Below are 144,179 nucleotides of genomic sequence, written 5' to 3'. Positions count from 1 at the left end.
TAGCAGCATATATAAACAGGAAACCGTGTTCCACCGGGTTTGCAAAATTCACTTGGAAATCAACACACCGAGCGAGAACAGCGCGGCCTTCCAGAATCCCGAGCGCAGCTAGATACCCTTCAACTAAGGTAGGACGCTTCGCGCAACCAAAATCAAAGTACTGACTGTAGACCTGACCGCCAAACAAACGGTAGACACCGCTTTGATTTTTTTACAGAATCAGGAACCGAAATATAACCGCCCGCCGAATAGAAATTGAGAAATACCAGGGCTGTCTGCCGCGCTCCATTCAAGTAAGCAAAATGCAATTTCAATTCCCAACACAACCCAAGTAAATGTCCGACCGCTGGACTGACTTTAAATTCTTAACCATGCAGAATGAATTTACCGGGGAACGCGCAATAGACTCCTTCCAAAGAAAATTTTGAGCTAGAGAACAACCAAACCAACAATAATCAAGTAAGTGCCAGCACACCCCTTACTGAGAACCACATGTGTCAATGAATGTGCAAGTCAAACATATTCATTATACTCGCCAATCCTTACCTCTGTTTAGGTGTTGGTGAAAACTCAAGCTCACTCGATGCCCATTTTTTGAAAACAGCGATACCGCGATATAAGGTAAAAAACCTCACAGGCTTCGCCTGTATATGAAGCGAACCAATAAATTTAGGAAAACGAGATACTAAATGTCCCTAATTTTACACCATAGGTATACAGCCCAGCCCTGAGGAAGAACCCTATTGACCATAAGAAGGGTTTGGAAACGCGTCGGCTATTTGGCTGTCGAAAAGAGGCGCATAATAGTATAGGGCAATACAATTACAAAACCAACATACCACAACTAATTTTGGTGTACATGATTTAATGTCTGTTTCATGAAATAATGAAAGTGTAACTGTTTATGAATTTTTCTTTATTTACTTTTATTTGAATACACTGTAACATTTGAAATGTATGAAATGTTGCTTACATTGTATCCCCAGTAGAAGGGATGTTTCACCCTCTGTATATTGCTGAAATGTGTAAATGTTTTGAAATGTTTAAATAATGACGATTGCATACCTTCTTGAAACAAAGAAAGGAAGGTTCACACCAGCTGAATAAATAAGCTTTGGTGTTCAAAAACCGAGCCCTGGCACCTTTTCTTCTTTATAAACGTTAATTGTCCAGCCAGGACCCGTAGGACAAAACCCCTCAATTTATAGCCATATCATTTATGGCACAGCTCCACGGGATAAGGGACCCGACGAACTCCTTCTTAGTCAGGAAGGATCTCCGTGGCTGGCGGCGGCTGGAGGGTCGCAGACAGGATAACAGGCGCCCGATTGGGTTGGATAAATTGACCACCTTACTGGCGAAACTGGATGAGACATGCTCCTCGCCCAGCGAGGTAATATTGTTCCGAACAGCTTTCGCATTGGCATTCTATGGGGCCCTGCGGGTCAGTGAACTAGTGGCAGGGAATAAGAAAGATGTAGAAGGGGGTCTATGCAGGGATCACGTCCAAGTAAGGGGCAATTCTCTGCTGATCTCGATAGCCAGGTCAAAAACAGACCAGGATGCCCTGGGGAATAGTGTGGTGTTGCAGCGCGCTCGGGGGAATCCCGGTTGTCCAGTGGGGCATGTGGAGGCCTACCTGAAACAGAGGTTGACAACATGGGGGGGGGCCCTGCTTAGACATATGGATGGCACCCCATTGACAAGATTTCAATTTCAGAGGGTGCTGGCAATAACGATTGCAGCGGCGGGCTTGAACCCGTGTGATTTTGGGACCCACTCATTTAGAATAGGGGCCGCTACGGAAGCTACGGCTTGGGGTCTGCAGGCGGACGAAGTGAAACAATTAGGCCGTTGGTCCTCGAATTGTTTCAAGAGATATGTGCGACTGCACATGTTGTAAAAGACTGATGAAATGCACTCACGCTTATTGTCTTTTGTTTGGATTACAGTTTCGCAAGCCTGTCACGCGGGGCGGAAATTAGGATCGGCCCAACATCAGCTGACCAGCGGGAAGGGATCACCGAATGGAGATCAAGTGGTCTGGGTCATGGGCCACTCATACGTGAGGCGTGCTGGGGACATATTCAAAGCAGGTGACGCGATCCACGCATCTGAGGAATATGGGTTCAGAGTGACCTTCCATGGGATGGGAGGCCTCTGTGTTGACCAATTGCAAAATTTTGTGGAAGAACTCTTAGGGCGGCACAGGTCACCGCCATCTGTAGTCATAGTGCACGTGGGGGGCAATGACTTGGTGAGACTGGGAAGACGGGTGTTAGTTGAGCACATATTGTCTGCAGTTAGCTGGTTGGCCAAGAGGCTCCCGGGGTGTACGATTGCCTGGTCCCACATGATTCCCAGGAGAATATGGCGGGGGGGTTTGTCTATGTCAGCGTTGAACCACTCGGTAAAGAGGGTCAACAACAAGATTGAGAAACTGTTTCGCTCCGCTCATCTCCAGAGCATTACTCATGGGTACATTGGGGGTGATCACTGTTATTTGAATGATGAGGTGCATCTGTCCAGGGCGGGGAATGAATTACTCATAGGAGACTTCGTAGCTTGGCTAGTGGGTTTGAGGAGGCATGACCTATAGGAGGTGTGGGGGGGCCAGATAGTCGGTCAACTATCTGGCCTGTGGCTGTAAGGTCATGATCGGTGAGCAGTGATTTCAAGGTCTCTAGGGGGGGCGCCACCCATTATGGATAGGAGCGCCTGGGGGGAGGCGGCCATTGGCCCCTCCCACGGGGGGGCGGCACCCACTACGGATGGGTCGCCCAGGGGGAGACGGCCATAGGCCCCTCCCAGGGGGAGACGGCTATATGCCCCTCCCACGAATTTCCCAGGGGCCGGATATCCGCTCCGGCGGAAGAGAGTGTGGGGAAGGGTGGGAGTCTTACGGATACCTCGCACACGGACTCAGACGACCTTAAGATGGCGTCAAGTGAAAGGGGGGCCCCCACGACAAGGGAAGTTACAGTTGGCTGCGAGGGTAAAGTCCTCTGCGCATGCGCCACTCACACCGTGAGGGCGGGAAGTTGGTGATAGGGATCTGACACCGGTTAAGACCTTGCAGCTGGCCCTTAATGCTAGGTTGTACAAATTCAAAAATGTAATGCATTTATCAGGATGCTAGACTCGGCTAGGAAATCTTTTGTATTAGAGATTTGTTAAGGTTAGCCTGAAAAACCTGTCTTCATCAAAATGTAATTAAAGTTGAATTTGTACATGATTCATGAAACGTTTAATTTAAAGTTTTAAATTTTGTTTCATATTTTAATAAATACGGCCGGGGGGGTCGTGAGGCCCCCCCGCCTTCCAAAAGTTCAAATCTGTGTCTGTCTCCTCCCATTGTGGTAAATTTAAATTACCTATACTTAATTTATGCGGTAAAGTTCAATAAGAATAACACAGTCAAAATGAAAAGGCAGAGTCCGTGGCATCTGAGTTTTAAAAGGGGTTTTATTCCTTAAAAAGGAATTGGTTCGAACCAGGTTCATTCATATTCCATCACCACGAAGGTTCAGGAAGGGAATTACAATGCTTTATTAACAGTACATCATATATATAGTCAATGCATTACAGTGGTGATGGGTTCAGAAGGCGTAACAGCTGAGAGAAAAAAAGATAAGGACATATGTACGTAACAGAAGGCGTGCATGAGGGCGTACACGGAGGTGTGTGCTAGAAACGTCACATAGAGGTGTCACATGTGAGTGGATCCCTAGTAGAATCCTGCAGAGTCAGCAAAAACATGTGGCAGAGATGCGCGCGCAGCAGTATGACGTGTGAATGACGTGGAACTGGAGGGTGAAGGGGACTTGACATTCAGTCCTACATGTGGAGACAGAAGTCTGGAGTGTCAGAACAACCTAATCCCAAATCATATCTGGTATCTTGTGTTTAAGGAACTGTATTATCTAGAAAGAAAAGTTTCTCGGGCAGAGGCTATTCTATACTGACTGCTAGTGCGTGCATATGCAACTACGTGTCTACATGAGATGTGAGGGGCCATGGGCCTACCATGGTAACGGAAGCTATGAATTACTTGCATGGAGACAGTGAGGCCGGGCCCTTTGCTCTGCAGCTGAGAAGGATGTTTTCGTAAACTACTAGACAGGAATGTATTTTCGAGGAGTGGAGCAGATAACTTGAAGGTTGAATACAGTTTTGGCAGGCAAGGCAGGCCGAGCTAGGCACCGCTCGCCGCGCAGGGAGTAAGTCAAGGGTCAGGAAGCAGCAGACTGCAGCTTTCAGAGACAGAAGGCAGAAAAAGGCTCGATGGCAGAAATCAGGGCCTAACTCGCCAGAGCTAGAAATCATGAAAGTGCACCACATAAAGACGTTGGCAAGGCACACTTAGGAACGGAATATCTGACCCATTCATGGTGGATCTGAAAGAGGACATGTTAACGTTGGACGCAAATGTATTTGCGTCTTCATAGCTGGAAGTGGAGGGAACTTACATGTACTAGAAGCACGTACATGGAGCCGTTGGGGTCTACGATAGGGGACACAATTGACCATAAAATTCATATTACCTCATTCCCTCCTTGTCCCCTACGGACCCTTCATGATATATCAATCCTCATTAATCTATCAATCTGTTCATGTAACATCATTTGCTCTTCTTTCTTCTTATGGCGTTTTGAATGAGGACTTGAATGAGGAATACATGATGTGGCGCACAAGCCGCAAATCGCTGGCCCACATTGCAAACATAGGCAACAACTGAATACTATGAGAAGGGCAATACCTAGGAAGGATAGGATCTTCCATCCCCAGGCTGATAACACGCTCCAGAACCAACCGGACCAAGTCCAGGTACCTGGATCCTGGTGTATCTGACTCGCAATCTTGTGAAGACGGGTAATGGCTCTATATACTGATGGCGCGTTTTCTGGAATGAAAACACAGCAACTCGACCCGATGACTCTACAGGCTCCGCCCCTATCGGCCAGGATGACGTCAAGGACGAGACGATTTTGAAGAACAACAATCCGCATAGCAGACTGCTCCTCTGTTAAGTTACCTAGGGCGGATGTAGTTTCATTCACTACTGCTTCAAGGGTCCTAGTTAATTTTCGTATCAGTTTACTATTAAAGACAGTACCTAAGTAGGGAAAGAAACCTTTATTGAAGTCTGTGTATTGCTCCCATGCCGTTTCAGTATAGTCGACAATCGGGAGATCTCTCTGTGGTCTATTGTGTACTAGATGGGTGTCCCTATGGTAATCAGGAGGGGCTAGGAAAACAGGTGGCAGAAGGAATGCAATGTAACAGGTGCCATCCCAATCTAGAGGTAAGCGTATATATGCGGTATGGCCACAAACGAAGTAGGAATGATGTGAAGCTTTAAATGTAGACTTGCCCTTATCACTGAATTCGATCACAGTAAGGCATTTACTATGACCCAGGTGTACTGAACCATTCTTTCTGACACATAATTCACCTTTAACTGGTAGTACGGACATTGCAGGCAAGACTGGTTCGGATTCGGATTCAACATTCAGAATCATGAGGTTAAGTGTAAAGTTACCTAATCCATATACTTCATTTTCTAAGTCAGTTCCTGTCCTTTTAGGAAGACCCTCCTTGTCAGGGAAACATACTTTATGCAAACTGTGTTCAGATTTCCCCATACCCAGTTACCCTGGTAAACTACGGAATCAGAATCTAAGGAATTTATTAGACTAAACCATGCACCACATGAACCATTATGTGTGAACGGGTACGGAAAAAGAGGCAGAACTCCCTTGTATTTCTGATAGGGAGGGAGTCGACCACATATCCAACAATTGGTAGCATTGCTGGTCTGATGGGAATGATGTAACATACTAATGAATGTGTTGTTGCGCAGCGCAAGTCGGTAGGATAACTCGTGCGGGGGCAGTTCACTGAAAGAGTGCTCGGCAGTAACATTGAAGGAAGACTGTGCACGCTTGAAAATAGGGTAGTACATATGTAAAAGCACACTTGCAGCAATAATTAGAAGACTTAGAAAAAACATAATCAATAGTGTCACAATGCAGTGGCTGCGAAGAGATTTACAATATTCACGTTTCTTGAGCTGTTTCTGTCTATCTCTCTCTCTGTTGGGGTCTAGGGGATACATGTCGGAAAACACGTCTAACCGATTCACCTAGGGGAGGACTTAAACAATTAAACTGTCTGACTTGCTAGACCTCAATTTCAGTTTGTATATCTCAGAAGAAGTTTTCTCGACCAGGGGGAGTTTCGAGTCAGTCTGTGGAGGAGGGCCGGGCGGCTGAGAGTTCAGATCTGGAAGCAGTCCATGAAATTTCTTAATGTGACTCGAGTGAAGCCAGCCCTTGCGGCCCTCGACTTTCACTGCAGTCCTTGTGGTCAAAAGTACTAATTTAGGCGTCTGCCAACGGGGCTCCAACGGACTTCTTCGGTCGAAGTTCCTGATGAACACGTAATCGCCGGGAACCACTTCATGGGGCTTCACCTCGGTGTTGTCGGGAAAGGCTGCAGCTACCTGTGAACGACAAGATTGTAGTGCAGACATCAAGGAGGCAAGGTAATCGGTCAGCATAATACAGTCAACATCAGGTATTTTTCTAGGCAGAGGCGTCCCCCACATATTCGGTGGCCTACCAAAGACCACCTCATACGGGGATAGCCCTGTTCTGGAGTGTGCGACCATTCTAATGTAAAAGAGTGCGACTGGCAAAGCTACTATCCAGTCGACTCCTTTCTCTCTACAGATCTTTGCAAGGCGAATTTTCAGAGTCTGATTATGACGCTCCACGAGGCCTGCTGCCTCGGGATGCCGGACACAGTGGAACTTCCATTGGTAGCCGAGCAGGAGAGATACTTGCTTCATTAACTCGGACGAGAATGGCTGACCGTTATCGGAGTATACGACGCGGGGCAAACCATATCTGGGGAAAAAATTCACGAACCAACTGCTTTGCAGTGGTCGGAGCAGTGTAATCTGGGACTGGATATGCTTCTGTCCAACGGGAAAGTGCACATACAACTACGAGGACATATTTGAATCCTCGACAACGTTCCATCTGGATATAATCCATCTGGAGGACTTCAAAAGGGTGATCGGGAGGATGAAATCCACCTTGCTCTACGGGAATGCTTTTACCTGGGTTGAACTGACAACAAATCATGCAAGTACGCACTTTCTGTTTAGCTGCTGCTCGTAAATGTTTATTGAACCAGATGTTTTGAATACTGTCTAACATGGCTTTTTCTCCTAAATGTGCAGGACTATGTACTGTGTTAATGATTACTTGGACCATAGAGTCGGGGAGAAACCATGTAGATTTTCCCTTCGTCATCCATCCTTGATCTGTCTGGACCCCTCCTAGTTCAGTCCATTTCTTGATTTCGTCTGGTGTGGCATGTGTCTGTATGTCAATTACATCTAGAGCGGGATCCTTAACTGTCATGCAATGTGTCGGTGTCGCGACTATGGTCTTTGTCAGATCAGTGGTGTGAGTCTGATTCTGAGCTGTATGCTTTGCGGTTCGGTCTGCCAGGTCGTTACCCTGAGAAATTGCATCTGTAACCTTTGTATGTGCCTTGCACTTCATAATGGATATAGCTGTAGGCAGATGTATTGCATCTAACAGAGTTTGAATGAGGGGACCGTGTTGAATTTTGGCACCGTGAGAAGTCAAAAAACCTCTCTCTCGCCAGAGGACACCGAAGTCGTGTACGACTCCGAATGCATAACGTGAATCTGTGTATATGTTAACTCTCTTGTTCTTTGCTTGAATGCAGGCTTGAGTCAGAGCAATGAGCTCTGCTGCTTGAGCTGACAAGGTGTCTATACAATTTGTTTCTATGACTTCAGTTTCTGTCGTGACTGCGTAGGCTGCCACTAAGTCTCCTGTGCTTGTTCTCATGCATGAACCATCCACATAGAGTGTCAGGTCTGGATCTGGTAATGCGGTGTCTGTCAAGTCTTGTCTGGGTTTCGTCATAATGGTAATGACCTCAATACAATCATGTGCCAATGGGTCTGTCTCACTTAATGGCAAAAGTGTAGCAGGGTTCAATGTATTGCAGCGTCTGATTTCTATGTGTGGCTGAAATAATGTCAATTCATAACCTGTCAGTCGTGCTATAGTCAAGTGCTGGGTCTGTGTTCGGTTTAAAAGAACTTCCACAGAGTGTGGAACTTGTACTGTCAATTGATGTCCTAACACTATGGAATCACTCTGTCTAATTGCTAGAGCTGTTGCTGCTACTGATTTCAAGCACGCAGGCAGAGCCTGGGCTACTGGATCCAATGTACTAGAAAAATAAGCACACGGTTTGTATGAACCTGCTTGTTCTTGGGTCAGCACTGACAATGCAGTACCTTCACGTTCTGTGACAAAAAGTGTAAAAGACTTGCTGTAACATGGTGTCGCTAAAACTGGTGCTTGACATAAGGCTTTCTTTAAGTCGTCAAAAGCTTGTGTATGTTCCTGAGTCCAAGGAAGGACAGTCAAAGACGCTGCCTCCTGTGTTGTCAACTGTATGAGTGGCTTTGCTAGAAATGCATACTGAGGGATCCATTGTCTGCAGTAAGAAGTGAGGCCTATAAAAGCTCGTACCTCCTTTTGTGTCTTGGGTTGTGACATGTTTGCAATTAACTGGATGCGGTCGGGTGTTAGCTGTCTCCCCCATTTGGACAGCAAGTGCCCAAGGTAAACAACTTGCTGAACACAGAATTGCAGCTTCGAAGGGGACACCTTGTGCCCCTTGTCAGCCAGGAAATGTAAAACCGTCAGTGACGCTAGTTCACATTCGGGTTCACTTCGGGCGGTGATCAACAGATCATCGACGTACTGTAACAGGGCAGTTTTGTCAGGCATGTGTATACTGTCAAGTTGTCTTTTCAATGCTTGGCTGTAGATGCTGGGGCTTTCTGTGAATCCTTGAGGTGCGCGTGCAAATTTGAAGCTTCGTCCATTTAAACAGAATCCGAAAAGGTATTGGCTTTCCGGGTCAATGGGGACACTAAAGAAGGCGTTCTTCAGGTCAATTACAGTAAAGAACGTTGCCTCGGAATCAATGGCAGTCAATAGAGACGAGATATCTGGAACCACGGGATATTGTGGCACAATGCATTTATTCAATTCGCGCAAATCGATAACTAATCGATAAACAGGAGGTGCATTTGGATCAGTACGTTTAAGAATTGGAATGATAGGGGAATTACATACATTCGAGTCGGTTTCTACAACCACTCCTTGTGCAATGAGCTCGTCAATGATTTTCAGTAAAGCCGCTACAGCATCAGGAGGTAATTTGTATTGTCGAATTCGTGGCAAGACTACTCCTGGTCTGAGTGTGACTCGATATGGTGTAATGTACATACAACCTACATCAGTGGGGCCTTGTGCCCACAAATGTGCAGGAACATTCTGTAATCTGGGATCAATATCTCTCAACACATAGTGACCTTTAAAGTCACGTAGAAACAGTCTTACTCCTTCCGGAGAACAGCAAATGACAGCTCCTAGAGCTTTCAATGTCTTTATACCTAACAAGTTTTCTGGACATGATTTCGTTAGTAATAAGTCTGTAGTACGTGTCAATGGACCAACTGCAAGGGGAAGTGGTTGTGATACTTCATTAATAATAGGCTCTCCTGAAAATCCAAGGGAAACATTCTGTGAGCCTGAGAGGGGTGCCCCTGGAACTTCGTCGTGACTAATAGTTGTCCTGCTTGCCCCTGTATCAATCAGAAACTTTCGGTCTTTCCCTAATACCTGACTGTGTACATAAGGACCTTCTTGATCTACAGGGATCTCAATGAGAGGCAAGCCAACTTCCCTCTCTAGGCTGTTTCATGTGTATCGCTGATAGTCGGGGTAATCCGTCTGTGCATACTGGTACATCTGTTGGGTTGCATGTTGTGTTGCGGCAATCGGTTGTGGCTGTGGTACCGCTACTGTCTGTTGTGAGGCTTGCATAGGCTGGATATTCTGTGGTACTTGTTGTTGGACCTGGTCCTGTCTAGGAGGACGCGGTCTCTCTTTAGTTTTACCAGTAAGTATATTATGTTTCAAAACTGCACAATCGTTTATATAGTGACCTGGCTGTTTACAATAATTGCATGTCCCTTTAACAGGAGCTGCTGGGTTATTGGACTGTGTCATACCCTTTTTCTGACCGTCAGCTGGAACTGACTGAGCAACTAACATTTTCATTTTCGTATCTTTCATACGTCTTTGTTCGTGATCATGTTCTTCTCTAATTCTGTTCTGGTGGTACTGTAACATTTGTAACATTTGTGAAGGGGTATTAGCTTGCCATGTGCTCTCGACTTTCAGAACACGATTCTTAACCTGGGGCAGAGAATTTTCGACCAATTTAGATACAAAAAGATGTGGATATGATTCGCTACTTGGTTTCAGGCCACTATTAATAACAAAACATTTCTCAAATCGGGAATAAAAATCACTAGTGTCTTCATCGGGTTTCTGTTTGCAGGCTGAGATTGCATCCCAGTCTTCTTTTTTCGTTGCTAACAGACGTGGCAATACTTATACTAACAATCCTGGTAATGCTTTAGTTTTGTCCCCGAGCCCTAGGCCTGGGGTTCTAGTATTTTCTTCGTTCTCTAATGCAGCCCAATCAATCTTTGCCTCTCCCACCTCCCATTCTTTTTCCTTGAGTTTCTCGTAAATACCGGCAGGCAATAATACTTTTAATATTTTCATGATATCAGGATAGTTATAATCACCCATGAGTAGCATGTCTTTTATTTCACGGTGGAAACCTGCTGGATCTTTGTCATGGCTGGGCACTAATTTCTTCATTTCTAACAGTTCCATTTTAGTTATAGGTGTGTACACAAACACACGTCTAAAGGTATTATCATCATTCTTGACTGGATGTACTTCTCGCAAGGGATTCTGTCTGTCTATGTAATACATTTTTCTTTCTGGAGGTGGAGCTGGATCAAACTGTGGACACAGGAAGGCACTATATCTGTGCCGTTGTTCAAGAATTATTTTAATTAAATCGGTACCTAGACCTCTCCATCTATTCATGAGTAGTTCTATTAATATATCAGGTAGGGGACCTGGATCAGAATGTTGGCTTTTATACAATATAAGGAGATGCTGAATCATGTATATTCCGGCTAATTTCTGTTCGTCAGGGGAAAGATTTAAAAAGGTCTGTGCTAATGCGTCATCATTATATTTATCAGAACTGTCAGCCCATTGTACTGCTGACCTGGCTAATTCTTGTTCATCCATAGAATTGAGTACATGGTACCCCATTCGTTCTTGAAGTATTTTATCGGTAGCCTGAAATAGGTGTTCAGGCGTCTTCGGGTTTGACATGGCAGCTTGAAAGAGTCTCTTGCTTTCTGGACGTACCGGACGCATTGAATTATTAAAGGGTCTTCCCTTACCTACATATGCAATCGTTTCTCTAGTTGGTAATTGCAATGTTCCTGTTGTCGTTTCTAGTTGGTCCTCCTCCCCCGAGGACTCAGTCTTGTCTGTATCTATTTCTCTTTCAGGCTGTCTTCTTTCATGTATTTGTTCTACTACTTTTCGTATCCTTCGGTACATATTTTCTATACTATTCTGTTTATCGTGTTTTCCGTCTGCTATATTCTGACCCCATTTAGTCAGTGCTTTCATGTCTTCCGGGTCTACACCAGGCCTATCTTGTTCTCTTATCAAGCAGTTTATAAAAAAACGTAATATCATTTTCTGGGTGTCAACTTTCTGGTATGCCATGGCCTCGCCAATACTTTCAGGGCCTTCCCCCGTTTGGACAAAACGATATATTCTGTCTAGATGATCAATCATTCCGGGTAGTAACATTAAATAGTTTGTAACTCGTCGTAGACGTACTGATGATAGCATCATTCTGTCGTCTTTACCGGGTACTGGATCATATCTACAATCTGTAAGAGGCTCTTTAAGTATGTCGTAATTCGCTGATTGAGGTGTACGTTGCTGTGCTAAATCCCTATAGGTCAATCGATGTGCTTGTGGCGGGGTCTGAAAACCTCCTGTGGCACCTCCTGAGGTGCCAGGTCCAAAAGGATTTGTTGGGTGAATGGCAGGGAGAATAGGCGCGGGAAGGAGTGGAGGAACAGGCGGAAGATGTGGAACGGGAGGAGGAGTATGTTTTTGCGGAGGTGGTGGTAGATTATCTCGAGGTGGAGTGCCGTCAGCCGGTGGTGTGCGTGGCGGCGGAGTATTAACATATTCGGGGGCTACATCATCTAAATAGGAGGAGAGAAAAACGTCCTTTGTGGTCTTGTGACGTACTTTAATCGGGACCAATGGAGGGGGCAGATCTTTTGGCATTTCCTGAGTGGCCTTAGGTAAACCCTCGGCCAGAAGAGGATACATACCATTCATAAGAGTGTTTCATTGTCTGTCTACTTGTTCTGCTTTTACTCGTATCCCCTCCTCAACTAATACATTTTCACGGGCTTTGTCGGAATCCTCTCTACTTTTCTCTGCTTTTCTGAGTGCTTTCTCTGTCCGTCTGTGTGATTCTTTCCGCCATAGTTCAATGGCATCTTTCTGTGACTGCCTGGCTTTCTTTTTCCATAATGCTTCTTCTACTCTCATGATGCAATCGGCATCCCATGTCCCTGCAGCGGGCCATCTCTGATTTTCTGCTAAATCTTTGGTGTAATCCACCCATAAATCGAGATATAATACAGCATCTAGGCCATGTTTATGGTACATAAAGTACCCTGGAGTGTCCCTGGGTGGAATGGGAACAGCTTCCTCTAGAATCCCTTTTCTAGTTCCTATCTGTCTTAGTTTGGAGAACAGCGGCATGTTTCAGCTATCCTACTTGGTACTTGATACTTACTTGAACTTGAGCACAATTAACACAATAAACACACTAATGTAAGTCGAACAATCACTCATACCACGATATTAAAACACATTTAAAACATTTTTAAAACGAACAATAATAACTAGGATAAAACTAACTACCTGCATACTCGATATACTGCTAAACAGTACAGATACACCGCTAAACAGTGCAGACCGGGTCTGTGTACCCAAACCCGTCTTGACCGGCATAAATTAATGCGCACGTCTAGATGCGTCCCCAGCAACGGTACTCACCGGGAAGCACGGAAACAGAAGGCCTCGGAAACTCGACACTGGACTGGACCGGACTAGACTCGACTGGACTCGTGACGTAGGTACTTCGGAACTTCGGAACTGGTGGGCCTCGGAATACCTCGGACTTTGCTCTCTCAGCTAGGCTCTGGTCGGGATCCTCCGCACTCCTCACCGCCTCGTCTGGGTGTCGATCGCAGCCTCAGTCACCTCCGTTGGCCTGAGGGAGATGCAGGAAATCCTGCGGGTATGCGTAGTTGTCCGTCAGCGCTGTGGCAGGGGACCGGGCCTGCAACGCACCGCCGGCGCGTGGGGTGGGGGAGGGGTCCCTGTTCGGGCGCCAATTATGTGGCAAATTTAAATTACCTATACTTAATTTATGCGGTAAAGTTCAATAAGAATAACTCAGTCAAAATGAAAAGGCAGAGTCCGTGGCATCTGAGTTTTAAAAGGGGTTTTATTCCTTAAAAAGGAATTGGTTCGAACCAGGTTCATTCATATTCCATCACCACGAAGGATCAGGAAGGGAATTACAATGCTTTATTAACAGTACATCATATATATAGTCAATGCATTACAGTGGTGATGGGTTCAGAAGGCGTAACAGCTGAGAGAAAAAAAGATAAGGACATATGTACGTAACAGAAGGCGTGCATGAGGGCGTACACGGAGGTGTGTGCTAGAAACGTCACATAGAGGTGTCACATGTGGGTGGATCCCTAGTAGAATCCTGCAGAGTCAGCAAAAACATGTGGCAGAGATGCGCGCGCAGCAGTATGACGTGTGAATGACGTGGAACTGGAGGGTGAAGGGGACTTGACATTCAGTCCTACATGTGGAGACAGAAGTCTGGAGTGTCAGAACAACCTAATCCCAAATCATATCTGGTATCTTGTGTTTAAGGAACTGTATTATCTAGAAAGAAAAGTTTCTCGGGCAGAGGCTATTCTATACTGACTGCTAGTGCGTGCATATGCAACTACGTGTCTACATGAGATGTGAGGGGCCATGGGCCTACCATGGTAACGGAAGCTATGAATTACTTGCATGGAGACAGTGAGGCCGGGCCCTTTGCTCTGCAGCTGAGAAGGATGTTTTCGTAAACTACTAGACAGGAATGTATTTTCGAGGAGTGGAGCAGATAACTTGAAGGTTGAATACAGTTTTGGCAGGCAAGGCAGGCCGAGCTAGGCACCGCTCGCCGTGCAGGGAGTAAGTCAAGGGTCAGGAAGCAGCAGACTGCAGCTTTCAGAGACAGAAGGCAGAAAAAGGCTCGATGGCAGAAATCAGGGCCTAACTCGCCAGAGCTAGAAATCATGAAAGTGCACCACATAAAGACGTTGGCAAGGCACACTTAGGAACGGAATATCTGACCCATTCATGGTGGATCTGAAAGAGGACATGTTAACGTTGGACGCAAATGTATTTGCGTCTTCATAGCTGGAAGTGGAGGGAACTTACATGTACTAGAAGCACGTACATGGAGCCGTTGGGGTCTACGATAGGGGACACAATTGACCATAAAATTCATATTACCTCACCATGGGGAATTGGTGTTGGAAGGGGTGGCGGGCATCCCGGCCCATATGGAAAGGGGAGACCACTCGGTCCCCCCGAACGTATGGATGGGTGCCCCGATCCCCCGGGAAACCATTGTGGGCCGGGGGGCGTGACCCGGCTGGTATGCCCGAAGCGGCGTAGCCGGAGCACGCACCTCCTGCCCAAAAGAGGTTGTCCTAAACACCCGCCCGGAAGTCCGTGCACGGATGGGCGTGCTTGAGGCGTGCCCCGCCCTCTCACAGCTGGATAAATAGTCCTGGAATACAACAAAGCTTCCTCTTGTTCCTGTGCTCTGAAGGCTGCACCACTCGTCGCTCGTGAGCCCTCTAGGGAACAAGCTGCACTTTTTTGACCCACCCACCAGCCCCTTGTTGCAGATTTTGTGAAATAAAGAAATATTCTCGGTGATTATTTTTGATGTAATAAAAAGTATGACAGCCATTTCTTGCATCATGAATGTATGACGAGGTATGCATATAATTGAATACCTGTTTGTAGGCCTTTTTTCCTTTGTAGAGACGTAAAGGAAGAGAGTGTGGGGAAGGGGGGAAGTCCACGCTGTCCTTCTTACGGATACCTCGCACACGGACTCAGACGACCTTAAGATGGTGTCGAGTGAAAGGGGGCCCCCACGACAAGGGAAGTTACAGTTGGCTGCGAGGGTAAAGTCCTCTGCGCATGCGCCACTCACACCGTGAGGGCGGGAAGTTGGTGATAGGGATCTGACACCGGTTAAGACCTTGCCGTTGGCCCTTAATGCTAGGTTGTACAAATTCAAAAATGTAATGCATTTATCTGGATGCTAGACTCGGCTAGGAAATCTTTTGTATTAGAGATTTGTTAAGGTTAGCCTGAAAAACCTGTCTTCATCAAAATGTAATTAAAGTTGAATTTGTACATGATTCATGAAACGTTTAATTTAAAGTTTTAAATTTTGTTTCATATTTTAATAAATACGGCCGGGGGGGTCGTGAGGCCCCCCTGCCTTCCAAAAGTTCAAATCTGTGTCTGTCTCCTCCCATGGGGAATTGGTGTTGGAAGGGGTGGCGGGCATCCCGGCCCATATCACTACAGTGTCAAGACTTCCGTTGTAATGTCTTATATTCAGATACTCTTGACAGGAAGGAAAAAACCATTTGAAGAGTTCCAGCAGTCTATAGAAATGTTCTTGATGTTTCTAGCAAGACATTGGGAGACGAGTTACATCCCTATCAAAAGTATGATTGCACTATCGACTTGTTTCCTGGCCCAGTTATTCCACATGGGAGGATGTATCTGTTCACTCTCAAGTAGGATGAAGCATTGCACCAGAACTCTCAAGAAAACCTGGTAAAACGTTTTATTTGACATTTCATCTCGCCATCATGGCTCCAATATATTTCAAACCAAACCTGGGACAGATTTACAAGAAAGTGCTGCAGCATGGCACCGCAAGCACTTTGGCTGCGCTACGCTGCGGCACTTTCAGAGCACAGGAATGCGACATATTTACAATGATATGTCACATTCCTGTGCGCTCCCCTGCGCTGGCGCACAAACAGCTGCCAAGCGCAGGCGCAGGCACCCTTGCACCACGGTACAAGGACACCTGCGTCGTTGGGAGATTTCTTTCGTGCAGGAAGGGGTACCTTCCTGCATGAAAACAATCTCTTCAGGCATTTTCCTTTTTCAATGCATGCTGTAGAATTCAGCACGCATTGAAAGAGGAAAAAATTAGGAGAAATGAACAGATTTCTCCTCATTGCGCCTCACTACGCCACCCCTTGGGTGGCATAGCATACTGACGCATTTCCAGGTTTACGATTCCTCATAAATCTGAAAATGTGTCTGGTTCCATGAGTGTTGCGTGGGAACATCCACAGCAACACCCATGGAACGCCCCTTTCACGCAAAGTGCTGGGTGCAAAGAGGCCGTATTTACAAGGACAGGATATGCCACGCAGGGTGACTTTTCCTGTCTTTGTAAATATGGGGCAGAGATATGCGCTGCCAGTGCGTTACAAAATGTGACGTACTGGCAGCGCAAGGAGCTTGTAAATCTGCCCCGTGGTCAATAGACCATATTTGAGTATCATGACTTGAATAAGATTACGGTCCAAAATAGATGGTCTCTTCCTCTCATTCCTGTTTCATTGGACCAGTTAAAAATGGCAAAACAAAGTTGGACTTGAGAGGTGCCTGCAATCTGGTTTGGATTTGAGCTCTAAACACATATAGTACATACAGTATAGACATTACGAATACCCGGCGATGCCCTTTGGGCTTAGTAATGATGCTGGGCTGCTTCAGCTTTCTGTGAGTGACATTTTACACGATATGCTGGATACTTTCATTGTGGTGTATTTAGAGGACATCTTGATGTTCTCAGATATGCGCCATCAGTATCGAGTCTAGGGAAAGATAGTAGTGAAATTACTCAGGCAGATTCCTTATATAATAAAGACAAAAAATACTCTAGACCTTATTAGACCTTATTACTCGTGGTGGCGGTCTGACCGCCACCAGCCCAGCGCTCCATCCGCTATATTGCAGTGGTGGCAGTGGGACTACCAGCAGTCCGACCGCCGCAACCACTAGGATCTTGGATCCCGACAGGGTAGATTACGACCTACCTTTCCTCCAAATATTTTATGGCAGTAACACCGCCTTGAAATGCTTGGCATAAAGGATTGTAAAGGGGCCTTCAACAGGGCCCCTGGCTGAATCTCCCCATGGCAGTGCATGGGGGGGAGGACAATATGTGCCTCACCAAAATTGCAGGGTTGTGCGTGCACTGTGTGGCATGCATGACATGGTGCATGCCAGGCCATGCCGGGACGACATGGAGGCGCTGTCATGGCGGTGGTATGCTTGTAAGGCTCGCCTATGGGAAAAACATACCACCACTTTGACACCACCACTGCCACACCACCAGACCTGGATTACAGTCGTAATCCGGTGGGCGAGAGACCACAGGCTTGTATGTCTTCCTGGGACCCCACATGAGTGGTCCGACAGGAAGACCGACAAACTCATAATCGGGGCCTCTGTGTTCGAAGTCTTGGAAATGACCATTTTAGGATCCCTTATTCAGGGACCAGTATTAGCATTGATATCAATAAGGCGAAAGCTGTTCCTGATCGGCCTCATCCTTCAAATATCCAAAGAATCCAGAGGTTTGTCCGTTTTTCTAATTGCACAGACATTTTACACAGGATCTTTCAGTGATTATTGCACCCATTAATCACCTTCCCATTGGGGAAAAGAGATGGCTTTAAAAACCTGAAGCCCTTCATTCTGTCACCTTCTGTTCCAGAGACTTATCATGCTCCAGATGAAACCACACCATATATAACCGTGAACTTCAAGCAATAAAGAATAGGGGTGGGTGGAATTTGCGCAGTCGCGCTACGCAAAGCTCTGCGAAACAGTAAAAATGTCTGCGAGCACGCAAAAGTTCCGCAAACACGCGGAATTGCTTGTTCTGCCCGTTCCCAATGCTTTTTTCCTGTTAGCGAATGCTCGTGGAGAAATACCTCGTGAAAACGCATTTCGAAAGCGCGAACAAGCGGATCCAAGTATTTTTGCCAATTCCGCGTTCTCCGCAGAACGTGAAATTACCCAAATTCCGCGAGCGGAACAGAATTTACCGCCCAGGCTTAATAAAGAACCCTTTTGTAGAGTAGAGACATTACCCTGTGGGGGCCACCAATAACATCCCTGTTTGAACAGCCTACAACATTCAGTTTATTCTAAAATCAATAAAAGTGTGAATGTGAGACACGTTCACTGGTCATTGCTCTTTTCACGTTCTGATCATCAACTCACATACACACCCGGCAAACAATACAGAAAGGCGGTAAACATCGTTTTCCATGAAAAGTTTTCCCTGCAGGGAATTACAACGCGGTTGTTACAACGACCGCGTTGTAACCACGCATACCTTTACTGCGCAAGTCTGAACAACAACTTGCGGAGGGGGCAGAAGGTGTTGGATTTAAAATCCAACACCTTCCCTACTGTTGCACATACTGGAGTTGGAATAGTAAATTATATTATTCCAACATCCAGAGCCCCCCCCTCCACAAGTCGTTGTTACGACTTGCAGGGTAATGGAATGCCTGGTTACAATGCTGTCATTGTAATGACCTCATTGTAATTCCCAGTGGGGAAAAGGCACGTGTTAAAAAGAGGAATATTCCAGAAAGGCTGATGCTCAAGCTAGACTGTGGAAGAAATCGAAGTAGTGTCTGATCCTGCTAATTTTCTGGCTCTTTCACATCACCAATATATATGTTTTCTTTGCTTTTATAGAAAATCCAACAAGGTCAATAAAACATCAATCCAGATCCATAAAAAATATGTTCCTCCCTACCTAAAGTAAATGTAATTTTTTCTTACTATGAATTAATGATTATTACAAGTGGTGTATACAATATACAAATAATTAAATGTAATTTAAATATATTTTATTGAAATGCAATCGTACATTAACTTTTAAATTGAAAAACATTGCTCAGATATTTTATAATTAAATATTAAATATTGTTTATTTTTATATGATTTGTTTACATTAAATTATATTTCTTTTAATATATTATGTATTTTAAATAATTTAATTTAACATTTCTTATGTGGTTTTATTTTAGTCCCTACTTACATTATTGTCTATGGGAGGGTGTTGCAGTACCAGTGGTTAGCCATGTGTGGTGCTGGACTTACTGTAGCTTTGAACTGGAGCACTTTACTAATGTTTTGGGTCCACTCTTTGCCTCAGTACTTTTAAAGTAAGTTTAGGGTCAGACTGGGACACCAAATAGGGGAAACGGCATTAAGCCACGTGCGCCTTTTTCACACAAGCAGAACATCACTTGCCTTAACCACGCATATGCGGTTGAATTCCAGTTTCCACAGATGATGCCCCGGTGAACTTACACATCTCAGGAGACCTGTACAAAGATTCCAAGACCCATAACCAGGTGGCAGACAACACACAGTCCTGGATGCACACAACTAACTGAGTTGATGCACAGGCGTAACTTCCATTGGTGCAGTGGAACCAGTGCATAGAGGGGTGATAAGCAACTGAGCCCTGATTATTGCTGTATTTCACAGTTGAAACAGCTGCCAGGGAGGCATTTCTTTCCTCGCACTAGGGCCCATGACTTGCTGGCATGACACTGAGTAGATGCTCGTAGGCTCCAGCTGTGCGCTGCTCATTGGGTTCGAGGTGAGATCCAATTTACATTGAGGACACTCCATATTCCTCTGGCAATTAAAGTAAAATCATTGGGGTTTATTTATCATTACCCTCAGAGAATAGATACAAATTCTGTTAAAGAACCATGTTATTTCATGTATCTGTTCATGAGGATCAGGCTTTTCTCAAGGAACAGGCTAGAGCCACCGTTGCTCAACCATCGCAGAGTTCCGGACAGGGTACTAATACAATCTATTTATGGGGCCAACATTTAGTGGTGGCTCCCAGAAAATGTTCGGTGGCACAGTTCAACCATGTGGCGTTGCACGTTTTGCACTGGATCCATGTGAAGTCTAGATTGATGTTCTGCGCCTTGGTGTCCATGCACACGGCCCTTCGTGTATCTGCAGCAATGGAACGCCCTAGTCGCTCCTGAAGGTCTACCAACGCAGGTTGGCCAATGAGCCATCATTCAAGAGCAAAACTCTGGGAGGGAACAGGTCCAACAACACTTGGTTGTAAATGGCTGAACAATGTCCCTGTGGTATCTGAAACTGTATCTTTTCCTGGAGGGCTAATGGAGTTGAAGAGACAAGTGCTTCCAATGCCATTTGTATTGGTCCTCTGTTAGTTTGCATTTCAAAAGGTAATTTTCAAGTATTTTTCGGAAATTTGGTCCTACCATTAGATTGTGCCTTAAGGCTGCCTTACTGTGCCTTATGCACTTCTGACCAAGTAACCAACCCTAGGAATGCAACACGGGTCCCTGCAGCCCCAGCGATGCATGGGAGCCCCCAATCTACCGGTGCCCCTCAACCCTTCAGGGGGTTGGAGGCCACATGGCCCAAGTTCAATGAATATCTCTAAGATATGGGAAACTATTGGCCCCTCCCCACTTTCTGCAGGTGGACCCCATAATTTTGCATCACACCGCTGGCAACCCTGGCTTCTCCATTGGTCCGACTGGCACTACCCATATCATCCCAGGCCAAATAAAGCAAGAGTAGCAGAGACCTAAAAGACTCCAAGCTCTCTGAAATGGCCACGTGCAAGTGTGACTCACATGACCACATGGGGTGAATATTAGGGCCTATGTTGGGTGGGTTATTTATTCTTTTTTAAGCAATATTCAGGGGTGGCTCCTCCATTTGAGCAGAGGAGCGTCACCCCACAAGCCCCTGAGCTGAGAAAATAAAACAGTAATAAAGTTTTATTTATTACCGTTTTGTTTTTCAGCAACCCTTCCAACTGAACTAAGTGTCAGGACGGGGCCGGCCAACACTGCCAAGTGGCAGCAACAGGGAACTGTGTGCTTTAAAATGCACGTCTATTTGGCCGGCCATCTTCGGATGTCCAGCCAGACATGCACATTTTAAAGTTCTCTAACCTAGCTGTTTTAGACATCTGCTAACTTAGCTGTCTTAGTCAGCTCGGTTAGAGAAAGCGCAGGCCTCCGTTACTCTTAGGAGCGCTGGGAGAGTCTACTCTATCCAATCCTGGTGCTGCTTTCATGCTGTGAAAGCAGCGGCAGGATTGGGTAGTGCAGTTTCCTGCATCAGGAGCTTCCTGGAAGACACCCGAGGGAAGAGGACGTCTCGCTGCATAGGTAAGTGAATTATTTTTGGTGCACCTCCCCCACCTCCATCCCACCACCCTTGGTACAAGCTAGCCGCTACTGGCAACATTTTAGTTTTTTCAGTGATTTGCCACTCCTACAAGGAAGCATCCTAAAGCTACTTCCTTGCCTCAACTTATAGAAGTGTTGACCCTGTAATTTCAAGATGAGGCCCTTCAACAAGATGCCATCTTTCATCCCAGACAGAATTAAAGCTGGTTGCCGGCAGCATGGCACACAGCCATCTGATTCATTATAGCTCTCTCTGGGTTAATCTCTCCTCTAGTCTATTAGTGCAGATGCACAAAACAACTTTGCAGTGATGCTGGCTGTGGAGTAGAGCCAACAGCAGCTCATAAATTCAAGCACAAGGCCTGCAACTGGCTCGCCGGTCAGCCTACATCACCTTTAAGGTGTCTGCCTCTTTCACAAGAGTTGGTTGCCACTTAATGCAGGACCCTATGGCCCCAGGCAGGTGCTAGGCCCCTTCTTTGAGATTTGAGCATCCCCCCAATATACAATTACATACAAATGGTGACCACTGATGCTGCTTTAAAGGATGTGTGCATAGCCTCCAATCAGAGTCCAAAAAGCTGATTCAAATGTGCCTATCCTACCTATGACGGTACTTTTCATTGATAAACTCCAGTGGTCCTTTTGTTATTTACATTTTTGTGTCCCAGAGCATCTTAATTCTGCATGTATGTTTTTACACTGGTTATAGCTTAGAATAGAATGCTCTGGGGTGGAACCAGGTCTCTGAGCATTTCTGTGCAGGAGGGCCCCTCAACCCTCTAAGGGTCCCCTCAATCTATCAGAGGGCCCCAGTCATCCCAAGGCCCATGAACATCTGAGATATGGGCAGCTCAGGGACCCCTCATCACATTCTGCAAGGGGGCCCCATCATTTTAGGTTACACCATTGCAAATGATCTGGCTCCATCAGGGTCCAGGAGATCCCACCACACCAATCTGCCGACTCCACTGCGGTCTTGAGAAAGGTGCTCTGTGTTCTCACATCACGGGGCCTCCAACAGTAGAGGCAGGAGTTACAGTGTTTGGCTATAATATTAAACTCAAAACATAAACGTAAAATGCCTCACATCCACGAGCCTTCATCTCTGGCTGCTTTCAGTGGTGTGGCCAGTGTGACATGGGCCCTAGTGCAAGAAACTAAAAGGGGCCCCTGTTTGAACTATGAAATACAGCAATAATCAGGTTTCAGTGGCCCCCTCCGGCCTCTGGGCTCTGGTGCGACTGCATCTGCTGCACCCTGGTTTCTCTTGTCTTCTTCTGGGTGATGGTGAATAGTGGGAGAGAGTGCAGCTTGAGTGGTGTGTGAGTGTAGGGTGAAAACTGTGCCGATATGAGTGTCGCGTGAGCTGCATAAATGCAATGTAAGAGGAGGACTCACGTGAGTGTCAGCTGAGAGGAGTGCGTGCAGAGTGAGAGGAGGGAGTGCACGGTGGTGTGAGCCGTGTAAATAAAGGGTGCCTGTGTGTGAGTGCAGGGTGAGCGGCAAGAGTGAAGTGTGAACTGTGAACTGTGAGAGTGACTAGTGAATGCATAGTGAGAAGAGTTAGCGTAGGGTGAGTGGTGTGTCCCTATGAGTTATAGCAGACTATTGTGCCTGTGTGCAGGCCTGCTGAACAGTCATTGTACGAGGGCAGGCTTAGAGGTGTGTCTGTGTGCAGGCAGAGTGAGAGGAGTGCGCGCAGAGAGGAGTGAATGCACGGTGGTGTGAGCTGTGTAAATAAAGGGTGCCTGTGTGTGAGTGCAGGGTGAGCTGCAAGAGTGAAGGGTGAACTGTCAGAGTGACTAGTGATGCATAGAGAGTAGAGTTAGCGTAGTGTGAGTGGTGTGTCCCTATGAGTTTTAGCAGACTCTTATGCCTGTGTGCAGGCCTGCTGAACAGAGTGATTGTACGAGGGCAGGCTTAGAGGTGTGTCTGTGTGCAGGCAGAGTGAGAGGTGGGAGTGCAGGGTGAGTAGTGTTACTCCAGAGTGGGTGACATGCTTTTTAGCATGGTGTGAGTGCAGAGTGAGTGGTGTGCCCATGATAGTGAAGGGTTAGCTGTGGAAGGTCTTATGTCAGTACACAGTGAGTGATGCACCAGTGTGAGAGTAGGGTGAGAGGAGTGGCTGCAGGTTAAGTGATGTGACCATATGAGTTTGGGTGTAGATGAAAGTGCAGAGTAGGAGGAATGAATTCATGGTGGGTGATATGCTTGTTAGAGTGGGATTGCAGGGTGAGCAGTAGTTCTTGGCGAGTGGCGGAGTGCAGCGGCAGTGTGGTCGCCATGAGTGCAGGGTGACCAGTGTGCTCCTGTGAGTGCAGGGTTAGAGGAGAATGAATGGTGTGAGTGCAGGGTAACAGCATGAGTGCATGGTGAGCAGTGCGATCGCTGTGAGTGCAGGGGAGCGTGATCGGTGAGAGCAGGCAGTAAGTTGTTTGAATGCGGGATATATGCCCAGACACTTGGAGTAACTCAGCATGTTATTAATGGTTGGGGAATAGTGTTTCAGAAATAAATGAATCTATTGCTATTATGGCATCAATGAAGGTTGGAGGGTGGAGGAAATAAATAATTTGCTGGTTTTACAGCAAACAAAATCTCGTGATTAGGGTTGCCGGCTGACCAGATTTCTACTGTCACCACTGGTATTTTGATATCCCGGCCAGTACAAAAAGCGCCTAAAGCCTGTATTTTTAGCCCTTAGCTGTGTATACTTCAAACAGCACGTATAAATAGAAAGTCCTTTTAAATGTGTTCTAGAGCTGCATTAATGAGCCATGACTAATAATTCAAGGAAACAAAGACTGAAAAGTCATGTTACAAATGAATGTATACAATTTTATTTACAGTCCTATGTAGTATCACAGCCAGGCCTTTGATGACTCTTTCAAGAACAAATGGGCAATACTTTTCTCTTTGAACAGTGGCATCTCTACTCGTGAAATGCCTTTTTCATGGAATGCATTATCTCTCTGGCAGTAAAAATAACATACAAATGTAGGGAATAGGCAGAGTGAGGACCCAAGGGGTACTGGAACCAGTGGAAAAAAACACAAAGCCTCATTAACAGTTCACAAAACATGTAAAAGGGACTTTTAAAGACCTGTGAAAAACTCAGGTGTGGTTGAGATAGGACGACAGATACTGCCCAGCCGCGCCCACAGCTGCTCAAGATCACCACAACCTTCGGACCGATGACACAGAGAAAGAGGGATGTAACTTGGGCATTTTGCAATTGGTTTTATGCGTGAATGGTAGTGGCAAGGGTGATCAGGGCCGGACTGGCCGTAGCGGGCACCGGGCAATCCCCTGGTGCGCCGCATGGGTGGGGGGCCGGGTTAGGGTCGCTGGGGAGCGTTTTTGTTACAGGGCCGTTTTTGCAGTGTAGCCCACCCTCTAGAACCGGGCTAGTTTGCAAAGCACCAGATAGTTGAACCCGGCACGAGCTACGTCATGTTTCCTTTCCTTTGTAAACAACGTTACTTCTTTTTTGTACACCACTGGAAATCTCAGGTCCGCTGGTACTAAAAGCTGAAAATAACAAGTGTTATTATTACACAGTAGAACAGAACCATATTTAAGGCTGTAATGTTTTCACAGAGCTTCTCGGCAGAGATGTAATTTTACAAGTACTTCTCAGCAGAGGAGTGATACTTAACCAGAGCCTGTTCACTGAGCTGCAGAACTTCACCAGTACTTCTTAGCAGAGATGGAGTACTTTAGGCTTATAAGAATATTAGCTAGTAAAATTATTTTTAAGGTGCTGTGTGCTCCCCAAGTTACTACTTAATCAAAAGAGAGTACCTGGCAGCCAACTGGAACTAAAAACACAAAGGAACCCCTGGGTCTGTAACATGTGGAGAAATGCTAAAGAAATGTCCCTTTTAGAGGACGGTTTCCCTCACCCACCGAAGGTGGCATGCTTCATCATAGGGTAACCTCCTTGCATTATTAACCTAGACATAATGCGGGCTACAACCCCCTCTCTGAGAGGGAGGGGTTCAGGGATGTTTTGTTGATAGAGAGAGGTATACTAAACCTTAGGAGACTGGGGTGTGATGAGGGGTGAAAAAAAAATATGATGTGAAGTAAAAACTAGCTCTAGGGTGCGCAGTAGACTTTATTGGAGCACCCCTTGGCCAGCATTAAAAACCAAGCTGTGACAGGAATGATTTCAACCTGTAACAGAGTGAGGAAATAGGTTGACATGTTTCAACAAGGTACCCTCATAAAAGGTTTGCGGCCTTCTAATGGACGTTGTAAATAATACTATGCAATGTGTATGACAAAGACCAATGTGATGATAAATGAACGAAAATTCCAGTATACAAAATCAGTGGCTGGACTGGAAATCCACTCGATCAGGAATCCACGGGCTGGTATTACCTGAGAGAAATTATATATTTCATAGACAGCACAGCATAGCCCTTATTCCAAAAATATTTTAATGGCTCACAGAGGGGATTCTGGAACCAATATCAATTAACAATATTGTAAACACCAACACACAATGTGCTTATAATATAAAGTGAGATGCATTGATTTTCGCTAATACGAAAAAGTCCGGTATAATGCCTCAACTTTAACTTGGCGCAAAACTCAAGTCGGCATCATGTTCTGCGAAAAAAGAAGGTAGATACAACTCAAATTTCAAGGAACAGATGTGGATAAAACAGATAAAATGGAAAATGACTGTAGAGTGACTGCAAAGGGGGGCAGTCAGGTGGGGGCCCAGCAAGTGCGTAACCACCGTTGAGCAGCAGGTGCGGTAGTGGTGAGGCCCATTGGACCCTGACAATGCTGTATTTTACTACCTCAACAGCCATCAAAGGGGCATTTCCCCTACTTGCACCAGCCTCAGGCTTCCTTGGTGCCCAACTGGTACCCGGCAGGGGTGTAGCTACTATTGGTGCAGCAGGTGAAGTGTCACCAAGGCCCATTTAACGCTGACAATGCTGTATTTTACTACCCTAAAAAGCTGTCAAAGGGGGCGTTTCCCCTGCTCGCACCAGCCCCAGGCAACATTGCAGTACTATTGGGACCCAACAGGGGCATAGCTACCACTGGTGCAGCAGGTGAAGTGGCACCTAGCATCCATTGAACCTTGACTATACTGTATTTTACTACCCCCAACAGTCGCCAAAGCGGGTATTTCCCAGCTCCCAGAACACGCTGGACGGGGCACAAAATTGTTATGGAACGCAGAAGGCCTCCATGACGTTTCTTGGGGTCATCTGGGGTCACTAGGGGCATCAGGTTGTCCCTCCCCATGCCACGTTCAGTCTGACAAGCTTGCCAGCGTTACATGTATTGCCGCAAGAAGACCACCTTCATAACTTCCCCTAGAAACACTGGGGTGCAGGACTGATGTGGCTAGTGGATGTTGTCACTGTAAAGAAAACGTGCCCTATCCGGGCCACGAGACAACTGAAAGGAACTCAGGACAAAGACTTGTATGATGGCAAAGCTAGGAGTACCATGGAAGTGAGCCAAGACTACAACTCCCAGAAGGCATTAGAGTGGCAGGTCAAAGCCTGGAGCCAGAGGAGGTACCAACCTTCCTAGGATGCTTGATTCCGGTCCAGGGAAGGCATGGCTTGGCAGTTCGGGCTGGGCTGTTCCCATGAGGCACAGGGTCAAGACTGATTTGCATATGGCCTTGTCTGAACTGGGGTGGCGTGGTGAGCAAAATAACGATGGATTAAACCCAGATCTATGACTGGGGGTGAATGTTTTGCCAATGTGCAACATTCCGTCCATCACCTTGTGTTTTTTGAGGTAACAACCTTAGACATAGGTGTAAAGAGGTGGCGGTTATTCATCAGTTTCAGGATTTGTTTTAGACAAAATAAAAACAATTCTAGAGTTTGAAATACTATTGATGGCCTGAATTTGGAGCACTGGGTTATAGCAGGGGCTAAGAAATCGTGAGGTTACTCTTAGACCCGCAGACTAGGTCCCAGTCAGGCCACTCATTTCCTCTGAGGGCTTTGGTCAGAGGAATGAGAAAAGTAGTGGTCTTTAAACCGGGTGTGGATTTGTAGTTGAGGCGTGGCTTAGGCACATATACTACATTTCGGTGGTGCCCATAGTGTGCCACCCAACCAGTATTTTGGTTACTCCCTAAGCTTTCTGTTGTTGCATCCAGATGTATACCACAGCCGCTGTCAAACACCTAAACCCAGTCATGACTATTGGTGTTGTCAATGGTTGTTTGCTGTTTAAGATAAATGAGTAACAACAATGATTTGTTCGTGAATGCTATTTAAAAACTTTCAGTTGTACAATTGTGAGACTGTGAATTAAACATTACTGAGGGTCTCAAACACTGCTCCGATGATCACTTTATACGCTCTTTTTCTCTCCACATCTTTTTCATCTGGATATGTTAAACCTCATATCTTTCCTGTTTGGCACACTCTTTTTTAACACCTTCCACGCTGGGCTAATTCTCCCACAGTGCGGCGGGGGAGTGGGGGCTGCGCGTGGTGCTCATTACGAGCCCAGCTCGTCATGCTGCACAGTGGAGCTTTGCTCGTGACGAGCTGAGCGTGTCACGACTCCGCCCACTCCCTTGGAACGCCCGTACAGGAGGGGAATTAGCCCCATTTGGGCATTCTGCGGCAGGTATGACGAGCTCAGCTTGTCATGACCATAGCTCCACTGTGCCTCATGACGAGCTGAGCTCGTCATAAGTGTCGAAGGGGTTACCACCGATTGGATGTGCTTGTAGTCCAAGCATCTTTATCACCACCTCATAGGCAAAGTGAGAAACTTGCACTGCCTTCAGCCTCAACTTCAGAGTTCGCCATTGTGGCCCTATAAACACCTGGTGGCGACTCAGTTCAAAGTATGCGCTATAGACGATTAATAGCACTATATATAAGTAATATTCTGCACGAAAAAACACAGTTAGGGCCCGATTCACAGAACTAACTTAAGACAAAATCCTAAACGTACTACTTTTGGTATTCACAGAAGTTAGGATTTTGTCTTAAGTTTGTCTTAAGACAGACTTAAGACAGACTTAAGTTAGGATTTTGTCTTAAACTTGTCTTAAGTCTGTCTTACGTTTGTCTTAAGACAAACTTAAGACAAAATCCTAACTTCTGTGAATACCAAAAGTAGTAAGTTTAGGATTTTGTCTTAAGTTAGTTCTGTGAATCGGGCCCAGTAAGACAACATCCTAGAAATAGCTAACAATCATAGAGAATGCAAGATTACTTATTTATTATTTATTTAGCGATTTGTAAAGCGCCTGGTGACCCGAAGGCATCCCCGCGCTGTGAAGATTTGTTATCCAGATGAGAGGGATAAGAGGGGAGAGGGACATTTATTTGGGGAATAGCAGGGTTTTAAGTTTTTTTCTGAAAATCAGATAGCTGGGTTCCAGTCTGAGGGAACGTGGAAGGGAGTTCCATCCAGTGGACGCTTTTACCAAGAAGCGTCTGCCTCCCATGCGTGTCTTTTTGAATTTGGGGACGTTGGCTAGGTGCTCATTCTCGGACCGTAGAGATCTGGGTGCTTTGTAGGGAGTAACCAGGCCGCTGAGAATCGCGGGGCCGGATCCATTGATTAGTTTGTATGCTGTGCACTAGGCTTTGAATTCCACCCTTTGGCGCAAATTGTGAAATATAAACAGGAACAAATTTGCTGACATGAATTGCCTGAAGTTTATTCAGGTTCATCGTTCAGGAATCGATAAATGTTTTGCCAGTAGAGTTAAGGACATGAACACAGGGCCCAATAGGGTCCCATTTCAATGTGGGTTTTTAATTACTACCGTGCCTGAGACCCGAAGTGATCCATCCCACTTAAAGCCCTCGACCCACATAAAATCAGGTTTGAAATTGATCAAGGACCATTCAATTAATGGTACTTCTAAATCTAATAAGGTGTTTCGAGGCTGGGGATTTGTGTCATATCAAAACCAACATTTCTAAAATAGAGAATAACAACAGCTTTTAATGAAGGAAATTGTGATTAGGGTTCTAGCTTTAGAGGCTCTCGTGAATTAGTACTACAAATATGAGGTTTTAGATGGGTGTGTTGTCTTATCGTGCATGGCCACTTAAGTGCTATGGTCCCTAATTAGATTATGGCACCCGGTTCACTAATCCACCATGGCAGCAGAGGGATGTGCCATGCTGCTGCTGGTCTGGCAGAAAACTGCCCGCCATGCTAAGAGATCTCTGCTGTACTGGTGGAGAGCTTTGTGCTGGTATTTAGACAGAATATTGGAAACAGAAATATTGTGGGTCAAAATATTGTGCCTAAAAATATCGAAGACAAAAATATTGTGAAGGTAAGTTTCTATAGGATGGCAAAGTTTTACTATGTATTACTCCACAAATATGTACCTTAACAATATATATATCTTCAAGGTACGCAGATGCGAAGTTAAGAATATTAAATCTATTCTTACCTTCTCAATATTTTGGTTCTCATAATTTTTGACACAATATTATGTCCATACAATATTTATTTTTCTGATATTCTCTCAGTGATCCCTTTGTGCCATCAGCAGATCCAAGGATGTGGTGCCATGTTTAATGCATGTTTAATGCACCTGCTTAGCAAAGTCTTTTATTCCTCAAATCCAAACTGCCAAAGCAGGAGTTTGTCATTGAAAAACAAAAAATAAAGATTCCTGACATGCTGGGAGTTTGCTCCCATCCCAAGGGGGCTATTTCTTTTGTTTGCGGTTTGGAACCACCAGGCTTTGCCTGACAGTCCTGAACACGTGTTGGAACGATCTCACTCGGAGTTCAAGTTCAAGTTCCAGAATTTGTATAGCGCACTACTCACCCAGAGGGTCTCACGGCGCTTGGGGGAGGGGGTGTTTTTACTTATCGAATATCCAAGTTTTTAGTTGCTTTCTGAAGGAGAGGTGGTTTTGTGTGAGGCGGAGGTAGGTGGGGAGAGAATTCCAGGTTTAGGCCGCTAAGTAGGAGAAGGATCTTCCCCCCGTGGTGGATCTGTGGATGCGCGGAAATGCGGCGAGGGCTTGATTGGACAATCGTAGTTGTCGGGAGGGGGTGTAGAATGATAGACGCGTGTTGAGGCATTCGGGTCCTAGGTCGTAGAGGGCTTTGTGTGCGTGGGTGAGGAGACGGAACGTAATTCTCTTGTTGACAGGGAGCCAATGAAGGTCTTTTAGGTGGCCGGAAATGTGAGCTTGCCGAGGGATGTCCAAGATGAGTCTGGCTGAGGTGTTTTGGGTGCGTTGGAGTTTTTTCTGTAGTTTGTCTGTGGTTCCGGCGTAGAGGGTGTTTCCGTAATCCAGGCTTGTGACCAGTGCGTGGGTGACCGTCTTTCTTGTTTCGGTGGGGATCCAACTGAAGATTTTTTTGAGCATTCGTAGAATGTTGACGCAAGATGATGAGACGGCGTTGACTTGTCTGGTCATCGAGAGGGAGGAATCCAGGATGAAGCCCAGGTTACGTGCATGGTCCGTAGGTATGGGTGCTGTTCCGAGGGCCGGAGGCCATCATGAGTCATCCCAGGCAGAGGGGGATGGCCCAAGGATGAGGACTTCTGTTTTGTCCGAATTGAGTTTTAAACGGCTGTTCTTCATCCACTTGGCTACTTCTTTCATTCCTTCGTGTAAGTTGGTTTTGGCGGTGTTTGGGTCTTTGGTGAGGGAGAGGATTAGCTGGGTGTCGTCTGCGTAGGAGATGATGTTGAGGTTATGTTGGCGTGCGATGGAGGCGAGGGGTTCATGTATACGTTGAAGAGGGTGGGACTGAGTGATGATCCTTGTGGTACACCGCAGAAGACTTCGGTGGCCTCTGATTTGAAAGGGGGGAGGCGGACTCTCTGTGTTCTTCAGGTGAGGAATGAGATGATCCAGTTCAGTGCTTTTTCTTGTATTCCGATGTTGCTGAGGCGTTGTATGAGGGTGCTATGACAGACTGTGTCGAAGGCTGCGGAGAGGTCAAGTAAGATGAGAGCGGCTGTTTCACCGTTGTCCAGTAGTGTTCGGATGTCGTCTGTTGCAGCGATGAGGGCGGTTTTGGTGCTGTGTTTGGCTCGGAAGCCGGATTGTGAAGGGTCGAGGGATTTGTTGGATTCGAGGAAGGCGGCGAGTTGACTGTTGACGGCTTTCTCGATGACTTTGGCAGGGAATGGGAGGAGAGAGATGGGGTGGTAGTTCTTAAGTTCGGTTGGATCTGCTGTGGGTTTCTTCAGAAGGGCGCTGAGTTCGGCATGTTTCCAGTTTTCTGGGAAGGTAGCGGAGTTGAGGGAAGAGTTAATGACATCGCGGAGGTGGGGAGCGATGATGGAGTCTGCTTTGTTGAAAATGTGGTGGGGACTAGGCATGGGCGGAAAATCCGTTCCGCTCGCGGATTTTGCGGATTTTCGGGAAATCCGCAATCCGCGAGATTTGCGAATTTCCTGCAAAATCCGCAAATCCGCGAGCAGCGGATTTTGCTCGCACTGCTCGCACTGTTCGCGTGAGTTCGCGCCCCGCGAATAAGTGCGAAATTGCAGAAATATGATCTAAGCAAAACTGAAAGTAACTACTTACCAGGTTCAAAAGTTCAGGCACATCATTAGTAGCCATTTCCTGTAGTGCTTCCTGAGGGGCCCCTCCAGAGTTCAGTTGCCAGTTGAAACTATTATGTGACCCTGCTCTGAACCTCAGAATAGTTACACATATGCCACAAAGGTCATGAATTACAGCTAAGGGAGACAAGCAGGAGCCAGGCTGGAAGTTAAAATCCATTAATCAGCCCCTAATTCATTATTGTCAGTTGGGGCAGGGCAGGTGTTGTAACTAATTTTGCAACAATGAAAGCACTTAGCAAGTGCAAAAGATCACTAATCAGGGCGCACTAAGGAAGCAGGTGCCAGCTAAAAAAATATTCTGTGACACATTAATCAGCCCCAAATTAATTCAGGTCACTTGAGGCAGGGAAGGTGTGCTTTGCTTTGCCGAAAATAATGTACACTGGACAACCAGAGGGTGTGGTGATGAAACAGAGGGTGGCATGGGTGGGCCAGAGGGTGGCATGAGTAGTCAGAGAGTGGCAGTGGTGACAGAGAGTGGCAGTGATGAAGAAGAGTGTCCCAAACAGGTTGGACACGTAGAAACAACAAGTTCGCAAAACTTGCGACCCGACAGGTAAGTTCGCAAATTGCGAAATTGTAAAAACCCTCGCGAACTGGCAGAAACACGGGCGAACACAAAAAAAAAAAAAAAATCCGCAAATTCGCGGGAATTCGCGGATTTTGCGGATTGCGAGTTCGCAAATCCGCAAATTCGCGGATTGCCAATCCGCAAAATCCGCTCATGCCTAGTGGGGACATGGGTCGGTTGGAGATCCTGAGTGGATGGAGTTTATCAGGCGGATGGTGTCTTCGGTGGTGATTGGGTTCCAGGCGCAAAGGTTGTTAGAGTGCCGTTTTGGTTCGGAGGTGGGTGGAGTGGACTGGTCTTCGGACTGGATATCAAAGCTGTTATGTATTTTGGCGATTTTGTTGTGGAAGAATGAGGCTAGAGAGTCGCAGAGGTCTTGGGAGGGAGTGATGTCGTTAGTGCCGGCGTAGGGGTTAGTGAATTCTTTGACGATGTTGAATAGTTCCTTGCTGTTTTGGGCGTTGTTGTCAAGTCGATCCTTGAATGCTGATTTCTTGGTGGATCGGATCAGTTGGTGGTGTTTGTGGGTGGCGTTCTTGAATGTGGCAAGGTTGTCAGTAGTTGGGTTTTTTCTCCAGGCTTTCTCAAGAGTACGATTTACAAAAGGGGGTGGTGATGAACAGAGTGTCTGAATTGAGCAGACCACTCTTACCCAGTCCAAAGATCAGGGCTTGATCCATCACCGTTATTTATCTCACTGCCCCATCCCAGCTCAGAACCTGGCTATATGCAAATCAGTCTGTCCCTGGCCCAGTGCATCATGGGAACAGGGCAGACTAAACTACCAAGCCAATTCTTTACCAGAAAGGAGACAAGCTACCGGGGACCGGTTTCTGGCATTTCAGCCGTCTTCGGCCCGGCTTGCTTGAATCCTGATGGAGCAGTGAGAAAGGGACTCATGTCTGAGTATACCCTGCCACACCTATAGTGGCCAAAATCGATTTACAAAAGGGGGTGGTGATGAACAGAGTGTCTGAATTGAGCAGACCACTCTTACCCAGTCCAAAGATCAGGGCTTGATCCATCACCGTTATTTATCTCACTGCCCCATCCCAGCTCAGAACCTGGCTATATGCAAATCAGTCTGTCCCTGGCCCAGTGCATCATGGGAACAGGGCAGACTAAACTACCAAGCCAATTCTTTACCAGAAAGGAGACAAGCTACCGGGGACCGGTTTCTGGCATTTCAGCCGTCTTCGGCCCGGCTTGCTTGAATCCTGATGGAGCAGTGAGAAAGGGACTCATGTCTGAGTATACCCTGCCACACCTATAGTGGCCAAAATCGATTTACAAAAGGGGGTGGTGATGAACAGAGTGTCTGAATTGAGCAGACCACTCTTACCCAGTCCAAAGATCAGGGCTTGATCCATCACCGTTATTTATCTCACTGCCCCATCCCAGCTCAGAACCTGGCTATATGCAAATCAGTCTGTCCCTGGCCCAGTGCATCATGGGAACAGGGCAGACTAAACTACCAAGCCAATTCTTTACCAGAAAGGAGACAAGCTACCGGGGACCGGTTTCTGGCATTTCAGCCGTCTTCGGCCCGGCTTGCTTGAATCCTGATGGAGCAGTGAGAAAGGGACTCATGTCTGAGTATACCCTGCCACACCTATAGTGGCCAAAATCGATTTACAAAAGGGGGTGGTGATGAACAGAGTGTCTGAATTGAGCAGACCACTCTTACCCAGTCCAAAGATCAGGGCTTGATCCATCACCGTTATTTATCTCACTGCCCCATCCCAGCTCAGAACCTGGCTATATGCAAATCAGTCTGTCCCTGGCCCAGTGCATCATGGGAACAGGGCAGACTAAACTACCAAGCCAATTCTTTACCAGAAAGGAGACAAGCTACCGGGGACCGGTTTCTGGCATTTCAGCCGTCTTCGGCCCGGCTTGCTTGAATCCTGATGGAGCAGTGAGAAAGGGACTCATGTCTGAGTATACCCTGCCACACCTATAGTGGCCAAAATCGATTTACAAAAGGGGGTGGTGATGAACAGAGTGTCTGAATTGAGCAGACCACTCTTACCCAGTCCAAAGATCAGGGCTTGATCCATCACCGTTATTTATCTCACTGCCCCATCCCAGCTCAGAACCTGGCTATATGCAAATCAGTCTGTCCCTGGCCCAGTGCATCATGGGAACAGGGCAGACTAAACTACCAAGCCAATTCTTTACCAGAAAGGAGACAAGCTACCGGGGACCGGTTTCTGGCATTTCAGCCGTCTTCGGCCCGGCTTGCTTGAATCCTGATGGAGCAGTGAGAAAGGGACTCATGTCTGAGTATACCCTGCCACACCTATAGTGGCCAAAATCGATTTACAAAAGGGGGTGGTGATGAACAGAGTGTCTGAATTGAGCAGACCACTCTTACCCAGTCCAAAGATCAGGGCTTGATCCATCACCGTTATTTATCTCACTGCCCCATCCCAGCTCAGAACCTGGCTATATGCAAATCAGTCTGTCCCTGGCCCAGTGCATCATGGGAACAGGGCAGACTAAACTACCAAGCCAATTCTTTACCAGAAAGGAGACAAGCTACCGGGGACCGGTTTCTGGCATTTCAGCCGTCTTCGGCCCGGCTTGCTTGAATCCTGATGGAGCAGTGAGAAAGGGACTCATGTCTGAGTATACCCTGCCACACCTATAGTGGCCAAAATCGATTTACAAAAGGGGGTGGTGATGAACAGAGTGTCTGAATTGAGCAGACCACTCTTACCCAGTCCAAAGATCAGGGCTTGATCCATCACCGTTATTTATCTCACTGCCCCATCCCAGCTCAGAACCTGGCTATATGCAAATCAGTCTGTCCCTGGCCCAGTGCATCATGGGAACAGGGCAGACTAAACTACCAAGCCAATTCTTTACCAGAAAGGAGACAAGCTACCGGGGACCGGTTTCTGGCATTTCAGCCGTCTTCGGCCCGGCTTGCTTGAATCCTGATGGAGCAGTGAGAAAGGGACTCATGTCTGAGTATACCCTGCCACACCTATAGTGGCCAAAATCGATTTACAAAAGGGGGTGGTGATGAACAGAGTGTCTGAATTGAGCAGACCACTCTTACCCAGTCCAAAGATCAGGGCTTGATCCATCACCGTTATTTATCTCACTGCCCCATCCCAGCTCAGAACCTGGCTATATGCAAATCAGTCTGTCCCTGGCCCAGTGCATCATGGGAACAGGGCAGACTAAACTACCAAGCCAATTCTTTACCAGAAAGGAGACAAGCTACCGGGGACCGGTTTCTGGCATTTCAGCCGTCTTCGGCCCGGCTTGCTTGAATCCTGATGGAGCAGTGAGAAAGGGACTCATGTCTGAGTATACCCTGCCACACCTATAGTGGCCAAAATCGATTTACAAAAGGGGGTGGTGATGAACAGAGTGTCTGAATTGAGCAGACCACTCTTACCCAGTCCAAAGATCAGGGCTTGATCCATCACCGTTATTTATCTCACTGCCCCATCCCAGCTCAGAACCTGGCTATATGCAAATCAGTCTGTCCCTGGCCCAGTGCATCATGGGAACAGGGCAGACTAAACTACCAAGCCAATTCTTTACCAGAAAGGAGACAAGCTACCGGGGACCGGTTTCTGGCATTTCAGCCGTCTTCGGCCCGGCTTGCTTGAATCCTGATGGAGCAGTGAGAAAGGGACTCATGTCTGAGTATACCCTGCCACACCTATAGTGGCCAAAATCGATTTACAAAAGGGGGTGGTGATGAACAGAGTGTCTGAATTGAGCAGACCACTCTTACCCAGTCCAAAGATCAGGGCTTGATCCATCACCGTTATTTATCTCACTGCCCCATCCCAGCTCAGAACCTGGCTATATGCAAATCAGTCTGTCCCTGGCCCAGTGCATCATGGGAACAGGGCAGACTAAACTACCAAGCCAATTCTTTACCAGAAAGGAGACAAGCTACCGGGGACCGGTTTCTGGCATTTCAGCCGTCTTCGGCCCGGCTTGCTTGAATCCTGATGGAGCAGTGAGAAAGGGACTCATGTCTGAGTATACCCTGCCACACCTATAGTGGCCAAAATCGATTTACAAAAGGGGGTGGTGATGAACAGAGTGTCTGAATTGAGCAGACCACTCTTACCCAGTCCAAAGATCAGGGCTTGATCCATCACCGTTATTTATCTCACTGCCCCATCCCAGCTCAGAACCTGGCTATATGCAAATCAGTCTGTCCCTGGCCCAGTGCATCATGGGAACAGGGCAGACTAAACTACCAAGCCAATTCTTTACCAGAAAGGAGACAAGCTACCGGGGACCGGTTTCTGGCATTTCAGCCGTCTTCGGCCCGGCTTGCTTGAATCCTGATGGAGCAGTGAGAAAGGGACTCATGTCTGAGTATACCCTGCCACACCTATAGTGGCCAAAATCGATTTACAAAAGGGGGTGGTGATGAACAGAGTGTCTGAATTGAGCAGACCACTCTTACCCAGTCCAAAGATCAGGGCTTGATCCATCACCGTTATTTATCTCACTGCCCCATCCCAGCTCAGAACCTGGCTATATGCAAATCAGTCTGTCCCTGGCCCAGTGCATCATGGGAACAGGGCAGACTAAACTACCAAGCCAATTCTTTACCAGAAAGGAGACAAGCTACCGGGGACCGGTTTCTGGCATTTCAGCCGTCTTCGGCCCGGCTTGCTTGAATCCTGATGGAGCAGTGAGAAAGGGACTCATGTCTGAGTATACCCTGCCACACCTATAGTGGCCAAAATCGATTTACAAAAGGGGGTGGTGATGAACAGAGTGTCTGAATTGAGCAGACCACTCTTACCCAGTCCAAAGATCAGGGCTTGATCCATCACCGTTATTTATCTCACTGCCCCATCCCAGCTCAGAACCTGGCTATATGCAAATCAGTCTGTCCCTGGCCCAGTGCATCATGGGAACAGGGCAGACTAAACTACCAAGCCAATTCTTTACCAGAAAGGAGACAAGCTACCGGGGACCGGTTTCTGGCATTTCAGCCGTCTTCGGCCCGGCTTGCTTGAATCCTGATGGAGCAGTGAGAAAGGGACTCATGTCTGAGTATACCCTGCCACACCTATAGTGGCCAAAATCGATTTACAAAAGGGGGTGGTGATGAACAGAGTGTCTGAATTGAGCAGACCACTCTTACCCAGTCCAAAGATCAGGGCTTGATCCATCACCGTTATTTATCTCACTGCCCCATCCCAGCTCAGAACCTGGCTATATGCAAATCAGTCTGTCCCTGGCCCAGTGCATCATGGGAACAGGGCAGACTAAACTACCAAGCCAATTCTTTACCAGAAAGGAGACAAGCTACCGGGGACCGGTTTCTGGCATTTCAGCCGTCTTCGGCCCGGCTTGCTTGAATCCTGATGGAGCAGTGAGAAAGGGACTCATGTCTGAGTATACCCTGCCACACCTATAGTGGCCAAAATCGATTTACAAAAGGGGGTGGTGATGAACAGAGTGTCTGAATTGAGCAGACCACTCTTACCCAGTCCAAAGATCAGGGCTTGATCCATCACCGTTATTTATCTCACTGCCCCATCCCAGCTCAGAACCTGGCTATATGCAAATCAGTCTGTCCCTGGCCCAGTGCATCATGGGAACAGGGCAGACTAAACTACCAAGCCAATTCTTTACCAGAAAGGAGACAAGCTACCGGGGACCGGTTTCTGGCATTTCAGCCGTCTTCGGCCCGGCTTGCTTGAATCCTGATGGAGCAGTGAGAAAGGGACTCATGTCTGAGTATACCCTGCCACACCTATAGTGGCCAAAATCGATTTACAAAAGGGGGTGGTGATGAACAGAGTGTCTGAATTGAGCAGACCACTCTTACCCAGTCCAAAGATCAGGGCTTGATCCATCACCGTTATTTATCTCACTGCCCCATCCCAGCTCAGAACCTGGCTATATGCAAATCAGTCTGTCCCTGGCCCAGTGCATCATGGGAACAGGGCAGACTAAACTACCAAGCCAATTCTTTACCAGAAAGGAGACAAGCTACCGGGGACCGGTTTCTGGCATTTCAGCCGTCTTCGGCCCGGCTTGCTTGAATCCTGATGGAGCAGTGAGAAAGGGACTCATGTCTGAGTATACCCTGCCACACCTATAGTGGCCAAAATCGATTTACAAAAGGGGGTGGTGATGAACAGAGTGTCTGAATTGAGCAGACCACTCTTACCCAGTCCAAAGATCAGGGCTTGATCCATCACCGTTATTTATCTCACTGCCCCATCCCAGCTCAGAACCTGGCTATATGCAAATCAGTCTGTCCCTGGCCCAGTGCATCATGGGAACAGGGCAGACTAAACTACCAAGCCAATTCTTTACCAGAAAGGAGACAAGCTACCGGGGACCGGTTTCTGGCATTTCAGCCGTCTTCGGCCCGGCTTGCTTGAATCCTGATGGAGCAGTGAGAAAGGGACTCATGTCTGAGTATACCCTGCCACACCTATAGTGGCCAAAATCGATTTACAAAAGGGGGTGGTGATGAACAGAGTGTCTGAATTGAGCAGACCACTCTTACCCAGTCCAAAGATCAGGGCTTGATCCATCACCGTTATTTATCTCACTGCCCCATCCCAGCTCAGAACCTGGCTATATGCAAATCAGTCTGTCCCTGGCCCAGTGCATCATGGGAACAGGGCAGACTAAACTACCAAGCCAATTCTTTACCAGAAAGGAGACAAGCTACCGGGGACCGGTTTCTGGCATTTCAGCCGTCTTCGGCCCGGCTTGCTTGAATCCTGATGGAGCAGTGAGAAAGGGACTCATGTCTGAGTATACCCTGCCACACCTATAGTGGCCAAAATCGATTTACAAAAGGGGGTGGTGATGAACAGAGTGTCTGAATTGAGCAGACCACTCTTACCCAGTCCAAAGATCAGGGCTTGATCCATCACCGTTATTTATCTCACTGCCCCATCCCAGCTCAGAACCTGGCTATATGCAAATCAGTCTGTCCCTGGCCCAGTGCATCATGGGAACAGGGCAGACTAAACTACCAAGCCAATTCTTTACCAGAAAGGAGACAAGCTACCGGGGACCGGTTTCTGGCATTTCAGCCGTCTTCGGCCCGGCTTGCTTGAATCCTGATGGAGCAGTGAGAAAGGGACTCATGTCTGAGTATACCCTGCCACACCTATAGTGGCCAAAATCGATTTACAAAAGGGGGTGGTGATGAACAGAGTGTCTGAATTGAGCAGACCACTCTTACCCAGTCCAAAGATCAGGGCTTGATCCATCACCGTTATTTATCTCACTGCCCCATCCCAGCTCAGAACCTGGCTATATGCAAATCAGTCTGTCCCTGGCCCAGTGCATCATGGGAACAGGGCAGACTAAACTACCAAGCCAATTCTTTACCAGAAAGGAGACAAGCTACCGGGGACCGGTTTCTGGCATTTCAGCCGTCTTCGGCCCGGCTTGCTTGAATCCTGATGGAGCAGTGAGAAAGGGACTCATGTCTGAGTATACCCTGCCACACCTATTGTTGTAAATATTTTTGTCCACCCTAAGCGTGGAAGGGTATACTCAGATGTGAGTCCCTTGCTCATTGCACCATCAGGATTCAAGCAAGCCGGGCCGAAGAGGCTGAAATGCCAGAAACCGGTCCCCGGTAGCTTGTTTCCTTCCCAGTGTAAGAATTGGCTTTTGTAGTTTGGTTTGCCCTGTTCCCATCATGCACTGGGACAGGAACAGACTAATTTGCATACAGCCAGGTTCTGAAACTGGGATGGTGCAGTGAGCTAAAAAACGGTGTTGGATCTAGCCCTGATCTCTTGACTGGGTGAGAGTATTCTGTTTAATTCAGAGACTCTGTCCCTCACCACCCCTTGTTGTAAATATTTTTGTCCACCCTAAGCGTGGAAGGGTATACTCAGATGTGAGTCCCTTGCTCATTGCACCATCAGGATTCAAGCAAGCCGGGCCGAAGAGGCTGAAATGCCAGAAACCGGTCCCCGGTAGCTTGTTTCCTTCCCAGTGTAAGAATTGGCTTTTGTAGTTTGGTTTGCCCTGTTCCCATCATGCACTGGGACAGGAACAGACTAATTTGCATACAGCCAGGTTCTGAAACTGGGATGGTGCAGTGAGCTAAAAAACGGTGTTGGATCTAGCCCTGATCTCTTGACTGGGTGAGAGTATTCTGTTTAATTCAGAGACTCTGTCCCTCACCACCCCTTGTTGTAAATATTTTTGTCCACCCTAAGCGTGGAAGGGTATACTCAGATGTGAGTCCCTTGCTCATTGCACCATCAGGATTCAAGCAAGCCGGGCCGAAGAGGCTGAAATGCCAGAAACCGGTCCCCGGTAGCTTGTTTCCTTCCCAGTGTAAGAATTGGCTTTTGTAGTTTGGTTTGCCCTGTTCCCATCATGCACTGGGACAGGAACAGACTAATTTGCATACAGCCAGGTTCTGAAACTGGGATGGTGCAGTGAGCTAAAAAACGGTGTTGGATCTAGCCCTGATCTCTTGACTGGGTGAGAGTATTCTGTTTAATTCAGAGACTCTGTCCCTCACCACCCCTTGTTGTAAATATTTTTGTCCACCCTAAGCGTGGAAGGGTATACTCAGATGTGAGTCCCTTGCTCATTGCACCATCAGGATTCAAGCAAGCCGGGCCGAAGAGGCTGAAATGCCAGAAACCGGTCCCCGGTAGCTTGTTTCCTTCCCAGTGTAAGAATTGGCTTTTGTAGTTTGGTTTGCCCTGTTCCCATCATGCACTGGGACAGGAACAGACTAATTTGCATACAGCCAGGTTCTGAAACTGGGATGGTGCAGTGAGCTAAAAAACGGTGTTGGATCTAGCCCTGATCTCTTGACTGGGTGAGAGTATTCTGTTTAATTCAGAGACTCTGTCCCTCACCACCCCTTGTTGTAAATATTTTTGTCCACCCTAAGCGTGGAAGGGTATACTCAGATGTGAGTCCCTTGCTCATTGCACCATCAGGATTCAAGCAAGCCGGGCCGAAGAGGCTGAAATGCCAGAAACCGGTCCCCGGTAGCTTGTTTCCTTCCCAGTGTAAGAATTGGCTTTTGTAGTTTGGTTTGCCCTGTTCCCATCATGCACTGGGACAGGAACAGACTAATTTGCATACAGCCAGGTTCTGAAACTGGGATGGTGCAGTGAGCTAAAAAACGGTGTTGGATCTAGCCCTGATCTCTTGACTGGGTGAGAGTATTCTGTTTAATTCAGAGACTCTGTCCCTCACCACCCCTTGTTGTAAATATTTTTGTCCACCCTAAGCGTGGAAGGGTATACTCAGATGTGAGTCCCTTGCTCATTGCACCATCAGGATTCAAGCAAGCCGGGCCGAAGAGGCTGAAATGCCAGAAACCGGTCCCCGGTAGCTTGTTTCCTTCCCAGTGTAAGAATTGGCTTTTGTAGTTTGGTTTGCCCTGTTCCCATCATGCACTGGGACAGGAACAGACTAATTTGCATACAGCCAGGTTCTGAAACTGGGATGGTGCAGTGAGCTAAAAAACGGTGTTGGATCTAGCCCTGATCTCTTGACTGGGTGAGAGTATTCTGTTTAATTCAGAGACTCTGTCCCTCACCACCCCTTGTTGTAAATATTTCTCAAGAGTACGACAGGACTTCTTGGATTTCTTAAGGTCATCGTTGAACCAGGGGGCTTTTTTGCTACCTTGCTTGATTTGATGGTTTTTCAAGGGTGCTAGTTCGCCGGCGCTGCGGGTGATCCATTGTGTGAGGTTGGTGGCTGCTTGGTTTGGGTCCGATGATTTGGCAGGGAGGTTTTAGAGAAGCGATGTGAAGAGCTGGTCGGTGGTAATTTTGTTCCAATTTCTTCGAGGAATAGGTTGTGGGGGGTGTTGGGTCGTGGTCTTTATGTCGTTGAAGTGAACGCAGCTGTGGTCTGTCCAATGGAGAGCTGTGGTGTGATCGAAGGAGATGTGCTTGCTGGAGGTGAAGATAGGGTCGAGCGTGTGTCCGGCCAAGTGGATGGGGGTATCAACAAGTTGTTTGAGTCCGAGATTGGCAAGGTTATCCAGAAGGGAGGTGGTGTTGCTGTCGTTTTTCTTTTCCAGGTGCAAGTTGAGGTTTCCCAGTAGAATGTAGTTCTCGGAGGGGAGGGCATGTGGGCTGATGAAGTCAGTGATGTCCGCTGAATTGTGTGCGGGGTCCTGGGGGTCTGTAGATGAGGGTGCCTCTGAGTGTGGTTTTGGGGTCGGTGTGGATCTGGAAGTGAAGGTGTTCGGCGGGGGAAACACCAAACACATCGGTGTCAAAACATTGCGTTGCTATCGCACCGCGACTTTGACATCGCATGAGCGTTTACATCGCATGATTTTAGTGCGCATGCGACAACGACCCGAGGCCACCAACATCGCATGTAATTGCAACGCATGCGATGTTAAGGTGCGTTCTCATCGCATGCTGCATGCAAACAGTTGCGTTGTAGCTCGCAAGTTGTGTTGTTTCAGGGATGAGAAAATGCATATTACGGATGCATATTACGGATAAAATGCTTGTGTTGTACCTCGGTAAAATGCATCTTAAGGATATGTGGGATTCACGAAAAATTAACAACAAACAGTTGTATGTAGCTCGGCAAAATGCATAAAAGCATGTGTTCGTTGTGGGATTCACACAGGATATGTGGGATTCAAAATGCAAATTAACAAACAGTTGTGTTAGGTAAAATGCATAAATGCAGTTGTGTTGTAGCTCGGTAAATGCTTAGAGAAAAGCCAACGGATATGTGGGTTTCAACCATTACGGATATGTGGGCTGTATCTTGCATTGTGGCACGACATATAACTCTGCCGACTTTGGTGCTGTCAAGAGGGGTTCGAGTCTCCTATCAAGGAAACTTTTTTATGGATTCACAGGAAAAATACAGGACAGGCTACTTATGTTAAAATGCCAATATTAAGGATGGATGTATGCATGGATGGGTGCTGGCGGATGGATGGATGGGTGGATGGATGTATGGGTGTATGGGTCTATGGATGCAGGGAGGGGTGGATGGGTGTATGGGTTGGATGTATGTATGCATGAATGGGTGCTGGCGGATGGATGGATGGGTGGATGGATGTATGGGTCTATGGATGCAGGGAGGGGTGGATGGGTGCATGGGTTGGATGTATGTATGCATGAATGGGTGCTGGCGGATGGATGGATGGGTGGATGGATGTATGGGTGTATGGATGCAGGGAGGGGTGGATGGGTGTATCGGTTGGATGGATGTATGCATGAATGGGTGCTGGCGGATGGATGGGTGTATGGGTGTATGGATGCCGGGATGGATGGTGTATGGGTGGATGGATTGTGAAAATTACCCTTGACCCATGCAAAAATTAAGATGCATACACAAGAACACTATTTATTTGGGTTGCCCATATACGGAGTGCACTTGGGGACTTTTTAGAAAGATAATTGGGAACGAGGGAAACGAAAACCGAGGGAAACGTAGGGCAGAGGGGCACGAAAAACGAGGGAAACATAGGGCAAAAGTGCACGAAGAACGAGGGTAACATTGGGCAGAAGAGCCCACAAAAACGAGGGAGACATAGGGCAGAGGGGCACGAAAAACAAGTGAAAGATAGGGCACCAGTGCACGGAAAACAAGGGAAACATATTCTGGCCCTTATCGATCCTTGGTGGGCCGAGCATCCAGCTACTTTTGTTTACATCTTTTTTTTATAAACGATTCTGATCTGCATGATGAACGAGAATTCAAATGGACCGTCTATCTGTCATTAAACAACCCCCAAAAGCTCACATGCTTGCAAGATTCAATAGTGTCACCAACAGGTTAAAGTAAATGTCAGAAACGGGGAGAAAGTAAGATGTTTTTCTAACACAGACCTAATCCACAACAAGCTGCTTCCCTTGAGGACTCTGTCTCCCAGAATGCAACAAGTTGGGTTACCGGTACTTAAACACCTGATACCCATAATTTAACTGCGTTATTGAAGTGAGAACAAGGCCCGCCACATTCGTTCACGAGTACCCGATTCAAGTAAGGGTGTTTAGTTATCTAACTAGGCATTGCCATTTAACGGGCCCTTTGTTTCCCTTCATTAAAACGGCATGTAATATTGTGTCATTTTCAGTTCGGAAGTGAACTGTCTTGTTGAATCGAGACAAAGCCCCGCCACAAGCGTCCATGTTCTCCAGATTCAAGTAAGTCTGTTTGTTTTGAAACGAAACCCAGCAAACCATGAGGCACTCTGTTTCCCTTTACATAATCGGGTTTTAACATTGCATCATTTTTAGCATGACCAATTAACGATCCAGGGCTGCCGCGCTTCAGAGAATTACATTTCCTCCGATAACGGCTAACAGGCTCCTACATAACTTACATCGGACAATAAATGTAAGTCCCCCTTTTCCCTTCTTATTATGGAATTACCAATGAGCGCACTTGATGCAGTTTTTTACTGTGTGGCCTCAAACGTTGCGTTGTCATGTCGCGCGATGCTAAATCGGCGATGTGACACTTGATCCAATTAAATTACTGAATTTGCGGCGCAACTACTTGCGATGACATAATGGCCGGTGAGACGGCCGATGCGATGTAATGCCCGCGATTTGAAGTGCCGCGATGACATTGACATCGACGGATCGTCATACAACCGTTCGGCGGTAGCGAGGTTATCGTCGGAGCTGGTCGTGATGCGGATGGTGTTCTTATGGACGATGGCGATGCCTCCTCCTGTTTGGTTTGTGCGATCTTTTCGGATGATCTTGTAGGCTTCCGGGATGGCTATGGCGATGTCGGGCGCTGATGAGGCGTTCATCCATGTTTCTGTGAGAAAGGCGACGTCCGGTGATGTGGTGTCGAGTAGGTTCCAGAGGTCAATGGCATGTCTGTGGACCGAGCGGGTGTTGAGCAGGATGCACTTCAGGCGGTTAGTGTCGGAGTTCAGTTTGGATGTTGTGGATTTGGTGTGGGTCCTGGAGCAGTCGAATTTGCAGGTGTGGCAGGTGAAGGGTCCATGGGTGTATTCTGGGGCGGCTTGATAGCAGTTTGGTGGGCGGCCAGGGTTGAGGGCGGAGAGGGTTGCGGCATCGTAGGTAATGCGGGAGGAAAGGGATTTGCGGGGAGCAGGGGGTCTGGCGCTGGGCGCGGTCCAGGCACGGACTGGCGTAGACGGGCTTACCTTTGGCGCACCTTCGGCGCGCATGGGGCGCGTCCGCTGCGCGTAAAGGCATCTGTCATATGTGGATAGTGTAAAGGGAGGGGCGAGGGAGGATCAGCTGGGAGGCGGGAGCGGGGTGGAGTTCCGGGCAGGGAGGCACAACAACAACAACAAAATGGCAGCAAGCCAAAAGCGCAACAGGATTGGGGCACAAACAGCATGACCGCGATGCAAATGGCAGTGGCACCGGCATAATCAGGCAGCAATCAATGTTACAGGCAGCGCAGCACTATTTCAAATATGATTAAAGCGTACTTGGCAATCAAAGCACTACAATTTAAAAATGATCGTCAGATTCACAAACTATCAGGCAATCTAGCGCTACAGTGTACTTGCGATACTCGAGCAGGCAATGGCAGATGTGGGAGCGAGGCAGATTTGGCTTTAACGGATTGGATTCGTAGCCCTTTTTCCCCGACCGATTCGCACACTGGTCCGAACGAGCAAGTACGATGGGAAATTCGCGTACGCTTCGAGCAAATTCGTCTCCCAACCCGATCCAGTCCGTACGTCTCGTACGCAGACGCATCGTACAGCTCTATGGACTATGTTTCCGAGTGAGCAAGTACGATGCATGATTCGACAGCCTTCACAATTCGGTATGAATAAAAAAAAGCTTCTGGAATCATTCTTTTGGGGCCCATAGCAGACCCACCATCACCTGGAACCCTCCGATTCAGATCTGTGGAGGTCCCCATAGGTCCCCCCTTCCCATGCATGCACAGTGTGGTGGGCACCATGGGGTGTCCACCACAGAGTGTATGCTTTTTCTAACCCACCCCTTTTCGCTATGGGAGTCTGTGCTCGTGTCCTGTATACAGGCTCACATAGAGTTCAATGGGAGTCTGAGCGAACAGAGTCTGTAAGCATAGGAATGCATCGTACTCACTCGTCCCGACTCCAGTTGCACGAATCGTTCGAAAAGCCCTACGGATCCGAGTCGTTGGGAACGCTTTCCGGGCGAGATCAGAATTGGGCCCTAAATCGGATGGACAGTTTGAGGCATCTAGACCTATGGCCCACAATTCAACAGGCCGTCGGTCCAAGGTTTCTACTGTTGGAGCCAGGTTGGGCTCTGACATTGGAAACATGCCCATCAGCTCAGAATAATGTAGGGAAATCACAGGGTTGGCATGAGGGACATCTGCTAGGTGTTTGACAGAATATAATTTCTACCAAGGAGGCCTAAGACACGCACAGTCAATTAAGTGTAGGGTGCATGTATCAGTTTAATAAATATGGAAACATATTAGCTGCAGCGTATCGTTCTTCACTGAAGAAATAATAAATACTAAGAGAAAGAAATGTACATCAATATAGAAAGAAATATTAATAAAAACACAAACCTGCTAATACCTGAAGGCCTATGATGTTACTTGTCTCCTTGTAACACAAATACTTTAAAAACGGAAGACCTGGTTCTATTTACCCTGGCCTTCGCTTGGCCGTGCAGTGGTGGGTCTTCTAACAAGCATTTACAATGCAATGGTTTTGCCTTTGTTAAAGTTTGAGCTATTGGCAATGCTCTTGACAATTTTTTTTTTTTAACATAAATAAATGGCATTGTTATTTGCAATGCCACTAGCTTTATCTTTCGCAAATGACACCCACAAACACCTACAGAGAGCCCCCAACACACACCCACACAGAGCCCCCCCACACACACTGCGAGCTCCCTCCACACACTGCGAGCCTCCCCCACACACTGCGAGCCACCCCCCACACAGAGAGCCCGCACACACCGAGAGCCTCCCCCACACACTGAAAGCCCCTCCCCCACACACTGAAAGCCCCCCCCACACACAGAGCCCCCCGCCCACACACAATGCCCCCCGCCCCGTCTTTCCGCCCTAGGCCTCTACTACACATATAGCAGCTGAGAGCTTCCGACACATTCTCAAGAAAACGCATTGTTTAATTAATATTATAGAGCTCTCCAGTTCCTCAGGTTTACGCGTGAGTAGGCCAGGTATTTGAGTTGAACTTTAGGACCTGTGGTCCAGATTAATACTGGTAAAGTCAAAGCAAAAACCTGGACTGGAAACGCTATTCACGCACGAAGAAGCTGGGGAAATTGAGAAGCGCACGGAGGACACGGCCGAACATAGAAAGGAAACACTAGAGAGAACAGCAAAAAAAACCAATATATTAGAAGAATATAAACAAAAGAGCCTGAAGTTACCTGTAAGAAAAATACAAATTACATTACAATATATCTACGACGAGTCGCACTTACCTGAATAAGTCACGCCAAGATCACAAGAGTATGTCCTGGGCTGCTGCTACAGGTACGGCTGCTGCACTTTATTTTTAAGTGCGCAAGAATACTCTGTGGATGGAGGAATAAGCAGATTGGCATGAGACTTGGTGGAAAGAAGCGCTTGGGGGGTACCCCCAGGAAAGCCCAACAGCATTGTTCCAAATCTTCAATACGCCGGTTCGGTGATAGGTGACAATGAATAGGTGACCAGGGATCTTTGCTGGACCACGATTTTTAAAATTGACAAGCAGTGTCGGCGGTCTCCTCTGGAAGATGCTGTGCCCTCCAGCCATAAACTTCACCCCTCGCTTTGATCGCTGCTGGATCGCGCGCCCCTGCCACTGACCTTCTCGCTGCGCCCCGACCTGGCTGCTGTCAGGCTGCTATCGTTCAGCCGCTCCGAGCCCGCCCTAGCGCCAACCCTAATTCTAACACTCGTTCTGTTCGTTCCTGCTGCCCCAGGTGGTCCTATGCACGGCCCCCAGGGACACTGTGGTGTCATTTATTATGAATAAAAAGAAGTACACGTACGTACGCATAATCTTCGTGCTTCCTGGATAACCCATCCCAGCGTAAGGTATTGTAATCGGTAGAACGGAAAGGCTATTGTGAAGCGCTCTGACACCTTCGGGTAAAGTCTGCGCTATATAAACACATAAAATAAAAATAAATAAATAAATAAAACTGTCGCACAGGCGGGTATGCAAATGTTGGGGTCAATGCCCCCCGCCCGTCTTTCCGCCCTAGGCCTCTACTACACATATAGCAGCTGAGAGCTTCCGACACATTCTCAAGAAAACGCATTGTTTAATCAATATTATAGAGCTCTCCAGTTTCTCAGGTTTCTGTGGTTGCCAGGCAAAACCTAACAAGGGCTGATGTGTGTGTGGGGGACAGAAAACAAGCAGGAAAACTAATACGGGGAAAAGGGGTATAAAAAGAAAGGCCTTTGCATCTCGGAAAAGGAGAGCGAGCTACCCTCAGATACAGTGCAGGTGGCACCAGAAAAGTAAAATATATGGACGTGCAAGGCCAGGCTCGTGACTGCAGGCTGGTGGGAGGGAGTGGGGACGTGTGATGTGCTCGCCATCCATAGCGCTAGGAGTCGACTCGCTCTGCCTACGGCATTATACTTTCTTGTGTAAGCATTACTCGCTACGTAAAACCATATACAACATACCAGGCACCACAGACCCCTACCAAAATGAGCACCTAGGTTAAGGAGCGCTAAGGTGTCAAACTGGTTACAGAAGTCACTATACAAATGCTGATGCCACAACAAAGAACTGCCCTCGCTTTGCACGAGCGCCCACATTCATCACATTTAACATACAGTGCATGGGGGCAAGGCCGGCTTTTGGCATAGGCGAGCTGGGCCCAGACTGCCTCCTTTGTTATTCCCTCTCACCACCAACACCACAGACAAAACCACTGTCATGGACCTGAGAGTGATTCGGGTGAGTTGGGGGAGGCGCGGAGATGTTAGTGTTCCAAAGCCAGTCACTGCTGTGATGTCAGACAGGAGCTGACGTGTGAATACAAAAGGGGCTTCCTACTGCTTCACTTTATTCACCAGCAGAAGGCAGGACCCCAACTTTCTTAGGACCCAGGGATCTATCCCAGCACAGGAGGCAGCGGTTGCCAGACGAGCCCTCTAAGCCAGGATTTGCGGTTGACTATTGTGTCAAGAAGCCCCCGCCAGCAAGGGCGCCAAATATCTTTCTGCCCAGGGCGCTACCCCAGCAAGGGGTCTCAGTCCAGCAGCACAATGGATGGCATTCAACAAAAAAAGCTCCTGGCAGAGAGGATGTGAGAATGACCAGTCAGTCATAGACTGAGTCAAACCCGTTGCCATTGTGCACACCCCGTCTGTATCCAGTTAAAGTCCCTCGCAGCAGATATTCTCCGGGGTCGAAGGCAGTGCGTGCCACGTCAGACGGTTATACAGGCATGGCAGTGGAGGGGACCTAAGTTTTACCACCGCCGAGTTTAACGACGTGGGCTCAAATCACGGCGTCTGTGTTTCACCGAGGAACCCTGCGACCCTGGGCAATTTATTTCACTTTACCTCAGCCTGTAAATATGTTTGAAATGTTCAAGTATCTTATTTGATAGTTTCCCACGCCAACACTTGACACTCATTTTGATGAAACGAAGCTGCGGCCAATCGCAGCGCGGCTCCAGCGATGACGCTGCGGCTCGAGAACCACTCCTAGCGCGGCAGCACTGAGGGGGCTCGACCGCCTCAGCCAATGGGAGGGCAGCTCCTTCGTTCTTGCTCTCCACGGCCCCGGCGAGGTATAACCCCAGGGCACCCAACAACCGCAACCTAAATTAGGTGAACGCTAGCAGGCTGCACCCCCAGACCAACTCAACACTTCGCACCCCCTAGGAAGTTTTACGATCTGCACTCAGGGGCGAACTTCGCAATCTGTACCCCTGGGCCACAATCCCCTCTACAGTGCCTGCACCCAGCGCTAGATTACCACCTGCCCCTACAGTCTCTTAGGTCCGCCCTACAATCCACAGCCTGTCCCCCTGGCGCCGTCATAGAGAGGCAGGTGCCTTCCCTGCAGCCAGAGCTTCTCCCGGCTCTCTCCTCGGGTCCGGTGCTCCTCTCCACGATGCCCAGTACTAGATTCCTCGCCGACTCTCGCTGTTCCTTCCCCGGCGCTGGTGTGCTCTGCAGACGACAAAGGCTCCCCACGCTCTGTTCTCCTTCCCGGGGGTGGAGGTGCTCCTGTGCCGGACTCTGCTTCTCCCGCCGGGGCTCTGGCCGCGCTTTCTTTGCCGAGTTCTCCGGGCTGCTCTCCAGGGCTCTCTGTTCTCTTTCCCTCCGCAGCTTCCAGCACAACCTGCTCCGGAGCCGCGTATGTTGTTAAAGTGGCGATAACAGTCGACAGAGAGGTGGGGCCCACAAAGCAAGGCGGGCGAGGTGAGACTCACACAACAGAGAAAGAGACAGTTCTTAGCGCTTAATAAACAGCCAAACCGGCTTTGTTTGTATTCCTGGGTCCTCTGCATTTGGAAGGGACAGTGAAACAGTCGAGGGACAGTGAAGCGAGAACGGGCAAAGACGCAGGCTGCTTCCTGCTCTCCACTCCTCCTCCTCCTGATGACACGGCGGAGGCTCGGACGGCTGGGCCAATCCCAGCGCGGCTCTGGCTGTAGACGGACGGCTGCTTCCTTCGGCAGGAAGGCGGGTGTCGGCTCGATGCAGACCCAGATTCGGGGGCGTTCCCGAGAACAGGCTTTCGGCTGACGTCGCCAAAAGCCAAAAATTCTCGGGAACGCCCCCGAATCTGGTCCTGCATTGACGGACAAACGTGTCTTCCAATGGCTATCCTCCATTTATGGAGCTAGCCAATGGAAGACGGGGGCGGATTCCAACCCCTATACTATACTCATTAGGTTTTTCCTAGCGCATGCGTACTTCGTACACATAGGCTAGGCAAAACCTAAGAAGCGTGAGTATTTGCTAACACTACAGCGTTAATGCACATGGATTAAAACAGCTGTGCAAGATGTACGTATAATCATTTCTGCGTGAGAAGGATTTCAGCATTGTCATTGATGAATACTTCTTATGCTGTCCATAGTTGTAGTTTTTGTTTGTGTGATAATGTGTCATCAGAAAGCCTAAAGCACTTCAATGTCCTAGGGTTGCACTTAAAACTACGGCTGCAGCATTTGAAACCGCTGCCACCAGATCGCTATTTTAGGAACTGCAAACCGTGTTGTAATGTCCACTGGTGTTATTATTATTATTATTATTATTATTTATTTTTATAAAGCGCGTAGTCACCCGGAGGTATCCCAGCGCTAAAAAACCTATCTCCTAAGTGCTGTGGGACAAAGGGAGGAAAAAGGAAGAAGAGGACGGGGGGGGGGCGGAACGGAAGAGCAGGGTAAGGGCCAAGAGTGAATCACTGTGGAAAGAGGTGGGTTTTGAGCAGTTTCCTAAAGCGGAGGTATTGAGGTTCGAGGTGCAGGACTCGGGGAAGAGTGTTCCAGAGTCGTGCGGTCTGTACTGAGAAGCGCCTTCCTCCGGATCGGGCTCTCTTGAATTTGGGGGCGACAATGAGGTTTTCTGTGTCAGAACGGAGGGGTCTTGAGGATTTGTAAGGAGTGATAAATTTCTTGAGGGCAGAGGGGCATTGATTTTGTCGTAGTTTGTGGGTCAGGCACAGGGCCTTGAAGTTGACCCGCTCTCTTATAGGGAGCCAGTGGAGGAGTTTTAGGGCCGGTTTGGCCGATTCTCTGGCAGGGGTATTTGTGAGAATCCGGGCCGCGGTATTCTGAATTCTCTGAAGTTTATTCAAAGTCCCCTCTGGGGCGCCCAGGTATATCACGTTGCTATAGTCAAGCCTCGAGATTACTAGGCCTTGAATTAGCAACTTTTGGGAGTCAGTGGGCAGGAGTGGCAGGACTTTCCTCAATGATTTCATTAGTCCAAAGCAGGTTCCGGCCACTTTCTTTGCCTGCACAGTGAACGAGAGGTCGGTGTCGAGCCACACTCCCAGACTCTTTACTTCCTCTCTGGGTTCCGGAGGGGGACCCAGACAGGCTGGCCAGATGTTCGGGGGACAGTGTGAGTCCTTTTGGGCCGAGGAGCAGAACCTCCGTTTTTGACCCATTTAGTTTTAGGGCAGAGGAGTTCATCCAATGATGGACCTGCACAAGGCAATTGAATAGGTCTGCTGGTTGTTGTTTGGGGTGGGACAGTGACACGACCAATTGCGTGTCGTCGGCGTAACTGACGACACTCACTCCGAATGGGATGATGACCTCCTCCAATGTGGACATATAGATATTAAATAATGTGGGGCTCAGGGAGGAGCCCTGAGGCACGCCACATTGGAGGGGAATTTCGGAGGAGCGGGCGTTATTCTCCCAAATTTGGTAGGTCCGTTGAGCCAGGAAAGATGTAAGCCAGGCTAAGGCGGAGCCCTCTACACCGGCTCCCTTGAGTCTTTTAATAAGAAGTCGGTGGTCCACGGTATCGAAGGCCGCGCTTAGGTCGAGGAGGATCACTGCCACTGATCCTCCAACCGCTGCTAGGAGGGCGATGTCTGTACCCTGCCCTGGGTGAAAGCCCGTCTGGGAGCTCTTTAGTATGTTATTGGCTTCCAGAAACTGGGAAAGTTTTTTATTAACCAGTTTTTCAGCAATTTTGCTGATTCCTGGGAGTAGGGAGATGGGCCTATAATTCGCCAGGTTTTCGGGGTCAAGGGAGGGTTTTTTTAACAGAGCTTTCACGACCGCTGCCTTCCAGCTTATGGGTACAACTCCCTGTTGGAGTGAGGTGTTAATCAGGTGAGTCACGGGGGGGATGATCGTGGGGGCTACCTTTTTAAGAATTCGGAGTGGGGCTGGATCTTTGGGAGAGCCGCTTTTTAGGGATGTTAACGTATTTTCTACTTCTTCAGTCGTGACTTGGCCCCAAGAAGAGAGGCGGCAGGAAGTAGAAGATTGCGGGGGAACGTGTTCTTTGCCCAGATTCGCGGCGGGAATAGACTCGAGAATTTTTTGGATTTTCCCGTGAAAGAAATCCGCCAATTGTTGGCATTTGGTCTGGTCAGCTGTAGGATCAATGGGGTGTTTAGGTCCGGGTGCTGGGGTTTTCAGGAGGTCTTTTAGGATAGCATAGGATTCCTTGCTGGAACATGCTGCTTTCTCTATTCTCTCCTGGAAGAACGTGATTTTAGTTTTGCGGATGGTGGTTTTGTAATTCAGGAGAGAGGCAGAATAGATCTCTTTATTTATTTCTGATTTGACTTTCCTCCAGGATCGTTCTGTTCTCTTGCACTCTTGGCGCAGGGCTTTAAGCTCTGATGTGTACCAAGGAGCCGAGGCTACTCTTTTGGGGTGTTTAAGGGAGGAGGTTTTGGGTATGAGTGCATCAAGAGAGGAGGTTATCCAATCATTGACCTGCTTGTCAGCGATAGCAAGGTCGCTGGAGAGCTCAGGGGTGGACTCTGCCAGAGCGGCGGCCCATTCCCCGGGTGCAAGTTTATGCCACCGTCTGTCAGTGGTCTGAATTTTAGAGGTTTGGGGTTTGGTAGGGGGTGTTTCCCAGGAGATTGGGACAAGAAAGTGGTCCGTCCAGGGGAGGATCAGGGGATGCTCGGTGGTGATGGCTGTCGTATTAGACAGGACGGGATCCAATAAGTGTCCCTTCTCGTGGGTGGGTTCATTGTTTACCAGTCGGATATTGAGAGACGACAGATCTTGAAGAAGGTCAGCGGCTGACCTGTCTTTAGGGTCTTTAAAATGTAGGTTTAAATCGCCTAAAATGAGGAAATTGCCGGCCGAAGATGCTAGCTGAGCAACTGATTCAATGAGGGCGTTAAGGAATTTTCCCGGGGAGCCCGGGGGGGGCGGTAGATCAGTAACCCTGACAGAGAGTGGGCTGGAGAGGATTGAATGGAGAATTGGCAGCTTTCGCAGTCCTCGATTTGGGCGTCAGAAATTCTACAAGTAAGATGCTCCTTGAAAATTATGGCTAACCCCCTCCCCTCCCTTTGGGTCTGTGTAGAGCTTGACAGAGGTACCCTGAAGGTAAGGCCGTGACAATATCTGAGTCGGTGCTGTCTGATAGCCACGTTTCCGTAAGGAAAAGCAAATCAAAGTCATGGTCTAGAATTAGCAAATTTGTTTCAATTGCATGTTTAGGTAGGGAGCGACAATTAAGAAGTCCAATCTTAAGTCCGGGTTTGATGAATGCAATAGGGGATGGAGCGCAGCGCGTACAGTAGTGGAAAGGTTTACCTTCGGTATGCGTATGGTGACAGGCCAAAATTGTTCTTGGTTGCAGTGCGCGGAGCATGTCTCCAGTATATACCACACGCTCACATGGGATATCCGACAGCATTTCTGGGCCTGGGTCCGTCTGGGCCCGGACGGGCCCAGACGGGCTCGCCTTCGGCGCGCTGACGGCGCGCTGACGGCGCCCCGCTGCGCCCGTCCGCTGCGCGTACGTGGGGCGCACATGATTATGTAGGCAAGTGGGCGTGGCCGCTAGCGAGTGGGCGTGGCCAAAGACCGGCTCACAGGCTGCTGGCGCTGGCGCTTGCCAATTAGGGCGTTGGGTGGGTCTCTAGAGGATCGTGGTCTCCCTGAAGCCGTCAGGAGAGAGCCTGGGTGTTAGAACAAGTTGTGCAAACAAGCAATTTTAAGAACAACACAGAATTCAACAAGTTAAAAATTAGCGCTCCCGGCTGTGCCTCAGGAGAAGGTTCCATTGTACCAATTGTAATGGTTATTTTAGCAAGCTAGTGTGAGATGCACCAGGATTCACCCGTGCATGACGTGTGATGCGTGAGGTAAGCAAGTGTGTGATGTGTGGGTGTGTCTGGCGTGTAGTCAAGTCGCCTAGAACACGGTCAAATTACTCAAAGCGCCAAATTTAACTAAAGTTAATTAATCAATATTAAAAAATGTAAATCAAACAAAGAAATAATTTAGGGCTTTCAGTTACTGGATGCTAGGCTGCGGCTGCACCTGAGCGTGGTGTCTAGAACAAGGGCTGGTGTGCCACTGGGGATATATAATGTTTTTTGTTTTAATTGAGGTGAGAAGTGTGAGTGTGGGTATGATTGTGAGGCTAGTAGGCGTCTCTGAAATAGTTTTGAAGTTGGCAGGGTATGGTTTCCCCTATTGTGACTGGGGCATGCATAAAAAAAATATAAAAAAATACATTTAGTGGAGTTGGTGGGTAGAGTGCACCACTTTAGGTTCCTTAATAAATGTAAATTTTTCTCGGTTCGGAAATCGCCTATTGTAACGGTCCTAAAATCTTAAAAAACATTTGCCCGATTTTTTCACATGTATGAATTCGAATTGCAGTAAAATATTGCCATGCCATATTTTTTCACCTGCATTATTTCCACACAATTAAATAGAAAGTAATTATCGTTAATGTTATTAACGAAATGCTGAAACCGAGCCCTCTAATGAGCTCCGTGATCACGTGCGCCATTAAACCTTTTAAGGTAATGAACCTGCAGAGCGACTTTCAATAGCTTGATTGTAGTCATGCTGGTGAGGTTGCTCAGTGAGCTAAGCGCATGGTGATCAGATTTGTATTTAAGCACGTCTTCGAACCGTCCTCGACTCTTTAGTTTACCATCCTTCTAAAGTTTAAAGAAATTGTATTTTTGAAGTAATTACACTCTGATTTGTAGCCTTTCGATCTGCAAATCATTGGTGCAGATATGGTTTCAAGTATGCTGGGTCTGGTGGCTCATTGGACGAATGCACCCCCTGAAGGGGCCTGTGTTTGACTTCATGGTCACAGGTTCAATCCCTAGGAGGTCAACTCAGCCTTTCATCCATCTGAGGTTGATAAAATGAGTACCATTGAGTTGGGTATCAATAAACATCGGTTATTCAGCGCCAAGATACCCTGTTAGGGGTGAAAGTGCGCTTTACAAGTACAAATGTTATTTTACGCAGCTTTGCAAATGCTTGCAGGTTTTGTGAGTAAAGTGGTTTTTTTGGGGCGAGGTGTTGGCATCAGCACAGTAAATGTTGTGTACATGCCACATTATAGTACGGTTGGGGATACTTTGAACCTGATTTTAGAGTTTGGTGGAGAGGATACTTGCTAAACTGTAGTTCTGCCCACCTCATTTAGGTTCGGGCGGACGTAAGTATGCTGGAGACAGAGGGCCGATTCACAGAACTAACTTAAGACAAAATCCTAAACTTACTACTTTTGGTATTCACAGATGTTAGGATTTTGTCTTAAGTTTGTCTTAAGACAGATTTAAGACAAAATCCTAACTTAAGTCTGTTTTAAGTTTGTGTTAAAACAAACCTAAGACAAAATCCTAACTTCTGTGAATAACAAAAGTAGTAAGTTTAGGATTTTGTCTTAAATTAGTTCTGTGAATCGGGCCCAGAGACTACTCCGTCTCAGCGGATGCTGTGATGACCCGATATAGTAAGAGCCGTCCAAGGTTTGACCATTGTCCACTCGCCCTATTTAGATTTGTCAGAGAAATGATCCATTTTTACTTTCCCACCACGTGGTGGTAAGTGAAAGCAAAAACATTTTACTTCCCCCATGCCTTATAAGAAAACTCCCACGGCGAGGGGATCGGTGCTTTTTTTATTGTGAAAAAGAAAATCCTTCTTTGGCATTTTGTTTTTGAAAATGAAAAAAAGATATTGAAAGTGTGCCGCACGGGAGTTTCATGTTGACAAGACTGTAGGACGGCCGATGCCTTGACCGGACCGCCCTGACAGGGGCTCCTGCCAATGTAAGGGATGCCCCTGGGGTGGTGGGCATCTCTAAACCCGGAGTAATGTTACTCTGACATGCCGACAGAGTATTTGACAGAGTAAATACTGTACTCTGCAATCTAAGTCATCCCCTTCATTCTTTAAGATGCATTGAACACTCTGAAGTGGCCCCAACGGTTTATACCAGGGCCGTAACGGAGGCCCCTGCTTGCCCCTGATGTGTGGGGGCTCCAGAGTTTCTTATTTTGGAGGGGCCCCTCACCCTCTAAGCCATGGCATTGTATGCCTCACAGAATGCGTGCAATGGCATGGAATAAGAAATAGTAAAATGTTCAGGAAAGCCATTCTGCTTTACCGAGAAGGCCCCTGCAGTGTGTGTGTGTGTGGGGGGGGGGGGGTGTTCTGGGGGCCCCCATTGAGCCCATTCTGCAGGTGGGGGCCAGCATTTTGCGTTACGCAACTGGTTCCTAGGCTGGTGCATGGTCACCCACCCATGCAAGTATTATCTGATTTTCTAACCACCTTTTGCCCCCGCCACACCCAAAAATATAACTGTGTTCCCATACTCAGAGAATGACCCCCCCCCCCCACCCGACAAATCCGAACATTCCCAGCATCCACCCCCTCTCATCCAAGCGTGAGTGTACTAGGACAACCTACTGCTCTGTCTATGTACCAGATGAACGACCTCTGAACCCTGGCCTGCCATAAACTACTGCCGGCCAGGTCAGAGGTCATTGTCCTTCTTGCCAGTGAGGTTCCGTGACAATTGTAAGTGGTGTTTTCGACTCGCACGAATATGGTCGAGTCTGGTATCTATGAACCGCAAATGACGAGTTTAGTAAGTGTGCGCAGTTTCGCTGTGCTAACTTAAACCGTTCGTTTGTTATGTGGGTTTTTCATCTGTACCGACGGGTTCCATCTTAGATACGGCATCCATTTTGTCTCTTGCCCTCAAGTAGCCAGCGAACGGACGCTGTCCGCTTCGCGACCCTGGGACTCCCAAGATATTTGCGGAAGACACATGTCCTTTGTAAGTGTCTTTATGACGAGGGGGATGATACTGTAAGGCAGATGGCCCCGCTCGAGGCTCATCTTGCCGTGCCGGTTTATTGTCTCAGCCGTGCATCTCATTAGGCACGTCCCTTTGATGCCTGTATCTCGTGTTTCCCGATACCTCCCCTTTTACACCCTTTCCGATCTCCCCACTGTCTCCGTCTTCCTCTGCACCTGTCTTTGTTCCTATTTCGATCTGTTTTACTGCCGATTGGAATGCACTAATGTTGGGAAGATGGGTTTTTACAGTTGGGAACCGCCAAATGTTTCCGCACTTATGTTCCGGACCTTATGTGTATCAAAGTGACCAAAGCGACCCCTCTGGGGGATAATGGTGGGAACCGGGTTGTAAACCTTTGTGTACCATGTTGTCCTATGGGTAAAAACTGTATAAAAGGAGCGATCCACAGAACCAATTTGAAGCAGTCTCCCCAAGTTGCACGAGTTGTACTTGTCGTGATATCTGTGTTCCCTGCAGCAAATAAACCTTGAATCTTTGACGCCGAAGGAAGTGTCCCGTGTCTCTGTCATTCGTACGCCGGAGCAGGTTACCCACGAAGGTTTCAGGTGTTGTGCCCTGGCACCGCTGGGTCTTAAAGAACCCAGTCCTTCACCAGTCAGTCCCCATGCAATGAGGAAATGGACTGCGAATCATAGAATCAAAATTGCAATCCTGCACATTATAGCTCAGAAATGAGCTGTTTATTTCAGACAGCACTATACATATCTGTTGGTGAAGCTCTGATGTTATGCTGACCTTTTGATATAGTGCCACATACAAATCTATTTTTCAAGGCACACCTAAAATAAAAATAAAACAATCCTTGAATATGTTCCTCTCCATAAGGTAAGAAGATGCTGTTTGAATATGGCATTCCCTCATAAATAAACATACTGGTGCTACCCCCTCAGGCGGAGCAGGCAGAAGCTCTTTTATAGCTCAGTGGGTCGAGTCAGAGCCTCCCTTGCAGAGTTCTGAATGCAACCTGCAGGCCACAGGTTCAAGTCCTAGAAGAACGAACTAATGCATCCGTTTGACACTTAGTAGACTTGAGATGGGGGATAGTAATCCAAATAGCTACACAAACAACCATTTGCAATGCAATAGGTCTCGCAATTGCGAAATTTCGAACTATTGGCATTGTAAATGACAATGTATTTTATTTATGTGTTTAAAAAAAACACATACATAAAAGGTATTGTCATTTACAATACCAATAGCTCAAAGTTTATAAAATGTGAGACCTATTGCATTGCTTGTTGTTTACAAGCGCCCCATGCTGCGCTTTCATGTTGATAGAGGCCACGCCCCTTTCTTTAGACGAGCCATGTCTAAAGAAAGGTCCGCAGCCGTTAATAAAGTGAAAGTTCAGTATGGGTCGCTTTTACCAAAAAAAGCATTTGTTTGTTAAGTTGACAAAAAATGCTTTTTTTGGTAAACGCGCCCCTTGAAAGCACGCATGGCGCATTGAATGTAGCAGGAAAGCATGTAGTGCAGGCAGGAGGAAAAACCGCATTAAAGAAAATAGTGCTCACAGACTAAATTTGACGTACCATGTCACAACAAAGTAAAAAGGCCCTTCATCATGGAAGGTTATAAATGAACACAAGGTGGTAGTAAGGAGGGACTAACCAGCCTATTAACGAATCAGAATCCAGCATTTATGAAGGACAATGACACAAGCCAATGAAAAATGTGGGTGGATTGTGGGCGGGGCTTAAATTCCATACTCCAATAAAGACAGCATGCCTCCCAGAGCAGTGTATACTCTGCGCTCGACCTAAAAATGATCACTCCGAATGCCGAACAACATCCCACCACACATCAGGCCTGCCCCATGGCTCCTGCAGATGAACAGGGCGCTGAGGACACTTCTCTGAAAAAAGCCTCTAATCCACCCCACCCATAAGGGTCACTGGAATTCTGGGACTCTGAGGCTTTCCGCATGGTTATACATTTACTGAATCTGCTACACGCTCCACCATCTGCTGCATGATGAACTGATTTCAAAGAAAAAAACTATTATTTCGAGCTCATAAGCAACAAAAGTTAATAACAAAAATTACCAAATACGTTGTGGAGACAATTTGCAAAGGTTTACATAGTTGTTGATTTCTCTAGCTAGGGGGTAACCTAGCAGTGATGAGGAAACACGTTTTCCCGTGTTGTTTTAATGTGTGATGAAAGTACAAAACTTTAAAATAATACAGCCAACGAATATGGCTCATTATGCCACATGATTTTCCTTTTATTTGCTGTATAATTTAGTTAGTCCTTCTGCATTGTTAGGCCCTGTGTTGGCATATCATTTTCATTGGTTCCAACAAACACCAGCGCTTCTGGGGAACACTGTACGTTACCCACTTTAGCTTTTAATGCAATATTGAAACGTTCTTTAAAGTGCCAGAACTTTTGTGCCTTATACAGTGCCGTGGTGCTTCTGAGCAAGGATTGAGCTTCATAAGTTCCTTTACATTCATTCTGTACGTAATGTATTTTCATTTAAGTAAAATAGAAGTTTACTACAAAAGTACCTTCTCTCTGCCACTGTGGTTGGGCTGTGTCTAGTCACAGGGCTCCTATTTTACCTTCTAATGGGCAAATTGACTGCTAAGTCTCTGAAGTTACAGAATTTGCCCATGATCACACAAAGTAGTGAAAGAATAAGCCGGGACTGGGATGGCAACTCCCTCACTTGAGACACTTGTGGGAGCTGCTCATTGCTGCAGTGTTTTAATCCTTATTAGCTCTAACTGTATTTGTGTTAAAGACTTTAAAAGACTGCAGACTAAGAAGAGTAGAAAAGAAAATCAAGACAGCAGGCCTTTTCCATCTATGCACACAGGGTCTGGAATATCCATCTATATACCCGACTGCCCCAATGCTGACCCAATCATGGAAAGAGTTGAGGAGTCACCGCTTTAACGAACACTACACTGCAATGCTGGAAACATCAACAACCCAGCTATCTTTCTTATCACTGGCTGACTTTATGACCATGTACAGTGCTCTTCTGCCTTTTTGCTAGATTTAGGTGTCTCCAACGAGTAGCTCGTGAGCTACTAGTAGCTCTCCAACTACCTGTAAGTAGCTCTCCTGTGTGCAGCCCAGCCTGCTAATATAGAAGCGTTTGCTTGGTTTAATTATTTGTATGTCAAAATTAAAAAACATACGGCCACATGCATCATTGCATCCGTTTGCGATTCCTAAATTGCGAAAATTAAGGAATCGCAATTTAGAAATCGCAAACGGCAATGCATGAACAAATTGCATTTATTTTTGCGATTCGGTATTTTTCCTTAATTGCGATTCACAATTTGCGAATCGCAATTAAGGAAAACCCTTCCCATTGATTCCTATGGGCCAAAAGGCCCATAGGAATGAATGGGAAGGCATTCACATTTTGCGAATTTCTAATTGCGATTCGCAAAATGTGAATGCAATTTCAAGGTGCAGGGGGGGTCCAAAGTACCCCTCCCTGCACCCCTGAAATGTAACTTTAAATGCAATTTACACATACACACATGCCCCAAGGGCATGTGTGTGTGTAAATTAAAACTTTCAAAAATGCAATTTGTGCATAATTGAAAGTTTTCGGTAAATTAGCATGAAGTTCAAGTTCATGCTAATTTACCACTTCCAAATTGCGAATTCGCAAATAAAAAATTATCATGCATTGCATTTAAGAAATCTGAAATTGCGATTTCTTAAATGCAATTGCAATTTTAGAAATCGCAACATGGTTGCGATTCCTAAAATTGCAAAATGCATGATGCATTCCAAATTAGTCAATTGCATTCGCAAACGGCAGAAAATTGCGATTCGCACCGTTTGCGAATGCAATTGACTTTGATGCATGTGGGCATTATATTCAAGATGAAATTGGTTTATTTTCAGAACTCATAAGCTGTTGCTCGGAGGAAAATGTTTTAAATCCAAAATATATTTGAAGCTATTATTTGAGTTGGAGAGATGTATTACTCTATTATTACCTTGGTACCAGGGGGTGCAGCTATGCTATGGCTATTATGCATTACCCATACAGAGAGCCGTACTGTTGTTATCTCTGCCTAATGCACTGATGGGATCATTCCTGGCAATCTTCAATGGGGTGGCCACAACTTTGTCACCAATACTAGTAGCTAACGATGATTTTCATTGCACATAAGTAGCTCTTGTTACAAAAAAGGTTGGCAACCCTACAGAAATACTACATACTTACATGCAGAAAGAAGGCCACGCCAACTTTAATACATGTGACCTTCTGTATTGTAAGTGTTGATCATGTAAAGTGCTCCAATACCTTTGGGTTGAGATTACACTTCATAAAACCGCAAAAAAATTAGATCTCTGCATTACCAACAATCATTTTAGCAAGTATATTGCATCTACTTCAAGGACTACTTCTGGGCTTCTAAAGTCTAGCTTTTAGTATTTGCACGCCGTCCACAAATCTATATTTCAAACAAATAGGTCTTGATGTTCACTTCAGAACACCAAGGCATATGTACAAGCCCCTATCGCCACCATAACGTCACCTATAGTGACGTTGTGGTGGCAATAGGAGCTGCGGCTTATGTACAAGGCAGCGTTAAGCCACTTAAAGTGGCTTAACGCTGCCTTGTACATAAGGCACCCTTTCACACTATGGTTAGCGTGAAAGGGGCATACAGTGGGTGTTGCGGTGGGCGTTCCACAGTAACACCCATTGTGTTTGACGCTGCCCCCTATGTACAAGGGTGGCGTACATAGGAGAATTGCCAAAATTAAGACTAGGAACATCCTGGCCTTAAGTTGACGAAATGAGGAAATATGCATTATTTCTCCTCATGTTTTATTTTTCCATGTTTGCTGCCTTGTGCAGCACACATGAAAAAAGCAAAATGCCATTGTTTGTTGATGTATAGGAAGGTGTCACTTCCTGTAAATAAAAAAACCTTTTTAAAAAATGCCGTTTTGTAATTTTCATGTGTGCTGCATAAACCAGCACATATGAAAGTTAGAAAATTGCATTTTAGGATTGTTTATGTGCAGGCAGAGACACTTTCCTTCACATAAATAATCCTCCCCTGCACACAGACACTCTGATGCCTGCGTTGGCGCTAAGTTGCTAAACTTAGCGCTATCACACTGGGAACTCAAGGCTGCACCACATTCTTGTAAATATGGTGCAGCCTTGTGCTTCGGAAGTGCAGAGCGTGTCATTAAGCTAAGGAGGCTAACGACATGCTCCGCCACTTCCTTGTACATATGGCCCCCAGTTATTTAAAGAGAATATCTCCATTGGTGCACTGCATCCGAAATACATCATATTGGCTTAAAAGAGATCATGAAGTCACTTGTGATCCCTGCTGTAGTCCAACTAAGGTTTGTGTGGCTCAGAGTTAGGGACAGAAAGATCCAACTACGGAGTTTACCCTGCGGATCTCACATTCAACCCATAGGTAAGATTAGTAAGGGAAAAAACTGCACCCCAATAGACGCATCCATAATGCATAACATTACGCATTGAATATGTGTATTAATATCACATGTAGTGCAATTATGTTTGTGGTGAGCGTGAAGATAGCTCCGATAAAAGTTGTATTGGGATCACGCACATCCAACCCCCAAACTTATATGTGGCTAATATTCGTATGGGTGGTTTTTCCTTTCATATATGTGTGTTGACCTGTACATATATGGCCTCTGGATCAAGAGAACTCATTCAGCACACTCCCATGACACATACGTACAATACTTTTGTTAGTATTTGTTTGTGTGTCAGCGATGGTTGTAATGCTCCCAGTGTGGGTCTGCGTTTTTCGCACTCTCACGGCACATACTCACAATACTCATATAGGTAGTAGTACATTAGTCCCTTAGTAGTGATTGCAATGCCCCCTGCTTAAGTCAGTGGTCTCTCGTTCCAAAGCACACATACACACCCCCCTTTGGGGTTGACGTCTCCACCTACCTCTCACAAAAGTGTGGTAAATTCTAATTACCCATGCTTAACCACTTGGATGCTATGCTTCTTCTGGAACTTCAATGTAATTTCCATTGAAATCAATGGAAACTCCATGACGAGTTACCCTTGTCATTAGCACTGAAGGGGTTAATTTATGCGGTAAAGTTCAATAAGAATAACTCAGAAAAATAAGAGGCAAAATCCGTGATATTTGAGGTTTCTCAAAAAAAGGTTTTATTCCTTAAAAAGGAATTGGGTATTTGGCTCGAGCCAAGGTGGCATACCGTTCCGTCACCACATGGGTTCGGGAAGGGACTGACAGACAATACTTTATTAACAATCATTCATATATATAGTCAATGCATTACATTAAGGCATATGCAGAAGGCGTAACAGCTGAGAGGAGAGATAAGAATGCTCATACGTACAAAAAAAGGCGTTGCAATAGGCGTGTACTAGAAACGTCATTTAACATGATGTCACAAGTAGGTGGATCCATAAGAGAATCCTGCAGTGTCAGCAGAAATACATGGTAGAGATGCGCGCGCAGCAGCCTGACGTGTGATTGACGTGCAACTGGAGGGTGAAGGGGACTTGACATTTAGCCCTACAAGTGGAGACATAAGTCTGGGATGTCAGATCAACCTAATCCCAAATCGTATCTAATATCTTATGTTTAAGGAACTGTATTATCTGGAAGGAAGAGGTCTCTTGGACAGAGGTTATTCTATACTGGCTGTGAGTGCGTGTATAAGCGTCTACGTGTCTGTATAAGATGCGAGGGGGGCATGGCCTACCATGGCAACGGGAGCTATGAATTACTTGCACGGAGACAGTAAGGCCGGGTCCTTTACTCTGCAGCTGGGAGGATGTTTACTTGAACTACGAGACAGGAATGTATTTTCGAGGAGCGGAGCAGATAATTCGAAGGTTGAATGCAGTCTTGGCAGGCAACAGGCTGAGCCAAGCGCCGTGAGCCGCGCAAGGAGTAAGGCAGAGGTCACAGGTACAGAAGCAGCCCAGGCTGAGGCGTTCAGAGTCAGAAGGCAAGAAAAGGCTTGATGGCAGAATTCAGGGCCTACTTCGCCAGAGCTGGAAAAACGTGTAAAGTACACCACAAAAAGACATTGGCATGGCATTCTTAGGAACGGAATATTCAACCCGTTCATGGCGGATCTGAAAGAGGACATATTAACGTTGGACGCAAATGTATTTGCGTCTTCATAGCTGACACAGGAGGGAAGTTACATGTACTTCAAGCTGGTACATGGAGACGGTGGGGTACACGTTAGGGAACATTTCTTGACCATAAAATTTATATTTCCTCATTCCCTCCTTGTTCCCTACGGACCCTTCATGATATATCGATACTCATGAATCGATCAATCTGTTCACGTAACATCATTTGCTCTTCTTTCTTCTTTTCTCGTTTTGAATGGGAACTTGGATGTGGAATGCATGATGTGGCGCACAAGCCGCAAATCGCTGGCCCACATTGTAGACATAGGCAGCAACTGAATACTATGAGAAGGGAAATGCCTAGGAAGGATAGGATCTTCCATCCCCAAGCGGTCAACGTTGTCCAGAACCAACCGGACCAAGTCCAGGTGCCTGGATTCTGGTGTATCAAACTTGCAATTTTATGAAGACGTGTTATAGCTTTATATACTGTTGGCGCGTTTTCTGGAATGAAAACACAGCAACTTGACCCGATGACCTTACAAGCTCCACCCCTATCTGCTAGGATGACGTCAATGACAAGACGATTTTGAAGGACAACAACCCATATGGCAGATTGCTCCTCTGTTAAGTTGCCTAGAGCGGAGGTAGTTTCATTCACTACTGCTTCGAGTGTTCTAGTTAATCTTCGTATCAGTTTACTATTTTGGACGGGACCTGTGAAGAAAAAGAATCCTTTATTGAAATCTGTGTATTGCTCCCATGCCGTTTCAGTATAGTCGACAATCGGGAGATCCCTTCGAAGTCTATTGTTTACTAGATTGGTATTTCTGTGATAATCAGGAGGGGCTAGGAAAACAGGTGGTAAAAGGAATGCAATGTAACAGGTACCATCCCAATCTGGAGGTAAGCGTATGTATGCGGTATGGCCGCAAACAAAGTAGGAATGACGTGTAGCTCTGAAGGTAGACTTGCCTTGATCACTGAATTCGACCACAGTAGTGCATTTACTATGACCTAAATGTACTGAACCATTCTTTCGGACACATAATTCACCTTTGACTGGTAATACTGACATAGCAGGTAGAACTGGTGCAGCTTCGGATTCAACGGTTAGAATCATGAGGTTAATTGTATAATTACCTAATCCATATACTTCATTTTCTAGATCAGTTCCTGTCCTAGTGGGAAGTCCCTTCTTGTCAGGGTAACAGGCTTTAAGCAGAACTAAGTTCAGGTTTCCCCAAACCCAATTTCCTTCATATACAGCAATATCAGAATCTAGGGAATTGATCAATCTAAACCATGCGCCACAGGAGCCATTGTGAGTGAACGGGTACGGAAAGAGGGGCAGAACTCCCTTGTATTTCTGGTAGGGAGGGAGTCGGCCACATATCCAACAATTTGTAGCGTTATTAGTCTGATGGGAGTGATGTAACATACTAATGAATGTGTTGTTGCGCAGCGCAAGTCTGTATGACAGTTCATGTGGAGGTAATTCACTGAAAGAATGTTCGGCAGTGACGTTATAAGCAGGTTGTGCACGCTTGAAAATGGGGTAGTAGATAGGCAATAAGATACTAGCAGCAATAATCAAAAGACTTAAAAACAACATAATCAATAATGTCACTATACAGTGACTACGAAGTGATTTACAATATGCGCGTTTCTTGAGTTGTCTCTGTCTATCTCTCTCTCTATCTCGATCTAGGGGGTACATGTCAGAAACTAATTTAACCGATTCACCTAGGGGAGGACTTAAACAATTAAACTGTCTGACTTGCTAGACCGTAACTTTAGTCTGTATTCCTCGGAGGCGGTTTTCTCCACCAAAGGGAGTTTTGAATCAGTCTGTTTAGGAGGGCAGGGCTTAGAGTCCAAGTCCGAAGGGAGTCCGTGAAACTTCTTTACGTGGCTCGAATGTAGCCACCCCTTCCTGCCCTCAACTTTAATCGCGGTCCTCGTCGTCAGAAGGACCAATTTCGGGGTTTGCCAGCGGGGCTCCAGTGGACTTCTCCGGTCGAAGTTGCGAATGAAGACAAAATCCCCAGGGACCACTTCGTGAGGCTTCACCTCGGTGTTGTCGGGAAAGGCTGCAGCTACCTGTGAACGACAAGATTGTAGTGCAGACATCAAGGAGGCAAGGTAATCTGTCAGCATAATACAGTCAACATCTGTGATTTTGCGAGGTATAGGCGTCCCCCACATATTCGGTGGCCTACCAAAGACCACTTCATACGGGGATAGCCCGGTTCGAGAATGCGCCACCATCCTCATATAGAAAAGGGCAACTGGCAAAGCAACTATCCAGTCAACGCCTTTCTCTCTACAGATCTTTGAAAGTCGGATTTTTAGAGTCTGATTATGGCGCTCCACGAGACCTGCTGCCTCGGGATGCCGGACACAGTGGAATTTCCACTGATAACCTAACAGGGGTGTAATATGTTTCACAAGCTCGGATGAGAATGGCTGACCATTATCTGAGTACACGATACGGGGCAAACCATACCGTGGGAAGAATTCACGAACCAGCTGCTTGGCAGTGGTCGGAGCAGTGTAATCTGGGACTGGATATGCTTCTGTCCATCGGGAAAGTGCACATACGACTACGAGGACATATTTGAAACCTCGACAACGTTCCATCTGGATATAATCCATCTGGAGGACTTCAAAAGGGTGATCGGGAGGCTGAAATCCACCTTGCTCTACGGGAATGCTTTTACCTGGATTAAACTGACAACAAATCATGCAAGTACGCACTTTTTGTTTGGCTGCTGCTCGTAAGTTTTTATTGAACCATATGTGTTGAATACTGTCTAGCATAGCTTTTTCTCCTAGGTGTGCTGGACTATGTATCGTGTTAATGATGACCTGAACCATAGAGTCGGGGAGAAACCATGTAGATTTTCCCTTCGTCATCCATCCCTGGTCTGTCTGGATCCCTCCTAATTCAGTCCACTTCTTTATTTCGTCTGGTGTGGCATGTGTCTGTATATCAATTACATCATGTGCGGGATCCCTGACTGTCATGCAGTGTGTCGGTGTCGGTACTACTGTCTTTGTCCGGTCAGTTACATGAGTTCGATTTTGAGCAGTTTGTTTAGCTGTTCGGTCTGCCAGATCATTACCCTGGGAGATCGTATCAGTGATTTTTGTATGTGCCTTACATTTCATGATAGAGATTGCGGTAGGCAGATGTATTGCATCTAACAGAGCTTGAATGAGGGGACCGTGTTGAATGTTGGCACCGTGAGAAGTTAAGTAACCTCTCTCTCGCCAGAGGACTCCAAAGTCGTGAACGACTCCGAATGCATAACGTGAATCAGTGTATATGTTAACTTTCTTATTCTTGGCTTGAATACACGCTTGTGTCAGAGCGATGAGCTCTGCTGCTTGGGCTGACAGGGTGTCAATACAATTGGTTTCAATAACTTCGGTGTCTGTCGTGACTGCGTAGGCTGCCACTAATTCTCCTGTACTTGTTCTCATACATGAACCGTCCACATAAAATGTCAGGTCTGGATCTGATAATGGAACATCTGTCAAGTCTTGTCTGGGTTTTGTTGTAATAGTAATGACTTCAATACAATCATGTGCCAATGGATCTACTCCATTTAATGGCAAAAGTGTGGCAGGATTTAATGTGCTACAGCGTCTGATTTCTATGTGTGGTTGAAACAATGTCAATTCATAACCTGTCAGTCTTGCTATGGTCAGGTGTTGGGTCTGTGTTCGATTTAAAAGGACTTCCACGGAATGTGGAACTTGTACTGTCAATTGATGTCCTAACACTATGGAATCACTCTGTCTTATTGCTAAAGCTGTCGCTGCAACTGATTTCAAGCACGCAGGAAGGGCCTGGGCTACTGGATCTAATGTGCTAGAAAAGTAAGCACACGGTTTGTGTGAACCTGCTTGTTCCTGAGTGAGTACTGACAAGGCAGTACCTTCACGTTCTGTGACAAAAAGTGTAAAAGGTTTACTGTAACATGGTGTCGCTAAAACAGGTGCTTGACATAAGGCTTTCTTTAAGTCTTCAAAAGCTTGTGTATGTTCCTGAGTCCAAGGGAGGACAGTCGATGTCGCTGCCTCCTGAGTTGTCAACTGAATGAGTGGTTTGGCTAGAAATGCATATTGGGGAATCCATTGTCTGCAGTACGAAGTGAGGCCTATGAAAGCCCGCACCTCTTTTTGCGTCTTGGGTGGTGACATGTTTACAATTAGCTGGATGCGGTCAGGAGTGAGCTGTCTCCCCACTTTGGACAGCAAGTGACCCAGGTACACAACTTGCTGAACACAGAATTGCAGCTTCGAAGGGGATACCTTGTGCCCCTTGTCAGCCAGAAAATTTAAAACTGTAAGTGATGCTTTTTCACATTCGGGCTCACTTCGGACGGTGATCAGCAGATCATCGACATACTGAAGTAGGGCAGTGTTAACTGGCATGTGGATACTGTCGAGTTGTCTTTTCAGTGCTTGGCTATAGATGCTGGGGCTTTCTGTGAATCCTTGAGGTGCGCGTGCAAATTTGAAACTTCGTCCATTTAAACTGAATCCGAACAAGTATTGGCTTTCCGGATCTATAGGGACGCTAAAGAAGGCGTTCTTGAGGTCAATTACAGTAAAGAACGTCGCTTCTGAATCAATGGCTGTCAGTAATGAAGAGATATCTGGGACCACGGGATACTGTGGTACAATGCATTTATTCAATTCACGCAGATCAATAACTAATCGATAAACAGGTGGTGCATTTGGATCAGTACGTTTAAGAACTGGAATGATAGGAGAATTACATACATTGGAGTCGGTTTCCACAACCACTCCTTGTGCAATGAGCTCGTCAATTATTCTCAGTAAAGCCACTACAGCATCTGGGGGTAACTTGTATTGTCGAATTCGTGGTAATACCACTCCTGCTTTGAGTGTGACTCGATATGGAGTAATGTGCATACATCCTACATCAGTGGGGCCTTGTGCCCACAAGTGTGCAGGTACATTCTGTAACCGGTGGTCCATGTCTCTTAATACATAGTGGCCTTTAAAATCTCGCAAGAATAATCGTACTCCTTCCGGAGAACAGCATATAATAGCTCCTAGAGCTTTCAATGTCTTTATACCTAACAAGTTTTCTGGGCATGATTTTGTAAGCAATAGATCGGTAGTCCGTGTCAAAGGACCGACTGCAAGAGGAAGGGGTTGTGATACTTCATTAACAATAGGTTTTCCTGAAAATCCAAGGGAAACATTCTGGGAGCCTGAGAGGGGTGCCCCTGGAACCTCATTGTGGCTTATCGTAGTTCTGCTTGCCCCTGTATCAATGAGAAACTTTCTGTCTTTCCCTAATACTTGACTGTGTACATAAGGACCCTCTTGATCTACAGGAACCTCAATAAGAGGCAAGCCAAACTCCCTCTCTAGGCTGTTTCATGTGTAACGTTGGTAATCGGGGTAATCATTTTGTGCATACTGGTACATCTGTTGTGTCGTGTTTTGTGTTGCGGTAATAGGCTGTTGCTGGGGTACTGCTACGGTCTGTGTTGAAGCTGGCATAGGCGGAATATGTTGTATATTCTGGGGTACTTGTTGTTGGGCCTGATCTTGTCTAGGTGGACGTGGTCTCTCCTTAGTTTTACCCGTGGAGATATTGTGTTTCAGGACTGCACAATCGTTTATATAATGACCTGGCTGTTTACAATAGTTACATACTCCTTCAAAAAGGGGCCGTCGAATTACTGGGCTGGGTCGCACCCTTTTTATGACCGTCAGCAGGAACTGACTGGGCAACTAGCATTTTCATTTTTGTGTCTTTCATACGTCTTTGTTCATGTTCTTGTTCTTCTCTAATTCTATTCTGGTGGCACTGGAGCATTTGTAACATTTGTGAAGGAGTATTAGCTTGCCAGGTACTTTCGACTTTCAGTACCCTGTTCTTGACCTGGGGCAGGGAATTCTCGACTAATTTCGTTACAAAAAGATGTGGATATGACTCGCTACTTGCTTTCAGGCCGCTATTAATACCAAAACATTTCTCAAATCTGGTATAAAAATCACTAGTCATCAGGTTTCTGTTTACAGGCTGAGATTGCACCCCAATCTTCCTTTTTCGTACTTAATAAACGTGGCAATACTTGTACTAACAATCCTGGTAACGCTTTAACTTTGTCTCCAAGTCCTAGACCTGGAACTCGAGTATTTTCTTCGTTTTCTAATGCAGCCCAATCAATCTTTGCATCTCCCACCTCCCATTCTTTTTCTTTGAGTTTCTCGTAAATACCAGGTGGCAACAATACTTTCAATATTTTCATAAGGTCTGGATAGGTGTAATCGCCCATTAGTAACATGTCTTTTATTTCACGGTGAAAACCCGCGGGATCTTTGTCATGGCTAGGTACTACTTTTTTCATTTCCAACAATTCCATTTTAGGTATGGGCGCGTACACAAACACGCGTCTAAGCGTATTGTCAGCATTCTGAACCGGGTGCACTTCTCGCAACGGATTCTGTCTGTCTATGTAATACATTTTCCTTTCCATGGCATGTGCTGAATCGGTCTGTGGACACAAGAAAGCACTATATCTGTGTCGATGTTCTAGAATCACTTTAATTAGATCGGTACCTAGACCTCCCCATTTATTCATAAGCAGTTCTGCTAATATATCAGGCAGGGGACCTGGATCGGAATGTTGGCTTCTATACAATAGGAGTAGGTGTTGTATCATGTATGCACCAGCTAAACGCTGTTCACTCAGTGTCATGTTCAAAAACGTGTGTGCTAACGCATCATCACTATATTTCTCAGAATTGTCAGCCCATTGTACTGCCGACCTCGCCAATTCTTGTTCGTCCATAGAATCGAGTACATGGTACCCCATTCGTTCTCGAAGCCTGTTGTCAGTGGCTTGGAATTAGGCATGGGCGGAAAATCCGTTCCGCTCGCGGATTTTGCGGATTTTCGGGAAATCCGCAATCCGCGAGATTTGCGAATTTCCTGAAAAATCCGCAAATCCGCGAGCAGCGGATTTTGCTCGCACTGCTCGCACTGTTCGCGTGAGTTCGCGCCCCGCGAATAAGTGCGAAATTGCAGAAATACGATTTTAGCAAAACTGAAAGTAACTACTTACCAGGTTCAAAAGTTCAGGCTCATCATTAGTAGCCATTTCCTGTAGTGCTTCCTGAGGGGCCCCTCCAGAGTTCAGTTGCCAGTTGCAACTATTATGTGACCCTGCTCTGAACCTCAGAATAGTTACACATATGCCACAAAGGTCCTGAATTACAGCTAAGGGAGACAAGCAGGAGCCAGGCTGGAAGTTAAAATCCATTAATCAGCCCCTAATTCATTATTGTCAGTTGGGGCAGGGCAGGTGTTGTAACTAATTTTGCAACAATGAAAGCACTTAGCAAGTGCAAAAGATCACTAATCAGGGCGCACTAAGGAAGCAGGTGCCAGCTAAAAAAATATTCTGTGACACATTAATCAGCCCCAAATTAATTCAGGTCACTTGAGGCAGGGAAGGTGTGCTTTGCTTTGCCAAAAATAATGTACACTGGACAACCAGAGGGTGTGGTGATGAAACAGAGGGTGGCATGGGTGGGCCAGAGGGTGGCATGAGTAGTCAGAGAGTGGCAGTGGTGACAGAGAGTGGCAGTGATGAAGAAGAGTGTCCCAAACAGGTTGGACACGTAGAAACAACAAGTTCGCAAAACTTGCAACCCGACAGGTAAGTTCGCAAATTGTGAAATTGTAAAAACCCTCGCGAACTGGCAGAAACACGGGCGAACACAAAAAAAAAAAAAAATCCGCAAATTCGCGGGAATTCGCGGATTTTGCGGATTGCGAGTTTGCAAATCCGCAAATTCGCGGATTGCCAATCCGCAAAATCCGCTCATGCCTACTTGGAATAAGTGTTCAGGAGTTCTCGGGTTGCACATAGCTTCCCGAAAAACTCTTTTACTTTCTGGACGTACTGGACGCATCGAATTGTTAAACGGTCTTCCTTTACCTACATAAGCCATCATTCCTCTAACTGGCAACTGTGTTTGTTCTGCTGTCTCTTCTGGTTCGTTCTCCTCCTCTGAGGATTCAAGTTTGTCTGAATCTATTTCCGGTGGTAGCTGTCTTTTTTCATGCATCTTTGTTATGGCATTTCTGATTCTTCGGTACATATTATCTATACAGGCCTGTTTATCATGATTCCCATCTGCTATATTCTGACCCCACCTATGGAGTGCTTTTACGTCATCCGGGTTCATACCCGGCCTATCTACTTCTCTTATTAGACAGTTTATAAGAAACCTTAGTATCTTGCCTTGAGTATCCACTTTCTGGTAGGCCAATGCCTCCTTAATACTTTCAGGCCCTACCCCTGTTTGGACAAAATGATATATTTTATCTAGATGATCTACCATTTACATTTACATTTACTAAACTAGTACATTTTCTTGGGCCTTTTCAGACTCCTCTCTACTTTTCTCTTCTTTTCTGGGTGCTTTTTCTGTACGCCTATGCGATTCCTTACGCCATAGTTCAATGGCATCCTTCTGTGACTGTCTTGCTTTCTTTTTCCATAATGCTTCTTCTACTCTCATGATGCAATCTGCATCCCATGTCCCAGCAGCGGGCCATCTCTGATTCTCTGCTAGATCTTTGGTGTAGTCCACCCATAAATCGAGATATAAAACGGCATCTAGGCCGTGCTTGTGGTACATAAAGTACCCTGGAGTGTCCCTAGATGGAATGGGAACAGCTTCTTCTAGTATCCCTTTTCTAGTTTTTATTTGTCTTAATTTGGAGAATAACGGCATCTTAAAATCTGGCTACTTGGTTCTTATTCAGATATGAACACAATGAATACAATAATCACAATAATGAAGATCGAACAATCACTTATACCACGACATTTAGATAACACATTAAAACATTTTTTTTTTTTTTTAAACGAACAACAATAATTAGAATAAAACTTGCTAACTGCGTGATACTAGATGTACTGCTAAACAGTACAGATACACTGCTAAACAGTGCAGACCAGGTCTGTGTACCCAAACCCGTCTTGACCGGCACAAACTAATGCGCACGTCTGGATGCGTCCCCAGCAATGGTACTCACCGGGAAGCACGGAAACAGAAGGCCTCGGAAACTCTGGACTGGACTGGACCGGACTGGATTCGGACTCGACTCGTGGATACTTCGGAACTTCGGAACCTGGTGGGCCTCCGTATACCTCGGATCTTGCTCTCTCAGCTAGGCTCTGGTCGGGATCCTCCGCACTCCTCACCGCCTCGTCTGGGTGTTGATCGCAGCCTCAGTCACCTCCGTTGGCCTGAGGGAGATACAGGAAATCCTGCGGGTACGCGTAGTTGTCCGTCCGGCTGTGGCAGGGGGCTAGGCCTGCAACACACCTCCGGCGCGTGAGATGGGGGAGGGGTCACTGTTCGGGCGCCAATTATGTGGTAAATTCTAATTACCCATGCTTAATTTATGCGGTAAAGTTCAATAAGAATAACTCAGAAAAATAAGAGGCACAATCCGTGATATTTGAGGTTTCTCAAAAAAAGGTTTTATTCCTTAAAAAGGAATTGGGTATTTGGCTCGAGCCAAGGTGGCATACCGTTCCGTCACCACATGGGTTTGGGAAGGGACTGACAGACAATACTTTATTAACAATCATTCATATATATAGTCAATGCATTACATTAAGGCATATGCAGAAGGCGTAACAGCTGAGAGGAGAGATAAGAATGCTCATACGTACAAAAAAAGGCGTTGCAATAGGCGTGTACTAGAAACGTCATTTAACATGATGTCACAAGTAGGTGGATCCATAAGAGAATCCTGCAGTGTCAGCAGAAATACATGGTAGAGATGCGCGCGCAGCAGCCTGACGTGTGATTGACGTGCAACTGGAGGGTGAAGGGGACTTGACATTTAGCCCTACAAGTGGAGACATAAGTCTGGGATGTCAGATCAACCTAATCCCAAATCGTATCTAATATCTTATGTTTAAGGAACTGTATTATCTGGAAGGAAGAGGTCTCTTGGACAGAGGTTATTCTATACTGGCTGTGAGTGCGTGTATAAGCGTCTACGTGTCTGTATAAGATGCGAGGGGGGCATGGCCTACCATGGCAACGGGAGCTATGAATTACTTGCACGGAGACAGTAAGGCTGGGTCCTTTACTCTGCAGCTGGGAGGATGTTTACTTGAACTACGAGACAGGAATGTATTTTCGAGGAGCGGAGCAGATAATTCGAAGGTTGAATGCAGTCTTGGCAGGCAACAGGCTGAGCCAAGCGCCGTGAGCCGCGCAAGGAGTAAGGCAGAGGTCACAGGTACAGAAGCAGCCCAGGCTGAGGCGTTCAGAGTCAGAAGGCAAGAAAAGGCTCGATGGCAGAATTCAGGGCCTACTTCGCCAGAGCTGGAAAAACGTGTAAAGTACACCACAAAAAGACATTGGCATGGCATTCTTAGGAACGGAATATTCAACCCGTTCATGGCGGATCTGAAAGAGGACATATTAACGTTGGACGCAAATGTATTTGCATCTTCATAGCTGACACAGGAGGGAAGTTACATGTACTTCAAGCTGGTACATGGAGACGGTGGGGTACACGTTAGGGAACATTTCTTGACCATAAAATTTATATTTCCTCAAAAGTTACATCGTGCCTTTGAACCTACATTGTGGCTCCTTTCCACCACTGGGACACCAAGCAGTCGGCGGGTGGCCCCTCTTAAGGGATGGCCGCCTCCCAATGGAACAATTCTGGGAATTCTGGAAATTGTAGTCCAAGGCGGTGCTTGTTTACGAAAAAAAAGCCAAACTGTGATACCATGCAATTTCAGGAAGATTAGGAGCTGCCTCACAACTTGGTACATCTGGCTGCTACTCCAGCCCTAAGCTGGCAATTATATTGTGACACCAGAAATAACAATAGGAGAAATTTGTAATTTGACCCCACTGCGGCGGCTATTCCGCTGCAGTGCTAAGGGGGCGGGGTGGAAATGCGGCGGGTGCATGCTGGTGACGGAACCGCTCCGTCACCAGCATCGGTTGCGCTGTGCTTATGATGGAGTGGTTCTGACATAGCCCCGCCCGCTCAATAGAATGCTCAGCGCAGGCGCGGAATTCGCGACGCGCAGGAGCATCGGGCGGGCCATGACGGAACCGCTCCGTCATCAGCACAGCGCCACCGCGGCTGATTACGGAGCGGTTACGTCATCAGCAGGGGAGGGGTTAATAAATCATGGTAAGAAGGAATACAGCAGTCTCCAATGTGTAGAACGTAATGGAACAAACAACAATGTCTTGACTGGTAGTCATTAAAACAGGAAAGTAGAAAACTGTGAAATATATCACAATTAGGGCGGGAAACAAAGGAAGGGAGACCCAACGAGAATGGTAGAGTGAAAAAGGTTATTATTTGTAAGTAGTTTAAACAGCACTAAGGTACAATTAAGTATACAATGACCAAAACACAAAAGGTGAGCACTGGGCGTGCTAGGGATGGTGAGCGGCGCAGTGACACATGGGGGAAGAGAACAGCGTGAACGGCGATGAAGAATAAGAGGAATGTGGTCAAAATTACAAAAATATATACAATGTTGATGTTTAGGATTCAGGATAAATAAATTGACCACAACAGCGCCCAAGTTCTCTGCGGGCTAGTCGACGGCGTTTCGACCTGATTGATTTCAGGTCATCATCAGGACAATGGTCCTTATTTGGAAAGTAGTACTTAATTGGAGAAAGAATGAGTGAAAAATCCGAGCAAGAACAATCAAGGTCTAGTAGAACCAGCTGGCAGTCAGGTGTCCACTGGTACTCCATGACAATTAGAAGCCATGGCGTGATACTACGGGGAGGGGTCTCATGATCCACGGGAAGAATTCAGATGTCTTACGATCAAGCAGAGCTTGAATTAGGTAAGATTAGGCAGTCCAGGTCGCACGGTGGCGAGTCAAAAGGTCCAAAGCTGCAGCAGAGGAATCAAACCTCTGTGTGTGCAGCCTGGCGTCGGACGAATGAAGCGTCCGGGCTCCCCGAAGAGGGTTTGGGGGTACTTAGGAGCTGCTTTCCAGGGCCAAAACTGGCCCCCTCCATGGCGGCCCACTGGAGAAATTCCTGGTGCCTGCTATGGCCAGTCCTGCCCTGCATGTGCCCCCTGTCTGCTTACACCCCCAGTTCCAGCACAGCATGGACTTACAGTCCATGCTGTGCTGGAACATTTTTGCCGTTCCCATTTCGGTGCCCTTTTTCGGACACCTCTGTAGGAACAGCAAAAGGACTGCCGCCTGCACGAGTTCAACTTGTTCTCAGGAAGGCGGTGTTTGAATAGATATGGCTGTGCAGTGCTGGCACAAAGCTGTCGCAGCACTGTCAAAGTCATTATCAGGCCCTTAGACTTTGGAGGTTGGGATATCCCGTCACAAACGTGACTTTGAGGATGGGATACTCTGCCACAAACGTGACTTGGCGGATGATGGGATAATCCATCACAAACGTGACCTGGAGGATGGGATACTCCATCACAAACGTGACTTGGAGGATGGAATACTCGATCACAAACATGACTGGTGGATGGGACACTCCATCACAAAAGTAACTTGGAGGATGAGATACTCCTTCACAAACGTGACTTGAAGGATGGAATTCTCAGTCAAAAACATGACTTGGTGGATGATGGGCAACTCCGTCACAAACGTGACTTGGCAGATGATGGGATATTCCGTTACAAACGTGACTTGGAGGATGGGATACTCCATCACAAACGTGACTTGGTGGATGATGGGATACTCCTTCACAAACGTGACTTGGAGGATGGGATATTCCTTCACAAACGTGACTTGGAGGGAGGGATACTCTGTCACAAAAGTGTATTGGCGATGGAATACTGTGTCACAAACATGACTTGGCGGATGATGGGATACTCCTTCACAAACGTGACTTGGAGGATGGGATACTCCATCACAAACGTGACTTGGCGGATGATGGGATACTCCTTCACAAACTTGACTTGGAGGATGGGATACTCCATCACAAACGTGATTTGGTGGATGATGGGATACTCCATCACAAACGTGACATTGGAGATGGAATACTCCTTCACAAACATGACTTGGAGGATGATGGGCTACTCCGTCACAAACGTGACTTGGTGGATGATGTGATACTCCATCACAAACGTGACTTGGAGGATGGGATACTTCGTCACAAACGTGACTTGGCGGATGATGCGATACTCCATCACAAACGTGACTTGGAGGATGGGATACTCCATCACAAATGTGACTTGGAGGATGGGATATTCCATCACAAACATGATTTTGAGGATGGAATACTCCATCACAAACTTGAGTTGGAAGATGGGATACTCCGTCACAAACCTGATTTGGTGGATGATGGGATACTCCATCACAAACATGACTTGGAGGATGGAATACTCCATCATAAACATGACTTGGAGGATGGGACACTCCGTCACAAACATGACTTGGAGGATGGGATACTCGGTCACTAATGTGACTTGGAGGATGGGATACTCCCTCACAAACATGACTTGGAGGATGGAATACTCCGTCACAAACACGACTTGGAGGATGGGATACTCTGTCACAAACGTGATTTGGCAGATGATGGGATACTCCATCACAAACATGACTTGGAGGATGGAATACTCCATCATAAACATGACTTGGAGGATGGGACACTTTGTCACAAACGTGATTTGGTGGAGGATGGAATACTCCATCACAAATGTGACTTGAGGATGGAATACTCCCTCACAAACTTGACTTGGGGGAAGGAATACTTCTTCACAAATGTGACTTGGCAGATGATGGGATACTCCGTCACAAACTTGACTTGACCGGAGGGATACTTTGTCACAAACGTAATTTGGCGGATGGGCTACTCCGTCACAAACGTGACTTAGAGGATGGAATGATCTGTCACAAACTTGACTTGGCGGATGAGATACTCTGTTACAAACGTGACTTGGCGGAAGGGATACTCTGTCACAAACGTGACTTGACGGATGGGATACTATGTCACAAACGTGACTTGACGGATGGGATACTCCGTCACAAAAGTGACTTGTCGGATGGGATACTATGTCACAAACGTGACTTGGCGGATGGGATACTCCGTCACAAATGTGACTTGTCGGATGGGATACTCCATCACAAACGTGACTTGGCGGATGGGATACTCCGTCACAAATGTGACTTGTCGGATGGGATACTCCATCACAAACGTGACTTGGCGGATGGGATACTCCGTCACAAACGTGACTTGGCAGATGGAACACTCCATCTCTTTAGACATTGGAGGATGAGATACTCCATTCCATCTGCCAAAGTCTAAATCAGGACCTAAGTTATTGGCGACCAGTCTTGTCGGAAACTTGTGTGGGGCCTAGGATATAAACTTTTATAGGGCCCTACAGTTTTAACTGAGTGAAAACACTCCTACGGGGGAAAGAGAAAACGCGGAATGTGGAGCCACCTAGTGGTGAAGTTGGATTTGCCCTAACAGAAAAGAGCAGACCAAACCTGCAAGTTCTCTAATTTAATAACAGAAGCGCAGGGCCCCCACAAGATCTTTGGGACGGCCTTTTTCATGACTTCCAATTGATTGATCGGGTGACTCCGTGGCCGGCTCCGCTGCTCCCCACTCGGTTCCCGGCCACAGGGCTGCCCCACCCACAGCCCCGTGAGTTACTAGACGCCTCAGACACGTGGCTCGCGCGCCAGCCAGAACAGCAGCTAATTCATTTTACTTAAATAAAATCTCTGCGGAAGATTCATCTTGATTTATGTTTGAGCAACAGAAATAGTGCCTCATGATTACTACCAAATAGGCTGTAATCGATCAGGAGGCGCGGTTCGAGCCGCGTGCCAAGCTGCTGCAGGAATGGGATCAGACAGACAGGGCGTGTGCTGGAGACATCGGAGAGCCGAGGAGACACATAAGAGACACCCGTGTGTGTCTCGGGATTACAACCTATTAACATCGTGGGGCTGCGCGCGCTTCAAGTCTAAATCCACCGAACTGGAATACGCGACAGACCGCGGCGGGGAATGTACCTTCTGGGCGTGGCCGAAAATGAATGCTGCCTGTCTCTGTCACTGACGCCTGCGCTCTCTCCCTCATCGTTCTTCCTCTGTCACCCCTGCTGTGCAGTCTCTCTCCTCTTCATCACACTCACTCTACCTCTCTGTTCAATAGCTATCTATCTAATCTATCTATCTATCTATCTATCTATCTATCTATCTATCTATCTATCTATCTATCTATCTATCTATCTATCTATCTATCTGTCTGTCTGTCTGTCTGTCTGTCTGTCTGTCTGTCTGTCTGTCTGTCTGTCTGTCTGTCTGTCTGTCTGTCTGCCTGCCTGCCTGCCTGCCTGCCTGTCTGTCTGTTTGTCTACCTATCTACCTAACTATCTGCTGGTTTGTATCTATCTATCTATCTATCTATCTATCTATCTATCTATCTATCTATCTATCTATCTATCTATCTATCTATCTATCTATCTATCTATCTATCTATCTATCTATATAACCCTCTGTCTAGCTATCTGTCTAGCTATCTATCTAACTAACTGCTGGCATGTCCTTGTCTGTCTGTCTGTCTGTCTGTCTGCCTATGTATCCACCTGCTGGCTTGTCTGTATCAGTCTGTTTGTCTGTATCTGTCTGTTTGTCATTCTATCCATCTAACTCTCTGCTGGCCTGTCCATATCTATCTATCTATCTATCTATCTATCCATCCATCCATCCATCTATTCCCCCACCCACCTGTCCGTACCTACCTATCAACTTATCTATCTATCTATCTATCTATCTATCTATCTATCTATCTATCTATCTATCTATCTATCTATCTATCTATCTATCTATCTATCTATCTATCTATCTGTCTGTCTGTCTGTCTGTCTGTCTGTCTGTCTGTCTGTCTGTCTGTCTGTCTGTCTGTCTGTCTGCCTGCCTGCCTGCCTGCCTGTCTGTCTGTTTGTCTACCTATCTACCTAACTATCTGCTGGTTTGTATCTATCTATCTATCTATCTATCTATCTATCTATCTATCTATCTATCTATCTACTATCTATCTATCTATCTATCTATCTATCTATCTATCTATATAACCCTCTGTCTAGCTATCTGTCTAGCTATCTATCTAACTAACTGCTGGCATGTCCTTGTCTGTCTGTCTGTCTGTCTGTCTGCCTATGTATCCACCTGCTGGCTTGTCTGTATCAGTCTGTTTGTCTGTATCTGTCTGTTTGTCATTCTATCCATCTAACTCTCTGCTGGCCTGTCCATATCTATCTATCTATCTATCTATCTATCTATCTATCTATCTATCCATCCATCCATCCATCTATTCCCCCACCCACCTGTCCGTACCTACCTATCAACTTATCTATCTATCTATCTATCTATCTATCTATCTATCTATCTATCTATCTATCTATCTATCTATCTATCTATCTATCTATCTTTACATCTGCTAAGGGAGGAGGTAAGGAAAGACGCCTTGAAGGAGACACAACCCCAAGAAAGCAGGGGGTTGAAGTACAGAGATCGTGTGTGTGTGTGTGGGGGGGGGGGGCGTGGGGGGGAGGGGGCAGGAATGAAAATATATTGGCTACCATGCTCCTGAGACCCCAACAGTCGGCCGTGCCGGGTGGACATTCAATCTGATGCGATCGACCAGCGAGGCAAGGACTTCAGCACACCCAGTAACATGAGGTGCATAAGAGATTCCGGTCCTGGTCACTCCAAGCAGTAAGACAACTTTGACATCAGGTTGACCTCACATTGGCGCCGAGATGCGCCCTGGAGCGATTGTAGCGCGGTATAAATGGGCAATTACATTACATTACATTACATAAAAGGAGGCAATGAACAACATGAAGCAAGAGCGGGCAACCCTGCATGAACTAAGAATGCCAGAGAGAGAGGAACAGGGAGAGGGAATAGGCAGTGAACACAAACACAGGTCATGGATGAGAAGCTGGTGGCATATTTAAAAATCTGTGAGGAGTTAGTTGAACTGTGTGATACCATGCAAGCGTACAATGCGTTCACCCAGGTTGAAGTGGACCCAGTGGCTCAACCCTTCTGATTGACGGCTGAATATTCATTCCTTGTTGCCCTGAAAATGCCCACCCATTCCTTCCGGAGCTATTCTGGATCGGAGGGAGGGGCCAATGACATCATAGCAGGGATATGAAAGGCACTTTTTAAGGGCACAAGATGGGGAAGAATATCCTGAAATAAAGGCAGCTTTGTTCTGAGACTGGGTGGAACTTACCATAAACTAAGAAACAAACTTGTAAGAGGAGGGGCGTTGGCCTATTGGCCAGGGCGGCCAACCTCGAATCTGAGAAACTGGATTGGAGTCTCGACAATGACAAGTCTGAGGGAGTCAAGTCTTAATTATCCAATCTATGTCATTCGTATCAATCCATAACTCTAGAATTCCAATCGTATTAATCCATAACTTGAGTATTACGAAGAGGGAACCCTGGTTGCCTTATAAGGGTTAAATCTGTCTGTACATCCGAAAAGGAATCAAACCCTTTTTCACCACAATCGTGTTTACCGGATAAACCGTGCAAGCGATGGTAGTAGTGTGGTGCTGACTCGCTACTCCCTAGGGAAGCTCCATACAATTCCAAAGGAGTTATGGATTGATACGAATGACTTGGATTGGATAATTAAGACTAGACTCACCCACCTAGTGTTTTCTGCTCTTATTCACTTGGAGCCGTTGAGCCCGATCTGGCTCACCTCTAATTCTTGTGAGATCCCTCTTCATTCAGTCACGGTGCCCCACCCCACCTTTCCTGGCCTACACCCATTATAGTCCTGAGGAAGACCCTGTTAGTAAGGATTACAAGGACCTACACTCATTCAGGGGTCGAAACGTCGACACTCCATTGTTGCCAGTATTATCAACAGTACTTGCTTTACTGTGATGTGTTGTTTTCCATACATGGCTATGTGATACACTGCATTAATCATTGTATTTGTGAAATCTTTTGGCTCAATGACATGCAAAGTGAATAGTAACATTGTGACAGGCACTATACTCTAACTTCACACACCCCACTACTCTCACCCTAATCACCAACTTTTTCTTATTCTTTTCCCTTTTCCAGCTGGCCACTCACATTTTTTTAATGTCTTCTCAATTAAAATATGTGTTCAGTGTGATTAAATAACACTGTTGCAAAAATAAGCTTATTATTGATTTTGTTTGTACATGATTATATATCTTTTTGACACTGTTAGTTGTACTATTACTAGGACCTCTCCTTATTATAACGAGTTCATGCTATAAGCACTGATGTTCGTGATTAAGTGCACGTGCTGAGCACCGGAAACCACCGGCTCAAATTAAGCACTGGTTCAAGTAGAATTCAAGCCAGATACGGTGGCTTAACAGGGACATTATTAACACCAATGCGAGAGTAAATGAATATGCTTGACAGCACCCGTTGCCCTCGGATAGGGTGTCATAAAGTCTGCTTCTCTTGAAAGTGGGGGATCAGACTACAGACAGAACCCTCCTCTCGGGGGCTCCCTTCTCCACGCTGCCTCTGCCTTCACAGGAGCTGTATCAGCAGCAGAGCGGTGACGTCAGCACCGCTCCCCTCAGCGCCTGCCGCTGCCTGAGCTCGCGCCGCAATTACAAGGCGGCAGGAAGGCCCTTTAACTTCCATTGTTTTATTGTTTCATCGACACGTACCCTTCGGGAGATGGAAGCTTATATCTGTACTGGCGATCAAAGGACTTCCAACCAATCAGAGGGGACGCTCCCATTGAGAGGCACGAGTCAGCGATATTTAGGCAATAAAACACACTGCAGAGGCCACGCGCCGCAGCTTTAAAGTGTCTCAGAATTATCCTCAAAAAGGCTTAGCTCAGCAAATTGGGCCAACGTTTAGTGTCTGGCTGCTGAGAAAAAATTGGATGTCACAGCCCTGTGTTAAGGGGAGGAGGGTGGCGATGCTGGGGAGGTGTACATTTCCAAAGTTCACAATGGACAGTGGTAAAATTAGTGTATAAATAAAGTTGTTCCCTTAGTCACACGTGTGAAAATCGTGACTCTTCTGACAAAATGGTTCTACATAAGATAAAGTTTCTTAAAAACTGACGGGCCCTTATTATGCAAAGACTCCATTCCGTTATTTTTTATGATTACCGTGACATTAAAGGCAGGGGCCAGTCAGTCAAAGACCCTCCCCTCTCGTTCCATGAAGAGGAATACAACATGTTTCGGCCTTGTTGGAATATGGCATGGCCTTCATCCCACAATCTGCTGTCATAACTATCTCTCTTTTCTGTTCTTCCACCCAGCTGCCAGTGTTCAGAGCTTTTAACCTTGAAGCATGTACTGGTGGTAAAACCATATTGTGATGACACAAGGTACTGATGGCCTAACCATATACTGATGCCATAAACATATATGGATGGTCAAATCCTATACTAATGCCCCCCCCCCCCTCTGTTCTTATAGCAGAGCCGTATATGGTGGCACAATCCAGTACTGATTTCCTAACCATGCACTGATTTGCTAGATCAAGTTCTGAAAGGGTACAGTTAGCATCTTCAGCTTTGCAATGACACAAACATCAGCCAGTGCTGTGAGTAACTTGACCAGCGTTGCCTACAGACTATTAGCATTTGTTATTATTTTCCAATCAATTCTCCATCTTGCGAAGATGACCAGCCCCAAGCTCCACCTAGACTTACTTGCTGGGCGAAAGCATCCAAGGAACTACTTCGACTTTAATATGTTTATAGCTTTAAAGTTTCTAGTGATGCAAATAAATCCTTCCTTCGTAGAATGCACAAAATGCTAAAAAAGAGTTGGTGAGAACCTGAATGCAAACAGTAAATAACCAAGTTCAGGTGTTGGAAATATACTTGCAGCCACAAGAAGCAAAGGGAAAACCATGGAGCTCAGTTATTCTCCATCACATCGGACACTTTCCCACTACTTGTGGCTCATGGACTGGTGCCAAATGTCCTTGGTTGAAAACCGGTGAATGGGGTGCGATGTAATCTATGGAAAAATTGAAACAGTGATTATAACATTTATGTCCAAAATGTTTATATTTTAAACCACTGTCCATCTGACCACTAGTGGTGCCTTTCTCCTATAAAAAGGATAAGGAACTATGCCTTTCTTTTCCTTACCTTACCTTCCCATACCATACCGTACCATACCATACCCTACCCTACCATACCAACCATACCTTACCATACCATACCATACCATACCATATCATACCATACCATACCATACCATACCATACCATACCATACTATACTATAACATACCATAACATACCATACCCATACCATACCTTACCATACCATATCATACCATCCCTTACTATACCATGCCATTCCTTATCATACCATACCATACCATACCATACCATATCATACCATACCATACCATACCTTAACATACCATATCATACCTTACCATACCATACCATAACATACCTTACTATACCATACCATACCATAACATACCTTACCATACCATACCATACCTTACCTTGCCATACCATACCATACCTTAACATACCATATCATACCTTACCATACCATACCATAACATACCTTACTATACCATACCATACCTTACCTTACCATACCATACCATACCATACCATACCATACTATACCATACCTTGCCATACCATACCCATACTATACCTTACCATACCTTACCATACCATACCATACCATACCATACCTTACCATACCTTACCATATCATACCATACCATACCACACCTTACATATCATACCATACATACCTTACTATACCATACCATACCATACCATACCATACCATACCATACCATACATTCCTTATCATACCATACCATACCATACCATACCTTACCATACCATACCATGCCATACCATACCATACCTTACCACACCATACCATACCTTACCATAACATACCATACCATACCTTACTGGACCATACCATACCATACCATACCATACCTTCTTGGACCATACCATACCATACCTTACCATACCATACCATACCATACCTTACCATACCATACCATACCATACCATACCATACCATACCATACCATACCATACCATTCCATACCATACCATTCTTTACCTTTCTTTACCTTCATGTTTTTGTCATTAGCATGGCCTTGCCGATTTCTCCCTTATCGCGGACCAGCTCAATCATGACCACCTTCCACAGAGTCATAACTAATACATAATTATCACTACAAATTGATATCAGATCTTGTATGGTCCCTAATTTCAAGACATGAGAACAATGACTTAAATGAATACCATAAAATATTGTCTTATTATAGATGTATGTATACCTGAATGCTAAAATAGTCTCAGCTGGAAGCAATTAATCTGAAAGCGCAATCAGGGATCTCCCTCTCCACTTGCAAAACAATGCGCTAGATTAAATTGGGGTTTGAGCCCGCCTTTTGCTCACCATTGATTGGCTTCATCATCACTCTCCTTTCCTTGCTTCTCTTAGGTCAGCGTGTGTCGACTTCACTTTCTCTATGTGTGTTTGTCCCTTCCCTGGAGCATGGCCCAAATACTTGTGTCCTACCACTGCTTGAGCTTCTGGAGCTAGCTTTTTCTTTAAGTTGAAGCAGTCCACAAGGGTACATGTGTTTGTAGGTGTCTCTCTTATGTGCTTCTAAACCTGTCCCTCTTTATGTTGTTCCTTGCCCCTTCCATCCCTCTCTTTGTTGTTGTTTTCCCCCTTCCATCCCTCTCTTTGTTGATGCTTGCCCTCTTCCATCCCTCTCTTTGTTGTTGCTTGCCCCTTCCATCCCTCTCTTTGTTGTTCCTTGTCCTCTTTAATCCCTCTCTTTGTTGTTGCTTGTCCCCTTCCATCCCTCTCTTTGTTGTTGCTTGCCCCATTCCATCCCTCTCTTTGTTGTTGCTTGCCCCTCCCCTTCTCTCTGTGTTGTTGCTTGCCCCCTTCCATCCCTCTCTTTGTTGTTGCTTGCTCCTTCCATCCCTCTCTTTGTTGATGCTTGACCCTTCCATCCCTCTCTTTGTTCCTGCTTGCCCCCTTCCATCCCTCTCTTTGTTGTTGCTTGCCCCTTCCATCCCTCTCTTTGTTGTTGCTTGACCCTTGCATCCCTCTCTTTGTCGTTGCTTGTCCTCTTCCATCCCTCTCTTTGTTGTTGCTTGCCCCCTTCCATCCCTCTCTTTGTTGTTGCTTGCTCCTTCCATCCCTCTCTTTGTTGATGCTTGGCCCTTCCATCCCTCTCTTTGTTGATGCTTGCCCCCTTCCATCCCTCTCTTTGTTGTTGCTTGCCCCCTTCCATCCCTCTCTTTGTTGTTGCTTGCCCCCTTCCATTCCTCTCTTTGTTGTTCCCTGCCCTCTTCAGTCCCTCTCTTTGTTGTTGCTTGCCCCATTCCATCCCTCTCTTTGTTGTTGCTTGACCCTTTCATCCCTCTCTTTGTTGTTGCTTGACCCTTCCATCCCTCTCTTTGTTGTTGCTTGCCCCTTCCATCCCTCTCTTTGTTGATGCTTGCCCTCTTCCACCCCTCTCTTTGTTGTTGCTTGCCCCCTTCCATCCCTCTCTTTGTTGTTGCTTGACCCTTCCATCCCTCTCTTTGTTGTTGCTTGCCCCCTTCCATCCCTCTCTTTGTTGTTGCTTGACCCTACCATCACTCTCTTTGTTGTTGCTTGCCCCCTTCCATCCCTCTCTTTGTTGATGCTTGCCCTCTTCCATCCCTCTCTTTGTTGTTGCTTGCCCCCTTCCATCCCTCTCTTTGTTATTGCTTGCCCCTTCCATCCCTCTCTCCCTCTCTTTGTTGTTCCTTGCCCTCTTCAATCCCTCTCTTTGTTGTTCCTTGTCCCCTTCCATCCCTCTCTTTGTTGTTGCTTGCCCCATTCCACCCCTCTCTTTGTTGTTGCTTGTCCTCTTCCATCCTTCTCTTTGTTGTTGCTTGCCCCCTTCCATCCCTCTCTTTGTTGTTGCTTGTCCTCTTCCATCCTTCTCTTTGTTGTTGCTTGCCCCCTTCCATCCCTCTCTTTGTTGTTGCTTGCCCCCTTCCATCCCTCTCTTTGTTGTTGCTTGACCCTTCCATCCCTCTCTTTGTTGTGGTTTGCCCCCTTCCATCCCTCACTTTGTTGTTGCTTGGCCCCTTCCATCCCTTTCTTTGTTGTTGCTTGCCCCATTCCATCCCTCTCTTTGTTGTTGCTTGCCCCTCCCATTCTCTCTGTGTTGTTGCTTGCCCCCTTCCATCCCTCTCTTTGTTGTTGGTTGACCCTTTCATCCCTCTCTTTGTTGTTGCTTGACCCTTCCATCCCTCTCTTTGTTGTTGTTTGCCCCCTTCCATCCCTCTCTTTGTTGTTGCTTGGCCCCTTCCATCCCTCTCTTTGTTGTTGCTTGACCCTTCCATCCCTCTCTTTGTTGTTGCTTGTCCTCTTCCATCATTCTCTTTGTTGTTGCTTGCCCCCTTCCATCCCTCTCTTTGTTGATGCTTGTCCTCTTCTATCACTCTCTTTGTTGTTGCTTGCCCTTTCCATCCCTCTCTTTGTTGTTGCTTGTCCTCTTCCATCCCTCTCTTTGTTGTTGCTTGTCCCCTTCCATCCCTCTCTTTGTTGTTGTTTGCCCCTTCCATCCCTCTCTTTGTGTTTGCTTGCCCTTCCCATTCTCTCTGTGTTGTTGCTTGCCCCTTCCATCCCCCTCTTTGTTGTTGCTCTCTTTGTTGTTGCTTGCCCCCTTCCATCCCTCTCTTTGTTGTTGCTTGCCCCTCCCTTTCTCTGTGTTGTTGCTTGCCCCCTTCCATCCCTCTCTTTGTTGTTGCTTGTCCCCTTCCATCCCTCTCTTTGTTGTTGTTTGCCCCCTTTCATCCCTCTCTTTGTTGATGCTTGCCCTCTTCCATCCCTCTCTTTGTTGTTGTTTGCCCCCTTCCATCCCTCTCTTTGTTGATGCTTGACCCTTCCATCCCTCTCTTTGTTGTTGCTTGCTCCTTCCATCCCTCTTTGTTGTTGTTTGCCCCTTCCATCCTCCCTCTCTTTGTTGTTGCTTGTCCTCTTCCATCCATCTCTTTGTTGTTGTTTGCCCCCTTCCATCCCTCTCTTTGTTGTTGCTTGCTCCTTTCACCTCTCTCTTTGTTGTTGCTTGACCCTTCCATCCCTCTCTTTGTTGTTGCTTGTCCTCTTCCATCCCCCTCTTTGTTGTTGCTTGACCCTTCCATCCCTCTCTTTGTTGTTGCTTGTCCTCTTCTATCCTTCTCTTTGCTGTTGCTTGCCCCCTTCCATCCCTCTCTTTGTTGTTGCTTGCCCCCTTCCATACCTCTCTTTGTTGTTGCTTGACCCTTCCATCCTTCTCTTTGTTGTTGCTTGCCCCCTTCCACATCCCTCTCTTTGTTGTTGCTTGCTCCTTACATCCCTCTCTTTGTTGTTGCTTGACCTTTCCATACCTCTCTTTGTTGTTGCTTGCCCCCTTCCATCCCTCTCTTTGTTGTTGCTTGCCCCCTTCCATACCTCTCTTTGTTGTTGCTTGACCCTTCCATCCTTCTCTTTGTTGTTGCTTGCCCCCTTCCATCCCTCTCTTTGTTGTTGCTTGTCCTCTTCCATCCCTCTCTTTGTTGTTGCTTGACCCTTCCATCCCTCTCTTTGTTGTTGCTTGACCCTTCCATTCCTCTCTTTGTTGTTGCTTGCCCCCTTTCATCCCTCTCTTTGTTGTTGCTTGCTCCTTACATCCCTCTCTTTGTTGTTGCTTGACCTTTCCATCCCTCTCTTTGTTGTTGCTTGTCCTCTTCCATCCCTGTCTTTGTTGTTGCTTGCCCCTCCCATTCTCTCTGTATTTTTGCTTGCCCCCTTCCATCCCTCTCTTTGTTGTTACTTGTCCTCTTCCATCCCTCTCTTTGTTGTTGCTTGTCCTCTTCCATCCCTCCCTTTGTTGATGCTTGCCCCCTTCCATCCCTCTCTTTGTTGTTGCTTGCCCCTCCCATTCTCTCTGTGTTGTTGCTTGCCCCCTCCGACCCCACCCTGTTGCTCTGCTATAGCCTTGTCTAATGTATACTTACTTTCTGCTGGACACGGCACACCCCTTTGGGTGACTGTAGCTGCAGAATCATTCTCACAGGTCGCAGCCATGCAGATGCCCTTACAGGCACTGAGCACGCCGTCCCATAATAAGCCACCTTAGTATGTGTTACAAGCACAATTTTTTATATAGGTTTCACTAGGGGCCATATGTATGAAGGTAGCAATTAGCGATTCTGTAATAGCGATTTTTAAGAAATCGCTATTTCAGAATCGCTAATTGCTATGTATCAAGAAAATCACAATTTTATAGCGATTTCTTGATAGTCCTTAATTGCGAATTCGCAAATTGCGAATTTGCAAATAAGGAATACTTTCCCATTCATTTCTATGGGCCAGGAGGCCCATAGGAATGAATGGGAAATTTGCGATTCGCAATTTGCTAATCGCAAATTGAGAATATTTCCTAGAGTGCAGGGGTGTCCAAAGGACACCCTGTTGCACCCCTGAAATATGCATGGGTGCACATGTGGCGCACATACATGCCCTAAGGGCACGTATGTGCATCACATGGCACTTTGAAAAATGCAAAAATATGCATTTTTCAAGGAATTCGCAACTGGTAATTTGCGATTCCTTAAGGCCAATTTGCGAATTTTTCTGGCTTCTTACATTGCATTTAAGGAATCGCAAAATTTGCGAATCCTTAAATGCAATCGCAAAAAAATGAATCGCTAATTTTGCGATTCCTTATTTTGCAAGCTGATTTCCTTGATACATACCATTAGGCCAAATTGCATTCGCAAATGCCTAACATTTTGGCTTGATACATATGGCCCAAAGCTCTTGGCACAGAAGTGACAGGCTGCAGCGGCCTCCTGGCGAGGGTTCTGTCACCTATGTTGTTTTACGAATTAAGCACTGGGGTGACTGTGGGTGCAGATTCGACAGCACAGACCCAGGCCGTGCTGATGCCCTTACACTGAGCACAGCGTCCTAGAATAAATCACCTGAGTGCACAATAAAAGCACAATCTTTCTCTCTCCTTGTACAGGCTCCATTAAGCTCTTGGCACAGAAGTGACAGTCTTGGAGCGCAGGACAGATCCAGGTAACAGATGCTGGTCAAGGTTATTGGAGTCACTCCGGATTTCATTCATATGCACAATTGAACGAACAAAATGATTTGGGTTAAGTATGAAATTATGTGTATTTATGATTATATAGATTTACCTTTTTATTTATTTTCACTTTTAAATGGTGTCGATTTTTGCACACACATTCACGTTTGTGTGATATGCAATTTATTTATTGGATTTTACAGAGTGAACTCCACCCATCTGGGATTCAGGACAATGTACAGGGCAGTGTCATAACATGCTTGGAGGAACCATATGATGAAATTATTCCAGAACTTAAGACAGAACAATCTCCACAGATGAAAGAATGGATAAACTCCATAGATGCTCTCAACTCCAATCTCACCCTAGCTGACTCGGTCAAATCACCAGGAAGCACACTGGACCCCAAAGTGATCAAGAAGGATCATATAAAGAAAACGGCGAAAAGCGCCTTCTACAACCTGAAAGTACTAAACAAAATCAAACCCTACTTACCGCTGAGGATTCCTAAATCTGCCACTCAAGCGTAGAGACGTTTTAAGGCATGAGCAGAGTGGGCTGTGGGCCAGGGGGATCCCTGATAGGGCCAGCTAAGTTCCTGCAGACTTTTACCCTGACGACTTTGGGTAATTCTTAAACAGATTGTTTTAAGTACTATTTCTTTTTAATGTATTATTAACCCCTGCCCGCGACCGGAATTCCGTTCCTGTACGACACATTCTGATTGCGGGCATGGTCGTGACGGCTCCCGGCCGTCATCAGCACACGAGCACTGTGTGCCATGACGGACGGGAGCCGTCACCAGCAGGCAAGGGGTTAATGTGGGTGATGTGTGAGAGTCTATTACAGACATTTTACAGAGAAATGTTGTGTTTATGTTTCATGAAACATCCATAAAAATGTTTCTTCTTGATCAAAGCAGGACCACATATGAGAAATGTCAGAGATTATTTGCATTTATATTAGTGGGTTGCTATTGTATTAAAATATTGAAAGCACACGTCTCTATCCCTAAATATTAGATGTATTAACTTCAGAATTTGGACGAATACATCTGTGCACTGTCAGTGACCTATCTGACCAAAGAGGGAATGAAAGAGCTGAAATTGAATTATAAATTCAAAGCTTTTGCAAACAGGGGCCCCAAAAATATGATCGGCCTGGGCCCCCAAAATCCTTAAAATGCTCCAGCTCAAGCGATGGTGCCAGGGCCAGACTGGGAATCACAACCAGCCCAGGCAAAGTGATCGGCCGGCTGGCACCTCCTCCCCACTCGGAGGGGGGGCGGGAGGGGTTGGAGGTGCCGCCGAGCTCTTTGCCGGGGCCGGTTTTCGGCCAATTTTGGTACAGGGCCGATTTTGCAGCTATGCTGCAAAAACGGCCCTGTAACAAAAACGGCCCCCACCCGCGCGGCTCACCGGGGGATTGCCCGGTGCCCGCTATGGCCAGTCCGGGCCTGGATGGTGCTGTCTATATTGGACTACGGGAACTTCACCTCAACAGGCAAGTCTAAATTCCTATGTTCACCCCTTAGAACCGCTCTCCACGCAGCAGCCAGAATGGTCACAAGAATAAAAAAAAAATAAGACCACATAACCCCCGCCCTGAAAGAACTAAAGTGGCTCCCAATTGAAGCTCGCTGCAGCTTCAGAACTGCTTGTCTTACTCACAAAGCCCTACACATCGGGAAACCAGCCTACCTCACCTCAAAACGTTAAAAGGCTGGTCATATAAGAAACCACCTCCTTCTGACTAAAGCCCAAAAATCAAAAAAATATTGGCATGCTCTTTCTTGAGCAATGTCCTTAAAATCTGGAACTCCATCCCAGTTCAGAACGAACCCTTCCTTCCTGAGCTTCAAGAGACAACTAACGGACTTCCTCCGAAACCGGCATCGCAACTAGCGGGATATCCCTCATCCAATTGGACAGACTAACCACCCTCAGTCCCCCCTATACCCCTTCCCTGATTTCTTTCCTTCCTTGTGCTCAACCACTGAATTGGTCTCACGTGACTCAGCTGCTCTGTATATACTTGCTTTCTGTGATGAAAACATTTTCTGTTGTAAAGCGCTCTGACTCAGCTGTTCTGTATATACTTGCTATCTTGGATGTGAACACTTACAGTTGTAAAGCGCTTTGACTCAGCAGCCCTGTACAGACTTGTTATCTTTGATGAGAACATTGACTGATGCAAAGCGCTCTGATACCTTCAGGTCTAGCTAGCACTATAAACTACTCATAAAATAAAAAATAAATAAACACAGAGTTCTGGCATTTATAAGACTATGATAAGAAATGACCCGAGCAATATCCGGGTGCATATGTTGATTTTTGCAATGTGTAAGATGTTTGAAAGTCAATGTCAAAAATAAAACTTATTCCTCTTCCGTTTCAATCTACTTTTCAGATTCTTGCCATGTTAGGTCCTCAGATCCACCTTTAAGTGTGATAAAAAGGAAACAGCAACAAAATTGGTCGGATACAGCAGTCAACCCTGTTTAGACCCTGCACACTTCCTGTTTAGGGGTGAGGTCTTTGTTGAGGAGGGTGGGAGGGCACCCTTTGTCAGAGGAGCCTGGGGCTGTGCTGTCAGGAGCCCTTGGAACATCTGGAGGCTGTTGGGGGCTCCCACCGCACTCTTCTCCCTCTTGTTGACTGGTTCATTGACTGTGGTATTGGTAGGGTCCAGGCGTGGCTTCCTCAAAGGCTCATTTCATCTATATTGAATTTTGGAAGTCACTGGAATGTGACATCTCTGCCTTCACTTCAGGGGGGTTTCTGGGACATTGTACAGTGACTTTATGTTACTGAAGCCATTTTCTTATTGTATGCTTTATGTCTGTTGTACACTTCCTGCATGTTTATTTGTAATAATTGCTATTTCACTCATCTCATCTGCTTATCTTGTTTTCTCTTCTCGTCCTTTTCTCTTTGTACTGGTTTCCCCTTGTAACCATTTCAAAAATCTTATTTCATTGTATTTATTTTTTAAAAGAGCTTTGGCAATAACAGTGTATATGTATGTGTTTGTGTGGTTGTATAGTACACATTATTTACATACATATTGTGCTTTAAGTGAGATAAAAAGGTGGGGTCTCGGAAAGGGGAGTGGTCAAAGGAATGTAACTAGGAAACCTTTCCAATAGATGTGGCTGAAAACATGCAAACTAAGGGGCCAATTACGATGTCAGTCAGAAAGCTTCCGCCTCAAGCCATTGACCTCAGGTCGGAGGCTTTCTGTCCGACATTGTTGGTTTCAATTCCGACTTCCTAAAAATAATGTAGGCAGTTGGAATTGAAACTGGCTGGTCATTCCGGATGGATCCGATGGGCTCAGGGAGCTCGTCGGACAGTCAGAGATCGGCCCGTAATCCCAATGGACGGCGTTTCTGCAGTTAGGATTGCGATGCTCGGTTTCCCACAGGCTTTCCATGTCAGGGTTTCTGACATGGAAAGCCTGTCGGAAAGCGAGTTTGGGGTCAGTAGCAGGGCCCCCTTCTCTTTTCGGCCTCCGGTTGGAGCCAAGTGGGCACCGATGGTTCCCCTCTGTTGATCCCTGCACCGTGACAGTGCCTCCCATGCAGTGCAGGGATGAACACAGTCTCCCATTTCTCTATGGGAGCTTGTGCTATGGCCGGTTTGCGGCCGTAGCACAAGCTCCCATAGGAAATGGGAGTATGCGACCACACCATGTGCGGTCGCATTGTAATTCTGCGGTCGAGACCGCCGACCAGAGGTTCATTCGGTCCCGATTCCGCTATGATGGCGGTTGGAGGCAACTCCGACCGCCATCATAATTGGCCCCTAAATGTCTATGCTTTACACAGTGTGCCACTTGGCCTATATTTGGGTTCCTCTCTGTGAGTTTTCTGTACTTGCATCAGACATGTATCATAATAACCGAAAACAAGCTGATCTGTTGTCTTTGCCAGTACTTGTTAGCAAATAAGATTGATTTTGTTGTGAATAATTAGAATTGAAAATGTTCCAATTCTGAAAATATGAGACTGTGATTTAAACAATTTTAAAGTCTGGTGGCTTAGTTGACTAATGCATCCCCTGCAGGGGCCTGTGTTCGACCTCATGGTCACAGGTTCACATCTGTGGGTCCACTCAGCCTTTCATCCATCTGAGGTTGATAAAATGAGTACCATTGAGTTGGGTAGCAATAAACATCTGTTATTCAGCCCCTTGATACCCATGGGTGATAAGCGCACTTTACAAATAAATGTGTTATGTTATGTTATGTTGAAGGGTTAGTGGCCTTCTCAGTGCCTTAGACACTCCCATTCTCTCCTCCACACCACTTTGTTTTCTACACTCTTACATTCCGTAAGACAACCTACTCCCTTTTTCTCCCCACATATTTCTGAATATGTCCATCTGCTTATCTCAGACTTAGAATTGGCACATATGTTAACATCGCTATGTGCGCTCTGCGCTTTCTGCAGAGAGGCCATGGATTGGTTGTTCGTATGCACTATTGTGGCCCGCTGAGAAGCACTGTGAGAAACTTGAGCTACCTTCTGCTCCAACATCCGAGCTCCTACTTGTGCGCCGTCGTAAACACCCATCGGCAACCTGAACTCACTCAGACATCTGAAGGCAACTCTGTTCAAAATATATACTGTGCAAAAATCTTATATTCACCGGGGCCCTGGCAAAAAAATGCTCAAACCAGCTTCTCTCCCTTCCTTTCCTCACGCTACCTCTCTCTTTCATTCATCCATCCTCTCTCTGTCTTCTTTCTCTTCTCCCTCGCATCACTCTCTCTCTACCTTCCCATTCCCTCTCTCTCATGCTCTCTCACTTGAAGCCTCCCCGTGCCTGCTGAGGTTAATCTCAGGGAACTAGGAAAGGTGACAGAGACCCCAACATTCACTCTGGGGTTTGAAAACCAGCCTCCAAGGGCTTCAGCCCACTGGGGAAATGCCCAGTAGAATAAAAGGCCTGTCTGGCCCTGCACGTATTGCAGGAAAAAACTACAGTAACACAACGTCTTCAAAAAAAGCAAACAATCTGGAATGCAAGATTAAGTAAAAAGTGTGAAATGTGAACAAGGATTGCATTGCTTATGGCATACTTTACGGGTTTTCTTTCAGACTTTCTTGAGAAATCGATTAGTGATGTCTTCTTACCTGTCAATATGAGCAGTGCACGAGTGGGGATTACGCGCGGGTGGACGGCGTCCCACCACTTCTTTCACAGGGTGGATGCCGTCCACCCTGCCAAGAAGTGGGGCCCCACTGATAAAGATGCTGAATTTGTCCCGGTGTAATTTCCAAACACCGGGACATTTTCAGCAGCGCCTACGCGTTGTTATCTGCTTTCAGTCGGCAACAACGTGCAGGCGGGGACGGGGCTCTCTTATTTCTGACTCCTGCTGGCTCTTAACAAGGGCCGAGTCTGAGTGGTCATCAGGCCTCCTTTTTTAGGTTTTGCCTGGCGAAAGCTGCGCTCTGCGCAGCTTTTTCGCGCAGGCGAAAACCTAATGAGAACTGTAGTGTGGCTTTGGGTCGGCCCTCGTCATTCATTGGCTGGCTCCATAAATGGAGCCTAGCCATTGGACGAGGGGCCTGTCCGTCAATGCCGGAGGAGACACGGGGGCGTTCCCGAGATTCTTTGGCTTTTGCCGACGTCACGCGACGTCAGGCGAAAGCCGGGAACGCCCCCGAATCTGGTCCGCCATTGAAGGCACCCGGAAGAAGTCCAGGTGAGTGCTTGCTTTTTTAAATGCTTGTTTGCCGGTTCCCACCCCCTCTCCCGCTCTCCGTGTCTCCCCGGCCCCGTTCCCGCCCCCTACCGCTGCCTCGGCTCCCGTTCCCGCCCCCCTACCGCTGCCTGGGCCGCCCTGTTCCCGCAGTGCCGTTTCTCCTGTGTGTGTGTGTCTCGAGGTCAAGCCCCGTCACTTCAGGCGTCTCCCTTCGTTCTGTGCCTCCGGGGCCGCTCTCCAAGGCCCCGACCCTCTGCACTACCGACGTGGGCCAGACACTACCAGGCGTTGTGGGTCCCTCCGGTGCAGGACGGACCACGCTGTGTTGCGTCTTCCAGGGCCAGTCCCCGGGGCCCCCGAGCACCCTCACCTCTCTCTTGGGCTGAGCGCCGGCTCGCACAGCAGGCCTTCCCTCCTCTGGCGCCCTCTGCTTCCGTGGGTGCCCCCCGGACCTTTGCCGATGCCCTTCCCGTCCTTACCTCGTTTCTGGGCCAGTGGCTGTTGAGCGCTGTGTCCCGGTCGGCGGCTCTGGCCTCCCGCTGCCTCCGCTACTCGGCAGGCCTCCCGGCTCCGGACTTATCTCTCAGAGCCCCGCCGCCATCTTGGGCCAGGCGTCCGGACCGGCGCACCTCTTGAGCCGCGTTTCTCCAGGTTACGGCTGCGGCAGGCTTCAATGTAGGACCCTAGTGTTGTTTCGGGTCTGTCGCGGTCCTTTTGGTGGAGAAAACGGGACTTTGAGCAGGTTTGAGACGTCGGATTAAAGCAGCTCGCCGGGAGCCTTGGGTCCACCTGAGAAACTACTTTTCTACGCCTTGCCATTTCTGGCTGCTGTAAGTTGCCCTCACCGTGCTCTCCCCGAAACGCACTTCCCGTCCTCCCCAGTTCCTCGCTCCCCCGCTTACACTCTACAGCCCCCTCAGGTTATCGCTAGCTTCCAGGCGATTGTGGTCTCCACCTACCCTCCCTACCATAGGCCACCGCCCCTCTTTTGCCTGTGTGCCAGACTCCGCCAATCGACGGACACAATTCCATTGTCTGGCTTGCGTCCAGTCACTGACTCACCACCCCGCATGAGCGCCCTCCGGCACTCTATTCGCTTCCACACATCCACATTGCCAGTTTCTCGCCTGCCTCCTCCCCGCCCCGGCACCTCTCCCCGTGATTTCACCACCCACTTATCGAACCTCAATCTACCCGGAGCCACCGCGCTACCAGCGTTTCTTACATAAACCGATGTAGCCCTACCTCGCACATCCTCCCCTGTCCCGGACACACCGTGTGATGACTTTCCATTCCCCCGCTCCACAGAGTCTTAGCCCTTACCTGGCTCAGCGCACCCACGCCTGCAACACCTTCACCATGCTAAACCTTGCAACCCCCAGGGCGTCCGCAGTCCTCCTTCCGGCCCTCATTTTCCCTTTTCCCACTTACTAATCTAGAATGTACTCTACTGACTTCTGTAAGATTGGAGGAGAAAATTCAGTATAATTTAGCACACTAGAAGATAGGGTCATACTGATTGCAAAAGCTAGTTCCTCAGTAAACTCCAGCTACAAATGTAACAATGGCCGTCTTGCATCTTATTCAGCACCATACCTTCAGATTATTTGGTGCTTTGGGCCCTGAGTCCTGAAATGCTATTAGCCCCATGTTGAGAGCAAAGCCAACAACCTCCGCTTCATAAAATGTGAGGAGACCTGGCTGGTTGGGCAGAGTGATGAGTGTGAGTGAATGTAATCTTAACTACGTTAACCCATGATTCAATTTTTTGCTTTGAACTGGATCCACAAGTGCCTCGTAGTGACCCTAAGGCAATCTGTCTTATTTTAGAAAAACGAAATAATATCTACTGTTACATGCGTAATATCCAGTGTTGTAATTATCTCTGCCAAAGCATATACTCTGTGAGAGCAGTCAAATACATTTGCGCTTATCAAGTTAAAAGAACACGCATGTGTGTTAATACATTCTAGCCTATTCCAAAATCGATGCTCTTCCTTTTGAAATAAGTCAGAAATGATTGGAGAAAGACAGCCGCCACAAAGTGTAATTTTTCCACTTTAAAACGTGGATACAAGTGATAAAGAAACCTTAGAGAAAATAAAGACTGGGTGATTCTGCTAATTCGAATTGCGGGGCATGCTGTCGCCATAAGTGTTAGCAGCACTTCTTTAAACTATTTGGTCAGTAAAAGTTATTTTGTGATGCGTTGTTAAATATATGCTGACTTGGTTGTAAGAAGGGGTAGAAATGTAGAATTGGTTCTGTTGTTAATTTCACCAGCTCTTAAGAAGCGCCTCCTGCGTTTCAGGAAGTTAGCCATGATTTTGCACTGTGGAGTTCAACTTTTGGGACCTTTGATACTCCCTTTAGTTTTAGTCAAGTAGTACGAAATCTTCTTTTTTTTCTGCTCCTTTGGCATTGCCATAGTTGTTGATTACACTCCTGCATAATTATGGTAAAGCATTAAACAAGCTGGAGACTGGGCACTATGGTGTTTACTTTCACTGTGCCGTTCTTCTCTAGTTAACATGTTCACCCATTCCAACCATACTGGCTTTTAATTGGGACTGAACAACCACTTAGCAATATTCCATTGAAGATGGTGTGTGGGAAAATTGTAGAAAGTAGACAATGCCTATAATATAACTACTGTAGTTGGTCACATTTGTTTTGAGCTACATTTCCTTTGGTGTATAAATAGCAGAAAACATTTTCAATGTATATGTAGTTATTGAGACATTGGCCCTTCTGATGCCTTGCTATTTTTAATGATGTTTGCATTCTGCTCCACTCTCTCCTCTCACCAGTTTTCAGATTTTGTGGTTGGCTCTTAAAAGGCTGCTATATCATCTTTGGCTTTGAAATAACTGTTATGATGTTCCTTCCTTTGTGGTAGCTTCTGCTGGCTGTCCTTATCTACCCACAGAGCCTCAACATTTGAGGATCACTTCTGATTAGGAAGTGGTCCAAGTCTCTTGTTTTTTCTAATAATTCGTTGCTCCTTTTGAATATGAAATCTGCATTTGTACACACTTCAATAGACTGAGATGGAAGAGGACAGGGAATTATGTGGTGTCTACATTTTGAAGTGTACTGGTATTCAGCTGCCAGTTTAGTCTGACATCCCTTGCTTGTCATGGATCCCCCTGGCTCCCACTCTCCATTGAGGAACTAATGCTTGTATTTAGTCTTTAAGATCATTGTCGTTTGCCTATCAGAACTATGCTTTAATTAGCTAGAACTCTTGAACCAAGGCCATTAACAAGGTGAGGTAAGTGTAGGATACCCCACCAACTCCTTGTCATCAAGGTGCACTTCTCTTCAAGCAAATTCTATATTGTTAAAACATGTTGTAGTTATTTTCTACTCTAGCTACTCTAGGTTTCCAATGTTTCCCTATTTTTTTGAAGCATGCGCATTCTTTCACTACCAAGTTTTGTGATGTCCTTTCAGGGGCACATTAAAAAAATGTTTTTCCCATTCTCCAAAGCCCTATTGTCTAATCTAGCGTTTTGTGGCAATTGCTAATTTGTGTGGCCAAGACCCATTTGTTTGAGGTGCTTGTTTTGAAACACGTTTGTGAGCTGTGCCCATGAGGCTTTTATTGTAGTACATTTGTTGCATGCAAATACCTTTTTATATACTTAATTTAACATACTGATCAGCATGTCATCTTATGACACTGCCTGCTGGTGCCTCCTTGTGCTCCTGTCGCCTGCTTGTGCCTCAGTTTTCGTGCCCCTGTTGCCTGCTTGTGCCTGTTTTCGTGCCCCTGTTGCCTGCTTGTGCCTGTTTTCGTGCCCCTGTTGCCTGCTTGTGCTTCCGTGTGCCCCTGTTGCCTGCTTGTGCCTCCGTGTGCCCCTGTTGCCTGCTTGTGCTTCCGTTTTCGTGCCCCTGTTGCCTGCTTGTGCCTCCGTTTTCGTGCCCCTGTTGCCCGCTTGTGCCTGTTTTCGTGCCCCTGTTGCCTGCTTGTGCCTGTTTTCGTGCCCCTGTTGCCTGCTTGTGCTTCTGTGTGCCCCTGTTGCCTGCTTGTGCCTCCGTGTGCCCCTGTTGCCTGCTTGTGCTTCCGTTTTCGTGCCCCTGTTGCCTGCTTGTGCCTCCGTTTTCGTGCCCCTGTTGCCTGCTTGTGCCTCCGTTTTCGTGCCCCTGTTGCCCGCTTGTGCCTCCGTTTTCGTGCCCCTGTTGCGTGTGCCCCTGTTGTCTGCTTGTGCCTCTGTGTGCCCCTGTTGTCTGCTTGTGCCTCTGTGTGCCCCTGTTGCCTGCTTGTGCCTCTGTGTGCCCCTGTTGCCTGCTTGTGCCTCTGTGTGCCCCTGTTGCCTGCTTGTGCCTCTGTGTGCCCCTGTTGCCTGCCTGTGCCTCTGTGTGCCCCTGTTGCCTGCTTGTGCCTCCGTGTGCCCCTGTTGCCTGCTTGTGCCTCTGTGTGCCCCTGTTGCCTGCTTGTGCCTCTGTGTGCCCCTGTTGCCTGCTTGTGCCTCCGTGTGCCCCTGTTGCCTGCTTGTGCCTCCGTGTGCCCCTGTTGCCTGCTTGTGCTGTGTTGGTGTGTGTGGAGGGCTCTGTGTGGCTGTGTGTGTAGGAAGCTTTGTGTGGCTGTGTGTGTGGGGGGCTCTGTGTGGCTGTGTGTGTGGGGGGCTCTGTGTGGCTGTGTGTGGGGGGCTCTGTGTGTGTTTGTGTGTGTCATTTGCGATAGATAAAGCTAGTGGCATTGTAAATGACAATGCCATTTATTTATGTTAAAAAAAAACATAAATAAAAATAATGTCAAGAGCAATGCCAATAGCTCTAACTTTAACAAAGGCAAAACCATTGCATTGTAAATGCTTGTTTCGAGTTTCCTGGCTGGCAGCTGTCGGGAGCCTCACACCCGATGCAAATGCAGCAGAGGGAAAACAAAGGCTCACACCGTGTTAGCACTTCACACATACTTCGGAGAGGCAGCTTTTCACTTTGTTCAGGCTCTGTTTAGGAGATTTGCATGCACTGCGAGCACTGCAGATGTGTTGGTCTTTTCCCAGTATTTGCACGAAATAAATAGCATTTATAAAGTGCTTACTACCCCTGAGGAGGCGTTGTAATAATTCAAATATCACTATTTTTTCTATTAAATCGCTATTGCTAGAGGAAGCTTTACGCTGACAAAAGGCAAAATTGTTTTATGTGTGGCGTACAAAAGTGTGAACCGTCTGCCTAATTCAAGAGAGTTTACAAGTATACTCGAAATGCGCTCCAATGTACTCATGATGCACCTGCTAAACATGTATGTGAGGGCTTACGTCACTTCTTGTGATGCCACTTCCTGTGATGTCACGTGCGTCACGCGCCGTGATGTCACGCGCTGTGATGCCACTTGCTTACTGATTAACTAAGGTTAGTCCCCCCCAACTTTTAGGTCCTGCGCCTTGAATGGGAGGGCATAAATATGGAGTCCAGTAAAGAGCCGTTTCAAAGTCAGTGATTAGTTAGTGCCAGGTCTGAGACCTTACAGGACCCACCTCACGTAAAGCCCTGCCTACAGCTGTTTCTCGTAAAAAAAAAACAAAATAAAACAGATAGCGTGTTAAAAAAAAAACTTGCGAGGACCTTAAAAATGAAAGTTGGTGGAAAGAAACGATGGGCAGGGAAACTTGAAGGAGCACGATGAAAATGACGAGAGAAGTGTGGACACTTTCAGAGTGGAATATTCACGTTGTAGCTTAGTACCATCGTTATGTGTACCAGACTTCTTTTAGACTCCTTTTTGGGCTGTCCTTCTTTTGACACTCTGTTGTGCTTGTTTTCACGGCTGCTCCTGGCAACGCCGCTGACAAGGAGTGAAAACACAGATTATCAAAATCCCGAAACAAGCTACTCTGCTCGACATCATATTAAATTCTCACAGTCGATGCTCCGAAAGCTTTCAAAATCAGGAAAGTAACATTGGAAAAGCGGAAAGAAAGGGGGCGTGGGAAAAGTCAAAACAGAGAAGAACGAAGTGAAACGCAGCAGACTGCAGAGAGAAGAGCTGGAAAGAAGCAGAAGGGAAAGTGAAGACGACACACAGCCGAAGGAGAAAGCAGAAGGAAGGCAGAGGGGGAAGCAAGAAAGGAGCAGAGAAAACAGTTGTGAAGAAAAAGTAAGGAAGCGAGGAGAAACTTGAGGACTGGGAAGAGAAAGACAGTGATGAGAAAAAGCCTCAAAAAGTTCCAGAAAGCTCAACAGAGGCAGAGAACAAAGTAGAACAGGCTGGAAAGAAAGTGGGAAGAAGGTGGTAGCCAAGGAAAAGGCTCAACAGAAGCAAGTGAGAGGGGAGGAAGGCAAAACAGAGAAGTTAAAGGGAAAAGTAGAGACTGCTGCGGAGAAAGCTACAGAGAGACCCCAGAGACAATGACATTAGGTCGACGTTCTGTAAATACACACCAGAGAGAACAATAAACTAGCAATTTGGCACTTAAACCGACCTGTTCAGGACTCCTGGAAGCAGCAGCAGAAACGTGCATGCTAGTGGCTGTGCAACAGCAAACCTCAGCAGGAAGGACTGACCATGTGTCTTTTATTCAACACTGTCTCACTGCAGTCATTCTAAAACAGACATACGTGTTGCCCACTGGACACTTTCATGTAATCGAGCACAAAAAAGACTAACAGAGTCAGTGTTTTCAAGTTCGAAACGTGTGACTCTCGGCTTTGCACAGTTCTGCACAGGAAGAACATTCATCTGTTGCGCTCTCTGGTCCGCCTACTTCCAACCAACGACATGGAGGTGGGCGGTCAGGCCCTTGTGCGGTCTGCACCCCTTTGTCCTGAGGATCTGCGAGAGTTGGAGGCCGATATCGCCGGCGCCCTCGAGCCTTGGCCATCTATTTCCAGCAAATTGAGGGTGTGGTCTTACGCCACAGACAGCGCCACCCAGACCGACACCAGCGACATACTTGAGCTGAAGGAACTGACGGAAGCAACTCAAGGTTTGGCCATCTCCGTTGACCTGATCAAGAAAGATCTGGTTTTCCAGAAAACTGTTCTCCAGGCAGACCATGAGGGGCGAATCCAAGAACAAGCGCGGCGACTGCACCTGAACATGAATGAGACTCTGAGGAATCTCGAAGCCGTTCACCAAGAGAAACTGGAGATGGCCCGAAGGAGCTTCCAGCAGCAGCTAGCTGATGCTCTCGCCGTCATGAAGGTCAAGTATGAGAAATATTACTTGGGTGATGGAGATCCATTGTCGGACACCAAAGAATCTCTGAGCGCCAAGATCCAACAGTTGGTGCATAAACTACAAGTAAAGCAGTCGAAGATTGAGTCTTTGGAAGCTCAACTCCTGGAGTATGAAGAAAGCGAACCAGCTAAACAGATCATTTATGAAACAGAAGAAGATCCAGAGAAAGAGAAGATCTTGGAGGAAAATAAAGGTCTTAGAGAGGAAATTGATGTTCTGAAAAATACAATTGCGGAGCTGGAGGGCGACTTGGAAACAAAAGAGAAGGAGAACCAAGGCTTGGTAGCAGAGGCGAAGCAAATGAAAGAGACGATGGACAAGAGGCTGGGGGCCTTTGACAAGATGGTGGCAGATCTAGATGCAACGAAAGCTGAGCTAGAAAAGGAAAAGTCTTCATCAGTAGCAATGTTGCAAAAACAGAAGGAAGATATGGAGAAAGTAATGAATGAGAAGATGAAAGTCAATGAGGAAGAGCTTCGTGCTCAAAAGGAGATCGAAGCGAGAAAACAATTAGCTGCTGAAAAAGAGAAAGAAATGCTGCGGCTTGAACGACAACAATTGCTTCTATTGCAGCAACAGCAAAAGGAGCAACTGCAGCAGTCCTTTGCTCTGGACAATGAGGCAAGGATCGCAGAGCAGCAGAAAATGGCCACCCAGCTGCAGAAACTGCAGAAAACCATTGAAGTACAGAGGAAGACAATCAACATTCTCAGAAACCAGCTAGAGCAAAATAATAAGATTTGGGAGAAGAAATTTGCGATCCTGAGACAGAGCCTGCACGCGATAAAGGATGAGATGTTTCTGCGGCAGTCACTGCAACGCCAAGCTGCTACCCTTCATCGGGTGTCTGTCACCTATGCCGTTGAGGGCCCCCTTGGACCAAGCCATGCATATGGACACATGGATGCATCAGGGAACGGTTTTCCTTTTCCTGCAGTACCTTTGCCTGGAATTGGGTCTCAGGCTGGTCCTCAAGTGGAAAGAGCAGTCGATGTCAGACCTGTGTCTCAGGGCTACAGCTTTCATGCGGATGAGTTACAGGTGGTGTCGGACAACGAAGAGGATCTGGACGGAGCGCCCCTTCTGCCGTCGCCCCCGACCAGCCGTAGACAGACCCCTGCAACAGCTCCTCACCATGTGTCGGAGACATAACTCCACTAGCATGTCAAGAGACTTTGAGGACACTTCCTATGGGCAATACTGCTGTAATGGTGGTTGACAGATTTGTTTTCCGAATGGATGTGAAAAGGCAAGTGTACATCGACTAAATCATGTGTCGAGAATTTACTTGAACATTTTATAGAGCTACTCTTGAAGTAAATAGTGAGGGCCCGATGTAAAAATCCTTTTGCCGTTGCAAACCCTGTAATTCCCCAAATCACAGGGTTTGCCGAGGCATAAGGGCTTTTCTTAAAATTCGAAAGCACTTATGTGAGTCAGAAAATTGCAAGCCTTTCCGACTCGTGGATAGAAGTTGTTATGAAATGGACGCCCCCCATCTAGTTATTGATTTGAAAAGGAATGCATCAATGGTTTTTGCAATCCAATTTATGAGTTACCACCCGCCAAGTTGGGGTGGTAACTGATTCAGAAAAGGGAAACACGCCCTTTGGGACACCTTACCCTTTGTGAATCGAGTCTGTTTGCTCATGTGAGCAGGTAGTTGTCTTTTAGACCTCAGATGGCTTCTCAAATGGGAAACATAAAAAAAGCTGCACCTGTGCTTTTAATAGACAGAAACTACAGTAAACAAAAGTGTTTCCCGTTTCGGAAAGCAAATGCAGGGACAGAGGTCTACTGTCCCTTGCAGGCCTCCATCCATGCTATTGGCAGCCATTCACAAAGGGTCTCAAATTATGGCTTGCCTAATTAATATACATTAAGCAGGTCATATGGCGGCCCCCAGTGAATAGATTTGTGATGAGACCCATTAGTACATGCGTTTCATCGTAGACTGCATTCCTATTCGCAAACCATACGATGTATACATTGCACAACCCTTGTGTGCAAATGTGAGTGATACATTGGCCCATTAATACAATAGGCTGACAAGTTAGGTGCAGCAGAATAAAAATGAAAAAACTAATAGGCAAATTAACACATTATAGTGGGGGTTAGTGATACAAGAACTGATAGAAGTTCCTGGTTCTGGCAGCTTTGTGGTTACCAAAACAAGCCTTTAGGTGGGTCAGGAGTCATCAGTCCTTGTATCATTTGTGGTCCAGCATAATACTGCAGCTCGAGAGTGCCATAGTCCAATGGAATCACTGGAAGGGACTGCACCGCTCCCTGCTCCAGGACATTACAATGCGACAAGAAGGTCTCGACACCGAAGCTCCCTGCTCCAGGACATTGCGTCAAGGAGTCGACACCGAAGCTCCTCAGTCCATAGAGACAATTCAGAGCTGCAGGAGTGGAGAGGAATGTGTAATTTCATCATGCTGTGTCTACTAATGCATATCTGACATTGACGTTCTCATAATAATATAAGTCTGCCGTGTAATTGCCACTTTCAAAATTAACCATATTAAAACGTATTTTCTTAAAAAGTCATTTTCTTGGGCGAATTAACATTTTGAGACCTTGTCTGCGACAAAAAAAGCAGCCTATAATGGGAGAGTAAAAATGAAGCTCGATTGTATTTTTAAAAAAAAACCTTTTAAAGCCCTACAGAACACGAAGAACAAACAAAATAGTCCCATGGGTCAAATTCATCCACGGGTCTTCTAACCCAATTACACGAATCACACAGAGCTATAGTAGTATTGTAAATGTAGTATATTGTTCCATCAACAAAATACAGCGTATGTACGGTCAAGTGTAAAGGGCACAAGTTGTATAAAGTGCTGAGTGCATGATAAATAACTGCCTATTTACAAATATACACACAAACAACTTAGGGTATGTACATATTGTCCACTTGCGTACATCATAGTTTTAACTCAAGTGTGAAGTATAACCCTTAGAGTATATCCTTATGAAATAAAGTCAGGGCTCTTTTCATGACAGCGCCATCTGTCTAATGTCCTTAATTGAAAATAATGTCTTATGAAACGTAATATAACACACGTGACATAACAACATAACATGTATTTGTAAAGTGCACATTCACCCAAGGGTATCTTGGTGCTGAATAACAGACGTGTAATGTTACCAAACTCAATGATACTCATTTTGCCGACCTCAGAAGGATGAAAGGCTGAGTGGCCCTGCGGAGATTTCAACCTGTGACCATAAGGTTGAACACTGGCCTTTAAAGTGGACACATTAATCCACTAAGCCACCAAACGACACTATTCATCACACAAATAGTTATTCCTGGTTTGGATATTGGATACAAAGTAGCAAGCCCTGTCTAAGAGCGTGGGCCACCCGGCACTTTGGATACAGTGTTTTCGAATCACTCCTCTCAGGGACTCCTGCTGTTTTTTGTTGATAACATAACCTGTGTGTTTGTAAAGTGCACGCTCACCCGGAAGGGTATCTTGGTGCTAAATAACAGATGTTTATTGTTACCCAGCTCAATGGTACTCGTTTTATAATTTTCAGAAGGATCAAAGGGTGAGTAGACCCACTGGGATTTGAACCTGTGACCTTAGGTCAAAGACAGACCCATACAGTGGCTGCATTCGTCCACTAAGCCATCAGGCCTGGCCTAATTGATGGATTGATGCACTACATTTGAAATTGAACAGGGCTTTGTGGCTCAGTGAATTATATACTACTACACCCCTTTGTGATTGATATAATTTGATTAGCAGGTCCATGGATGAATTTGACCCAGAGGACCATTGTGCCTATTCTAAATGATGGGTCCCAGCACTGATCTGGATATATGGGTCATGGCTTGGTGTTAAAGAACAGGAAGCCAGCTCTTTGTTGTCCTTTGTTTACAGTGCAGTGCACCTGTCACCTTACCCTGTATTACTGGAAATTGCACTGTTCGCCAAGTTTTGGCACCATTCTGTACCTCAGTCTACAGTACTGTGTATTTGTACAGCTGCAGCTATGCAGTCACACCACCTTCTTATTTCAATACTGTTAAACCATTACAGTTGTAAAAGCTGAGTTGAGACGTCCAATAAAATAATCTAATAAATTGTCCTCATTGTTTTACGTATAATGACCATAACGTGCAGAGCTGAAGAATAATATTTTCTTTAAAATACACCAGAAAACTTAATTTTGTCAGCATTATCAAACTAATGCTAAAGACCAGAAAGTATTTCAGATGTTTGGATGTCTCATGTCAAGTTGGTCCTGTGTATGTTGGGCTCACCTCCAGGAAGAGCAACTGACTGGAGGGAGATTTAGAAGGTTGTATATTAGAATATAGAGGAAAAAACCCCCAGGGGCCCAAAATCTTGAAAAAGTAAATGCATATAGGTAAGCATAGATTTGTATTTCTAACTCCAACCATGCATACCTTGAAGAAATATATGTTCTTAACCGTAAATATTTTTAGGCGTAGAATAAGCAAATCCTTGAACCACTTAGGACCAGATTATTGTTCCGTCTATATGCAATAAAGGCTTATTAAAAATGTGCTTAGTCAAATAGGTTGTATGTTTTCTTCGGAGACGTAGGGCCTGCTTTAGAGTTTGTGGACAGGGTACTCCATTGCAAACATGATGTGTATTCTGTTCTCGGTCCGCCCGCCTCATTTACAGTTGAGTGGACCATCAGCATTCTGTTGATGGAGCGCCCATTGGTTCCATCGACATAATACTTTCTCTGACGGTCAGATAGAGTAGGGGCTATAAGAGTAAGGAATTTACACCACCCGTCCTATTTAGGGGGGTGGTGTAAGGCCTTTTTTCCCTAACTGTCACTGCTAGAAAAAACCTGGCGTTAAAAGATAGGAAAAAAGGATAAGATACTGAACCCCACACCTTGTGAAGCAACTCCCCGGGTGTAGGACCATCGTTTTTGTTTGTTTTTCAAACATATACCCCCGCTTGGGAGTTTGTTTTTGATGAATGAAAACTTTAGGAAAGTTTGATGGCCGACTATCATGGTCCACAGTGCCATCCATCAAACTTTTCCTACAGTGACGGGAATCACCATTACAGAGGTTTCTGTCATTGTAGGAGAGTTGTACGCCGGGCCGGTGGACAACTCTAAATTTGGTGGGTGGAGGCCCCTCGAGATGGCGGAGGCATTGTCCTCGTCCATCCAGATAGAGTAAACTCCATCCACCAACCTCTAAACCAGGTGAACAATCACAAAGCATATGCCCACCAGTCGGTCATAAATGTAACTAATAACATACATTTTTGTCAAAACCTATGCTTTCTGACACCAAAGTGCTGTGACGGTACTTACAGAACAACATAGATGCATAGCTACCAAGGGTGCACCATAGGCCCCTCAACCCCTGCAGTGAAGGGAGGACCCTAACACTTCGGGGAGCCCATTCAACATAAATTCTTGAGATTTGGGAGGCTCAGGGACCACACATCACATTCACAAAGGTATCCTATTATTTTGTTGTATGCCTATGATAGCTTCATAAACATTGTAAGACGATAGGTTGGTCTGACTCACTTGTCTGCCCAATCAGCTGTCAGCCACAGGATCCGCAAGCTCTATTTAGGCCGTGATTCCGAGCTTGCTAGGTGAACATGGCGGAAATGGCTGGCCTGTATTAGCATCGCCAGAAGCCATTTTGCCATATTTGAATGCAGCTAGAACAAGCATTGGCAAGGTCTAGCCTTGGCAAGATGGTGGAAGGGTTATTTTGTTTTTGTGAGCATGTGCCACAAAAATAAAAACTTACAAAAAAGGGGGGCCCAGTGAACTGTTATAAATTTATCAAATGTATTCACAATACCATTAAACACATAATTTTGTCAATTGACGGCTACTTTCTCCTACATCAGTTGACGCCACCCCTATTTTGGATTTTGAGTACCAGCGTCATATACATGATATTTGATTGACTTTTTGGAAATTAATTATTCCATTGTTTGGCTCAGGGATCTGAAGCCAATTTATTTTTGTATTTTAAATTTGAAATAATTTGTGGTTGCACTAACAATTTATTCTTGCACATCCCCTTTTCTCTTTTCACTACATCCGCTACTCTTTCCCTACCCTCCCTGGGGCACTATGACGAATATGTTGTTATTATTGTCTCCAATGTACAGTGGAGTCAGCTCATTGTGATTAATTAGCAGTGCGCTTTGACAAAATTATGTGTTTAATGGTATTGTGAATACATTTGATAAATGTATAACGGTTCACTGGGACCCCCCTTTTTTGTACATTGTATAGCCCCCAGGTCCCCAGTGACTTATTTGGGTATAACCCCCCAAGATTTACAAAAATAAAAACGGCAAGAAAAAGAGCCACATCCAAAGTCTGGCTGCCATATGGTCACTTATAAATAAAAACCTTTCGTTTAAAAAGTCAAAGATGGCGCTCATTTTCTAGTGATGTTTTTTTAAAATAGCAAACCTATCAGTTGTGTCATTAATTTTATAATTTGTATCTGTGAAGAGACAAGAATAAATGATCATCAAACCAAGAACTCAAATTTCAGGTAGCCACAATGTTACAATGTCACCTGAAGAGCGGCAAGTTTGAAAAAAAAGAGATAGAAAATAATCAGAATCTAATCTAATCGAACTACAAGCAACATAAATAAGTGGTTTGTAAAGTTAATGTAAAATAAAAATAAAAAGGCACACTTTGAAGCACCTTTGTCATTGAACAGAAAGAAGCTATTTTTGTGATGATGTGAACAATCTTCACAGGTTTAGTGCAGTCACTCTAAGAGAAGTGACCCGATGGGAAAAGTGGGCTGACCCATTCTGATTGCTGTGGTTGGTGGAAGCAAAATTTGAATGACAATTTAACAGACAAATGAATAAGGGCTATCGACATAAAAGCCCCTCTATTTATGTATTTTAAATATGATTTTTTTTTAAGTCAAATCTGGTAGGCTCAAAGACCAGACCTAATACTGGGGATTAACTGGTAGTAGCAATGATACTTCCATTCATTTCTTCATCTGACACTTCTCCCACAGTATCAAAAGGCATTTGAGGATTTTCAGATAAATAATGGAAGATGTGTCATATAGCATTTAACTTTATTTTTAGAGCACTATTTAGTTCTTGAGAATGCTTATTCTGTGCCTAAAAAGATTACCAGTTGTGATTTTCAAGTGCCGCCATCTTCCCCTGCTGTAATGCTTTTCTTATTTCTTCAGAAAGTCTCTTCCTGTAATATCTGGAACAGTTTGCAATGGTGAACAGTGGCTAAAATAACACGCCAACCAATTACTTTTCCACATTGTGCATCATTTCGCGGAGAGTTCCAGTTTACCACATTTATCTCCAGTGAAGTATTTGTTCACAAACTATATTTACTCCCATTCGAATTTCATCTGCTTTTTGAATATTTGTAAATATTTTTAAAGTGTTAGAATGTAGTTTCATGCATTTACCACAGTTTTTTAGTATAAACTTCTTTCTATTATACCACACTCAAAATTGTGTTTTTTGAGTCTTTGTGATTTTTTACTTTCAGGATTGCTATAGGGAACTTTAATAAATACTATCCAATCACGGTTATAGGAAAGTTATCAATTGATTTCACCCCATTATCAAAGTAGAAGAAGCAGCAACATTTGAAGGCCTAGGTTTTAGCTTCCAGGAGTCTAAGGAATTCTCTGAAAAATGCTGTGAATAAAAAGCTTATGCGGTCCATTAAACCTCAGCAGGTGGCTCACCAGCCCGCCATGTCAGCAGGAGCTATGGCCGCTGCTTCCCTGGCCGAGGACCTCTTGCTGTAATGTGAGATGCCTTCCCGCCTGGCAGGTATCTCCCTGCCTTCTGTGGTCACTGATGTAGTGGTTGCAAAGAGGGCGGAGAAGTATGCAGATCAGGTACCATATTGTTTCCTTATTGTTAGAGAGAGGTGTGGCTTAGCGGCTAGGACGGCTGACTCTGGAGCGCAGGGCTCACCGTTCGACCGGCGGCGGCAGCTCAGCTCAGCACCATGTGACTCTGGGCAATAGCTCACTTAATCTCCCTGATGGCCTCCGGCGCCTTGAGACCCCAAGGGTGAGTAGTTCTCACTTTACAAATATTAGATTTAGCTCCATTTACAAAATGTTTTGGCTGCATAAACATATCCCTAAAGTCAGGGACTGTTTTTCAGAAGGGAACACATCACCTTGAGACACTGAGAGTGTTCTCCTAGCAGATGGAGGTCACTTGTTCTGTGTCTTGTTTTAGATCCTGAACAGAAAAATATTTGTAGGAAGGACCTGAAAAGGGCAAGGTTTAGACCCAAAATGGCACTGTGGTGATTGGGCGACCAGCCTAATGTTTCCTGTGGTGGAGCCAGATAAGTCTGGAAAACCGGCCTTTCGCTCACCTCTAAACGAGGCAGGAAAATTGTAAGTTTGCTGGGACTGGGGATAGTCCTCCAGAGGACTATATGAGGTATATAGTCCCTTAAATGTGAAGATCGGCTCAGAGATGAGAAAGCCTTGGGATGAAGGAACTTGGCTGTGCTATCTGAACAATATGCAGTACAGATTGTTGTGTGTTTGAATAATTGGCAAATAAAAGGAAGCAGGAATTAAACCCTCTGCAAATAGAGACTAGCATGATTTAAACTTTTGCCTAATCAGTTACAGTCGGCATGACTTGCGGGTGGGGGGTGCGGGGGGTCGCGCTGGGAGTGGTCATGTGGGGAGAGAGGGGGTTAATTTAATTTAAAAATGTTAAATTAAAACTTACTTTCGCCTCTGGTCCTCCTCTATTTGCTCACAGGAAGCAGAAGCAGGCATCCTCCCTATCCTCCCCAAAGCCAATCACAACGCTGCAATGGCAGCGTTATGAGTGGCTGGGACGCCGACCGTACAGGCCGTTTTCTCCATGCAGGCTGCATGCAGCCTACGTGGAGAAAACGGGAGTGTGCATGAAAAGTTTGGTCAGCCCTGGGGCCGACCAAACAGTCAGCGCCCACAACATTGGGCTAGCCACTCCTCGACCCGCCCGCCCCCAACCAAACCCTTCTTCTGCTTTCTCGCAGCGCGAGAATCAAAAACATGAAATGGTATTTTATGTTTTTGCTTCTCACACTGCGAAGAAAGCAGTGGGGCGATGCTCCTCTGCCCACGTGGAGGAGCCGCCCCTGATTCCAATGTTAAAGATCATCGTTTTGCAAAGACTAGCGCAAGGAAGATGTACAGGAGTATTCTAGGCCGAATTTATAGTTTGGCGGATGGGAATTTACTCAGGGCAACAGAGTAAAGTACTCCATCGCCCTGGGTGAGTACCTGCCGGCCAAACTTAGGGATGTCGGCCGGCCCAGCGGACATCTCTTGCATCTCCAGGAACCGCTTTGACGCGGATCCTGTGAATGCATTGAAAGTTTGATGAATGGCCTCGTCAACATGACAGAGCTGGATGTCAAACTTTCAACTTTTTAGTTATTTTCAGAGAGAAAAACTCAAAGCAAGAATTTCGTTCAGAAAAGAAAAAATCAATGATTCCCTCACCATGGGAGATTTCCGCAAAGGTGTGGGGCCATTTAGCAGTTTTCACTCCACAGCAGACTGGGCCTTCCCTTTGTGTGCCCTTGACTTGATCTGAGCACATTCTGGGCAGAACTGGCGGAGGGGAGAGTTTTCTGGAATAGTTGCCCATTCTGCACACTTTGGTTGCTTTTAGCCCCCACACTTCTGTCCCATAACGTATTGATTTTCCTGCTCCATTAGGGCACCCGCCTTCCATTTTTCAAAGGCGAAGGTGGCTTTGTTGGGTACCAGCTTAACATAAATCTAGTAACAATCGCTCAGAAAGGATTCCAATCAGGATTCAGGAAGAGATCAGCCAACAGCTATTTGGGCCAGGTCTGAACCAGTGAGTTGTTGGGCTGCAGGGGCTGGGCCAGAGTCAGTCTGAACTTTCCCCGAACAATGCCAGCCTCGCAGAGGCAGAGATCTGTCGCTAATTCTTTCAGTTTAAAACACTTCTATGCCAGGGTCAGTTTTTGCCCTGACCTGGACACTTTTTACAAGATCCTGGATCAGAAGAAGATGTGCCTAGTTGTCATTGCAAGGTTTGTTTCATCAACAACCCCACGACCACCTAAATTCCTACACCTGGTATGTGCCTGAACCAGTAGAGGGCGCTCTTGCTGGCTGATGGTTAGCACTGTTCACAGATAACTGATTGTCCTTGTTACCCAGTTCAGTGGTTCTTATGTAATCACCCTCAGAAGGATGAACGGTTAATGCTACCTCCTGGGACTTGAACCTGTGACCATGAGGTCAAAGACATATCCCTACAGTAGATGCATTAGTCCCCCAGACCACCGGACATGGGGTCAGCATCCTCTCCAGCGTCCAGGTAGCCCCTGAGTGTGCTTGCTGCCAGTACAGCCAGCATGGTGAAAAAAGAAAGGTGTGTACCTGCTTCATACATCACCATCAGAGGCAGACAGGCAGCAGGAAAGCATTTTTGCTTCTGCTATGATTATTCTCCCTGATAATGTGTGAAGCAGTTATCAGGGAAGAAAGTGGCAAAAAATAGCTTGTTTTGCCTGCTAAAGTGAGCAGACATGACGCATGGTAGTCACAGAAGATGTCTGCTCAGCACTTATATTTGTATCCATAACTCAGGCAGCATCATTTATAAAACCCCATCTGCTTCTCGGAACAGGACAGTTTTTTAATCTTATCTGCTCTCTTTTTGTTCCCTTTTAAGCCCCGAGCAGAAAATCCATCACAGGCTGGGAAACAAAATTCCTGTCATTCAGCGTTGTCGGCGAGATCCAGGCCTGTAGCCACCCCTGCAGTACTGGGCAGACAAAGGCTGCTAGGTCCAACCATTCTCGAAATCTCTGTACTTTCTCTTATGGGTTCAAGCTATGGCTGGTATAATTGCAGGTGGTGGTGGCGTGCCTGGTAAGTACCTACAATGATGGGTGCACAATAGACACAAACTGTAGTAGTGCACGATGCCCATATGGGCACAATTGTACTCCTGAATAGTGAGGCTAGGTTTATCGAGATACACTCATATCATGTACAGCATATCGAGGTACACTAATATCGTGTACACTATTATCGCGTGCAGAATATCGCAATACACTCATATTGCGTACAGAATGTCAGGATACACTCATATCGAGATACACTTATTTTGTGTAGAGAATATCAAGATATACTAATATCGATTACAGAATATCGAGATACTCTCATATTATGTACAGAATATCGAGATACACTAATATCGCGAACAGAATATCGAGACACACTCATATCGTGTACAGAAAATTGAGATACACTAATATCGTGTACACTAATATCACGTACAGAATATCGAGATACACTCATACCGTGTACAGAATATCGAGATACACTGATATCGTGTGCACTAATATCACGTACAGAATATTGTAATACACTAATATCGCGTACAGAATATCGAGATACACTCATATTGTGCACAGAATATAGAGATACACTAATATCGTGTGCAGTATATATCGAGATGCACTAAAATCATGTCGAGAATATCGAGATACACTAATATCATGTACAGAATATCCAGCTACACTAATATCATGTACAGAATATAGAGATACACTAATATCGTGTACAGAATATCGAGATACACTAATATTGTGTACAGAATATCGAGATAAACTAATATTGTGTGCAGCATATTGAAATACACTAATATCGTGTAGAGAATATCGAGATAAATTGATATAGTGTATAGAATATCGAGTTACACAAATATTGAGTACAGAATATCGAGAATGAGATACACTAATAAAAAATATTGAAAGGTAGGTGTATATGGAGGAAGTATAGATTTATTATTCTTAACTTCATATCTATGCACCTTGAAGATATAGATATTGTCAATGGACTTATTATTTATAGAAGTAGGTACAGTGCTTAACTTGTAAAAGAATAAGTGTCACAGCCCTCATTATAAGGCCACTGCAGCTTGCAAAAACCATTGCCCCTGCCAGTCCCGCCAATGGCACTACCAACAAAACTACTAACCATCACACTTCTATCAGCGTGACAATTTGGACTATTCCAGGCCCCCAAATCTACAAGAATGGCGTGGGCGGCAGGTAATAGATACGTTGTCCTTAAGTACTTTCTCCACAATATTTGGTGCCATTGAGATTCCTTCCACGGTATTCCGGGGCCACACCCTTGGGCCCCAGTGCATAGAAGTAAAATGGGCTCCTATTAACCTTAGTTAAGTAGTAAAATGCCGCCATGATTAGGGTGCAGTGGGTCCCTCAGGCTACTTAGTCCTGGTGCTACTGCACCTTCTGCGCTGTTCCTAGATATGCCCTGGCTGCATCCTTCGGAGATTCGACTCTTCAAAAGTAGGATAACACATCAATTGCAGTTCCCCTATGCCAAGGTGCGCAGACTGGGAACGTGCACTATTTGCCACCACAAATCATGCTAACTTTGCCCATATTGTAATTCTGATTTAAGAACAAATTATAGTTTGCAACTACATCGAGGTTTGCATAGGGTTGGGACGAACCCCTTATTACTGCAATGAGTGTTCTCAACTGGTAGACAAATAGGGTCACTAGTGTACCCTGAACCCAAACCACTCACTTATTTATGACGTATTTAGTAGTTTTATAAAGGCTTTCGGGCACTTCAGGGTCCAATCTGGTGGAAGGCAGGGGCTGCTGTCTTTGGTTTTCATTCATTGTCCTTTTGCTCAATGGTGTTCAGTAGAGACCACGTCTTAACAGTTGACTTTATTTTTTTAATGAGGTGTTACACAGTACAGACAATGCTTAAATGAACTTCTGGGCCCTTTAAAATGTAGGAAAATTACTATACGATGCACAGACCTGCATTGCACAGTCTTGTAGAGAGATATATGAAATGCATTCACCAGGTTGGTCAGGTGTTGCATTCAGGACCTCAGCAGAGACAGGGGTCAAGTTTGATGTCTTTTCTCATGAGCTCCATTGACAGTGGTCGTTTGTCACAATATCACAGTCAAACACTTCAACCTGCCTTCATATCGACTCAACTACTAATATATCATGTCTCGGAAAGTACAAAGTTACTGTTCTCAACTCCACATCTACGTACCTTGAGGTCGATGCAAGTGCAGCGCTATATATTTAAACTACGATGTTATGGTAGAACATCCGTACAAACCGGAGAGATTGTAAATTTCTGATTGTAGAAGCTTATGGCAATTCTCAGAGATAAGTGCTGGACCCAGCGAGGAAAGGGTGATCGGAAGAGGGTTGGAGGAGAAAAAAAGGTGTCCTAAGTCTGTGTTCTTCTTCTTTCAAGAGCCAGAGGTGGACAGAGGCAAGAAGTGAAGGGGGGCGTAAGCCAAAAGAGGTCTTCAAAGTCTTGGACTCTGGGATACTTTCAGATAATAGGTGCTTCTTCTTCCTCTTTTTGAGGGGGGGGGGCGTTGGAGTTTATCTTGTCTCGTTAGAGATGCTATTATATGTTCTGGCTGCAAATCCTGAAAAATGCTGTTTTAATCCATCTGGTTAAGATCAAGGTGTTGGGTTCTGCTTGGTACCTTGGGTTCAGGGCAATCCATGGTCGTGAGGCACTGCACTCCCAGTAAAAAGCCTCTTAGAGGTTCGGTGATTGGGCACATAGATGGTCCTGCGTCGTCGGTCCCCCGTCGTCTAAGCTGCAGCAGGAAGCAGCCGCAAGAAACCTCCTTCCCCTCCCCTAAGCCAATGAAAACGCTGCAATGGCATCATTGTGATTGGCTGGGAAGCCAACCGCTCAGGCGTCTATGGGAGGCCATTTTCTCCAAGTAGGCCAGCCTACTTGGAGAAAATGTAGAGTGCATATACGAATGGTTTGGTTGGCCCTGGGGCCGACCAAACCGTCAGCGCCCTCAGAGTGGGCAAGCCACTCCTCCCATGCCCTGCGGCAGGACCGCCCACCCACCCGCCCCCAGCCAAACTCTTCTGCTTTCTCGCATTGTGAGAAGCAGAAACATAAATTGCAGTTTTTATTACTTTATGTTTCTGCTTCTCGCACTGCACTGCGGGAAAGCAGCGGGGCGACGCTCCTCGACCCTAGTGGAGGAGCCGTGCCTGGGCACCAGCAGCAGCCACGACCTTTCACCCCTACCATCCAGGGTCTCCAGTCCACTGGGGAAATGACTGATGGAGTTAAAGGCTCATCCGGCTCTGGTCCTCAGGCACCGATAGAGAACAGTGGTGTCTAGAAGAGAGAAAAACGTCTGTTCTGTGGAGGGGCAAGTATAAAACTTCCTTGCAAAAGAGAAGCAGCAAAGGTTGAACACCACATTTCCAACAGGATACAATAATGGAATATCAGATATATAAATGAAAAACATAATGTATTCAGATAAAAAAGTACAAGAAAGAATATGCTCTTTCCAGAGTTTATAATAACACACAGTCCATGTAATGGGCAAGGGCTAATCGCTGGGATCAATCCAGTCCAAGAACATGGTGGTGCTGGCAGCAAGCACTCGAGGCCAGATGTGGTTTGCTTCCAGAATACTGGGGGGGGGGGGGGGGGGGGGGGCGGGACAGAGAGAGGATTGTTGTACAAAAAAATAGTGGCCTAAAAATCAACTTCAGAATATTGTCATAGTATGTATATATGGGTAAGTATTCCTAACTCCATATGTATACTTTGACGATGCAGACATCTTCAAGGTAAGCAAGAACAATAATCCTATACTTACCTTTATTACTAAAGTCCCAATGTTTTTAGGAGAGCGATAATGAACCCTCTGGTTCTAGCAGGTGAAGCCACAGTAAATGCCCCTGGAGATGCATTCCTCCTGTTTGGAGTCAGATGGGTGGCAGGGGTCTTGGATGAGTCGCAGGTGTCTTAGATGGGTGGCAGGGGTCTTAGATGGGTGGCAGGCGTCTTAGATGGGTGGCAGGGGTCTTAGATGGGTGGCAGGGGTCTTATATGAGTGGCAGGGGTCTTAGATGAGTGGCAGGGGTCTTAGATGGGTGGCAGGGGTCTTAGATGAGTGGCAGGGGTCTTAGATGGGTGGCAGGGGTCTTAGATGGGTGGCAGGGGTCTTAGACGGGTGGCAGGGGTCTTAGATGGGTGGCATGAGCTTTAGATGAGTGGCAGGGGTCTTAGATGGGTGGCAGGGGTCTTATATGAGTGGCAGGGGTCTTAGATGGGTGGCAGGGGTCTTAGATGGGTGGCAGGTGTCTTACATGGGTGGCAGGGGTCTTAGATGGGTGGCAGGGGTCTTAGATGGGTGGCAGGGGTCTTAGATGAGTGGCAGGGGTCTTAGATGGGTGGCAGGTGTCTTAGATGGGTGGCAGGGGTCTTAGATGGGTGGCAGGGGTCTTATATGAGTGGCAGGGGTCTTAGATGAGTGGCAAGGGTCTTAGATGGGTGGCAGGTGTCTTAGATGGGTGGCAGGGGTCTTAGATGGGTGGCAGGGGTCTTAGATGGGTGGCAGGGGTCTCGGATGAGTCGCAGGTGTCTTAGATGGGTGGAAGGTATCTTAGATGGGTGGCAGGGGTCTTAGAAGGGTGGCAGGGGTCTTAGATGGGTGGCAGGGGTCTTGGATGAGTGGCAGGGGTCTTAGATGGGTGGCAGGGGTCTTTGATGGGTGTCAGGGGTCTTAGATGGCTGGCAGGGGTCTTATATGACTAGCAGGGGTCTTAGATGGGTGGCATGGGTCTTGGATGGGTGGCATGGGTCTTAGATGGGTGGCAGGGGTCTTAAATGGGTGGCAGAGGTCTTTCCAGCAGACATTCTTACAGCTCTGTCACCCTAGTGTACGAAGATGACATTGCCAGGAATGGTGGTAGTTCCACCCCCTGATCTAGAGTTGCTGATCCGCCACTTTGTGCGGGTGGTGGACTTTCAGCGCGCGGCAAGTACGGAGGTTTAAACATGCTGAGAAACACCCCTATCACAAGAAGAGCCTAGATATGTGGTGATGACAATCTACCTGACTTAGGCGATACCTTCCTCTTGCCCACATTTTCTGGAGATTCTGGTAGCAGCGGTGAATACCGGTGGATTTTCCACCAGACTGTTTGTTCAATAATCAGAGTCCTCCCATGAGGGATGCAGCCACTTAGGGTGGACAAGGCTTTGCCTACTCTTGAAGGTCTCTAAAGGTGAAAGATGTTCTGCCTTGACGGCGGAGGCTACAATGTCAGATAAAAAAAGCATCCTAGCCAAAGTCTAAATCAAGCTACAAATTCCTGTCAACATTGAAAAAGAAGAGTGAGAAAAACTCTGGCAATGGGATATTGTCTTGTGTGAAGAAATGTACGTTACGGGTGGGTTCCTATTGGGTGCAGTTTGGGTGCAGCCTAACCTGATATCCCAGGCATCTCAACTTTTCCTCTACATATTTGTACAATTGTTATTGTAAGGAATTAAGAGGAGTTGCAGTTCCCAGATACTCTGTATCAGATGTAGGTTAAGTCACACAGGTCCCCTTCTGATGACCATGCACCCCAAGCTACAGAGGCAAAGGTATCAAGTTGTGATGGTACAAGACCCATTATGTTTAAATACATCATGATGGTGGATCTAAATGAATGGTAGCTGTCACTCAAATGTGGCTTCTGAGCCATCTGATTGATGAATGATACATTTAAAACTTTTTTACCAAAAGAGAATGTTCTTAGCAGCAGAAGTTAAGCAAGGCCCGATCAGCAAGGAGAAGGGCAACTTGATGTAGGTAGTTGCCATATTGAAAGGCAATTTTAATCTGCAAGATCTTTCCCTTTGGAAGGGCTTGAATGCAAATGCGCCATGTTAAAGTGCCTGAGTTCCAAGAGCGTGCAGTGCAGTCATCACGGTGCATGCTCCTACCCTCATCAGTTCTCTACTGCGCATGCCCCATCCCATCATAAGGGAGCGGCAGCCATCTTATGGTTGCCCCCTCGTCAACACCCTTTGAGGTAGGTAGGAGAAAGACGGGTGGCTATGACCACATCCCAGCGACAGAGACCTGGGGTGAGGGAAAGTGTCTCATTCTTTTTTTGGGGTGAAAATTTGTATTATTCATATGTGTAATTGTACAACAAGCAGCTCATTGGTTGAAACTGACATGAACATGCTTTCCAACACAAACTGTTTCTCTTGAAGACACATAAAATCCATTACGTTGAATTTACATCTTGGCGTGTAACCACTCATCGTGTTCCAATCACTGATGTCCATTTCTGACTCTGGTGGCGCACAGATATTCCCTCTGAAATCATTCCACTTTCCCCACCCCGCTTCCATTTTTTCGGGCACCCCCTGTGAATATATACTGCCTTTTCTGCCACCATTGCGCCATCCATATCATTACACCATTCACAATGTGTGGGGGCCAGCTGCGTTCCCCAGTGTTTTGCGACATTGCGTTTTGCAATCATCATACCAAATGAAGTGTCTCCTTCTGGTTTTAACCTGGGCTGCTATGGGAATTCATTATCGCCCTTTCTTGATAATATGGCCCTCAGAGAGGAAGTCATGGTCTTATTCTTGCCCCTTATAGACGGTTTCTCTATGGAGCGTGTGCTGTATGAACACAATAAAACATAGGGGCATATTATCAAAACAGGCGATAAAATTATTGCAGTTTTAACGGCAGAAAACTGCGATAATGGGCTTGATAATATGCTCTATGGAACTCCAACTCTGATCTCTCTCTTCTTCCTGTCTGATCTGTACTTCGCTCCCCTTCTCCCTCTCTGATCCCTCCCTCCCCCTTCTCTCTCTCTGATCACTCCCTCTGCCTCCCCCTTCTCCCCCTTTGATCTCCCCCTCTCCCTCCTCCTCCCCATTCTCATCTCTGATCTCTCCCTCTCCCTCCCCCTTCTTCCTTTCTGGTCTCTCCCCTTTGTTTCTCTCTGATCTCTCCCTCTCGCCCCCTTCTTCCTCTCTGATCTCTCCCTCTCGGCCCCTTCCCCCTCTCTGATCTCTCCCCCTTCTGCTTCTTCCTCTCTGATCTCCTCTCTCCCCTCTCCCTCTTTGATCTCTTCATCTCTCCCTTCTTCCTCTCTGACCTCCCCCTCTTTCCCGCTTCTCCCTCTCTGATCTCTCCGGCTCTCCCACTCCCCTTTCTCCCTCTCTCCCTCTTTCTCCCTCTTTGATCATGCTCCCTGTACTTGCTGCAGTTAATCTCGCGTTGCTGGGGTAGTGACAGAGGCACCAGCAGTCGCGGACGGCATGACTTGCAGGTGGGTGGGCGGGGGTCACACGAGGGAGGGGGTCATGGGGGGAGGTAATTCAATTTAAATAAAAGTTTACTTACCTTCCGCGGCCTGGTCCCGCGTCGTCGGTCCCCCGTCGTCTAAGCTGCAGCAGGAAGCAGCCGCAAGCAACCTCCCTCCCCTCCCCTAAGCCAATGAAAAAGCTGCAATGGCAGCATTGTGATTGGCTGGGACGCCGACCGCACAGGCGTCCATGGGGAGGCCATTACGCAGCCTACTTGGAGAAAATGTAGAGTGTATATGAATGGTTTCGTTGGCCCTGGGGCCGACCAAACAGTCAGCGCCCTCAGAGTGGGCAAGCCACTCCTCCCATGCCCTGCGGCAGGACCGCCCACCCACCCGCCCCCTGCCAAACTCTTCTGCTTTCTCACATTGTGAGAAGCAGAAACATAAAATGGTACTTTTTATTACTTTATGTTTCTGCTTCTCGCACTGCGGGAAAGCAGGGGGGCGACGCTCCTCGACCCTAGTGGAGGAGCCGTGCCTGGGCACCAGCAGCAGCCACGACCTTTCACCCCTACCATCCAGGGTCTCCAGTCCACTGGGGAAATGACTGATGGAGTTAAAGGCTCATCCGGCCCTGGTCCTCAGGCACCAATAGAGAACAGTGGTTTCTAGAAGAGAGAAAAACTTCTGTTCTGTGGAGGGGCAAGTATAAAACTTCCTTGCAAAAGTTGAACACCACATTTCCAACAGGATACAATAATGGAATATCAGATCTACAAATTAAAAGCATAATGTATTCAGATAAAAAAGTACAAGAAACAATATGCTCTTGCCAGAGTTTATAATAACACACAGTCCATGTAATGGGCAAGGGCTAATCGCTGGGATCAATCCAGTCCAAGAACATGGTGGTGCTGGTAGCAAGCACTCGAGGCCAGATGTGGTTTGCTTCCAGAATACTGGTGTGGGGGGGGGGGGGGGGGTTGGGGGGCGGGAGAGAGAGAGAGTTGTTGTACAAAAAAATTGTGGCCTAAAAATCGACTTCAGAATATTGTCATAGTATGTATATATGGGTAAGCATTCTTAACTCCATGTGTATACTTTGACGATGCAGACATCTTCAAGGTAAGCAAGAACAATAATCCTATACTTACCTTTATTACTAAAGTCCCAATGTTTTTAGGAGAGCGATAATGAACTCTCTGGTTCTAGCAGGTGAAGCCACAGTAAGTGCCCCTGGAGATGCATTCCTCCTGTTTGGAGTCAGATGGGTGGCAGGGGTCTTGGATGAGTCGCAGGTGTCTTAGATGGGTGGCAGGGGTCTTAGATGGGTGGCAGGGGTCTTAAATGGGTGGCAGGGGTCTTAGATGGGTGGCAGGGGTCTTATATGAGTGGCAGGGGTCTTAGATGAGTGGCAGGGGTCTTCGATGGGTGGAAGGTATCTTAGATGGGTGGCAGGGGTCTTAGATGGGTGGCAGGGGTCTTATATGAGTGGCAGGGGTCTTAGATGAGTGGAAGGTATCTTAGATGGGTGGCAGGGGTCTTAGATGGGTGGCAGGGGTCTTAGATGGGTGGCAGGGGTCTTATATGAGTGGCAGGGGTCTTGGATGAGTGGCAGGGGTCTTAGATGGGTGGAAGGTATCTTAGATGGGTGGCAGGGGTCTTAGATGGGTGGCAGGGGTCATAGATGAGTGGCAGGGGTCTTGGATGGGTGGCAGGGGTCTTAGATGGGTGGCAGTGGTCTTAGATGGGTGGCAGGGGTCTTAGATGAGTGGCAGGAGTCTTAGATGGGTGGCAGGGGTCTTATATGAGTGGCAGGGGTCTTAGATGAGTGGCAGGGGTCTTAGATGGGTGGAAGGTATCTTAGATGGGTGGCAGGGGTCTTAGATGAATGGCAGGGGTCTTAGATGGGTGGCAGGGGTCTTAGATGGGTGGCAGGGGTCTTGGATGAGTGGCAGGGGTCTTAGATGGGTGGCAGGGGTCTTAGATGGGTGGCAGGTGTTTTAGGTGGGTGGCAGGGGTCTTAGATGAGTGGCAGGGGTCTTAGATGGCTGGCAGGGGTCTTATATGACTAGCAGGGGTCTTAGATGGGTGGCATGGGTGGCATGGGTCTTGGATGGGTGGCATGGGTCTTAGATGGGTGGCAGGGGTCTTAAATGGGTGGCAGAGGTCTTTCCAGCAGACATTCTTACAGCTCTGTCACCCCAGTGTACGAAGATCACATTGCCAGGAATGGTGTTAGTTCCCCCCCCTGATCTAGAGTTGCTGATCCGCCACTTTGTGCGGGTGGTGGACTTTCAGCGGATGGCAAGTACGGAGGTTTAAACATGCTGAGAAACACCCCTATCACAAGAAGAGCCTAGATATGTGGTGATGACAATCTACCTGACTTAGGCGATACCTTCCTCTTGCCCACATTTTCTGGAGATTCTGGTAGCAGCGGTGAATACCGGTGGATTTTCCACCAGACTGTTTGTTCATCAATCAGAGTCCTCCCATGATGGATGCAGCCTCTTAGGGTGGACAAGGCTTTGTCTACTCTTGAAGGTCTCTAAAGGTGAAAGATGCTCTGCCTTGACGGCGGAGGATACAATGTCAGATAAAAAAACATTCTACCCAAAGTCTAAATCAAGCTACAAATTCCTGTCAACATTGAAAAAGAAGAGTGAGAAAAACTCTGGCAATGGGATATTGTCTTGTGTGAAGAAATGTACATTACATGTGGGTTCCCATTGGGTGCAGTTTGGGTTCAGCCTAACCTGATATCCCAGGCATCTCAACTTTTCCTCTACATATTTGTAAAATTGTTATTGTAAGGAATTAAGAGGAGTTGCAGTTCTCATATACTCTGTATCAGATGTAGGTTAAGTCACACAGGTCCCCTTCTGATGACCATGCACCCCAAGCTACAGAGGCCAAGGGATCAAATTGTGAGGGTACAAGACCCTTTATGTTTAAATACATCATGATGGTGGATCTAAATGATTGGCAGCTGTCACTCAAATGTTGCTTCTGAGCCATCTGATTGATGAATGATACATTTAAAACTTTTTTTTACCAAAAGAGAATGTTCTTAGCCACAGAAGTTAAGCAAGGCCCAATCAGCAACGAGAAGTTCAAATTGATGTAGGTAGTTGCCATATTGCAAGGCAATTTTAATCTGCAAGATATTTCCCTTTGAAAGGACTCGAATTTAAATACGTCATGTTAAAGTGCCTGAGTTCCAAGCGTGTGAAGTGCAGTCATCACGGTGCATGCTCCTGCCCTCATCAGTATTCTACTACGAGCGGCAGCCATCTTAAGATGGCCTCCTCCCCAACACCCATTGAGGTCGGTGGGAGGAAGACGGGTGGCTATGACTAGATCCCAGCGACAGAGACCTGGGGTGAGGGAAAGTGTCTCATTCTTTTTTGAAAAATTTTAAAATCGTGTTTCAATCACCTATGTCCATTTCCGACTCTTCCGGGAGTGGCGCAAAGACATTCCATCTGAAATCATTCCACATTCCAGACACCCGCTTTTTTTTTCCTGGCAACCCCTGTGTAGGAGAGTAGGGTCTGCAATCCTATGATCACCCAGATTTTTTGCTTTTGTTTCACTGGTTTACGACTTTCTCTGGCTGTGGGCCTGCCAATCAGACCCACAGCCTGGCTGTTCTCTTTCTAAATTACGACATGTACCCTAGGTGCATTTACCAATTGGTACTGGGCCACCTTATCAGACCCTGTAACTCAGGGCATAGGTGTACCCAGGGCTACCAGGGGCTGCAGCATGTATTATGCCACCCCTGGCTGGCCTTTTAAATTTGACACAACTGGCTGCATGACAGCTGGGGCAAAGTCATGTAAACACGCTTTGCTGTAGGTGTAGTATATCTATACCTAACCCTAAAATGGACACACAGATTCCTATCAGTCACTCCTATGGCAGGCCTTGACAATCCTGAAGGCAGAGTGCTTGGAATCGTGTGAGATGGTGCTCTGGCATGAGCTGAGCCTGTCTGCAGCTTGCGGAACCAAGTCCTAATAGCTGTTCCATGATATCGCATACCATATACTCTTAAGTGCATTATAATCCTTGCGGTTAAATGCTAACTTTGGTATTGCTTTATCAAAACATGTCGAGTAAGGTGTCATACGAATTGGAATACTAACCCCTCGCCAATTCTGGCGACGGGGTTAGCATTCCACCCTTCTAGAGGGACACGACATGTATGTAACTGTGAACCCCGGTTAAAGTTAAACGAAGCCTCAGCTCCACAAAATGGATGCTGCCACCACAGACACGAGTCTGACCCCCTACAGCTGGGAGTCCTTCCAGCGAGGGGAGCCTGGACAAAGGGTTTCCTGTCAGGGGCGGTGCTAGCACCGTCCCAGACATGGTTTTGTGTATCCTGGGTAGGCAGGGCTTTTCAGGAAGGTGACTGCTGAGTGGCACCCCGGTGCTCACTACGCATAGGCCGGTCTGAACCAGTTCCAGGGGCACACCAGCCCCTGGCCTGGGGAAGTCCGGCATGGCTGAGGGGTGTAACCACCCCCCACCTAGTCCCACCCATAGGCAGGACCTAGTCACCGGGTCAGCCCCCTTTTTTAGTATAAAGATGGGAGCGGGCCCCCTGTTCAAATTAGATCATCTTTGGAATCAAGACACGACTTTCTTCGAAAGGACTTCAAGATTTCTTCCTCAAGATTCTCCCTTGTGGCTAAGGAGTAGTCACCCTGCATCAAGCGGGCACCATCCTAAAGAACACTGCGGTCTGCTGCAAGTCCTTCATCACGAATCCGACGACCCAGCTCGACGAGACCCGGCTTCCCTGGCACCTCTGACCTCTACTCACCTCTACAGCCAAGCTGAGAACCGTGAGTGCGTCGAGACCTCGAGGGACCGACGATCGCCAAGACTGCACGACATCTTTACTGCAAGCCCACCGTGTCCTCCACGGGTGAGTGCTTTGGGGTCCGAGAAGCCCCGACCCTGCACAGCTCCAGCACCCAAGATCAGCCTCCCTGCATCTCCACGATCGGCGTGGGGCCCTTCTGCTGTTTGCTGTGCACCGCGTTGTTTGGCTACTAGCCGGCTGGCTTGTGGCCTTCTGAACGACGCCCGACGACATCACTGCTGCTGGTCTGGTTGCTCCAGACTGGCCCTTGCTTCCTTCTTGAAGAGAGGCACCCCGGACCCTCCTGGTCCACTCCAGACGCCATTTTAGGTCCACCGCGTGGGCTTGAATTTGCCAAGGCTTTGTTGCCCAATCCTGGGTCCAGCGACGCCGACAGCTTCTATCTTCGTGGGACAGCTCGATCCTCCTTCCTGGTCGCCGACAACGCCTCCTGGTCCGTGTGATCTCTGAGCACAGCGTCACCCACACGCCTTGTCGAGGTGGCTACCATCCGGTGCCCTCCTGGTGCCCACTGACTACTGGCTAGTAGGCTCGAACTTGGTCCCCTCTGCTTTCAGGTGTCATCTTCCATCGATCCAGGCTTGGATCCACCGAACTTTCTTCACTGGTCGCCTGCCAGCAACTTCTTTCTTCCAGGCTCCTGGTCCGTCAACGAGGATTCCCGACGTCTTTTGAGTCCTATGCAGCTGCAGCCCCTGGGCTAGGTAACTTCGGCATTTCGGTGCCCCAGCATAGCCTCACTATCCAAGGGTCAGAATCTACTTTCGTTTTCTCCCTACCAGGTCGGGTTCGCCCGAGAACACTAACTTTGCAATTCCTAGCTACCATAGACTTTGTCCCGCATCTCGCGTGAGAGTGCACACACTGCACCCGAGTCCCCTGGGTCTCCTAGAAGTAATCTAACGATTCTATAGTCAAGTCCTAGCGATTCCAAAGCCTATTAGTACTGTACTTACCTGCTAGTAATTTCGCATTCCACTTTTCAAGTATATGGTTTTCCGTGCCCCTCGGGCATTTGTATATACTGTGCTAACTTAAGTATTTTTGTAAGAGTTTTGGTTTGTGCTTAGTACCCTGTCCTCATAAAGAGTACCGGGCTGTTGTGATCTTTAATAAATAACTGTTTATTTTCATAACACTTGTGTGGTGTCCTTTCACTTGGTGTTCAAGGGGTATATGTGGTATAACAGCTGGCTTAACACGCCCTCTCGAGTCTTTAGCCTTAGACTGCTCGTATCCACGCTACTAGGATAGCTGGTCTATAAGGTTGACTTACAACCAATCATCAATAAGGGTTGCTGGACTGATACATAGTGTTCACTAGAATAGTGAGCACTGCATATCAGGCCACCTTCTCACATTGGTGAGCAGCGGTTGGGATTTGAGCTTGCTGTTGTTTTACCACACGTATCCTAAGAATATCTTGTGAAAGATCACATAAGTACTGTTAGTACATATAATCAAGCTTAGAATACTCTGAGTTCTACTGAACCAGCTGTTGCAGCTCCTCAAGGCCTAGCACACCTTGGCTGCAACTCTTAGCAAGGGATCAATAGGTAAACACATAGTGTAGGTAGGTGCATCACTTACACCACACTAGAAACAGTATGTCAGACAAAGGAGGAAACTCTGAGTCTCCCCTTGTGTCAGTGGACCCTCCACAGGTCCTCCCTTCCAGATATACTGTGCTTAGCTTCCATGAGTTACGACAAGTGTGTACCTCTAGGAAGATTAAGCAGGGGTCTAACCCCACAACTTCCTTTCTGATTGGTCTCTTAGAGACTTATGATGCCAGAAAAGCTGAGAGACTTCTTAGCTCTTCTAATCCAGAAGGAGGCATGCCTCCCCTTGAGGGAACCAGAGGTGACCCTGACCTCATCCACCTCTCAACTGAGAATGAAGATGTGGAGGAGGATGAGAATGAGGATCCCTCTGGAGATGAGGCAGACAAGGGACAGGTAGAAGTCGTTAGACTAACCAGGTCCAACTTAAGCAAACATGACAGTGGTACTGGGGGACCCCTGGGGCCACTATCAGGTCAGCTTAACATTGGGAATGGACGAGCCAGATCTCTGTCAAGAGGCTCTGGCAGATCCCTTCAAACCAATGGCTCTCACAACTCTTCTCAAAGAGGGATGACATCCCCTCAGAGGAGAGTGTATGAAGCTAAAGAAAGGGCAGCCAATCTGAGGATTGAAAGGGAAGAACTTGCCCTGGCCAAAGAGAGGCTTGCCTTTGCTAGAGAGCAACAGTTAAGTGGGGTAGTCCCCACTGGTGGCAGCATTGTACCTAGCAATAGGGAAAGGAGTTTTGATACAAAGCACCTTGGTAAGATAGTGCCCCCCTTTAAACAAGGGGATGACATCCACAAATTGATTACTGCTTTGGAGAGGGCCTGCACTGTGCAAGGTGTTCCCCAGAGTCAGTGGGCAGCTATCTTGTGGCTCTCCTTTGAAGGTAAAGGCAGAGACAAGCTCCTCACCACAAGGGTAGAGGATGCTAACAATTACAAAGTCTTGAAGAATACACTGGTTGAAGGGTTTGGCCTAACCACTGAGCAGTACAGGGTGCTGTTCAGGGATACCCAGAAAACTCAGTCTCAAGATTGGTCTGATTTTGTAGATTGTGCCACTAAGGCTTTTGAGGGCTGGTTGCTGGGCAGTAAGGTTACTGATTACAAAGGATTGTATAATTTGATGATGAGAGAACACATTTTAAACAATTGTCAGAACCAGTTGTTGCATCAGCATCTTGTTGACTCAGATCTGACCTCTCCCCAAGAATTGGGAAAGAAGGCAGACAGATGGGTTAGAACAAGAGTTAAACAGAACCAGGGCCAGAATCAAGGTGGTCAGAAGAAAGCAGACCAGAAGGGTAAAGATTCTAAGGGGGAACAAAATGACCAGAAGTCTTCGACAGGTCCCCAACAACCCAAAGAGGGTGGGGGTCAGGCTCCCCAAAAGAAGAAAGAAGGCCAATCTAAAAGGTGGTGCCAATACTGTAAAAGTAAAACTCACTGGTTTAGTGAGTGCACCAAGAAAGGAGGAGGGCAGACTCCTGCCACTGCAGCCCCTAAGGCACCTGTGCCCCCTTGTACAGCCAGCAGTGGTAGTGCACCTCCCAAGGGTTTAGTAGGGTTAACCCTGGGTTCTGAGGGGTGTGACAACTTAGTTGGCACACTCACTCAGGCTGTCCTTGTTTGTACAGGGGATATGGATATGTCCCCTGACATAAGTCCCAATAGTTTGGGCAAATACAGACAGACACCTTTCATAAATGGAAAAATGGCTCAGGGCTATAGGGACACTTGTGCCAGTGTCACCATGGTGACACCTAACTTTGTGGACCCTGGACAGATCATGCCAGGTACAGATTTCCTGGTGACCAATGCAAGCAATGTCACTACCAGTCACAGTATGGCAATTGTAGCTTTCTCCTGGGGAGGGGTAACTGGCCAAAAGAAGGTTGTAGTTAGTTCAGACCTCCCAGTGGATTGTTTGTTGGGCAATGATTTGGAGTCATCACAATGGTCAGAAGTGGAGCACCGGACTCACATGGAAATGTTAGGCTTGCCAGCACATGTGTTTGCTGTGACCAGGTCACAGGTCAGGAAATGCCCCACTGAACAGGTGCTGGATCCTGGAACAATGGACCAGACACCTTCCAAGAAAAAGAGCAGCAGGGTTAAGGCTGTGCCTTCCCCCTTGCCCCAGGTTGAGGATCAAGTCTCAGAGGAGGCTGACCTACAGGAATTGAGGGAAACTGAGCCCAGAGAGTTTGAACTTGATCAAGTTGAACTCTTGGGTTCAGGGGGACCCTCAAGGGAAGACCTGGGGAAGGACCAGTTAGACTGCCCTTCTCTTGAACCCCTCAGACAGCAGGCTGCTGCTGAGGCTGCTGGGAACGCCACAGGTACCCACAAGGTATACTGGGAAGATGGACTCCTGTACACTGAGTCAAGAGACCCCAAGCCTGGCATGACCAGGAGGCTGGTTGTACCCTTGTCTCAGAGAGGTTTCCTACTTACCTTGGCCCATGAGATTCCCTTAGCAGGTCACTTAGGCCAGACAAAGACTTGGGACAGGCTTGTCTCACACTTTCACTGGCCTCACATGAATGAGGATACCAAGGAGTTTTGTCGCTCCTGTGTCACTTGCCAAGCCAGTGGTAAGTCAGGTGGCACAACAAAGGCCCCCCTTATACCAATGCCTGTGGTGGGGGTGCCCTTTGAAAGAGTGGGGATTGACATTGTTGGTCCAATGGAACCCCAGACAGCATCAGGGCACAAGTTTATACTGGTGGTAGTGGATCATGCCACCAGGTATCCTGAAGCTATTCCACTTAGGACCACCACAGCACCTGTGGTGGCAAGGGCCCTAGTTGGAGTGTTCTCCAGAGTGGGCTTCCCTAAGGAGGTTGTCTCTGACAGAGGTGCAAACTTCATGTCAAGCTACTTAACTGCTATGTGGAAGGAATGTGGTGTCAATTACAAATTCACTACACCCTATCACCCACAATGCAATGGGCTTGTTGAAAGGTTCAACAGGACCCTAAAAGGGATGATTCATGGACTACCTGAAAAGCTCAGGCGTAGATGGGATGTCCTGATTCCCTGCCTTCTGTTTGCTTACAGAGAGGTCCCACAAAAGGGGGTTGGCTACAGCCCTTTTGAACTTTTGTATGGGCATCCTGTGAGAGGCCCCCTGTGTTTGGTGAAGGAAGGATGGGAGAGACCTCTCAAAAAGCCTGCAACCAGCATAGTGGACTATGTACTTGGTCTCCGCTCCAGGATGGCTGAGTATATGGAGAAGGCATCAGAAAACCTTAAGGCCAGTCAAGAACTGCAAAAAGCTTGGCATGACCAAAAGGCTGTCCTGACTGTTTACCAGCCTGGACAGAAGGTGTGGGTGTTGGAGCCAGTGGCCCCAGCAGCACTCAAAGACAAATGGTCTGGGCCCCACACAATTCTTGAGCAAAAGGGAGAGGTCACCTACCTGGTGGACCTTGGAACTCCCAGGAGCCCCCACAGGGTGCTCCATGTCAACAGGCTCAAAGCATATGTCGACAGGAAGGACATGAGCTTGCTCATGGCCATAGATGAGGGACAGGAGGAAGAGAGTGACCCTCTCCCAGACCTGCTCACTCAGAATCCTGATGATGGGTCAGTAGATGGTGTTGTCTTTTGTGGCAGCCTCTCTGAGCATCAACAGAAAGACTGTAAACAGGTTCTTCAGTCTTTCAGACATATGTTTTCTCTGACACCCAGTCAGACCAATTGGTGTACCCATGAGGTTGACACTGGTGACAGTCTGCCAGTTAAGAGTAAAATCTACAGGCAGCCTGATCATGTTAGAGACTGCATAAAAACTGAAGTGCAGAAAATGTTGGAGTTGGGAGTCATTGAACCCTCAGATAGCCCTTGGGCTAGTCCAGTAGTTCTAGTGCCAAAGCCTCACACCCAGGGTGGTAAGAGAGAGATGAGGTTTTGCGTAGACTACAGGGGTCTCAATGCAGTCACTAAGACTGATGCCCACCCAATACCAAGGGCAGATGAGCTGATAGATAGATTGGCTTCTGCCAACTACTTAAGCACATTTGACCTAACAGCTGGGTATTGGCAAATCAGGTTAGCTGAGGATGCCAAGCCCAAGACAGCATTTTCAACCCCTGGTGGGCATTATCAATTTGTGGTAATGCCCTTTGGTCTGAAAAATGCACCTGCCACCTTCCAAAGGTTGGTGAATCAAGTCCTTACTGGGCTGGATGACTTCTGTGCAGCATATCTAGATGATATTGCTGTCTTTAGCTCCACCTGGGAGGATCACCTGGTCCACCTGAGGAAAGTGTTAGAGGCTCTGCAAGCAGCAGGCCTCACTATCAAGGCCACCAAGTGCCAGATAGGGCAGACACAGGTTGTATACCTGGGCCACCTTGTAGGTGGAGGCCAGGTTCAGCCACTGGAGAGCAAAATACAGTCAATCAGGGACTGGGCTCCTCCAACCACCCAGACTCGAGCTTTCTTGGGCCTGACTGGATACTACAGAAAGTTTGTCAGGAACTATGGTTCCATTGTGACACCATTAAATGAACTGACAAGTAAGAAAATGCCAAAAAAGGTTCAGTGGACAGCAGGCTGTCAAAAAGCATTCGATGACCTAAAGCAGGCCATGTGCACAGCACCTATCCTTAAGAGTCCAGACTACTCCAAACCATTCATTGTCCAAACAGATGCTTCTGAGTTGGGTGTGGGAGCTGTTCTTTCTCAACTGAATTTTGATGGTCAAGACCAGCCCATTGCTTTTATAAGCAGAAGGCTGACCCCCAGAAAGAAGAATTGGTCAGCTATTGAGAGGGAGGCCTTTGCTGTGGTTTGGGCCCTGAAGAAGCTGAGGCCATACTTGTTTGGCACTCACTTCAAGATTCAGACCGACCATAAGCCCCTCTTGTGGCTAAATCAGATGAAGGGTGAAAACCCCAAACTGCTTAGGTGGTCCATTTCCCTACAGGGGATGGACTTTACAGTGGAACATAGACCTGGTACTGATCATGGCAATGCCGATGGGCTCTCCAGATATTTCCACTTAGAACAAGAAGACTCACCTGGTCAAGGTTAGCTTATTGTCCCAAAGTTTGGGGGGGGTCATGTAGGAGAGTAGGGTCTGCAATCCTATGATCACCCAGATTTTTTGCTTTTGTTTCACTGGTTTACGACTTTCTCTGGCTGTGGGCCTGCCAATCAGACCCACAGCCTGGCTGTTCTCTTTCTAAATTACGACATGTACCCTAGGTGCATTTACCAATTGGTACTGGGCCACCTTATCAGACCCTGTAACTCAGGGCATAGGTGTACCCAGGGCTACCAGGGGCTGCAGCATGTATTATGCCACCCCTGGCTGGCCTTTTAAATTTGACACAACTGGCTGCATGGCAGCTGGGGCAAAGTCGTGTAAACACGCTTTGCTGTAGGTGTAGTATATCTATACCTAACCCTAAAATGGACACACAGATTCCTATCAGTCACTCCTATGGCAGGCCTTGACAATCCTGAAGGCAGAGTGCTTGGAATCGTGTGAGATGGTGCTCTGGCATGAGCTGAGCCTGTCTGCAGCTTGCGGAACCAAGTCCTAATAGCTGTTCCATGATATCGCATACCATATACTCTTAAGTGCATTATAATCCTCGCGGTTAAATGCTAACTTTGGTATTGCTTTATCAAAACATGTCGAGTAAGGTGTCATACGAATTGGAATACTAACCCCTCGCCAATTCTGGCGACGGGGTTAGCATTCCACCCTTCTAGAGGGACACGACATGTATGTAACTGTGAACCCCGGTTAAAGTTAAACGAAGCCTCAGCTCCACAAAATGGATGCTGCCACCACAGACACGAGTCTGACCCCCTACAGCTGGGAGTCCTTCCAGCGAGGGGAGCCTGGACAAAGGGTTTCCTGTCAGGGGCGGTGCTAGCACCGTCCCAGACATGGTTTTGTGTATCCTGGGTAGGCAGGGCTTTTCAGGAAGGTGACTGCTGAGTGGCACCCCGGTGCTCACTACGCATAGGCCGGTCTGAACCAGTTCCAGGGGCACACCAGCCCCTGGCCTGGGGAAGTCCGGCATGGCTGAGGGGTGTAACCACCCCCCACCTAGTCCCACCCATAGGCAGGACCTAGTCACCGGGTCAGCCCCCTTTTTTAGTATAAAGATGGGAGCGGGCCCCCTGTTCAAATTAGATCATCTTTGGAATCAAGACACGACTTTCTTCGAAAGGACTTCAAGATTTCTTCCTCAAGATTCTCCCTTGTGGCTAAGGAGTAGTCACCCTGCATCAAGCGGGCACCATCCTAAAGAACACTGCGGTCTGCTGCAAGTCCTTCATCACGAATCCGACGACCCAGCTCGACAAGACCCGGCTTCCCTGGCACCTCTGACCTCTACTCACCTCTACAGCCAAGCTGAGAACCGTGAGTGAGACGAGACCTCGAGGGACCGACGATCGCCAAGACTGCACGACATCTTTACTGCAAGCCCACCGTGTCCTCCACGGGTGAGTGCTTTGGGGTCCGAGAAGCCCCGACCCTGCACAGCTCCAGCACCCAAGATCAGCCTCCCTGCATCTCCACGATCGGCGTGGGGCCCTTCTGCTGTTTGCTGTGCACCGCGTTGTTTGGCTACTAGCCGGCTGGCTTGTGGCCTTCTGAACGACGCCCGACGACATCACTGCTGCTGGTCTGGTTGCTCCAGACTGGCCCTTGCTTCCTTCTTGAAGAGAGGCACCCCGGACCCTCCTGGTCCACTCCAGACGCCATTTTAGGTCCACCGCGTGGGCTTGAATTTGCCAAGGCTTTGTTGCCCAATCCTGGGTCCAGCGACGCCGACAGCTTCTATCTTCGTGGGACAGCTCGATCCTCCTTCCTGGTCGCCGACAAAGCCTCCTGGTCCGTGTGATCTCTGAGCACAGCGTCACCCACACGCCTTGTCGAGGTGGCTACCATCCGGTGCCCTCCTGGTGCCCACTGACTACTGGCTAGTAGGCTCGAACTTGGTCCCCTCTGCTTTCAGGTGTCATCTTCCATCGATTCAGGCTTGGATCCACCGAACTTTCTTCACTGGTCGCCTGCCAGCAACTTCTTTCTTCCAGGCTCCTGGTCCGTCAACGAGGATTCCCGACGTCTTTTGAGTCCTATGCAGCTGCAGCCCCTGGGCTAGGTAACTTCGGCATTTCGGTGCCCCAGCATAGCCTCACTATCCAAGGGTCAGAATCTACTTTCGTTTTCTCCCTACCAGGTCGGGTTCGCCCGAGAACACTAACTTTGCAATTCCTAGCTACCATAGACTTTGTCCCGCATCTCGCGTGAGAGTGCACACACTGCACCCGAGTCCCCTGGGTCTCCTAGAAGTAATCTAACGATTCTATAGTCAAGTCCTAGCGATTCCAAAGCCTATTAGTACTGTACTTACCTGCTAGTAATTTCGCATTCCACTTTTCAAGTATATGGTTTTCCGTGCCCCTCGGGCATTTGTATATACTGTGCTAACTTAAGTATTTTTGTAAGAGTTTTGGTTTGTGCTTAGTACCCTGTCCTCATAAAGAGTACCGGGCTGTTGTGATCTTTAATAAATAACTGTTTATTTTCATAACACTTGTGTGGTGTCCTTTCACTTGGTGTTCAAGGGGTATATGTGGTATAACAGCTGGCTTAACACGCCCTCTCGAGTCTTTAGCCTTAGACTGCTCGTATCCACGCTACTAGGATAGCTGGTCTATAAGGTTGACTTACAACCAATCATCAATAAGGGTTGCTGGACTGATACATAATGTTCACTAGAATAGTGAGCACTGCATATCAGGCCACCTTCTCACACCCTGCGTATATATACTGCCTTTTCTGCCACCATTGTGCCGTCCATATCATTACACCATTCACGATGTGAGGGAGCCGCCAGCGTTGCCCAGTGTTTTGCGATATTGCGTTTTGCAAACATCATACCAAATGAAGTGTCCCATTCTGGTGTTACCTGGGCTGCTATGGGAATTCACAAGGGCATATTATCAAGCCCATTATCGCCGTTTTAGCTGCAGTTTTCTGCCGCTAAAACTGCGATACTTTTATCGCCTGTCTTGAAATATGCCCCTCACTTCGTAACAACAGACTGGGCACCACCGCGTCTCTGCAGCCAATATAGGTACTTGCATCACTGTGGATAACTCCTCAGCTTTACTGCCTTTCTTAAGTGTCTTATCACCAGGAGGCAGCCTCTGGCTTTCCATTGGATCCAACCACTGACTTCACTGCAATAACAGAACAAGCCTCAGTCCAGTACATTTTAACCAAACAGTGAACAAGTTACACTGTCTCCCTTGATGTGGGTGCAATGACTTTGCCATGGCGCAAGGAGGACGCAAGGGCCCGACAGCCAGGAATCTTCCCAGGAGCACAGCAGAGACATTGAACGCTACTTTCGGTCCAGGAACCGGAAAGGAAGTTAGGGGAGAGGCACACTGGACCGACTGCAAAGTAGTGTAGGACCAAACCCCTACAGAAGCAGAGGGGAGGTACTGTCGGGTACTGAGTACCTGCATGTCTTTATTTTGGTAAAAGCACCCATGTCACACTTTCACTTAAATGTCGCCGCCTACCTTTCTTTAGACGCGGTTTGCGCAAAAAAAGGGGCGTGGCCTCTATGAATGTGAAAGCGCTGCATTGGGTGCTAGTAAACAAAATATATAAATAAGTAAGCACGCCAACTAAATGCGGACCACACTGCTAAAATAAACAAATAAAAGAAAGCACCCGCTCTAGTTAATGTGGACCGTCATTAGTCAAAATTAAAATAAAATCGGGCGGCGTGCTGTGAGGTAGTGGGTGGAATAGGGGAAGAGCATTACATAAAATAGTGCTCACCAACTTATAAAGCAGACCATGTAACAACACCGATTTAGAAAAGGGGGTGGTGATGAACAGAGTGTCTGAATTAAGCAGACCACTCTTACCCAGTCCAAAGATCAGGGCTTGATCCATCACCGTTATTTATCTCACTGCCCCATCCCAGCTCAGAACCTGGCTGTATGCAAATTAGTCTGTCCCTGGCCCAGTGCATCATGGGAACAGGGCAGACCAAACTACCAAGCCAATTCTTCACCAGAAAGGAGACAAGCTACCGGGGACCGGTTTCTGGCATTTCAGCCTCTTCGGCCCGGCTTGCTTGAATCCTGATGGAGCAGTGAGAAAGGGACTCATGTCTGAGTATACCCTGCCACACCTATAGTGGCCAAAAACGATTTAGAAAAGGGGGTGGTGATGAACAGAGTGTCTGAATTAAGCAGACCACTCTTACCCAGTCCAAAGATCAGGGCTTGATCCATCACCGTTATTTATCTCACTGCCCCATCCCAGCTCAGAACCTGGCTGTATGCAAATTAGTCTGTCCCTGGCCCAGTGCATCATGGGAACAGGGCAGACCAAACTACCAAGCCAATTCTTACACTGGGAAGGAAACAAGCTCCCGGACAGACTAATTTGCATACAGCCAGGTTCTGAGCTGGGATGGGGCAGTGAGATAAATAACGGTGATGGATCAAGCCCTGATCTTTGGACTGGGTAAGAGTGGTCTGCTTAATTCAGACACTCTGTTCATCACCACCCCCTTTTCTAAATCGTTTTTGGCCACTATAGGTGTGGCAGGGTATACTCAGACATGAGTCCCTTTCTCACTGCTCCATCAGGATTCAAGCAAGCCGGGCCGAAGAGGCTGAAATGCCAGAAACCGGTCCCCGGTAGCTTGTCTCCTTTCTGGTGAAGAATTGGCTTGGTAGTTTGGTCTGCCCTGTTCCCATGATGCACTGGGCCAGGGACAGACTAATTTGCATACAGCCAGGTTCTGAGCTGGGATGGGGCAGTGAGATAAATAACGGTGATGGATCAAGCCCTGATCTTTGGACTGGGTAAGAGTGGTCTGCTTAATTCAGACACTCTGTTCATCACCACCCCCTTTTCTAAATCGTTTTTGGCCACTATAGGTGTGGCAGGGTATACTCAGACATGAGTCCCTTTCTCACTGCTCCATCAGGATTCAAGCAAGCCGGGCCGAAGAGGCTGAAATGCCAGAGACTGGGTGAGAGCTTTCTGCTTAATTCAGAGACTCTGTCCCTCACCACCCCTTGTTGTAAATATTTTTGTCCACCCTAAGCGTGGAAGGGTATTCTCAGATGTGAGACCCTTGCTCATTGCACCATCAGGATTCAAGCAAACCGGGCCGAAGACGGCTGTAATGCCAGAAACCCCGGGAGCTTGTTTCCTTCCCAGTGTAAGAATTGGCTTTTGTAGTTTGGTTTGCCCTGTTCCCATCATGCACTGGGACAGGAACAGACTAATTTGCATACAGCCAGGTTCTGAAACTGGGATGGTGCAGTGAGCTAAAAAACGGTGTTGGATCTAGCCCTGATCTCTTGACTGGGTGAGAGCTTTCTGCTTAATTCAGAGACTCTGTCCCTCACCACCCCTTGTTGTAAACATGTAACAACACCAGTAAAAGGTACAGTTGTTTTGGGAGGTAACAAATGCAAACAAGGTGGTACCGAGGAGGGACTAACAAGCCTAAAAATGACTCGGAAGCCAGCATTTATGAAGGACAATGACACAAGCCAGTTAAAAATATGGACGGGGAGTGGGCGGGGCTTCAAAGCCATACTCTACTACTACACGCCTCGCAGTAGCGCATGCGCTGCACAGGCTCGACCTAAAAAGGGAAGGCTGCACCCCTTACTTCGTAATGGAGCTGACGCAAAAAAAACACCAGATGGTACCAAAAATGGTACCAAAAATGTGCTTCTCCTTTCTCCAGAGTATATGTTTTCTCAGATAAAGTTTTTCGTATTGTAACTTGCATAGTAAACAACACAAATTTTCACTCACAGTTCCACCAAAGCGTCTGAAATCACCCAAGTGTTCAATCTCTTGTTGACAGGAGTACCTCATGACCCACTTCAGAGGCTTTGTGGGGTTCAGCGGTAGGAGATGGCTATTGCCATGCACCTAAAAAAAATATATACGTTGCACAAGATCACTTAGTTTCAAGGAATGATAGTGAGATCCATACTGGCGACAGGCGATGGAAGTTTGAGTTGGTTGAAGATGTCTGCTCCAATAAGTGCATAAGAAGAGAGGGTTTGAGGTGGAGCTGTTCCGCTGTAGTTGGTGACGCGGACAGGGAAGTGAGACTGGCAGAGAAACAAGGGTAAAGCACGGCTCGTTCTCACTGTACCCGGTATGCAGGCCTGCTTCCCTAGCAGGTATGTTTCCTTTAACCCCTTCGCTGCGGCGGGAATTCCGCCGCAGCGCTAAGGGGGTGGGGCTGCCGAGCGGCGCTCGCATGCTCGTGACGGAGCCGCTCCGTCACGAGCCGCGGTTGAGCTGTGCTCGTGACGGTGCGGTTCCGTCACGAACTCCCCCGCTCAATGGAACGTGCCGCGCAGGCGGGAAATTCGCGCCGCGCAGGCGGGAAATTCGCGCCGCGCAGGCGTGCCGAGCGGGCCATGACGGAGCCGCTCCGTCATGAGCACAGCTCAACCGAGGCTCATGACGGAGCGGCTCCGTCATGAGCATAGAAGGGGTTAAGCAGGTAATACTCAACTGCGGTCCGTGCAGGTAAGCGTGGTGGGGCGTGGCGGGGGTAACTCGACAGACGATGTAATAGGATTTATTTAACTTTCCCTATTCCGTCGTCTGTTGACTTTCCCCGCACTCCCACCCCGCCCTTGCCTCACCCCACTTACCTGCCCAGACCGCCGCTGGTAATCCCTGCCTAAAAGTAGGGTCTGGCAAACTGTGAAGGCCTAAGCCTGGGGTCTTCAAACTGGGGGGGCAGGCCCCCGGGGGATTCTCAAATGATGGGGGGAGGGGTTGGGGGGCGCCAGCCTCTATCCAAAAGAAGCATTATGCTGATAACAGTGCTTTGTTTTCAGTGGAAAAACATGAGCGGCAGTGACCCGCACTGTAATGGGCCAGCAGCACTGACATCTTTCATCATTTATATCAGGGCTGGGAGAAGGTGCCAAAAGGGAAGGGACTCCAAATATTCTTAGAACTCCCACTTCTAGTAATCACACTGTGGATACTTTTACACGTTAGAAAGGCCTGCCTGACCAGAATAGTATGTTTGGCAGTCATGTATTTGACTGCATTTTTTTAAAACAGTAACAGCACTTCCCTGCAATGTTTAAATAAGTCTGGACAAATATAAAAATCGGCAGTTAAATAAAATAATTGTAAATTCTTTTGAGGGAGGTTGCTGATTTTATCTTATTTATTTTGTAATGGGGGGGGGGGGGCGCAGCATTACAAAGTTTGAAGACCACTGGCTTAGACCATAGGGGGCAGATTTACAAACCCCTTGCGCCACTTTTGCGTCATTTTCCACATGTTAAAATTATGCAAAAGTGGCGTTTTAAATCTGACCCTAGGTACGGTGAAGAGGAGCATGATGGGGCAACAAACATTGAGGTACCTGTCGACTTCCTGTCTGAGACCCAGCACTTCCTTTCACTTGTGCCAGTTCATGCACTTCGACATTCGAATTCTGAGCACAAGTGCACACACAGATGGGTCGAAGGAAAGTCGGCAGAGGCCCACACAGGCCAGTGCCCCTGAAAGACCAGGGGGTTCGAGGGTCAGTCGTGGGTCCTGAGTCTGACACAGCCAAACTGGTCTTTTAGATGCCTCGTCCATGAAGAAATGTCTAAAGCCCACTCTGGCTCGGTAGCGTGGGGGGGATTGCACCACTGCCCTTGTAAAATCAGGGCTTTGTAACACAACGCTTCTGAAATCAATAACAAGTAATTTGTAACGCAGCCCTGCTTAAATAAGTAATGAGTCATGTGTAATGCAGCACTTCAATGCACTCATAAAACCACTTGTGCTCTGAAACTGAGCTTCCTAATCACGGCGCGTGTGATCACTTAGCAGAGCGACGTGTGATATACGACCGAACATCATTGACCGTGGCGGGGCACCATCGCCCGACAGACTTCAGCTCACCAATCGCACCCTGTCTGGAAGCATCTGCAAAGATTACATGTCAAAAACAGGAAATGTTTCTGTGTCAAGGGTCTGTAATACTCATGTTTACAGCACAGGTTACCAGTGAACACAGGATTCCTGGATTCAGTGGAAAATACTGAAATTTGAAAGAGTCTGGCTGTCGAAGTGGTTCCGAAGTCAAATGTCCTGGTCCAACACCCGGACTACCTGTTTCGACACACTTTAACGAAATGCAACTTGTAGCTGTCGGAATGCCAAAGATTTTTTTTCCAACCACAAAAATCTGAAAAGGTTTAAATAAAAAAAAGTCTAGACTCCCCGGCCGTGGTCTATTTCCCTGTGCCAAGAAAGAAACCGACACAATAATTTAGAATATATTATTAAAAGAATATTTTTCAAATCATACCATTTAATGCCTACAAGAAAACCCTGATAAAGGAAATAAGGTGAAGTTGGCATCAGAGCTTGTCCAATTAAAAAGGGAAGACACTAACGCCGAAATGTACTTAAAGCAAGGATGTAAGGGGCATGCTAGCAAGGAATTGCAATATTTATCGCAAAGCGCGCTTAGCGTGTTTTTTTTTATTACTGTCTATCGTTGGATATGTTAGCGGAGAAAACATGCTATTAGAAACGATTTTCTCCATTGTGTTAAAATATCCAGCGATAGCGGCGAAATGCGTGTATATCGCTGGAAATCCAGCGATATGCACGCATAACGCCAATAGGGGCTTAACCTGACAGTCCACCTCCCATTGAATACACAGGTAAGTCATCCTATTAGCGGGCGTTAGATTCTAGCGATAATCACACTTAGCGCGACTTTTTTTATCGCTAAGCCTGCGTTGCTAATAGACGATAACTGTGTTAGCGACTGCTTTCAGTCTCTAACAGTTTGGGTACGCCCACTTTGCATGTCATTAGCGATAAATATCACTGACATGCAAAGCGGGCCCCAAAACCGGTCGCTATCGCCTAAAAACTGTCGCTAACTGCTGTTAGCGGCAGCTTGCTGATAGGGCGATAAAAATATCGCCGCTTTAGCTGTAAAAAGTCCTGCTAAAGCGGCGATATTGCCCTTGCTAATATACCCCTAAGTGTGAGACAGGGTCCCAACTGCACAAAGACACCAGAACCTTTCATGCTCGTGTACAGATCTGATAGAATAGATCTGTTCCAAACGTAATACCCTCTGCGTAAAACGTGAGCCGCAATAAGCTGATTACTATGAAGCTTTTTTAAAATAAGCACGGATTGTGGCTGCACAACAATTCAATCATCACACAAGGCATCACAGATGAGAGCCTTCAAGGAAGTCCCAGGGAATTATGAGAGATGTAGGCCTTGATTTTTCATTTCATTTTTCAATCTTCATATAAGCAGTTAATGCTGAACAGTTTCACTGAAGTGATGTCCTGACATGCTGACGTTTCACTTTCAATAAAGCTCTTCAGAGGAGCCTAACAACCCTTATAGGAGGCGCTGACTTGAATGCGGCTCAACATTTTAAGGGATATCCAGGGCTCGAGTCGGGGTACCACGCGGGTGGACGCCGTCCCCCCTACCCAAAAGCTGGACTTCACTGTTTGGCCTCTCTGGGGCGAGAGCGGAGCTCACTCAGCACGCTGCTCACGCGTAGGCGTCTCTGATGCATTCGCATCTAAGTGGTGAGCGAGGGGAGGCAATGAATCTAATTGTGCAAGCCACCTTTCGTGACATCACTTTATGTCGTGACGCCACTTCCGGTGACAGCATCCCCCCTCTTCTTTTTTAGGACGTGTGCCCTGGGGATATCCGAGTGTTTGCTCCTCTGCTGCAGACCACTGGTCCGAAAGACCAAATGCAGGTGCTGGAAAATGACCCCCACCCACAAGGTGGAGGCCCACAATGGTCTCCTAAATAGGCTGGAGGGTATTGACTACAGGGCACCTTGGTCACCATTCTGTCAAGACTGCCACACAACACAGGGGCATATATATAAGGAAACTGTCGGAGCGTGGCGTTAAGCCAAAAT

General features: G+C 46.9%; 1 protein-coding gene across 1 annotated transcript; it reads left to right on the top strand.

The window, feature by feature from the left end:
• Window positions 1-103,171: 103,171 nt before the first annotated feature.
• Window positions 103,172-106,289, top strand: LOC147659126 (uncharacterized protein C10orf67, mitochondrial-like). Its single transcript, XM_086951954.1, has one exon. The coding sequence runs from the start codon at window positions 104,087-104,089 to the stop codon at window positions 105,698-105,700; it is 1,614 nt and encodes a 537-aa protein (XP_086808080.1). The 5' UTR covers window positions 103,172-104,086; the 3' UTR covers window positions 105,701-106,289.
• Window positions 106,290-144,179: the final 37,890 nt, after the last annotated feature.

The sequence above is a fragment of the Lissotriton vulgaris genome, unplaced genomic scaffold (assembly GCF_964263255.1).
Source record: "Lissotriton vulgaris unplaced genomic scaffold, aLisVul1.2 SCAFFOLD_442, whole genome shotgun sequence".
Lineage (NCBI taxonomy): Eukaryota > Metazoa > Chordata > Amphibia > Caudata > Salamandridae > Lissotriton > Lissotriton vulgaris.
This window is presented reverse-complemented; position numbering and strand designations above follow the sequence as displayed.

Excerpts from the sequence above, each read along its gene's own strand:
- LOC147659126 (XM_086951954.1), top strand. The coding sequence starts at position 104,087 with ATGGAGGTGGGCGGTCAGGCCCTTGTGCGGTCTGCACCCCTTTGTCCT.